General features: G+C 37.3%; 2 protein-coding genes, 1 long non-coding RNA gene, 1 other non-coding gene and 1 pseudogene across 4 annotated transcripts; 1 reads left to right on the plus strand and 4 right to left on the minus strand.

The window, feature by feature from the left end:
- The first annotated feature begins 29,131 nt into the window (after positions 1 to 29,131).
- Marcks (myristoylated alanine rich protein kinase C substrate) lies at positions 29,132 to 35,308 on the plus strand. The gene is made up of 2 exons (XM_046429930.2): positions 29,132 to 29,653; positions 31,489 to 35,308. Exons 1-2 carry the CDS (start codon positions 29,552 to 29,554, stop codon positions 32,383 to 32,385), a joined length of 999 nt encoding a protein of 332 aa, XP_046285886.1. The 5' UTR covers positions 29,132 to 29,551; the 3' UTR covers positions 32,386 to 35,308.
- A 1,224-nt stretch (positions 35,309 to 36,532) lies between these two features.
- LOC124083325 (uncharacterized) lies at positions 36,533 to 70,354 on the minus strand. The gene is made up of 4 exons (XR_006848696.2): positions 69,824 to 70,354; positions 48,560 to 48,713; positions 41,868 to 42,066; positions 36,533 to 38,664 (listed from the first exon to the last, which is right to left on the minus strand). It is a non-coding gene; the product is annotated as an uncharacterized LOC124083325 (long non-coding RNA).
- On the minus strand, positions 52,751 to 52,824 carry Trnaa-ugc (transfer RNA alanine (anticodon UGC)). Its single transcript has one exon. It is a non-coding gene; the product is annotated as a tRNA-Ala (tRNA).
- Positions 70,355 to 92,653: 22,299 nt separating the features above from the next.
- LOC124083346 (metaxin-3-like) lies at positions 92,654 to 93,746 on the minus strand (annotated as a pseudogene).
- Positions 93,747 to 108,712: 14,966 nt separating this feature from the next.
- Positions 108,713 to 117,291, minus strand: LOC124083340 (histone deacetylase 2). Its single transcript, XM_046429948.2, has 8 exons — positions 117,135 to 117,291; positions 116,943 to 117,051; positions 113,943 to 114,083; positions 113,609 to 113,717; positions 112,869 to 112,999; positions 111,898 to 112,053; positions 109,627 to 109,684; positions 108,713 to 109,095 (listed from the first exon to the last, which is right to left on the minus strand). Exons 1-8 carry the CDS (start codon positions 117,180 to 117,182, stop codon positions 109,065 to 109,067), a joined length of 783 nt encoding a protein of 260 aa, XP_046285904.1. The 5' UTR covers positions 117,183 to 117,291; the 3' UTR covers positions 108,713 to 109,064.
- Between the last annotated feature and the right edge of the window lie 7,516 nt (positions 117,292 to 124,807).

A 124,807-nucleotide genomic window follows, 5' to 3' on the forward strand; every position in this document is an offset into this window, starting at 1 on the left:
GCTTCAAGGAAGAGGACTCATGTAGGAGCTCAGTGACAAGAAGATCTGTATGTAGAGAATGACTCAGCTCTGTGTAGATTGACCTATGGACAGTTATTGTGCAGCAAGAAGAGCAGAAGTCTGTCAGAGGAAGAACTTAGAGCAATGGATACACTTGGTTTGTGCAGAGATCATCAGCCCAATATGAAAACTGGACAGGGAAGCAACTATACAACAGAAGAGAGGTCCACGTTCTGAGTGGACCCCTGAGACAAGCGGGGAAATCTCCAAAAGAGGAGTCAGGAGATTTGAAGGGAGAAAGAAAGGAAAACAGAAGCAGAAAAAAAGCAAATGCCAAGACAGCATCCATTAAAAGGAAGATTTTAAAGAATTAAATAAATCAATGCTTAATATTTGTTTTCACATATCTTCCATAAAACCTGAAATGTGTCAAGTTTCAGAAGTTTAAGAACTAGCCATGTTAAAAATGAGAAAAAATAGAATTCTAAGGTAAAATGAGATCAAACCCAGGCCCTTGCACATGCCAAGCAAACAGTCTGTCACAGAGGTACCTCCCTTGTGGTAAATTGATCTTTCTGAGAAAATAACTACAAGTACAGTTATGTTAATCCCAAAACAAAAACATGATACAATTTTTCTTGGAGATTTCTGAAGTCAAAGCATGCAAATCACATGTCAATTGTGGCTGCTCTTTAGAATTTCCTACTGATCTGTTTAGGTAGCTGAGCCCCACAGCTCAAAGATCTTTAACATGAAGGCCCACAGTCTTTTCCCTGTGTAGTAAGATTATTCCTGTGTTTAACTGGCTCCAGCTCTCACTGGACAGACCAGGCTCGCTATGCAAATGGCTTCCTCAAGACTGAATTTGACTGGGGAGGAAACAGCTATTGAAAAGCATCCCTGTACTGCTTCAGAACACAAAAGGCCACCACATTCAGGAAAAATGAAAGAGAATTCTTTTGCAACAGAGATCCCAGAGTCTGGCGTCAGAAAATCAGTTACTTAAGAATTTTTAAAGACACACATTGGCGTGAATATACTTTGTATACAACCAGAGATATGAAAAATTGTGCTCTATATGTGTAATAAGAATTGTAATGCATTCTGCTGTCATATATATTTTTAAAAAATGGACTTTAAAAAAAGAATCTTTTTATTTCTTTTAATTTTTTATTTCTTTTAATCCTTATCTAATAAGAAAAGGGAGCAGGAAAGAAATCCTTTCAAATATACAAACTTCTCTGACAACCAAGAGACACGATTCTTTAAGATTATCACAGACTTATAAAAAAAGGTATCAAATTTTCAGTTGTTCCAAAGAACGATCATTTCTTCCCTAATCATTTACTTCCTATCATCTAGAAATCAGTTAGTAAAAGCTTTTCTAGAAGAATATTATGGGGTGACCCCCTGGCTCAGAGTTTCATTTCATAAGATGTTACTGACGGAGTGGACATGATTAACCCCTCCTTCAACACCCCTGCCAGACAGACACCATGGCCCATTCTCTCCTGACAGACCGAACTCTTTATAGACTCTGTTTTGTACCATTTTTGGTGTCTGCTAAATTGTTATTTGTTACAAAGAATGCTTTTGCTATGACAGATGCCCCCAACTCCTTCTCTCGCTGAGCTCATGGAATCACAGCTGTGTTGTACCACAAGTACAGTGTTGTCAAATCTTTGCTTTGTTTAATTATTCAAGTTGGTTCCACCACAGAATTAAACTGCCTGGAGATATTACGGGATTTCAGTACAAACAACACACATAACCATATAGATGCCAACCCTTGCCTGGCATCTCCATGGACTCCACTTCTCCTCACAGTAGCAACTGGCAGCACACCCCCAGCAGCCAGGAGCAGGGTGGAATGGCACTGATGAAATCAGCAGCCCAGTTTGCCTCCAGACTGTGCCTCAGTCCCTCAGGCTGGGAGCCCCTGCTTGTTCAAAAAGAAGCTCAGACTAGAAGTCACCTTCTGAGAACTCGGGCTCTGGACAGTCTATAAACCCTTGTTCAAGGCTGTAGTTACCTGAATTTCATAGAAATGTCAGGATCGGTTTTATTCTCTGAAATTTACTTGTTCTTTATTTCCTCCAAAATACTCTAAAAGGCATGGAGAAGTTTTTGTTTATTTCTGAGCTCAGTAGTGCCCAGTACCCCTGCAGGACTATGACATCAATAACTGTATATAGAGACTTCAGAGTTCACCTGGTTAGAACCCCTCATTCTACAAAGAGGAAATGGAGGCCCAGAGTGATTGAGAAACTCCTACTTTCTCCCAGTTCAGGGTTCTCCCACTGTGTCAAATCTCCTCCAGCCACTCAGGGGAAACAAAGGAGGCATGTTTTCTATTATTCCACCTTTCTTTCTCTGCACCTCAGCAGGAGTGAGGGTCTCCTCCTCCCAGAGAGAAAAGATTCAACTGTGCAGTCTACTGAGTTCCACACAGGCTGTGGGCTAGGCTAGAGCAAGGAAGAGGAGCAGGCAACTTTGGGAGGTCATATTTATAGGGCAGAGTGCCTCCAAATCCTTTACAACACTCCTGGTGCCTCCGTGTCTATGGGCTAAAAGACTAGCACATAGAAAAGGACTTTTCTTGGCCACCGTGTAAGGAGGAGCGCAGCTGCGCTGGCGACTGCACAATTCCCAGGAGCAACCAGGCATGGGTCCAGCTCCTCTGAGAATGGCTGGGCTGGGGAGCTGACTTTTCCCTCCACACTTGGAAAGATACACTGCTCGAGCTCTCCCAGGCTGGGAGGGGAGAAGCAGATTAAGAAGCTACAGAAAGTACTCTTTCCTAAAGCTCAGCAATTATTTCTCAATGCTCGATTAATGCATAGAGCAATGTGGGAAAGAGAGAGAGAGAGAGAGAGAGAGAGAGAGAGGTTTGGTGTGGTGTATACTTCTAATATGTCAAGGGTTAATAGCTTTATCTAGTTCCCTTTTGCCTGAAAGAAACAGATTTCTTGGAATTTTAAGGGGCCTAAGAAATCAGCAAGTAGAAAATACCAATTAACTATGGTATTCTATCTGAAACAGGCGTGAAGACGTTCATCAGCAAATGAACAGAAATACAAATTCTAATTTGTTCCAATAAAATATTACCTAGGAGAGAGAAGATTGAGACTGTTACCTAAAAATTTTACTGGTCTTTGAATTTCACATTAAGGAGCTCTCTTTGTACCACATTAGCACAGGTAGCATAGCTTTTGGTTCTAGGTAGCTTTCAGGAAAAATGATTCATAAAATGTCCATTGTGTGCCAGATACTTTACATGCAAGGCAGATAACAACAACAGCAGCAGCAACAGAAAATAGAACTTGACCCTGCCTTCAAGGAGCTCATGAGAGGGAAATGATTCAGAGGCACATAACTGGGCAATGTTATCTTATCAATTTTGACTTAGTAACCTCCAATCTCCCTCCTAGGCTACTGTCCTGAACTTATAACAAACTGGATAGCACCTTCCTTCTCTGTGCCAACACTCCAGTGTGTTCTCAACCTGAAAATATATAAAACTATATGCATTCATTCCCCTCCAAAATTGAGTTTCCAAGTGTCACTAATACTATCACTACTTCCAACATCATCCAAACAGGAACTTGAATGCAGTTTTTATTCCATGCTATTTCTTATCCTCAAACTTAGCCACATTGTCTGGTTGGTCCTTCCTTCAAAATCTGAGGATTTCATTCTTCTGGTCTAGGCTCTTGGTCTCATACCTACGTATCCATGAGGGAATGTTCACATGATTCTGCAAAATCTTCTAACTCCCCTTCCGCCAGGCTGTCTTGATACATTGCATATATGAGAAATCTTCCTAAAAAATCTCTTCAACCTTGAAACTCGATTGCTCAAACCTTTTGAGTAGATAATCTTTACTTGCAGAAGGGCCTAATTGTACTAGCTTTGCACATGCAATGTCCCATCCTCTGGTGGCAGTCACATCATCATCACCCCTGCCTCCCCAAAGGTGTATTCTCCTTTCCCATCTAAGCCAATGCCAATTCTTTCTCTCCTGCAGTGCTTCCATTCCTTCTCCACCTATTAGCACCTTGCCTACTGCCAATTCATCTTCTCTCCATCCTTAGAGCACTTTTGAATGTATACCCTCCATGGGCCCAGACGACATTATGTGTTGTCTTATTGTAGCTTTTGTTACTTTGTAATATATATTCATTGAATACCTGTAAGTACCAGGGGATATGTTAGGCAGTCAGGGATTTAAAAATAAATAAGACTTACTTATATCATAGGAAGTTAAATATATACGCAAATGCCATTAAAATGTTTTAGCATGGAAGTACTAAAAGAAAATTAGAAAGTAGGGAAGCCAAGGAAAGAAAGATTGCCTGCACTGAGAGTATCAGAGAAAAAAAAAATACTTGGAAAAGGCAGCTCTTGACCTGAAGCCTAAAGTTTGGAGAACATTCTAGGATGTCTGAAACATGATTGGCTAAATCACAATGAATGGATTAATAATCACAGGCATTCCAGCCTTTTCCTTTTCCTTTTCCTTTAATCTTCAAGTCTACCCAGATCTCACACCATGAGGTGTGCAACAGTGTTTGCTTTCCAAGTGGGCAGTGTCTGAGAGCATGATGGGAATGATCCTGCCTTTTTTAATGCCCATAACTCTGAGCAGCTCCTGGAAATCTCTTCCTTCCAGCGGGGAATTAAATGCCTAGTTCTAACCACTCTGAGAGCAGAATGATGTCTTGAAGGCAGCTGCACAGATGTGTCATTTGTCCCAGTTGTTTATAACAAGCCAATGTAGACAATTGTCAGTCCATATTACAGTGGGGGAAATAAAAGTACCAATCTTCAGGGAGTGGCCCAAAGTCATAGGACAAACTTGCAGCAAGGGATCCTAAAATGAGACCTTCTGCCCCACATCCAGTGAGTCATGCTGCCTCCAATTAGGACTGGCTTGAGCTTGGAGAGCACCATCCCTCCTGATGTGCAGCCAGGATGAGTCCCAGGACTTCTTCTGACAATTGGACCTTTAGACGACCCTGGTCTCTGTGTTCTAACAGACTGAATCCTCTCTCCTGCCTGCCATGTACTGAGCCTCCCACAGGCACTGACATTACAGGTGCCTAAAGAGGAGTCTATAAATATTAATCAAGGCATGAAGTTCATGCCTGAGAATGTTATGACAGTCGAAGTAACACACAAGACAGAAATTGCTTTCACTGAATCAGGAGACATCTTTTCTCTGCATGATGCCTCTGCCTGCAATGGTAATTTCCTGTAGAGGTGGCAGAGAAGGAAAGGGTAGGAAAGCAAATGGATAAGGTTCTCTGTAATGAATACATTGATGAAGTCTTATGAAAGCAAATAAATTCCCTGTAAAACACTAGGAAATTTCTTTGAAAATAGCCCATAAATTGACCATAAAGGTTACCTCAGCCTGAAAGCCAAGGCCATGAATGCTATGACTCACTAAAAGAATCCAGAGCAAAGATGAGGTTAGGTCCACCTACTGTGCAGTGAGGGGAGCAACCAGAGAATGGACAATTGGGAATGTTAATTCCCCTTGAAAAGACCCATAAGGTCATTCTGCAGACCTTCTCTATTCATTTTCGGGTGGGGCTTCTCAATGGGGACCCAAAGTTAACCATAAAAAATTCAATATTTTTTATGGCTTTGTGCAATCAGAAGCAGACTTGGAATACTTCTTGAGTATTGCTAAGCTTAAAGTTACAGAAAAGGGCACAAAGAATGCTTCCAAAACCATTGACTATTAATGAGCCTAGTAATTAAGAATTTGAAATAATTACATTGGCCCCCTTCTATTGGTACTTCATTAGGGTGTGTTTATATTAACAGCTCATGTTTCTATAACTTTTAATGACTTACAAATGGCTTTTACCTAGATTATCCCATTTGAACCTGCTACCATGTACCTCAGGTGAGTTAGCAGTAGAAATTAAGCAGCCAGCCCAGAGTCAGCTAATGCCCCAGACTACTCAGGGGAATCCTGTCGGATGATCCAGTCAGAGCTTCTTTGGATCATTCTGCCAAGGTGAGCTAGTATGCCAAGGAACACCTTAGGGGCTGGATGCACACTGCATCTGTGCACAGGACTGCACACCTCACTAGTCTGTGTATGAGATGATCTCAGTGAAACCAGATGACAAAGGACCAGTATTATACATTAAGGAATATTGATCTCTCATTAAAGATGTCCCTGGGAGTCTACTACTCTCTGATGCTATTTATCAAATTAACCCTAGGGTACATAGAAAATGCAAGTGCTATTGAACAACCATGCCTGTGCAGTATAAAATAAAAGATGTAAAGTGATAACACACACACACACACACACATATATATGTTTATCTCACATCTTTCATAAATTTATATATAAAATTTATGAAAGATGTAAGATAAACTTATTTCTTGATGGATGCAAGCAAGAATTGTTAATATTTAGGGTGTTATCATAATATTCAGTGTTTCTTGTAAAATTCAGTAAACATATAAGTATAGTGTGAAAACAACTGAATATGGGTATTAGCAAATACCAGAAATGGAAGAGATAGGAAAAGAGAATTTGCTGAGTCTTTGATGAGGGTTTCATTTATATGGACATTTTTCCTTTTAAAAAGCTTTAGATCATCAGACTTTCCACTGAATGAGAACATGATGTACAATAAGTGGCATGGCTAAGGAATTATAGGCATTTTTAATAACTACCTGCCTTTGTTTCTTACTTCATCAAATGGCCAGTGGGGCAACCCAGAGACCCTTATGTGCAGCAGGAAAGCAAGTCTACAATCTTTACTATCAAAAGAACTGAATTCATATTCCACTTCTCTTACTGGGTCAGCCTTAACATGTGTGTGCATCAATTTATGCATCTGCAAAATGAGGATAGTGATCATAACACTTTCCTTATAAAGAGCCTTAAAAGATTTTTTTAAAGCTGTATACATGAAAATGTTCTGCAAAATATAAAGTACTAGAGAGATTTTAATGTATTTTCTTATTTCTTTTCTTAAAAACAGCCTTTAAATTAATTATTTGTGCAAGTTTTATAGACATGGCTTATAACAAATATTGTATGTAGATATAAGCTACTATGATAAGTGTGGTATTTTCTGAAGCTATAGACAGCTGGAACAGGTAAAAATTTCCACAGTGACTGGCTAGGATCAATTTCAAAATGACCACAAATTTCTCTGAGCCCTGTATGCAAACCCCTTTGCTGCTCTTCCCAGCAGGAGATTGCATCTATATTTTAATCCTTGAAGTTGGACTTTTCTGTGTGATCTGCATCGACTAGAGTGATATTAGAAAATATGACATATGCAGAAACTTGAAAAAAGGCTTGCACATCAGGACATGCTCTCTCTTGCTGCTGTGAACCCTTATGAACAAGCCCAAACATGGAGAGAGACCATAACCATCTCAACCATCCAAGTCTCCCAGATGAGGCCCTACACGTTTGAGTGTGTAAAGCTATCCTTGGCAATCCAGTAACAATCAAGACAATCTATAGAAACATTAAGACATAATCAATGTTTTTTTTTTTTTAAGCCACTGAGGTTTGAGTTGCTTTTTTGCAGTGAAGGCTAACTTATACATTAACTTAAAGAGGTTGCCATAGCTACAGAAATTTCTAGAAAGATTTCTTCAATGTATTGTTTAGGGAATAGCTATGTCTATGTTCAAAAGATCTCTAACACATCAAAACACTCTATGGTTATTCCACTGTATCTGTGGAGAATTGGTTCCAGGACACTGCGGGTACCAAAATTCACAGGTGCTCAAGTCTCTTACATGAAATGTTGTATGTGCATATAACCTACACAAGCAACCTCTTATACACTTTAAATCATCTCTCGATTACTTATAATACTTAATACAATGTAAATAGTTGTTAAAATGTATTTTTAAGAGAATAACAATTTTTAAAAAACATTTGTACAGGGGCTGGGGATGTGGCTCAAGCGGTAGCGCGCTCGCCTGGCATGCGTGCGGCCCAGGTTCGATCCTCAGTACCACATACAAACAAAGATGTTGTGTCTGCCGAAAACTAAAAAATAAATATTAAAAAATTCTCTCTCTCTCTTCTCTCTCTCTCTCTTCTCTTCTCTTAAAAAAAATTGTACATATGATCAGGAGAGATGACAATATCTTTTTTTTCTTTTCTTTTTTTTTTGCAATTGGTTGAATCCATGGCAGCAGAACCCCACAGATGCAGAGGACTGACTGTATTTTTGTGCAATTATTTTATCTGAAAAGTTACTCAACTGCTGGAGTCAAGAAACCATGCATATATTATTAAGTTCAGTGTTTTCAAAGATGACCAAGGAAATAAATGACATTTTTTTAAGTTATTAAAAAGTAATTGCAGAGTCCCCCTTAGTTCCATTTCATTCAGTCAAACCCTCAAGTGGACATTCACTACTCCACCTCTCTCACCCACTACTCACCTTCTCCTGCCATGGCAGAGTCTAGTCTGGGGTCATTCCCTTCAGCCATCAAGACTTTCTTATTTTTGCATTGTGGGTGGTCTTGAATGACAACATTAGAGAAGGAACATAAAAATCATGTTTTTAACAAAATAAAGATTAACATTCCTTTATCAGATCATATTATTAATCAGAATTGTATCAAAGTTAAAGAAATCTGAGAAAATTCAATGAAATAAAAAAGACGCCAGCCATGGTAACTCCCTGAAAAGCTCAAAGAAAAATAATCACTAAATGGACAAAATATGAAGGAATGGGGAAATATGATTATGGTAGTATGTAAGGACTAAAGCAATGAATGGAAAACAGATATTTCTTATGATAAAATCTATCTAAATATTATAAATTATAATTTATATTCAATAAAAAGTCAAGGTGACATTTTTAAAATCACACACACATGCCCACACATGTTTCTATAAATCCCAACAAAAATAAGAAATAAGGAATATTTGTTCACATAAGGACATAAAGGAAGAAAGTATTAAAATATGGAGCATGAGATATACTTTCAATTAGCAATGGAAATATGACATAATTAAATAAGAATGTATAGTGATGATACAACCATAACCCTAGCCCAATTAATAACAATCACAACCAAACTAACTGGATTAAGTCCCCAAAAAATGAGACAAATAACATTAATCAGATTGTAATGCTGAATTAATAACCAGAAACCTGTAATTGTAATACAGATCAATAAAATTTTATTGTACTTTATGGAATTACATAAATTATCATGTTGTCATAAAGTTTCATATCAAAAGTTACTCAAGAATAACTGAATCACTGTATAAAAATATTTTAACTAGTAATTATTTAGTGTCAATCATTAGTTTCTTTTCTAATTTGGGTTCTGCTATGGCCTGAATATTTGTGTCCTCCCCACACACACCCATTTATATGTTGAAACCTAACTCTCAAGGTGGCAGCATTAAAAGATGAAGCCTTTGGGAGATGATTAGGATCATTATAAGATACCCAAACGAGCTTGTTCACCCCTACAGGCAGGTGAGGACACATAAAGAAAGTCACCATTTATGAGCCACAGGCCATCACCACATATCAAATCTGTAAGCACCTTGGTCTTAGATGTTCCAGTCCCCTAAACTGTGAACAATAAATTTCTGATGCTTGTAAATTACCCAATCTAGCTATTTTGTTATAGCTGTCCTCATAGACTAAGACAGGTTGCAAATGTTTGTTTTGATCATGTTATTTTTAAGTAGGACCACATTTTACTCCTAAATAGGTCTATAAATGGCAAGTAGTTTCCCAAATTGGTTTTATATACTTTCATTGCTTATTAGTATTCTAGCATGACAGTGTTTCAATAGAAAAAGAGGTGCTGGATTCCAGAGCCATTGGCATGGCATCCTCTGTCCTCAGCTATTCTCACTACCCAAACCACATCAAACTAGCCAAGCTGCTATGAATATGCTATGCTTTTCAGCATCCCCTTAACTTCCCACAGGGCACTTACATGTAAAATACCACTTGTAAACCCCTGTTCACACATAGGCACGTGTGCACACACACATACATACCACCCTTAACTGCCTAAAAATCACCAATACATACTTCTAGGCTTAACTCAAATATCATAATGCCACTATGAAACCTTCCTAGTTTCTTAAAGCTGGGTGGATCACTATCTCGACTATTTTTCATAAGCATATATAAAATAATTTCATCCTGCCACCTAAGAAACTGAACTATAATTAATATGTTTTTATGTATTTCCGCGAATGACTGCAAGTTTGTATTTTATTCATCAAGGCTCAGTACAATACATGGAACTTTATGGATGCATAATTATTAGTGAATAAAGATGGAATGAATGATGGGAAAAAGAATGGAGTAAGGTGTCAAAATTATCCTTCATGGTCTGATGCCAGCTACCTGAGTAGCCTAAGAAAAGCAAGCTTTCTGAACCCGATTTTGTTTTCTGCTAATAATAACACTTTCAAAATAGTTTTTAGGGAGTTGGGAATGTAGCTCTATGGCAGAGTGCTTGCCTAGCATATGTGAGGATCTGGGTTCAAGCCTAAGCACTGCAAAATAGAAGTGTTTTTGTTTTGTTTTGTTTTGTTTTGGAGCCTTCTCTAAATGTGAGATACTGGTTTGGTGCTTTACACAGACATCAACACAAACCTTTACAACAATCCTGCAAAATGGGTACTATTTAGTCCCACTTTGTAGATGATGAAACAAAATCTCAGTTAAAGAAACTTGCCTAAGGCCCCACAGATAATAGAGCTAGGATTCATGCCCAGGTCTATGTTCTTTCAAAATACTTATTATCTCCTAAGACCCTAGGAATGAAATATGTTGGCATATTGTAGGCATATCCTAAGTGTTAAGATTATCTATTTACTTCTGTATACAAATGGAAGATTATCTATCCATTTTTGTATACAAAATTTCCATGTTGTGTAAGAATGGTATTCTGTTTTAGACTGCTAAGTGCATAAATTACACTAGTTATTACAAAATCCACTTGAGATCCTGGCGATATACTCCTCCTCAAATCAAACTGAGGCTGGTTCGCAGAATTTTTTCGATTTTCAGCCAGAAAACCTTCTACTAATAATATGTGTTGTGGATGGTAAACACTATTAAAATGCTGATGTCATTGAGGAAAGTGGACACCTGCTTCTCTGTAGTACAAGGGAAGGATCCATCACCAAGCCCAAGGCACAATGAGTTTCTAAATAATAAAACTGGACAATATACACATGAAAGTTATTACTTATACTAGATCATTCGCTGCTTACTGGAAACAAAACAAAATGTTAAAAAAACAAAGATCCATTTGCACTGGGAAATATGACTAATTCATATCCTATTATCAATGTACCATGTATTCAATGCATAATTAGGTATAATACTTAATCATACATTGTTCTTTTATGTTTAGAAACTTTGTTCTAAAGTCTCTTAAAAACATGTAAAGTATCTTTTTGGTGCATATTTTTTCATTTGTTTTTACAATTACGTGCTGGGGAAGATATTTGGATAAATAAATACCAACATTTTCTCAGAAATTATCTCTGGGAATTGGGATTATAATAAACTTTCACTTTTCATATTATTCATTTTGGCATTATTTTAATCTTCTGCAATGAGCAGGTATTGGTTTTGTAATTAGAAAAGTCAACCATATAATCACAATCTTCAACAATATCTTTAAATTTTAGGTTATATAAATTTTTCTAGAAGCAATATGCATGATATATCAGATATCTTAGATTTTCTTGGCACTGGATGATTTAGCAAGTCAGCATTAGAAGATAAAGTCTCTTCAGATGCTTGACATATTATCTAATATCTGGCCTTGAATGAGTGTCTGGGGATTGACAACATCTTACCAGAATGCCATGTAGTATTGAGTCACAAAATGCTTTTAATTTAAAATCACCTCCAAAGTATACTCAAATCTTTGGCACAGAGAATGCTATGAGTCCATGAGGGAAATGTTCTAATCCTTCAACACAGAGACTTTAGGTCATGTTCTTCATTTTAGCCCACATCACCTCTTAATCTTGACAGCAAAATCCTCACCAAAATTTTGGCAAGCACACCCAGGAACGATGCTGCCAAACAGGCATCATTCTTGATCTTTCTGGTTTCCTCTCTGCTGAAACATGAGGCTATCAAATAGAAGTTTCTTAATGTAAATCACAAACAGGTTTTCTCAGAATTTGGCTCCTCTGCTTATGAGCAGAAGGGGAAAGCAATTAACCTAGAGTTACCTCTCTGCCTCCTCAATACTAACTCTACATATCAGGCATTGACAAATTATGGCCTGTGGGTTAAATCTGCTTGTCTCCTTGCCTCTTTTGGTATGGCCCAAAAACTAAGATTGGGCTTTTAAATTGTTGGTTAAAAATTAGAAGAAAAATAATGCTTAAGAATATGCAAAATTATGTGCAATTCAAATTCCAGTGTCCATAAATAAAATTTTATTGGAACATAGCCTATTCACTCATTTATATATTGTCTGTGGATGTCTTAGTGCTACAAAAGATTTGAGTGGTCACAACAGAGACCACGAGGCCTGTTGTAGTGGGTTGAATGGTGTCTACCAAAAATCCATTTTCACCCAGAACTTCATAATGTGACATCATTTAGAAATAAGGTCTTTGCAGATGCAGTTAAAGGAAGGAAGATGGGGAAAGTACTAAGGAATAAGTTGATCAAATTACATTTTTATTCGTGTATGAATATGCCACAATGAAACCCACAATTTTGTGTAATTAATATGTACCAATTTAAAAAAAATATTTGTGTTTTTTGACGAATCTCTATCATATTTTATTACAAGAATATCCATCGTTGGAGATTAAGAGATACAGAGAGGGAAGAAAGCCATGTGGAGATCAATGAAATGATTTCTTTCTCAGAGTCCCAGAACTCTGAGAGAATAAACATTTGTTGTTTTAAGCACCTAATTTGTGGTATTTGGTTATAGCAGCATAGGAAACTAAAATATGCAGGAAATCTAAAGTATTTAGCACTTTATACAAAAAATGTTACCAATGCCTGGCATAAAGGACTGTAACCCAGAAGAAAATATGCAGTATCTTTACCCCAGACCAACTCTCTCCAGACAAAGCTAGAATTAATGACATTAAGAAATATATAAAAGTTATCAAAGAGGGCAGTTCTTACAATATATGCTCTTACTTAATTTACAGTTTTACTTAATCTCATGGAAATGAAGAAATAAAGAATAACTCATTATCTAGGTAGTCGTTGTAGTGCATGTCTATAATCCCAGCTACTAGGGAAACTGAGGCAGGAAGATTGCAAATTTGAGGGCAGCCTGGGCAACTTAGTGAGACCTTGTCTCAAAGTAAAAAATAAAAAGGCAACTTAGTGAGACCTTGTCTCAAAGTAAAAAATAAAAAGGGGTGAAGTTGTAGCTCGGCGGCAGAGCCCTAGCCTAGCTGCAGGAGGCCCTGGGTTCAATCCCCACTATTGGGGGAAAAAAAAGTTAATGATCTATCATAGTTGTTGATTGATGGCATATCATCATGTTGCACCACATGCATTAATGATCTATCATAGTTGTTGATTGATGGCATATCATCATGTTGCACCATATGCATTTCAGTAATGGAACTTCCACTTATAAGATCAGGAACACCTGCCACCTCCCTCTTTTATTTTCCAAAAGACTAATAGAAAGTCAGTGTCACATCACATAAGCTAAGGATCAAGGGGGGCTCCAGAGGTGGATAATTGATACTCAGTAAGGAATGATATACTTCAACTAAGCCTGAATCTGGAATCATAAGAATGCCACCCCATCCCAGGTTCCAGAAAATGGTCTTGCCAACACTACAGAATCTAATAGTAGTACTTTAAAAAATTTTAAATCTGAAGGCACTCAAGAAATACATAGAGATGGATTGCTTGAACATTCATTGATTATGATTGATTATTGATTATTGATTCATAAGATTTAAGGAAAATTCAAGTTTTCAAATTAAAGTCAGCATGCTTTAGAGAAATATGCAAACCCAAGTTCATCCACAGTATAATTCATCATATCCAAATTATGGAATCAGCTTAGGTGTCCTTCAACGGACAACTGGATAAAGAATATGTGGTATATATACACAATGGGTTTTATTCGGCCATAAAGAAGAATGAAGTTATATCATTTAGAAGAAAATGGATGGAACTAGATATCATAATGTTAGACAAAATAAATCAGACTTGGAAAATTACCCTATGTTTTATCTCATTTTTAAAACTAGAGGGAGAAAAAAAGAGGAAAAAGGGGGGTCAAAATGAAACTAGAAGGGAGATCATTAGGGTAAAGGAAGGAGACAAGGGAGAGAGAAAGGAAGGTGGGGGAAATAAGTTGATCAAATTATGTTTTTATGCATGTATGAATATGCCACAATGAAACCCACCATTCTGTATAATTAATATGCACCAATTTAAAAAATTCATATTTTTTGAGGAATGTCTATCATATCTTTTTAAAAGAATCTCCATTGTTGGTGTTCTACAGGACATAAGAGAATACTTAATAGCTACTTAATTTTTATATAATTTGAATTTATTTGACTCAAAACTAAATTAATATGCTTTTGGCTTACTTATTCAAGTAAAAATGATGAAACATATCAGTAAAAGAAAAACCAAACTTCAAATAGAATTGTGATACAATTGGTATCCCGTGCCCAGGATACCAAACAACTGAAAAGGAAATTCACACTTCAGCTAAGAACCAAATTATAATTTGCCTTGCATGCCAGAAAACTTCAAAGACTTTGCTGATTCCTACATCAACCACTACGACTTTTCAAGTGGAGCTGAAGGTTCAAATTTGGTTTGATGAGCCCCTTGCTTCTTCTTGGCTAAGAAAGAAAGAAGACTGCCAAGCAGGCAAGTTACACTGCAAAGCTCCCTTCCAAATGTTCTTTAGTAGAGTAGATATGGGTCAGCCAAAGAAGCGTCAATTTCTCAGTGAAAAGCTGGGGCACCAGCATCCTGAGATGGCTACTTCCAGCCCCTGTGGCTGAGCACCAGATTCCAGTGGTTGTCATTCCAGATGTTGCTGCCTGGTGCAAGAAGGAAGCTGGGAGCTTGCCTGATTGAGTTCAAGAGCAGCCTAGGGGCAATGTACAAAGAGTAAAGATGCTGACACTTATGTGTAATGGTTTTTAAATGTTTTCGTTTTTTAAAAAGAGAGCATTTTCTGGACGGAAACTAGCAAAACAAAGAACAGGAATGATGTTTAAGGCCGATCATCTTCTACACCACGTCTTTCCAAAATTCATCTCAGCAGAGAGAGCTACAGATAACAAAATGAGGCAAAGACATTCTATGAGACCCCTGTGAATACTGACATTCAAACTTCACTGATGTAAGACTTACGGGAGTCTCACCTTTCATTTGTGGGAGACCCCTCTCAGTTGGTGCACACCAATAAAGGTGAGAGAGGGTTCATACCACCCAGGTCATGAAGGTAAATGTTTACAAGCTTGTCAAAATTCTTGGTTTAAATACTGCTTCAACCAAGGCAGCTAGATGTTCTCAAACACTTGATGACTGACTACCTCCGTAAGTGCTGGAAGTTCAGAGACCTCCTGAGTTAAGAGAAATTGTGCCTTAGTTTTATTTTGTACTTGTCTAGTTCAATGGGCCTCCTTATCATGCACATGGACCCCCTCATCTTTGAACCTTTAAATCAGTGCCTTTACTAAATTATTCATATTTAGAACCCACTGTGTACTCATCACTTATTGTTGTGGTTTGGATGTGAGGTGTTCCCCAAAAGCTCAAGTGTGAGACAATGCAAGGTTTGGAGGAGAAATGATTGCATCATAGCCTTAACTGAGTGGTAACTGGAGGCAGGTGAGGTATGGCTGGAGGAAGTGTTTCATTGGGAGTATGGCTATAGGATATCTATTTTGTACCTGGAAAGTGGAGTTTTTCTTTTTCTCTGCTTTCTGATCACCATGTGAGCTGCTTCCCTCTGCCACACTCTTGGGCCATGATTTTCTGCCTCATCTCGAGCCCAGAGGAATGGAGCTGGCCTTCTGTGGACTAAGCCCTCTGAAACCATGAGCCCTCAAATAAACTTTTTCTCCTCTACAATTGTTCTGGTTGGGTCCTTTTAGTTACAGCAGCAAAAAAATGCTGAGTAAAGACATTTACAACATCTATTTTTGACTCAATGAACATGTAAATGAATTTCATTTTTTCATTAGTACATTTTATGTGTACTAATAGGCATTAACTAGCATTTCACTTGAGCTACTGTTTATAAGAATAGGGTTTAAAAAAAAAAAAGATGCGAGCCTGCTAAATCTTTCAGATTTCTTTTTGTGAAATGGAATTAGTAACATACCTACTAACCTTAACAGGAAGGCTGGGAGAGTAGCATTTAAGAAACAGAAGGCCTGGAGCTTCCTCTTGTTGAGCCACTGAGCAAATGGCAGTTGGGTGCATCAAAAACTTGAGTCTACGCATTTACTGCCCTAAGTTTAAGTTTTACTTAAATAACTCTGGTTTTACTTATTTCAAAATTCGTTTTTTAAAATTCACAGATTTTTGTCCTGGCATCAAAATAATCTACAACAGAGTCACACTGTACTGATCATTACAGAAACAACTATCATTTTGTCAAGTGTTGACAGCGATGAAACAACTCTGTTTTGCATCTACACTGAGTAAGGCAAATGCTAAGTTTAATTACAATGAAGTTATGCTTCTTGATCTTTAATGACATATAAACTTAAGGAGAACTTTGCTTTGTAGGTGAACATTGAAATTAACGTTTTCAATTTTTTGCTAAGTTTTCTCTTATGTGAAGATTTTATAGAAAATATTAGAATAAAAATAAAATTCCAAATTTCCATCAACATAAATATTATTATCCATTTTGACCATAAATAGCATTTGAAAAGTTTTAACTCCATAAGAATTTACTAAGTTAGGGGGCTGGGGTTGTGGCTCAGTGGTAGAGCACTTGCCTAGCATGTGTGGAGACACTGGGTTCGATTCTCAGCACTGCATATAAATAAATAAAATAAAGGTCCACTGACAACTAAAAGATATTTAAAAAGAGAGAGAGTTTATTAAGTCAGGCATGATAGAGTACACACCTGTTAATTCCAAGAAGCTAAGGCAAGAGGATCACAAGTTTTGAGGTCAATCTGAGCAACTAAGGGAGACTGTGTCTCAAAATAAAATGAAAAGGCCTAGGGACCCAGCGGAACACTGATTGAGCTACATCCCCAGTCTTTTTTGTGTTTTATTTTAAGACAGGGTCTCACTAAGTTGTCCACACTGACCTGGAATTTGTGATTTTCCTGCCTTTGCCTCCTAGTAGCTGGATTATAGGCATGCACAACTGCACTAGGCCATAACTATAGTTTTTACAAAAGTTCACCTAATACAGGAGCACTGAACAATTTTATGAGTGTCTTTATGAGTCCCATTTAAATATATACAAAATAAACTTTGAAATCTGTTATTCAATATTGGCATGATCTAAAAGTCTGTAACTTTTTCTGGAGGATGCAATGGCTCTAGAAGGCCTACCACTGTGGAAATGATATGGTGGTGCAGGGACACCCTGAGCCAAATCATGTGCAATTCGATATTTTACATATTGAGAATTTGATTTGAATTTGATGTCTGATCTTCTATGAAGTTCTAAGATTCCTGTTTCTTAAAGTAAAGGATGTTTTTAAAGTCAGCTACCAAGCATCACTTTCTGCTACTTATTAGCAGTGCAATCTAGGCCCTAGGTACTATCCCATCATTAAATGATACTCTTACCTTCTGTGTTATAAAGTGAAACAGTGAGTCCAAAAATGGTTTAGAAGCTGTGAAGTCGCTGGAAGACATGGTTTTCACTAATATATGGACATTTGATCATCCATAAATTCCAAAGAAATTTGGTACTCCCACTCCTTCCCTTTCCATATGGGTGGAAGTCAGATTTGCTGTCATTTAACGAGAACTTTCTTTATAGGGAAGTCCTGAGGATAATTCTCAAAATAGTTCTGAAAGGTCCCATCTGATTCAAATGTATGATATGTCAAGATCATTGTACTGTCATGTGTAACTAATTAAAACAAATTAAAAGAACAGTTCTGAAAGGAATACTCTTATTATGCCCATTTCTGAGATGAGAAAAAAGATGAGGTACCTAGTCCCAAGTTACAAGAAAAAAAAAATAGCAGAACCTAGACTCAAAACTAAGTTTATTTGACTCCAAAACCTTACCTTACCTTTCTTTTCCTTTTCTTTTTTCAGTACTGGGGATTGAACATGCTAGACATGTACTGTACCTCTGAGCTGTACCACAGTCCTTCTGTTCATTTTACCTTGAGCTTCCCTCAACTTGCAATCCTCCTGCCTCAGCCTCCTGAGTCACAGGATTACAGGTGTTCACCACCACACCCACTTGATTCCAATACTCTTGTTAACTGTTATTACATTCAGAGCCCTGCCTCCTGATATATTCATGTTTTGAATCTTTTAATATTGATGAGGAGAATAATAATTATAGGGATTACAATTGTTATGTTATCTTTTTTCAACAATTTGATTCAAAATTTGAGGAAAAACAAACCTGCAAAAAATAAAATTTGCATATATACATCAAAATATTGGCTAAAGAAATTCAGGGTAAACAAATTATTGATAGATGGCTGCTAACAAGATTTTTAATTATCACTTAGGAAAAATGAGAGCAAATACCTTAAGAAAGCTCATTACCTCTTCTGTAAGAATAGGTTATTTTAAAAATGACATGCAAATTTTTCAAATTGTTGTTTATCCTTAATATTTCCCAGCTGGCTTCCAAGCTAAGCCTCAAATAAGATGTTCAAGGGAGGAGATTAAATAGTTTGGGTTTATACAATATTTGAGGAAAAATATAGATTAAGAAAAGATAGTTATAAGGAAAGCAAAACGTAAGGATATAGCACTTGCTTAATCGTGTAAAAAGTCTAAAAGTTAATTATAATTGATATTAATTAAGAAATATAATTCCACCAGAGAGAAACTGCCTCACCAGAAGAAAAAGACAACTATTCACATGAAATCAACAATTCTACCACAGGTTTTCCAGGGCCTTTGATAATCCCTAGTCAATTTTTCTAAGAATTTCTCTCAGAATTCTACCCAAGGGAAAAGTCAAAAAATTCACTGCAAATCCTTACTTTACAAATGAGTACTTTATAAGAGCTCTGTTGTTATTTACTTTTATATCACTGTGACTTTAAAATCTATTCAGAGGTTTACATCCACCCCCATCCCCTTATTCCAAAATGGTAAGCTGGAAAAGAAAAGCAGCATTTATTTGAGGACCTACTAAATTCTGCCTGGGCTACCCTGAGTCTTATCTCATCTTATCATCTTGTCTTCTGCCTGTTTTAATTCAAATCTCAACCAGGAACTTCTTTCAAGCATGGCTAGCAAAACAAAAACAGCAGCTTACCTTTAGAAATCTTTCTTCTATGAAATCTTAACTCATTTAAGATAAGAACTTCTGGGCTTGGGTGGAGCTCAGTGGCTTGCCTACCATGCAGAGGCCCTGAGGTCAACCCATAGTGCCATAAACAAAAGAACACAAGAAATTTTACCCACACTTCACAAAGGGGGAAACTTTGGCTTAGAAAAACTAAGTCACAACATAGCTATCAAATGTTTCAAACTGAAACTGAACCAATGACTTCAAATGACTATTATACAGCAGCTGCTTTGCTCCAAAGTAGTAAATCTTCTGAAGAAGAATTAATTTTAGAAACAGCAGAAGCACAGTGAATAAAATTACACATATATTTTTTTCTTTTTTTGCAGTGATGAAGATTGAACCCAGGGCCCAGAATGCTAGGCAAGAACTGTACCTCTGAACTACACCCCCCAGCCATTATATTTTGAGACCACGTCTTACTAAACTGCGCTGGCTGGCCTCATACTTGTGATCTTCCTGCCTCAGCCTCCTGAGTAGCTAGGATTGCAGGCATGTGCCACTGAAACCAACTAAAATTATATTTTGAAAGCAAATTGAACACTGAAATGTTTAATGTACCTGGAAGTTTTTAGTATTATTAAAGAAAGAGATCCAAGTAGGTAATACGGTAATAAAAACCATCATAATAAAATATAATTATAGAGTATTGAGACAGAGTTTCTTTTTCTTTTTTTCTTTTCTTTCTTTTTCTTTTTTTTAATAAGAGAAAAACTATATTTAATTACATGAATAAGCTTGGGAGTCCCACAAAAATATGAGACTCAGAGACAGTTTCTTATGTGGCTTGTAAGGCCAGTCCCAAAGAGGATATTTACCAAAGTGCTCTGAAGATTAGCATTAGTCTGATGGGTATGCTGATAAAGTGATAATTTCAAAAGATAGTTGTTTGCTTTCATGAATTCTGTTGCAATGACAATGGAAATCAATAATCCCAACTTTATATTCTTGGGCCATTCATACATAGATATTCCCTGTAAGGATTACACACAAAAATATATTCATGAAATGATAAAAACTGCATATTTTTTTTTCTTTTTTTGGTACTGGGGATTGACCCAGAGGAGCTTAAATACTGGGCCACATCACCAGCCTGTTTTTGTTCTGTTTTGTTTTGTTTTTGAGACAAGCTTTTGCTAAATTGCTGAGGCTGTCCTTGAACTTGCAGTCCTCCTGCCTTCACCTCTCCAGCGCCTGGGATTACAGGCATATGCCCTGATAAACTGCATCTTAATATGTTTCATTAAAGACTTAATAATGACATGTCCTTAATAAAAAATTAAATTAAAATGGCACAAACAATAGACATCTACATAAATGTTGTCAAATAATTTTTTACTGTCTCTTCTGCCAAATTGAATGAGGTTTTTTTTTTTAAGCTATATTAGTGAAAAAAAAAAAAAGATAAAGTGAAGAGTGCCATTTCTTCCAAAAAGCAAGGACAATGTCTAAACTACAACAACTCTTTGTTGTACTTATTATTAAATGTTCTCAAAACAATTGCAAAAATATGGACTTTGTAAATGAAAAGTTTCAGTTTTTGTTTTTGTTTTCACCATCTGGTGAAAAGAATACAAAATTAGATGCAGAGAAAAATATTACCTATTTTATTCAATTAATGGCCACTATATAGTTTGAGTTCATTCAAAGTACTCAGAGTATTTAAAACCACAGGGGAAAATAAAAACAAAAGCACAGGAGACTAGCTAAGGAAACTAAGTGTTAGGGTGGAAAATGCAATGCTACGAACATGAAAAAATAGTCTGATGAAGTCAACATAATCAGGAGGGAAGCTCTGCTTACCATTTGTCCCTGTCTCTTCTCTCCCCTCTTAGGGGACATTTTGATGCAAAATGATGCTGATGCAACTGTTGCTGTGATTGAGTCAGACAAACATGCAGGACTATGAAAGGGCAGGGAGAAGTTCAAAGTCGGCTCTCCAGCAAAAAGGGAGATGGTCCACAACCCCCATGAGATCTGCTTCTTTTTTTTTTTTTTTTTCAGAAAAGAAAATAGAGAAGCTGATGAGGAGCTGGCTTCCTAAATGGTTTCAAATGAGGAAATGTCTTGAAGAAGTTCTTCAGTCTTCTCTCTATTCAGGGAGCTATACTAAAAATTTGTAATCACTAGTGCTTGACTAGGAGAACAATTAAAACATTTATAGAAAAAGGAGGTTAATAAATTATCACTCAGTGACCCAAACTTGTTACCTGCCTAGAGATTACAGGGACACATCATAAAGAGCCTTGGAAGTTAGGCATGGCAGGTTTGATGCTAGGGAGCTGAAAGTCCATTTTTCACCTGGGGAATATTTGTGTTCTGGAGAGAGGAGGGAGGTTTTTTTTTAATCCCTGGGAAGAAAGATAATATGAAAGATGTTTGAAGGAGGGGAGGGGGGACAACTGGACAGGATGATCCATGAGGTCCTCTGAATTGTAACAAATCATAAAATAAAAACTACAGTTCTCTTTTTGCTACTCAATTATTTTTATGCCTGATCAAGTCTAATCTGTGGGCTTTTTGGTGGAGGAGTAATGGGTATACATATCCATTAGGGTACATATTTTGACCTTGTTGAGCGGAGTTCTCTCTCTGATTCCTGGGGCCATGTTCCCAGCTACTGAGCAAATGAAATTCTGTGTCCTTCCCAGTCATCGCAGCACAAGGCCTAACACAGTACTGAGGACCGTGAAAAGTCCACCAAACAGGAGGGAGCCTTGCTGAGGGTCAGGCTTAGCAGTAGCTTATGAAAAACTCATTATTGACTTCACAAATAACTCCCAACGGTTAATATATCCTTTTTAAAAATTGCATTATCATTTGGAATAAAAGAAAATGTTTTATATAATTCTATACTTCAATTTCTGGAGCCACAGAATAGTTCAAATACCTCAATTTAGTCAGACATTTAATTTCCTTTTTAATATCAGAAAGTATTTATATCTTAAAATAACAATGAAAAATTACCCTTTGCATGGTTCATATGCCATTGTGCTGGGCTCAGCATTTCTCCCTGTGAATTTTCTTCTCTCACTTATGGCTGGCCAGTCAAGAACATAATAATTAGACAATGGGAAAAGAGCTGAGGCAACTCTATAAGACCACGAACCTAATCCCTTTAGTGAAAACTTTGATTGCTTTTCTTTATTCTCCCACCTGTTATCTCTGAGAACAAAGTTAGGAGGGGAATTACACCTGTCTCTCCTCTCCATCCAGTTATCCCAAAAGCTTATATGAGAAATCTGAAGCCTGTCCCTGAGGAAAGCATTACCAATTTTGAGAAATGCTACTGCAGAAAAGGTTTGATTCAGAATTTTTGCAAAAAAAAATTTTTACATATTTTCCGGTTTTTTGTTTGTTTGTTTACCTTTCTCTAATCCACAGTGTATCCTACTCCTTGATCATCTTTTCAAATATAAAATATCTTGCTAATTTCAATTGGTATGCCTGAAGAGTAGTGACTAATCTATACTTGAGTTTGTAGTGGTTTTGCAATGATTGCCTATATACCTGGAAGAGATCCAATGTTCCAGAAGCTTCACTTTTATTATAGATGTATTAGACTTTGATTATTCAGATCAGATATGCAATGACTGTGATGTTTTCTAATTATGAAGGCATCTGCCTAGGTGAGGGCTACTGGATAGCTAAAGTACACTAAAATGGAATCTATAGTTAAAGTGAGTTAAGTTTTATACAGTTATGATTTAGATAAAAGGTGTTCCCCCAAAATCTCTTGTATGAAACAATGCAAGGTTTAGAGGTGAAGTGATTTGATTATGATAGCCTAAACCTAATCAGTGCATTCATCTACTGATAGGGATTAACTGGATGGTAACTCTAGGCAGGTAGGATGTGGCTGGAGGAGATGGGTCTCTGGGGGCTTGCCACTAGGATATATATATTTTGTCCTTGTTGAGTAGATCTCCCTCTCTGCTTCCTGGTGCCTTGTTCCCAGATGCTTTCCTCCACCATACCCTTCCATCATGATGTTTGGCCTCCCCTCCAGCCCAGAGCAGTGGAGTCAGCCATCTATATAGACTGAGAGAGTTCTGAAACCATGAGCCCCCAAATAAACTTTTCCTCCTCTAAAAGTGTTCTTGTCAGGTCTTTTGGTCACAGTAGCAAAAAATCTGTCTAAAACCAATTATAAAAATTAATAAAACTCCTACATATATAAGGTTCTTTGCTTATTACAATCATTTGAGCTCTCATTTGGTTCCTAATAAGGAAGTATAGAAGCCAGACAATGACTAACACCCTGTTAAATTTTACTTTTCTAACGTGTTTGAATATCAATTTCTGAATCTGTAAGATGGGAATGATGAGTAGGAAATCAGTAGCCATCCTCTTCTTCCCCCATTACCAAAAAGGAGTTGGAGCTCTTTCAAAAGCCAATTTCTCATAGCATGTTCTCTATGTCCCCACTTCCCCTGCCTTCTCGGGGACTTCAATCCATTCTCTATTCTTTTTCTCTCTTACATCTGTGTTTTTCTATCTCCTGTATTAATTTCCAAATCAGTCATGCTTTTTCTAACATCTTCCATCTGAGACAATAACACCACCAACAAAAACATGAGATAGCACTAGCCCTCTTTAGCTACTGCTCTGTCTCTCTAAACCCTTTACTCTATCAGTCTTCATAAAGAGGAGACTATCCTCATTTACTCCAGAGCAAATTAAATCATAAAGACACTTCCACTCTTGACATACTATTAAAACTTCTTTGTAGCCTGCAACCAGTAATTTCTGTACTGCAACATCCTGTGGAAACTTTTCAATCTTTATTTGACCACTTGAGATAGCATTTGACAAAACTAACCAGTCCTCCTTAAAATATTGTCTTCACTGATTTTCCTTTTGTTGCACTCTTCTGGTTTTCTGTCTACTGCTTAAGAGTTGGGTGCTGCACGCCTGTAATACCAACAGCTAGGGAGGCTGAGACATGAAGATCATGAGTTCAAAGCCAGCCTCAGCAAAAGCAAGGCACTAAGCAACTCAGTGAGACCCTGTCTCTAAATAAAATACAAAATAGGGCTGGGGATATGGCTCAATGGTTGAGAACCCCTGAGTTCAATACCTGGTACCACCCCCAACCCCTGCCCCTCAAATAGAAATTAATGGAGCAATTCTAGACCCTACAGTTACATGTTCCTACAGCCTGACTTCTGAAAATAATTATATGTGGAATGATTGCAAATCTATATTTATACTTTAAACCATTTTTAAATTCCAGATTCTCATATTATCTGTGCACTTGAATTTTCTACTAGTATCTTTTGCAGACACATCAAAATACATCCAAACTGATCTCTTGTGCTCTATGCCCATATTAAACTCTTCTTTCCTTAGAGGCTTTGCTAAGGCCTAACATCCTCCAGGTTTCTACTTAAATGCCACTCTTTTGAAAAGACCTTCTTTAACCATCCTAATTAAATTATACTACTGTATAGCACACCATGTTTTTTTCTTTCAGAGCACATATAACCTATAAACATATTTCTATTTGTGATCTTGTTGATTCTGTTGCCTTCCTGTCTTGCTAGGTTAGAAGCATTTGAGTAGTCTATGCTCTTTATTAATTCCCTCATCTTTTAAAATCTGTTCAAAGTATTTTCTTCTCTGGGAGGTGTTTTCTGACTGACAGAGATATTCTCTCACAACACTTATAGCCTTCTAACATTTCACATAATTTACTTATATTTATTAACTTGTTTTTCTCTTCATCTTAGAATGTATGCTCCATAAAGATTTCTTGTCTGTTTTGTTCATTGTTAAATCCCACTTGCCTATCATAGGATAAGAGTCCAATAAATATTTGTTGAACATGAGGGGTGGTGTCTGTTTTGCTTCCCACTACTCTAAGCTAATCAATTTCTGTAGAGTTGAAGGTCAGGTGATATAAAATCTACAATAAAATGAAGGATGGAGTAATAGGAATTGTAATGCATTCCACTGCCATATATAAATAAAAAACTTAATTAAAAAATACAAATTTTAAAAAAAGGTGAAGGATGGAGCACAGTGGGATCCCATGTATTGTGAATGCATGAATGCTGCATGAATGCTTGCAGATGAAAAAGGCATATTTAATTTAGAATCTAGAAAGTATTCCTATGAGGGTCCCCCCCCCCCAGGACCACCGTTTTCTTCACATTTTAAGAATTTTTAAGAAATAATAATACATGATGTAAGCTGAAGAGGAAAGACCATGTTCATATCAGTTCCTGGTATAAATTGATGACTAAACCCTCTTCCTGCCACTTATCAGGAGACTAATAAATAGTTTAGGAATGAATGCCTGACCTGTGGAGTAAATCTGTGCTATCAAGGGAAAGATAGGGGACAGCGCAGTGGTGGAAGGAGCCAGGACCTGGAATCATCCAAATGAGGGTGAGCTCTGTTCCCCGCTCTACCATCAGTGAAATCTGGCAACTTTCCTGGGCCTATTTCTTGATCTGGTAAATGAGAAAAAGAAGCCAGAGGATAGAGTTCATCTCAACTAGATGAGCTATGTCTAGTTGAGTAAGCTCCCTGAGACTAGGGACTGCCTCTGTCTTGTTCACTGGTATGAAAAACCCTAGATCGGAGTGTTCAGCACACAGTAGGCCTTCAGGATTTTATGAATTCTTTTCAAGTGGTAGCATTTTACAGAAAAATAAATTGTTTTACCAGAAAAAAAAAACGTATAGATTATTGGCATCTTAGAAATCTTCTAGTTAAGGGTAAAGAGAGAGTAAGACTAAAGAATAAATGATTGTTTCTTCCTAGTGAGTTGGTTACAGATGCCAATTTTATACTCTGACCTCTTGGGTTCTTTAATCATATTTATACAAACGCCTTTGGCGATTTACTTAAAACCTTTAACTCTGAAAGTGAGGACGCCAAACTCCTGAGATTCTTGTACTGTAATACAACTCCCTACCGGTTCAGGTCTCCTTGGCGTTCCTACCCTGCCAGCATGTAGTTCAGAAGAAGAGCGACCTCTTCCCATTTCTCAGCCCTCCTTCCCTCTCCCAGCCTCCGCCTCCGCCTCCACCTCCTTCCTCATCAGCGGAAGATCCTGGCCTGGCTCTGAGAAAGGTTGGGAGAAGGAGACCGGCGCTTAGCGCTCTTCCGCAGCACCCCCGCACCACTTCTCCAGGCCAGTTGCTGGCACCTATTGGCTTTCCAACTGCGCTGAAAATGCACTTTCATATCGAAAGCAAATCATCTTTCCTACTGTAAACAAGGGACCGCTGGTGAATCTGTGTGTTTACACTTGCTTTCATGTCCCCCACCCCCGGCTGCTGAGGGAATTGATTGGTTCGCTGGCACCCCTGACACTCGGGGAGGCCAAGCCCCCCCTCTCGCCCCTCCCGGACCCCGCCCCCTCGAGCGGCCATCTGCTTGGCAGTCTGTCCCCCAGTCTCTCACCCGGCCCCTTTTACCCCTTCATCACTCTGCCACCTCCTCTTCTCCCCACCGCCCTCATCCCCGGCGCCGGCTCCGCCTCTTCCCCCTCCCCCAGCCTCAGGCTCAAAATCTTCCCCGGCCGTTGCCCGGGAGACGAGCCGATACCAGGCAAATAGGCATTCGAGAAAGAAAAGGGGGGAAAGCTACTCGGCATCCTGGTAACAAAGGAGCAATAAAAGCAGCCCCCAAATGGGGACTGAGGACGCGTCTGGGATAAAATCCGAAAGCGAGCAAGCAATCACCCCAAATTAAAACGGAGAGGGGGGTGTGGAGAGGCAGGGGCACGTTTCGCGTAGTTGGGGTGGTGGGGGGCAGGCATGAGCAACCTTAAATGAGCATTTGGAAATCTCCTGGATGGTGGTGTTGGATCAGCCCAGTTGGCTTTTCAAGTTGGAACTCTGCTAATACACGGGATTCGCGTCCATCCTGGCGGCTGGGGACTTGGGCCAAGCCAGCAGGCTCCCTTAAGGGTGAAGATAACACGTTTGTTGGCAAGATGCATTTCTACGGAAACGTCTCTACATCTGTTCTTTGGAATACGACTTCGTGATTGAATAATACACCTAAAGGAACTGGACAGTGAGAAAATGAAGCTTCACCTAACGATGTTCAGTTTGGTTATTTTTTTTAAAGCAACACTTGAACAAAGACTTATTGGCTTGAACCAACTGTCCTTTTCACTCAGAGTGTGACCTATTTCCCTACAATGAGCAGAAAATAAAGCTGTTTGAGAATTCAGAGCCAGCATCCAGAGAAATGAACCATTCCCTCGACTGCTTCTCACTTCCATAAGGGAAAGATGATTCACATTACAGGATCACTAAATGTAAACGAGAATAGATGGTTTGGCTTTTTCCCGAGTAAAAATGTGGGTGGTAGAGGAATACGTATTAGGCTGTATCATAGAGCCCCACCTCCATCGCCCAGATACGTTAAATCAATGCCTTGTCTTTTACACACTAATAGCCTCTGGTACTTTGGTGGCACCGGGTGAGTGTAGAGGCCAAGGGAGGTATCCTGTTCGTACCATTATGAAGCTTTTCCTTTCTCTCAAGTTAGACTTGAAGCGTCCAAAGGTTTTTCTTAGGGTCTCTCAACATACAGGCAATTTCTTCTTAGAATTGTAATCCGGTTGTTTAGAATTTCATAGCTGCTGCCTGCCTCCATTCCTTTCAGGAGCACACTCGCTATCGTGTACACACACACACACACACACACACGCGTTCAAAAAGGAGAGTCCCTCTGATGTTGGCAGTAGGCTGAAAACGACCCATATTGACACGAGTAACAGCATCCCAACTGTGAATATAGATTCGTCTACTAGAGTCTGTGTCTCATCACAGAGGAAAATTAATTGTATCATTTCATACAATGATCATAATACAAGCATTTTCGATCTTCTGTAAATGTCCCTTAATTTATATGGTGAAAAGCCATCACGAATTGGGAATAGGCAGAGAGACGAATTTGATGAGCTCCGAAGGCCAATCTCAAAATATTTTATTTCATGCCAACGTGGGAGAGGGAAGGGAGTGTGTGGCTTCGGCTCTTTGCTGCTTTTGCATTTTCCACATCTGGCCTACAGACCTAATTCCAACTCGCGATTTCGTTTGGTGAAATTCGATAGCCGTGGTTTAAATACCTTTCAATGTGGGACGATTTAACAATTGCTGCTGTTAAAAAAAACAAACCCTGAGCGCTATCTGTGAAACCCATATGGAACGCGGAGAAGGAAAACATGCTGCAAACACACAAACGCTACCCATTGTCTTTAACACTCTCACACACATACATATACATAAACACACGGGAAAGATGGGGGAGGGGAGCAAGTGGAGAGAGACAGACACGGATATAGACCGACAAGAGTCAGTGCGAGTCAAGTTAACGCTTTCTCCGCCTCCATCCACAAGTACCCCCCTCCCGCGTTAATTAATTCCAAACAAAGCAAGCCAATCAAGGGATGCATTATTATTTTCAAGCAGAGGGAGGCAAGAGGCATGTATTTTTTAATTGATTTATTTATTTGGAGGACATTAATTCTCTGTCTGAAGCTGATTTTCAAACCGTTTGCAAAGCGCGGCTCCATTGTTCGCTGGGCGCACAGGCCCCGCCCCCTGCTTTGTGTGCGGCGCGCGGATTGGCCGGCGCGCGCGGGGGCCGCGTCAGCGCCCGCGAGCCCATTCATCTGTGCACTTGGGCGTTGGACCCCGCATCTTATTAGCAACCAGGGAGATTTCTCCATTTTCCTCTTGTCTACAGTGCGGCTACAAATCTGGGATTTTTTTTTTATTACTTCTTTAAAAAAAAAAAACTACACTTGGGCTCCTTTTTTTGTGTGCTCGACTTTTCCACCTTTTTCCCTCCCTCCTGCGCTGCTGCTTTTTGATCTCTTCGACTAAAATTTTTTTATCGGAGTGTATTTAATCGGTTCTGTTCTGTCCTCACCACCCCACCCCCTCCCTCCGGTGTGTGTGCTGCCACTGCCGTTGCCGCTGCTGCCGCCGCTGTTGCTGCTCGCCCCGTCGTTACACCAACCCAAGGCTCTTTGTTTCCCCTCTTGGATCTGTTGAGTTTCTTTGTTGAAGAAGCCAGCATGGGTGCCCAGTTCTCCAAGACCGCAGCGAAGGGAGAAGCCGCCGCGGAGAGGCCCGGGGAGGCGGCTGTGGCCTCCTCGCCTTCCAAAGCGAATGGGCAGGTAAATTCTACCTGTAGTTCTGGTCATTTCTTTGGTGTCTTTCTCTAGTCTCGAAGCTTCCCTTCCTTCTGTTCGCGCCAGGGGCGCATTCGGTGAAGAAGAGCGTGGCCGGATTCTAGTCTGAAAGTTGAATGGAAAAGGATAGCCTAAATTGTCAATTTTTCATGGAGGGGTACCTCCACCCCCTACCCCAAAGAAGTGGTTCCGGAGAATCCTGGCGCATTCTTGAGTAGACGGGAGAAAAAGAGTGATAAATCGTCTAAAATGGCGTGGTTTGGAGAATGGCAGAACGTGACTAGCTAGATGTTCCCCCTTAAGCCAGGGTGCATTTGTATTTGGGGGCACAATGGTTTTTGGGTAGCCTTCGTGTTTGTTGTTGAGACTGGGTCGCCTTCGAGATATCTGAACTGGTGGTGTGTGTGTGTGTGTGTGTGTGTGTGTGTGAGAGAGAGAGAGAGAGAGAGAGAGAGAGAGAGAGAGAGAGGGAGGGAGAAGGGGGTAAACGTAAATGGGGATGGCGTTGGGAAAAGGCAAAAAGGCAAGGGCTGTCTTATTGTATGTCGAGCGGTGTGCCCTGGGTTCTAGGAAAGGTGGCTGGCTGAACTGGACAGAAGGCTTTCGGTATATTTCGGTAGGGCTTTCCCACTGTCTGAATCTTATTTGTAGCTGTCTGTGGAATTACACACCCATTTGACTTCTAAAGGCAATCCCTGGGGTGGGAACCTTCGGCGGATCTTTTGAGAAGCTCTCCAGATGGTTTTTGCGTTTCGGTTAGGGTTGTTCGTGTGCGTGGCGCTTCGGCCACCAGCGAGGGGCCGCCCCAGCGCTGCCCGAACCCAAGCAGCTAGCCACAGTTGGGTGGGCGCTAGAGGTCGGCCATGGGTGGCTGCTTCACAAACACTGGGCACCCACCACGCCTCTTTTCCTAGAGCGGAGACCGTGTTGCTTCGCCTGGGCTAATCTACTGGGGTAAGACAGACTCTGCCAGTTGCTTCAAAACCCGTTAAAAATGCAAAATGAACTGCCCCGGCTTTGCCGAATCAGGGGCGAAGGTGGTTTTGGAAGCACAAGCGAGACCTCAGAAATAATGGGTTTTCCCCATCCTTGTGGGTTTGAACCCGACCGAGAGGCTGGGAAGCCACCTGAGCTTTGTTTGCGGACTCTTCGGGTAGCAAGATCCCAGCTCGGGGGCGCCTTGGCCTGCGGGCAGGGCCCGGCTGGGCAGGGCGGGGTGGCCAAGCGGCCCCGCCCCTCTTCGCTCGCCTGCGCCCAGCTCTGCGAGATGGAAGCGCAGCGCCCTCTGCGGGTCTCAAGGCCAAGGGCGCATGCAGTGCCTTAAGTGCGCAGAGCGGGCGCTCCTGGCTGGAGTGCTGTGATCCCCCGGGGCATTCTCAGTGTTTTGACGAGGCCTCTAGGGTTTAGGGAGAAAAGCGGATGTGTGACCTAGGCACAGACCACCAGCTAGGGCTGTGTGCCTTCTTTCAAAGGGCATTTGCTGTATCCAGTATTACTGGCTCCTTTTCCAAAGCCCGTGAGGCAAGGGCTGGAAGACTTATCCATTGCCTTCCACATTTCGGGTTCGGTCCTTAGGACATCTACTGGATGTGGAGGCTCTTGCTGTGCCTTTTGGGCTTCCCAAACGTCGCTGCCCCATTTGTTCATCCAGGGGGCTCTTGGCTGGGCCCCAACCCTTCCTCCCCACAACTGCGGGACCGAGGGATTCTGGACCCTGAGATGCCTTAGGGAATCTGGTCTCTCTGGCCCCTGGGGTGGGGGAAGGAACAGCGGTTTGCCCGGGCCGCATCTGTGACGCTCCCACTTTCTCTGCCCCGCAGGAGAATGGCCACGTGAAAGTAAACGGGGACGCTTCGCCCGCGGCCGCCGAGCCGGGCGCCAAGGAGGAGCTGCAGGCCAATGGCAGCGCTCCCGCCGCCGACAAGGAGGAGCCCGCGGCCGCCGGGAGCGGGGCTGCGTCCCCTGCCTCGGCCGAGAAAGATGAGCCCGCCGCCGCCGCCGCCCCCGAGCCCGGGGCTGGCCCTGTGGAGAAGGAGGCCGCCGCCGAAGGCGAGGTCGCGGAGCCAGGCTCGCCCACGGCCGCCGAGGGGGAGGCTGCATCGGCCGCCTCCTCGACGTCTTCGCCCAAGGCCGAGGACGGGGCCACACCCTCGCCCAGCAACGAGACCCCGAAAAAAAAAAAGAAGCGCTTTTCCTTCAAGAAGTCTTTCAAGCTGAGTGGCTTCTCCTTCAAGAAGAACAAGAAGGAGGCGGGAGAGGGCGGTGAGGCCGAGGGCGCTGCCAGTGCCACCGCGGAGGGCGGCAAGGACGAGGCCGCCGGGGGCGCCGCTGCCGCCGCTGAGGCGGGGGCGGCCCCCGGGGAGCAGGCGGTGGCGCCAAGTGAGGAGGCAGCCGCGGGCGAGGAGGGGGCGGCAGGTGGCGACCCGCAGGAGGCCAAGCCCGAGGAGGCCGCCGTCGCGCCAGAGAAGCCAGCCGCCTGCGAGGAGCCCAAGACCGCAGAGGAGCCCAAGGCCGCAGAGAAGGTGGAGGAGGCCGGGGCCAGCGCCGCCGCCTGTGAGGCGCCCTCCGCCGCGGGGTCTGGCGCGCCCCCTGAGCAGGAGGTGGCCTCCGCAGAGGAGCCCGCGGCCGCCTGCGCCTCTTCTGCCTGCGCAGCCCCATCACAGGAGGCGCAGCCCGAGTGCAGTCCAGAAGCGCCCCCAACAGAGGCGGCAGAGTAAAAGGGCCAGAGGTTATGAGATAATCGAAGAACTTTTCTCCCCCGTTTGTTTGTTGGAGTGGTGCCAGGTACTGGTTTTGGAGAACTTGTCTACAACCAGGGATTGATTTTAAAGATGTTTTTTCTTTTCTTTTTCTTTTCGTCTTCCTTTTTTTTTTTTTTTTGACTTTTTTTAGCAGTAATTTTTTTTCCCCCTTTCCCCACAGATCCCATCTCAAATCATTCTGTTACCACCATTCCAACTGGTCGAGGAGAGCTTAAAACACCTTCCTCTGCCTTGTTTTTTTTTTCTTTTTTTTTTTTTTTTTTTTTTTTTTGCATCAGTATTAATGTTTTTTGCATACTTTGCATCTTTATTCAAAAATGTAAACTTTCTTTGTCAACCTATGGACATGCCCATATATGAAGGAGATGGGTGGGTCAAAAAGGGATATCAAATGAAGTGATTAGGGGCCACAATAAAGAAAATGAAGTGGTGCATAACATTGCCAAGATAATGTGCCACTAGAAATGATGGTGTAGAGGCTTAGTCTTTTTTTTTTTTTTTTTTTTAAAGAAAAGTTATTACGATGTATTTTGTGAGGCAGGTTTACAACACTACAAGTCTTGAGTAAGAAGGAAAGAAAAAAAAAAAAAAAACACCAATACCCAGATTTTAAAAAAAGATCATAGTCTTAGGAGTTCATTTAAACCATAGGAACTTTTCACTTATCTCATGTTAGCTGTACCAGTCAGTGATTAAGTAGAACTACAAGTTGTATAGGCTTTATTGTTTATTGCTGGTTTATGACCTTAATAAAGTGTAATTATGTATTACCAGCAGGGTGTTTTTAACTGTGACTATTGTATAAAAACAAATCTTGATATCCAGAAGCACATGAAGTTTGCAACTTTTCACCCTGCCCATTTTTGTAAAACTGCAGTCATCTTGGACCTTTTAATCACAAATTTTAAACTCAACCAAGCTGTGATAAGTGGAATGGTTACTGTTTATACTGTGGTATGGTTTTGATTACAGCAGACAATGCTTTCTTTTCCAGTTGTCTTTGAGAATAAAGGAAAAAAAAAAAAACTTCAGATGCAATGGTTTTGTGTAGCATCTTGTCTATCATGTTTTGTAAATACTGGAGAAGCTTTGACCAATTTGACTTAGAGATGGAATGTAACTTTGCTTACAAAAATTGCTATTAAACTCCTGCTTAAGGTGTTCTAATTTTCTGTGAGCACACTAAAAGCGAAAAATAAATGTGAATAAAATGTACAAATTTGTTGTGTTTCTTTATGTTCTGATAATACTGAGACTTCTAGGTCTTAGGTTAATTTTTAAAAAGATCTTGCATGCTATCAAGAGTAAATTTGGTTGTGATTTTTAATCTGAAGTTTTTCAAGCTCTGAAATCCATAATCAGCAGTGTCTGATTACATATATAGGAAGATCTTATAACATTCCATGTTCAATCTGTTACCACTTATCTGCATTTAGTTTTCATTTAAAAATTGAACATAACTTTTTATTGTAGCTATATAGCATGTCAGATTAAGTCACTTAGAACAAAAGTGGTGTGACCCTAAGACTATTAAATGTCTTATGAGAATATTTCATAAAATAATTTTCTTGTCATACAGGTCCAGAAACTTAAATTTTATAAAATGAGTGAGAGTCTATTGAATCTGAACCACAGATGGGTCATGAAAAGTGGCCAAATGTGTTTTAAAAGTTGATGGTGTATTACCTGCCATTGTAATTGCTTAGCAGTTGGCTAATTTCCAAATTATTGCTTAGATTATGTTATACCTTAAGAAAACAGACTTATGTAATGAAGTTATGGTGTCAGATGGACAACCTTGTCAGTTTATGGGCCTTTAGCATAGTTGCAACCATTTTTTATTTTAATGAAAGTATATTAGCAGCTTATTATTCAAAAGAAATGATAAATACTCTTATGTATTAATCCTTCCTAGTTTACCTCTCTGCTCTTTAGCACTCCATAACTGGATATTTTTGTTCACTGGATGCTATATCGAATTTAATTTTAATATTTATCAAATACCATTGCTTTTTAAAATGCATAATTGTTCATGCGCAGCTGTTTTGCTGTTTTTGAGCAACTTGCAATGGTAGGGTTCATGAAAAACCAGTGAACTGCAATTGTAACACCTGAATGCCAAAATCTTACTAGGAAAATTAACAAATTAGCTTTTTGATATGCTCTTTTAATTGGAATAATGGGTCAAAAATAATGGTTCATGACTTCTCTGTACTAAACACCCTCCCTACTAATAAAGTCAAGTAACATTTGGAAGGGTGTGTATTTTTAGAATTTCTTGATCTTGGAGGATGTTTGTAAGTTAAAAATCAAATCTGGTAACCAAAGGACTGATTTATGGGTCTTTCCCACCTTAACTAACATTTTTGCAAATACCTAGTTGGCCAAGTACAGTGCCTGGCATGTAGTAGGGCTCAGTTAAAAAAAAAAAAAAAACTCCCAAAGTGAGTTGTGAAAAATACTGTGTAGAAAACTATTATAAATTGCTAGTTTTGTTCTTTTAACCGCTGGGATTTATTAAGATGCATTATTTTGATTTTAATCACTGCCTATACACTTTGGGTGGTATTGAGGGAGTGATGGATTTTCCTCCAAGTTATTAAATGAAATTTGACATATCTTTTCATCCAAAGTTTTGTACATCATGTTGTTTTCTAATGGAAAAATGTTAATAATGGCTTTTTTGTACTACTAAAAATAGCTTTGAGATTAAGGAAAAATAAATAATTCTTGTACAGTTCAGTATTGTCTATTAAATCTGTATTGGCAGTATGTATAATGGCATTTGCTGTGGTTATAAAATACTTCCTCTGGATTATAATAATCATTTGGTCCAATTCCTATTGCTTGTAAAATAAAGTTTTACCAGTTGATATTATCAAGCCTGCTAAAATAGGATTTTTTACAAAGCTTATTTTCAAACATAAGTTTTTAGAGAAAAGTTTAAAACTTTAGGTATTAAAAGGTTTACTATTATTCAGCTGATAGGATTTAGAGGATATGTTTTGATATTGTACTTGAATATAAAATTATTATACATTGAAGATGATTTATTTGCCCATAGGTCAATTTTAGTTATAGAACTTGATAACTGACAAATGCTGCAATTCATGTATGTTTTTTCATCATATGAATTAGAAACAAACAATAGAACTTTGCAATTTAGCTTAAGGATTTAGGGTAAGGTGCTCTTCGAACTCCTAATTTAGATAGATTCTTGAATAGCAAGTGGAAAGGTAGTGTAATTTAATATAGTCCAAGTTTTAACTTTAAAAATCAGTTAAGTAATAGACTATTAGCCTCTGCCTTCCCTTTAATCATTCACTGGGAACACTGAGCATTTTTTTTCCCTTTCCATTTCCCAGGTATATGAAAGTATTTAAAGCAAGGTGTAGCAAACAGAATTTTAAAATGCTTTTCATCATAACTCTCCCAGTCCCTGTTGAGATTATAATTTGAGCACTCCTTTAAATTATGCCCAAGAATGCCATTCTGAAAATGGAAATAAATACTTTAAAAGGCTAGGTGTGAATTTCAATAAATTTGTGTTAAGGTTTTCTTTGTGTTTTTGATGTTTAAAAAAGTATTAAATAGGATTGTAGTTGACCAAAACTAAAGGGATTCTGTTTTTTTTCTAGTAATATAGCAATTACAAATGAATTACATATAAGAAACAAACGTCATGGCTACATATTTGTATTTTTTTTTAAGTTAAACGTAGGACAAGGTGAAATTGAGATAATTTTTTTGTCTAGAATATATTCAACCAAAGAGGCACTTTGAAATCCCTGTTTCTAAGACACACATGGAAATACATTTTATTGTTTATAATTACGACTTTCATGGAAACGAAATCATAATCATTCCTAGTTTGATCTGCCTAATACATAGAGATAATGATTTTCTAGAAGTCAGACCTTTCCTTCACAGATGAAGATTTGACATCATTTGAAAAAAAAAAAAACTTTCTATGTAGTAAATATGTTTTTTCTTTTAATATTTTTTTTAGTTGTAGATGGACACAATACCTTTATTTTATTTTTATGTGGTACTGAGGATCAAACTCGGTACCTCACATGTGCTAGGCAAGTGCTCTACCACTGAGTTATAATCCCAGCTCATAGTAAAGATTTCTTTTAAGATTTTCTAAGAATATTTTGAATCTTGGAAGCATCAACTACGATTTGAGTAGTTTGAATTTATGAGTAAAGTTTTCAAGAAAGCTCTCGGGGAAAACTCAATTGCGGTATATAAATTGTGTTTCATCCTAGGGGGGAAAAAAGTACAATACTTTATAAACTTGTAATGGAAATGTGAACAAAACACCTTTTATTCTCATTTGTTGGGATTTGAATTTTAATGTTCAAAAATAAAACGTGTAACACTTTATATAATTGGGTGTAATTAAAGGTTCTAACTCCACATCACAAACATAACAACCATCTTCTATCAAAATATGAGTGTTCTATATAATCATCTTGTTTCCTTGGAGCTTTAAATGAAAAATACAGAACTGAGTGGTATGGTATATCCTTAGAAATACAAGGAGGAAAAAGAAGTAAAATCATTTTTCATAGTTAACTATTTAAATCTGAAGGATTCAGTTTAAAGATAATGTCAAGACAGCTGAATTAGTGTTTGCCTTGAGTTTATATTATGCTTAGTAATGATGTAATAATGTGTGGAAAACATATTTAAGTGAGGGGCAAGACCTTTAGCATTACACATTCTTTCAGTATTTTGCTTTCTCTGTGGTCAGTGACTGACACTTTTTAAATAGGTTATGACACTTTCTTGACTATAAGTCTTTCCCTCCTCTTCCTCACATGTCCTTCCTCCAGCTCAGTGCTCCAAAAAGGAAATGCAACCACCCCAAACTGCCCATGTGGAAACTAAACAAAGATACTGCTTCAGGAATTGTTTGGAAGGATATGTAGAATGTAAAGTTATTGTTCAGAGATTCTTTGTTGACTTTTGAAGACAATTTAGCAGGAGGCAAAAAAATCAAGGATGTTAAGAATAAGACTTAATTGCAAGGAGTCTTCAAATTTGACTCCAAAGACAATTTCTTTCTTATTTTACTGGCTTAACTTTGTTTTTGAAACTGGTATTTTTCATTATTTGTTTTCTTAGCAATTCCCAAAGATTATATTGATGATCTTGGAAACTGGCATAGAAAGATGTAGATGATGGACGAAACTGAAAGGTTTAAGGTTTTTAATTCTGCAAGTTTTGAATCACTGACCTGCCAACTAAGAACCATAGATCATTTGTATTCAAAGGTTCTGCATCTGCAGATTCAACGAATTGTAGATTTAAAATACTCAGAAAAAAATTATTTCTGTATGGAATATGTATGGACTTTTTTCTTGCTGTCATTCCCTAAACAATACAGTATAATAACTATTTACATAGGATCTATCCTGTATTAGGCATTATAAGTAACTTATAGATGATTTAATATATATAGGAGTATATATGTAGGTTACATGCAAATACTATTCCATTTTATGTTAGGAATTTCAGCATCCTCAGATTTTGTTATTTGTGTTGGGAGGATCACATATAAGTGTTGGTACATCTCTATAAATTTTGGTTGGGATTTTATGCCTAGATATCTTCCATTACAGACAACTTTAATGAAATTAATCTACCTCTACACTGTAGTATAATGATAGTTAAATATCATCAAAATATATTAGTATAACATCTTACTCCATGTACTGAGAACAATGTCTGGAATGTATAGGCATGAGGAAACCCAGCAACCACTTGCCACCAAAGACTTATGTGTTAGCACATAGCAAAGCAGCACTCTAAATAGAACATGCTGGTCAACAAACAATACCAATTAACCTATCAAAATATTAAAATTTCTATCATCAAGTAAGTGTCACAGAAATTGGCGATGTTTAAAATAATTGTACTAAAAAAAAATTAAAAAAAAAAGATTCAAGGAAGATACTCGTTATAGAGCCCAGAGTCTTATATGGCAAAATTAACTGTCATTTTTGTATAAAGACATTTTAAGAAGGTTGAATTTAAGTGCTCATAGGATAACATTTCCTTCTAAGTAAATTACCAACTATAGCAACTTATTTTAGCGTTTTTAGTAAGTTTGCAAGTATCAGATGAACAATAGTCTAAAATAGCATTTGAGGGCTGGGGTTGTGGCTCAGTGGTAGCGCACTTGCCTGGCATGCATGAGGCAATGGGTTCGATTCTCAGCACCATCTACAAATAAATAAAATAAAGATCCATCAATAACTTTAAATAAATAAATAAAATAGCATTTGAAAGGAATTGAGGGCAACTGGCGAGATTATAAAGAAAAAGGAGTTTATGGACTTGGTCAGGTCATATAAAATATTAATTATTAACTGGAAAAATCAATTATCCAAGCAGTGTCATTTTCATCTAGTCTCTGAGGCATTATCTAGTTCATTAATTGGACTGAACTAGTACAGTGAATATCTGTCCTTTTCTCTTATGCTACCTGATGTTTTATAAACATAAGTTACTACCAGGAAGTTGGAAATTTTTAAAATTCGGATAATAACGCTAGTTTTTAAAACGTTTTTGGTGGATAGCTTGTAAATTTAAATTTTTCATGTAGTCTTGAAACAAACAATGGCTTGTTACATACTATAAATGTACCTAAAAGAATTTCACCTGTATATATGTACACATAAATATAACATATATCAGTACATAACAATCAAAAATAATTAAAGGAGTGAAAGAAAGACTGAGAGAAGAAAAGAGAGCAGGAGAAGGAAAGAAAAAGGGAGGGGGAATGGGGACTTAAATCAAATTCCTTGTATGTATTATTTTGTCAAAAAGAACCCAAATACTATAATGCTCTAAAAATATTTCATATGGTCTAGAAATGATTTTTTTTTGTTCAGATCAAGAAAACTGTTAATAGAATCAATTTTTCAAAAAGCATGCTTCGTCCCTATTTTTTTGGAAGGTGGGGATGGAGGGGGTGGATCAGGAATCATACCGTCTACCACTGAGCTACATTACCAGTCCTTTTCAATTTTTAGACAGGGTCTGTAAATTACTAAGATTGGTCTTGAAATTGTAATTCTCCTGCTTCACTCAGCCTCCTGAGTGACTGGAATTATAGGTGTGTGCCACAACCAGGTCCAGCTTCCTACCTCTTATTGTCCTGAACTCTAATTTTGTTACCCAAAGTATATTTGTAAGTTATCTATACAAATTGGGAGTTAATAGGCATGTTTGCTTTCCATTATTAATGTTTGAATTTTTAAAAATAAAAATTTTCTCTATTTTCAACTTTATGATTTTTCCCACTGGCTGCATTAACTCTTTGGAAAATATTAACATATTTTCTGAATAACTTTTAAATTACAAAGGACAGTAGTTGAATGAAATTTTAGATTTGGTTACATTTATAACCAAAAGTTGATTCTCTAAAATTCTTTGTGTGAATGTTTTTAATTTTTGTTTGTTTGTTTTTGTTTTAACCACTGATTAATCTTTTATAACAGAATTGCAATAGTAACCATTATGGACATCTGATCTACAATAAAGAAGAAAATTGGCAAAATAAACTTTTTTTTTCTTTTTTTGTCCCTCTGCAGGTCTCATTCCTAAGCCTTGTATTTGTAATGTTTTTTCTCCCAAAAAGGGTATGAGAATGAAATAGTAGATTAGATATTCAAGTGCTGGAATCAAAGGGACTTGGCTCTGTCATATGCAAACTTTTGTAATATTAGATATTTTACTCTATCCACTTGAGCCTCAGCTCTATTGCCTTTAAAATTGGATACAAAAAGAGTACCCAAGCCAGGCACCCTGGCCCATGCATGTATTCCCAGTAGCTTGGGAGGCTGAGACAGGAGAATCACAAAGTCAAAGCCAGTGTCAGCGAAAGTGAGGTGCTAAGCAACTCAGTGAGACCCTGTCTCTAAATAAAATACAAAATAGGGCTGTGATGTGGCTCAGTGGTTGCCTGAATTCAATCCCCAGTACCCCTTCCAAAAAAGAGTACCCAATACTTCTAGTAAATAGGTACCCAAGTAGTACCTGTTACTGAGGTCACTAGAAAGATGCTAGGTCTAGTTCTGGTATCTGGGAATTATTCAGTGAATGTTTGCTATTATTACTCATTCCATAGCTGCTATAATGTGCATTTTTGGTTGAACATTGAACTAAAACTTGAATCTACCTTAGACAGATACTTGAAATAATTTGCAATACATTTTAATTAATATGTTCTAGATAAAGATACTAAAACAAAGCCTGTTATGTTTCATCTGTAATCCCAGTGACAAGGGAGGGTTAGTTAGGAAGATCACAAGTTCAAGGACAGCTTGGGTAATTCGGTGAGATCTTGTCTCAAAATAAAAAAGGGTTAGTTATAGCTCAGGAATAGAGTCTCGCTGGATTCAATCCCCAGTACTGCCAAGGGGGGGAAAGCAAAAAACAATTTTAAACCAAAAACCAGATTTTTTTTTTTAAGAGAGAGAGAGAGAGAGAGAGAGAGAGAGAATTTTTTAATATTTTATCTTTTTTTTTAGTTTTTGGCGGACACAACATCTTTCTTTGTATGTGGTGCTGAGGATCAAACCCGGGCCGCACGCATGCCAGGCGAGCGCGCTACCACTTGAGCCACATCCCCAGCCCCCAAAACCAGATTTCTAATTGATATTTTATTTCATACTTCATTTGCTTTTAATTAATTTTTTATTGTTGCATTATAATTATACCCTGAATTCAATCCCCAGTACCCTAACAGTGAGATTCATTGTGGCATATAGGCTATAACTTCATTGTTTTTTAGCAAACACTATGGAATATCTATTATGTTCTAGGGAATGAACTTGGATCTAGGAACATGAGGGTGAATATGTCCATGCTCAAAATTTGTTTTGGTGGGAAAATCACTCAAGTTAAAAATAATTCCAATATTATCAATGATAAATTTATAATGTCAATTTTAATAGGCCAACTCATTCAATTGTCTTTATAGTATGGATTATATAGAAGTGATGAAATCAGTTGAATATTATAAAAGTAGTATTTAACATACCTTGTAAAGTTTCATATAGCAAGTTTATTCTTCAATAACATTTAAGAAACAATTATCAGGAAAAAATAAAGAGGGGAATGTTTAGATTATCTGTTGTCATTTTATAAACCACCTGTGCTCTAAAACAAAGATCATTTTCATTAAAAAAAATTAGCAGCCTTATTGATGTGTAAGTGACACACAATAAACTGCAATACTAAAATAGAATGTTTGATAAGCACACAAATGTACACACCTATACACTATTACCAAAATCAAGATAATGACCATATCCACAAAGGTCATGATTCTGTGGGTCAGGAATCAGAACAGGCATGTCAGGGAGAGCTTATCTCAGATACCATGACCTTAGCCACAGCTGGAGTTGATAGAATACCTGGGGTGGCCCACATGTCTGGGGTCTTCATTCTTCTGCAAGGGGTATTTTTTGGGATGAGAAGTTCCAAAATGGTTTCTTGCTGGCTGATCATGGTAGCTGGGAGGGGATGGCTGGAACAGCAGAGATCTAGCAGATATACTTTGTATATAGTGGTCTCAGGATAGATTTCTTCCATGGCAGCTGACTTCACCTAGAGCTGGAGTTCCAAAAAAGAGGGTTCCAAGAGGCAGGGAGTAGAAGCTGCCAATATTTTGCAGTGTGGGCCCCAGAAACTGGCACAGCTTCAGGTCTGCTGTGCTTTATTGATTAAAACAGTCATAGCTCTCACACAGATTCCAGGAAAGAAGGGCACTGACACTTCCTCTTGATTAGAAAACATTAAGGAAGTTTTCTGACCATCTTTAAAGCACTAAAAGATGTGTCGAATACCCTGTATTCCTGAGGGCGGGGGAAGACTTCAATGTGGGGACATGAACAAACAATTCCTGCATACCACAAGAATTAATAGGGAGAGGAGGTGGAAATGATATAAGAATTTCCATTGACTCCTCTGTCTTCATAGCTCTTTATCAAGCAATATTCTTTAAATAACCTGAAGTTGCTATGCTTTGATATAGTACAAATATGTGCATTTTGGATACAAATGGATGTGATCAAAATTATAAGGTAAATACCATTGTACATTTATCATAGAATAGTATATCAGTAATGGTATACTTTAGTCATCTAAATTATTATCAAGATTCCCAAATCATTATTGAGATGTAATCACTTCAGCTAAACCATCTGAGATGGATATATTGGGTTCTAGTGATGTTATATTTCTACAGTCTTATCTTATTGGAAATCTCTGTTCTTTACCTTATAAGAATTCCATCTTTTAAAAGTTGGGGAAGGTGTAACTCTATGAATAGACATTTATATCTTAGCAAACTTTATACTAGAGATCACTTCCCATACACAGTTTTGTATTTTCTGCATAAATATAACCTGGATATGTTGGATAGCATATTGAAGAAATGTCATCACACCATGGTGAAAATATATCTCTTATTATCTGTTCAGTCACCATCTGAAATGTGTGAATGTAGCACAGAATGAAATTTAAAAAATGTTAAGTTAGTAAAGTATAGCATGTAAACCTTTCAGGAGGATGTTTTTTCTGTGGTCTTTTGGAGAAACACAAGGACAAGACAGTGTATAAGTACAGTTCACACATAGAAGAGGGGTACTTGGTTCATTAAAAGGAAATTAAATTTGTAATCATTATTAGTATTAAATGGAAGTAGTTACTACTTGGAAAGAAAGCACTTCTTCACCACATCCCTTTGGATTCCCCTTAACCACTAGTGAGGGTCATCTCAAGTAGTATCAGTGACCCTTGTTTCTCCAGGGTCTTGGTGGACTGTCATTCCTAAAATGTCTACTCTGACTAACACAAACAAGAAGAAGGAAGATAGAATCTTCTGAGTGTACATGTGTGTATATCTATCAGAGAGATTACAAAGATCCACTAAAATGTTAGTCACTTGGGATACTATAGTTATAGGAGAGACCAGGTGTAAAGAATCTTGATCATCAGGTAAATTTGAAGGTGATTTATAGGAGCGGGAAGTGTATGTCAAGGAACAGAGTGTAAGGGAGTGACATTCCTTGGAAGAATAAGCATAGCATTAAAAACAAGCAATCTAAACAACACAATTCCTTTATTTTGTGCATCTTAAATGTTTGGTTTTTAATGTTTAAATCATATTGCACATCTGATTTTGAAAGGATCATATCAGGTATTTAATTTTAAGTCAGGCTCTTCACAATATCATGCTATTTCCATGGAGTTAGGGGATCATGTAACAAGGGTGAAAAGCAATTAAAATTAATTAGTGTGATAGAGGTCAAGCCAGGTCAATGTACCTACTCACCCGTCCACATTCCAGACCTCTAATAGAGGTGTATGTGTGCAGGGTCGTAAATAAGTGTCTGCCACTTAGAACATTAAGTTAATTAGCATCAGAAGAAAAAGAATTCATACATGACAGTAAGTATAGAAGCAAGGAGAACTCAAAATTATTCCTACATTGCTAAGCCTTAAATTCTAGAATTTCAAATATGCGTATTCAAAATGTAGCTTCCTTGCTTTTTCTCAACAATTCCTCCCAGAAAAAGAGGATTTCTTTGTGAAACTTGGTGCAGGACTGATGTTTCTTCTATAAGGTTATCAATGCCCTTTGTAAACATGAAAACAAGTCAGATGTGAAACATAATTTAAACATTCAATAACAAAACATCAACTTATCGAAAGTCTTTTAGATGTGAGCTATTTTGCTAGGTTTTCAGGATACAGCCAAGGAAAAAAAGTCAAGTTTTCTGCTTGAGGAACATATAGGAAACAGGCAAGTCTTGCAAATAGAAAACAAAGTATAACAGAAAACTACCTGGGGAAAAATAGTATAGATCCATGTCCCAGAGATTTAAATGTTAAAAATAATTAAAATTTGAAAAAGTACTAGAAGAATCCGAGGCACAATTTCTAACTATCAGAGTAGGAAAGACTCCACTAATAACTTCATAAAAGTAAAAAATTAACATGATTTCAAATAAAGTAAAAAGAAAATACAAACTGGAGGAAAAATTTCAACTCATAAATAAAAGTTTAAATTTTCAAAAGAGTTTTTATAAATTAATAATACTAACATCCCAATATCATCTGGGTAAAGGACATGGCTGTTCAGTCAAAATACAATGGCTCTCAAGCACATCAAAATGTGCTAAGATTTATATATATATATATATATATATATATATATATATATATATATGTAAAAATTAAAAGTATGTCATTTTCTATTTATGATATTAGCAAAAATCAAAACCTCTGGGAACACACAATGTTAGTGAGGATGTGGGAGAACAATCACTTTTTTATTGGTAGAGTGTAAGTCAGAAATCCCCTACAACAATATTGTGACAAAAATATAAATGCTCATTCTCTTATATCCAGAAAATCTACTTTTAGGAACTCATCCTATACTTACACATGCCAAATGACATGCACTTTATTATTAATAGTAGCATTGCTTTAATAGAAAAAGAGTAGAAACAACTTGAATGACCATCAATAGAGGTTGGATTAAGTAGATTAGGGTACATTCACATGAGGGGATTACCATAAATTTTGATTATCTAGGGCTAGTAAACCATCCCCAAACATAGTAAGTTAAAACAATGATTATTTTATTTTCCCTCTCAATTTCATGGGTGACTGGGCTTCTTTGGGAAGTTCCATTCTGCATAACATTGGCTAGGATTATTGTCATCTCAACCAGGCTAGAAATGTCCAAGATGGCTCACTGACATGGCTGGCATTTGGGGCTAGCTGTTGGCTGGAATGTCAGCTAAAATTGTTGACTGTATATTAGCATTAGCTGTCCTCCATGTGGCCTCTGTTCATGGTTTGGGCTTCTTCCAGCACTGTAGCTAACTTCCCAGAGAGAGTGTTCCCCAGGTATAAAGCTATAACTCTCAAGGACCAATCTCAGAAGTTACACAGGTAGAAGTTATGAGTTATATACTACTACCTCATTGTATTGAGCAAAATAGGTTATAAAGCTAGCCCAAATACAAAGGGAAGAAACTGGAGAAGGACTGATCTTGATTAGAGAAGTGACAAAGAATCGGACTGTCTTTAAATCTACCAGTCTATGCATCTATAATATAAAAACAGGTAATATTTTATGTACTGATTGGTAAAAATTCCTAGTATCTATTGTTAAGTGATGGTTGTATAACAATATGTATAATATGACAATATCTATATATACAAAGATTGTGCCAGACATGGGGGCACATGCCTATAATCCCAGCAGATGGAAGCAGGAGAATTTCGAGTTCAAATCCAGAATATGGAAGAACAATGACTTTTTTATTGGCAGAGTGTAAGTCAGAAATTTCCTACAACAATTCAGCCACCTAGCGAAGCCCAAAGCAACTTAGCCAGACACTGTCTTAAAAAAATAATAATAATTAATAAATAAATAATTTAAAAATGGGTTGGGGACGTGGCTCAGTGGTTGAGCACCAATGGGTTCAATCCCCAGTACCAAAAAAACAAAACAAAACAAAACAAAAAAAACCTCAAAGAAGTGTGGATAAAGGAGAATATGCCTAATTACTTACACATGCCAAAAATACCTTAGCAAATACATAGGAAACTGGGTAGCTAGGTACAAGTATGGGAGAATGTTCAATGATTTCTCCTTATATCTGTTGATTTTGAACAGCATGACTATTCAAATTGTCCTATTTTAAAATGTTGAACTCTAAAAATTATAATGACAAGCATGATAGGCTCTATTTCCTAAGCTAAAAATTAAAATATACTTGGAAGAGAGCAGGAAATTTGAAATCTATCCCTGAAAAATCTATTATTTTGATAGTGACTACATTAACATGATTGGAGCTCAGACTAGAGGATTGACTACCTGAACTGGGAGAGAATGATTCAGGGTGGGTCTTGAAGAGCAACAGATGATCTTCACATATTGGTAAGTTGCAGTAAGAAGAAACTGACAGGAGTCAACACTGATGGCTTCTACTTTTATGTGAAAGGGGAGGTAAGTCCATCCCATGAATATGAGTTTTTGAGAAAGAGGAGGACTTGAAGGTAGTGAAAAGAGCTAGCAGCATTTCCATAGGAAGTGAGTAGGAGAAGTAAGAACAAGTAGAATAACTATGAGTTCACAACAATATCATCAACACAGCAATGAGATTTTTCTCTACTTACTCAGGTAGAGGAAACAGATAGTGAATGGGACTGAAGATGGAGAGCACAGATATGGGAAAAGGGAAAAAGAATATGGAAAGACACTGATTTGATAGCTGATAAAGCCCTGGGCCTTTCGGTCCTGTACAAGAGTCTGGAGGAAAGGGAGGCAGACAATGGAAAAGAAGTAGTGCCCATGAGGACTCAAACAATGGTAATGGGAGTAAAGGTGGTAAAGCTAAATGAGTAGAAAATAATGTGATGATTGGTCTGAAGTTGAAGATTTCAAACATGGAACAATCCTCAATGAAGATATGGATTCTGTTTCTAATATTGGTTGTCAAAAATATACGGACACCATTTTATTTGGGACAATCCTTTTTGACTTTTCAAACAAAAATTGGGTATGTCTTCTTACAACACTAAGGCATGATTCCAGAGACCATATTTTATAAACTGAAATAAAAACACATGGCTTAATAACTATTCTTACTTTATGTAATTTGTTAATATATTTCAATGAAAAGACAAACAATACACAGCACACAGTGTGTTAGTATCATATCAGAAAACCCAGAAATCCCAGTTTCTATAGACAGATATGATGATGCAAAAGTAAATACTTTCAGTCATGTTTGAAATACTACAGTTTTTAGACTAAACTTGAAAAATGAGGCCATATATGAACTCAGTGATTTCTAATGCTACTTTCACACCATTACTCCCTCAAGCTTTACCAGTATTGAGGACAGTGTAGTTTAATGATAAGAGAGAAATAATACCTCTTGTTGGTGATTGTATTTATGTCTTTCGGGGAGAAGCATCCCAGCCAGAATAACGTTCATCTCCCTAGAAGGATGAGTGTATTCTTTCTTGTTCTCCTCTAAGTTTAAAGAAAAGGCTGTTTCCCTGTTCAGATTCCAAATTCCTTAGGAAAACAGAGGCTACAACAAAACCATACCAGTAACTTCCACTCACATGTCAGTTTTAAAACAACTTGGGAAAGGTCAGCCTATTTGACTTCCTTCTATTGTTGAATTTGCCCAGTTCCTGATTATATTACAGTCTGGTAGTGATTTTTAAAGGAGATGCCTTTATCTGTTTTGGTTTTCTAAGCAACATAAATTAACCAGAAACTTTCTTTTCACACAGAATACTACTTATCTTGGGAACAGATTAATTTTGATAAAAAGCATTCTCTAGGGATCTTTGCAAGAATATTAGTAGCAGTTGAGTGGAAACCTGTTGGAGAGAGAGGGGGCAGAAAGGAGTCAAGAAAAGCTCACCAGTGACACAAAGAGGTCACTGATGTGAACTATCCCAGTTCCAGTATCAAGGATGTTCCTTGGTAGATGAAGCATTAAATTTAGATTTGTTGAAATTATAATGTTAGCCTCAAACTATGGTTTCAGTTTTTTTTTTTTTTGATCTCTATTACTTTGAAGTTATTACCTTTGTCCTAATTATCTGAAAATATTCATTTATATCAGGTAGCAGTTAAGGTGAATGTGACATGCCAAAAATTGTTCCTAAGGAACTCTTTTAATCTTATGAAAGATTCAGAAGAATATGCTATTTTTATATCTGGAATTGTATCAATTGTTACTTTACTTTTCAACTTCCAAGTCTAGTCTAAAATTTTCTATAGTTTTCTATATAGCCTCTAGTATAGTTCATTTTTAAATGCTGCACACACAAATCTGGTAGATAAAGTGAAATTCGAGGTATTCAACATGGAAAAAAAAAGGAGATAAATATGGAAAGTATTCAAAAAAAAAAGAAGAAAAAGAAAAACCTCACAAAAAACACAAAACAGAGGGAGTGGTCTGGAAGGAGAATCTAATGGGTCAGGCATATTTACAATATTTCTTGCTCAGATTACTTAAGTATGTCACAAGCCTTCTTTTTGACTTGCGGTAAGGATACTTACCAAAAGAATGTTCTGAAGGCCATTAGGTACATGTGTGTCATCAGTACTGAATAAATGAGCGCCCAAGCAATCTCAACACAGGAACCAGAGGCGCAGAGTAGAGGTTATTATGAGCACAAATTCTGCTTTCCTGGATTCAGTTTTCTCCGGCAATCTGTAAAATGAGGACAACACAACTACTAAGGAATAAATGAAGGAATTATATATGTAAAACACAATATTGTCATCAGTGCCTGGCACATAGAACACTCATGCAATTCTGAGGAATCTCTGCTCAGTTTTTAAGTTTGGTGTAGATACCAGATAAACCATTAAAATGGTGGAACTTTTGAAATGTCCTTTTCCAAAGGTAGAAAGAAATAGGAAGACCAAAGCCTCAGACTCCATGAAGGGATTATGAAGGAGGAGAGTTATAATTGAGCATTTTGTTTATATTAATGAGGAAACAGGTTGAATTTATAGCAGGAAAGGCTTAGCTTCAAGTTTGTGGACTTCGAGACACAATGTACTCTAAGATACCGTTGAGCTGGAAATTGCAAAAAAAGGAAAAGGTACTTGATGTCAGTCAAGATGGCATCAGTTGACCCGGACACTTCCCTGCATCCTTTTGATTGGATATGAAGTATAGTGATTTGGTATAAATATATGATTGCCTACAGGAAAAGAGGTGGGTCCTAGCACTATTAGGACTACTTGGAAAATCACCTCACCAAGAGTCTCTTGTTAGCAATGCAGTAGCTAAACTTCCTTGGTTAGATTCCAAGACTAGTGATTCTCATAGGGAGGTTCATTCCAGAACAAATAGTGTTAATGGTGAAGTTTAAACTCTACGTATATTAAAGTTGCATTTCAACAGAAAGCAACAGTATTTGACATCTAATAATGCATTTAGATTTGTTAGCAATCTCACTTTAATCACTGTGCATATGGCATACCAGGTGAGTTACAACATTTTGATTTTCATGGGGCATGAAGTTTTAAAACTGATTAGCATTTTTAAATATTTATTATTTCATTTTATTACATAAAGTAGCATATAAATTTAGAGTCAAAACTATTTTTAGACCAAATTTAATCCAGAACATATACTAAAACTAATATATGTAAAAAATGACATTTTAAAAATCAAATGTGAAGAATATATAGAGAAATACTGGAGTATCTCATGGTCATGATGACTAAATTTTAGCTCAAAGAGACTTTGAAGATCACTTAATTTGCCTACCTCTCATCCTGTTATAGACTGGTCACCTCATTGCTCAACCATACTGTGAATGGGAAGCATTGAAGGGATGGCATGGAGATTCTGTATGGCTGGAAATTGTGCCCTGGTGACTGATGGAAAAATGGAAGTAAAGGACCTTGCCCCAGGCTTCTTGAGAGATTTGTCTTTTTATTGCCTTCTAAAGCTCTTTCTAAACTCCATGGTGTTGAAATAAAAGTTGATCTGCTAAATCTGGACATGTTGTTTGGTTAAAATAAGTAGAGAACACAAAACTGATCTAAATCATAAAGAACTCATGATTCCCAGGGTCTAGGGCTGGAATTTATACATTAAAAATCCATGTTAAGAGTATTTGGAGGTGGGACATTTTGGAAGTGACTGGGAGATGGTTTGTGCATTAATGGGCATCAAGGAAGTGACTTTGTTATAAAAACAAGCTCTTTGGCATGCTTGCTCTGTCCTGCCATGTGATGCCCTCTGCCACATTACCATGAAGCAAGAAGACCCTGACTAAGATGCTGGGCAGATGATGACACCACGCCCTTGGACTTCCCAGCCTCCAGAACTGGACACCAAATAAATGTCTTTCCTTTTTAAATTATTTGGTCTCAGGTATTCCGTTATAGCAATAGAAAATAGACTAAGGAAACAGAGGACTGATTTTTATTTTTCTAAACAATTTTAAAGTGTATCCAAAAAAAGTACATTGAACACAATAGAGAAAATAGTGAATAGCTGTTTGGACAACAATAGTATTAACCCTCTAAAAAGAATCTAACAATTTCTTCAGGGTGGAGGGTGGGCATGATCACACTCAGTTCTGGTAGCTTTTGGCAGCATAAAGCTCGAGAGATTGGACAGCTGCTGTGGTATCCAGTGGTACTAACAACGGTTTCTCATCTTATTGTTTTAATTTCATGGGATTATGATTTAGGTCTATCACAAAATCAGGGATTCTTTTTTCTAATTTTTTATTGTTGGTTGTTCAAAACATTACATAGTTCTTGATATATCATATTTCACACTTTGATTCAAGTGGGTTATGAACTCCCATTTTTACCCCGTATACAGATTGCAGAATCATATCAGTTACACATCCATTGATTTACATGTTGCCATACTAGTGTCTGTTGTATTCTGCTGCCTTTCCTATCCTCTACTATCCCCCCTCCCCTCCCCTTAAAATCAGGGATTCTTAAGAGAATTTATAAAATGTAGATAATAGAGGCCAAAGAGGTACTGGGGAAAACCATGTGTAGAAGTAGCAAGAAGAGTTAGGACTAAAGGTTTACTTTTGTATTGGGGGAAATATATCTAACTTAAATGTTCTGTCACTTTTATCCTTTAGACCTCAGAATAGATAGAAGCATACAAGAATAGAGACTTGCAGCTTATTTGATTCCATCCCGGTGAATTATTCATTCCATGGGCATTACGATCCTACTGCTCACATTTTTCCTGAAAGGGCAGAAACTATCGCTTACTTCTTTGGCGTTCCTCATGACATATAGCATGATAACAGGGGTAAGATGAAGTTGTATTAAATTTGCTTTGAATTATGAAGGTGAAGGTGAAGGTAAAAAGAGGGAAGGGGATCTTTAGTTTTCTAGGTTGGTGTTCATTCTTCCAAATATGCCATTATGTGCCTTCTGATTTGGTTACAGCTTGCTGATTGAGTGTGAACCTATATTTTCATTCGCAGTCCCCAAAGACGTATTCTAAATTGCAACCTATTCCACTGTGAAAACAAAAACAAAAGCAGGCTGTCTGGCATTGAATGTGCTGGCAGCCAGTGCAGTAATCTGTTGTAATTTTGTTAGGTTTCTGTGCTGATTTCCATTTGGGCAGTGCCCACATTACTGATGAGACGTTCATATATTCACAGCTATCCAAGGAGCAAGAAAACATCTGCCCCAAAACAGACAAAGATTATCCTGACGATTATAAGAATTGGTTACTGCTAATGCTATTGTGAATTACCTTCTACAAGAAGTCCAATTACAGGAAAATCAAGTGCTGCTCTCAGAAGCCATATGGTATCCTGAAGAAGGGGCCCCATGTCCGTGGCTAAGTAGCCGAGATTCCTGCCCTGGCACTGCCAACAGCTAACTGTGAAAGACAGTGATCAGCAGACACATGCTCAGACCTCAACAAGAATCCTTGGTCTCAGAAAGAAAGGACCTGCTGCTTCAGTAATGCAAAAAAAATCACAAAAATAAGCCACATATTAGATTAAAGAGAGGAGCAGGTACAGAAAGGACTGAGCTCCAAGAGTCACTGCTGAGAATGACTCCCGGCGAGATAATAACAACTCATATTTTTAAATGCCTACAATATGCCAAGCACTTTCTAAAAAGTTATTAAACCCTCCTTTTGGGGAAGAAGGGGTACTAGAGATTGAACCCAGGGATGTTCTACCACTGAGCTACACCTCAAAATAAATTTTGAGGCAGTTTCTTACTAAGTTGTCCAGGCTCTTCTCCGACTTGTGCCCTCCTGCTTCAGCTTATTTATTTATTTATTTATTTATTTATTTATTTTTATACTGAGAATTGAACCCAAGGGCACTCAACCACTGAGCCACATCCCCAGCCCTATTTTGTATTTTATTTAGAGACAGGGTCTCACTGAGTTGCTTTAGCACCTCGCCATGGCTGAGGATGGCTTTGAACTCGCAATCCTCCTGCCTCAACCTCTGGAACCACTGGGATTACAGATGTGTGCCACTGTGCCTGGTTGCTTCAGCCTCTTGAGTAGTTGCAATTATGGGAGTGGGCCACCACACCTGTCTTTTATTAACACGTTTTCATTGGAATATGTAATGAATTGACCTCCATCCTTCCAGACTCCATTATTGACCTCACTCAGGAGTTGCTGTATGGCAATGCCAAAGAGCCAAGCACTCTTTGTATATTTTATTTATTTACTTATCTATCTATCTATCTATCTATCTTTCTATCTATTTTTTGTGGTACTGGGGATTGAACCCAGGGCCTTGTGCATGCAAGGCAAGCACTCTACCAACTGAGCTATATCCCCAGCCCCAATATATTATTTTTAGTTGATAAAATAAAATTTAACAAGAAAGTGTCATTGTGTTCTATTGAGGAAATAGGTTCAGAGAGGTTGAGCTTCTTGGAAACACACAGCTAGTGGGTGGTACCACTTCATTGTACTGGAAATTTGGGTAAATCTTTTAGAGGATTCAAACTTTTCAGAGTAAAAGAGGTTTATACTTTGCGAAGATTCTCATTCCATAAAGCCTGAAATATTCCCTTATTAATAATATATAAAAAAAGTGTCTCCTGTTCTTTAGGTTGCAGTGAGAAAAGAGTTGAAAAACAGAAGGAAGGAAGAGGGGGAGAAAAAGGAGGAATCTTAGGCAAAGAAAAAAGGAAGAAGAGGAGGAGAAAAAAATAAGAAAGTAAGAAATAAAAGAAAGAGGGCTGGGGTTGTGACTCAGTTGGTAGAGTGATTACCTAGCATGTGTGAGGCACTGGGTTCAATTTTCAGCACCATATATAAGTAAATAAATAGAGGTCAATCAACAACTAAAAAAAGAAAAAAGAAAGAAAGAGATAAGTAGAGTCAATGTAATAAAAAAAAGCCTAGATAAGGATTCTGTTTTCTCTAAATTAATAAAGTGTCTTTCTCCGTGTTCTGACCACCAGATACAGGGGTCTATTTTCACCAGATGTGACACCTGCTTCCAAGGAAAGTTTAGAAAGGGAACAAGTGGCTTTGCCAAGTCAAAGAAATGCAAAACAGACACTTCACACTACAGAAAACTTTTTTAAAGTATTGGATATATTTTTTTCCATTTATTTTGATATGTTCAGGCTAGTTTTTACCATAACATTATTATAACTTTAATACCAGATGTGCTATAAAATTTTATGTAAACTAAGTGTTTAATAATAGGAGACCATGGGACAATTCTAGGATCTTAAATTCTTTGCAGAGAAACAGGCTTAGCACAAGCGTGGTGTTATGTGTGTGTATGCCAATCTTCCTTGTTTGCCATGAATAATGTCCAATTCTTTTGTCTCTTCACGAAGACTTGCAAATAGGATGTGTTACAACTCAAAAACTATAACAACTTTCATTGAACCTAATTCTTGGCACAGCCTTTTTAAATGGATCTACTTCAAATGATACCTTGAACACTCTCTCCACTACCCCCATTATTTTCAATATCATTTCGAACCAGTCCAAAATTTTCACTTGTTTGTCATTGTCTGTCTCTATATTGAAAATGATCAGGGGGCCAGGTTTCTTTTTTTATTATTATTATTTTATTTTTATTTTTTTAGTTGTATTTGGACACAATATCTTTATTTTATTTATTTATTTTTATGTAGTGCTAAGGATGGAACCCAGGGCCTCACACATACTAGGCAAGCGCTCTACTACTGAGCCACAACCCCAGCCCAAGGGGCCAGGTTTCTCTGTTTTGTTCACTGCTGTATCTCCAGTGCCTGATTCAGGGCCTGCCTAAAATGAATGCTGAAGAGCATCAGTTAAATGAATGTAGAAGCATATGAATGCAGTATTTTCAGAAGTGTATTCTTTTTTTTTCTTTCCTTTTTAACATTGTTTAATGTCTAATTTGTTTATCTTATACTGAGATACACATCTTTTAGAGGAAAAATTTATACCTGTTTCTTATGGAAAATCCAAAAAGTCTCAGTCACAACTATGCTTAGTCCATTTCTGTAATACTGTGGCTAAAAAGGTAATACAAATGTATAGACTCTGAATGGTCGTGTACTCTTAGTTACATACATGATTTCATTTGTCACCTCATTGTAAGGTGGGAAGTGAGTCTCTAAAAGGGTTGACTTTCTAGTCCAAAGTAGCACAAGCAGTAAGTATCACATCACAGCATCGATCAGGCCTTCTGACACCAAAGTCCTTAAACAACAACTGTATTCTGCAAAACCACCTCCTCTGTGTGTGTGTGTGTGCACATTAATACTTTCAGGTAGATTGTCCTAAGCAGGACTTTCTCATTAAAAATATGTTATAGTCCAACAAATACAAAATACAAAGTGAAATCGTTAAAATATATAAATAAGGAGCTGGGCTGGGGCTTAGCATACTTGCATACTTAGCATACTTGCCTGGCATGTGTGAGGCCCTGGGTTAGATTCTCAGCACTACATAAAAATAAATAAATAAAATAAGGTCTATCAACAACTAAAAATACATATATATTTTAAAAATATATAAATAAATGTTTAGCTTTCTCTGGTTTCTACTTTTAAAAAAATAATTACTTTGTGGAAGAAGAAAAATGCAATAGTGAAATTCTTTCATCCCATTTTTTCATAATATATTGTACATATAAAAACAAATTTATTAATTTCCCTAAATATGGAGGTACCATTTCTTTTCAAGGTGCTACACAGTATGTCTTGCTATCTTGCAGTTTTAATATTAGTCTTTCATGTTCCTCAGAGTTTGGTTTTCATTCAGACCAAGTATTTCCAGCTTTCTGTTCTTAACTCTATTCAGCCAGGGAGAGACTCCAAGTATGGCTACTTTGAAGTCTGCAATGGTGTCAGGTTCCTGGGCAACACAGAGGAGATCTAAGAGCAGAGGAAAGGAACCAGCGAAGTGTAAAATACAGTATGTTGGAATTGTGGTGGTGTTGTCAATATGATGCTTATTTAAGATTTACTTCTCTTTTTCCAGTCTCTCAAGCTAAATTTAAACAGTTCATGTATAACTTCTACCCCCAAATTAGAGGAAACATCATGGCATGGTTTGGAGCCAGGAGAACTGGACTCAAATTCCAATTCTGCCACTTGCTTGCTTTGTAACCTTGGGCAAGTCAGAATTCATTTCCTCATCTGGGACCTGAAAGAATCCTGCCTGCCCCGGTTACTCCTGTGGGTAAAAGATTATAATTAGACATAGCATATGAAGGATTTTATAAACTATAAAGCACTTTACAAATGTTAACATTTTATTCAAGAGATTTGTATTACACATTGAATACAATAAAGGAGAAGTAAAATGATGGGTATTTTTTTGTTTTTATTGCCTTATACCATAATTCATTATAGTTCTTATTTATGGCCACTTACTTCAGTGAAAATTTATTTGTCAAAACATCTATATAAAACTACTCTAGTATTTTATGTATGAGAAAGTCAGATTTGATTTGCACAATTCTCTATATAGATGTATATCTTATTTATTTTTATTATCGTATGTTTGATTTATGGATAATATAGTCATAGGGTTCAAAAGCCGAAAAAATAAAAAGGTACAAAACATAAGGTATCCTTACATCTGTGTCCCACAATGGCCTATTACTATGCCTCTTTCAATATATAACCTCTATATGAATGTCATTCTGACCATCTTTAGGTGGATGCAAGCTCTAACTCTTTTTTTTTTTTTTTCAGAAACCTGGGATTCTTCTGCTTAGAGGCTAGGGAGGATAGAAAGGAGTAAATTCTCTAGGTAATGACATAATGCACCCAGTGTCACATATTGATTTGGTGGCAGAACCAGATTTGGCTTTAATTTATCCAAGAATTCAAAGGCAATATCCAGACCAGTATGTCACTGGAGAGGACTGAAGTTAGAGCTCACAGAAAACAAAAGTGAGAGTGCAAAAAGGCAAATGATAGGTTGAGCAGGAAAAAGGCAAATATAGTGCATTTTGTCACTAGCTAGAAAAAGGGTCCCAGTCTAGCCACTCTAGGTAGGGAGCCACAAGTGCTATGCGTTCACCTGCAAACAGGTGCCCAGGTTCTCATCGTAAGCTGTGGAACTGTGTGCCTGGGGTGCCTTCCACAACTGAGCTCAGAAGTTCTTCCCAGTGATTCAGCATGGTTCGTGGTGAAGTCCGAGGTGGGTGGGATTATGTGATCACTCGGGGCCACATTCACTAATCTCAGGGGCAGGAGAACAGGAACTGCTTCAGTGAGAAAATTTCCAGGTAAAACTGAGCAGTCTCACCCCTTCATGGTCTTATCAGGGGTGAATGTCTTTAAGTGACCCTCAAATGTAAGGTTTCCTCTGCTAAAGGTTGCAGTTTTGAAGATCCTGCCACAGGGGGAGGACTCTCAACACTGTCCAAACACCCATTGTCATTACTTTGCAAAGGGAATTTGAAACACTGGAGGCTAATCTCTAAGGTCAGCCTTCATATATTTATACTTTGAGATTCTGAGATGATGTAAGATGTTTTGTCAGAAAATTCTTGGAACGTAGGTAGATTTGTTTATAAATGGTTGGCCTGATATATTTTCTTGAACACTGTGTTCTTAAACACACACACACACACACACACACACACACACCCATCCATTACCAAAAGTGACAGATTGCTGCATGGGATTTGTTAGTGCCATGTATGCTTATTTCTTCCCACCTGCCTTCAGCTACTTCTAAATAATCCAAGAATTCTAATTTGAATTTCAAAGATGTTTCTAAACTTGTGTTTTTGCTGCATTATTCTATTCTAAATTTTTAAAACTTTTCTTGATATTTTTATTCTGTGTCATTGTTTTCATGTGTTTATATTTTCTTAAATCTGAAAAGTAACACTCAGAAAGCTACTTGTACTGTGTCTCAGAAGAACCTCTCAACAGGAAACACTCTGGAGTCACAGAGTCATGGAATTTTGTAATTTATCTTCTTTCTATGATTTTAAGCAGTTTTTCATTGTGTATACTCATCAAAAAAACTTATATGAAGAAAGAGATGCCAGGGATTTTCAACTTGTTTTTATCTGTCATACTATTTTAGATTTTAAAAATTAGTTATATGTGTCAGTCATATGCGAAAGAAGAAAGAAAAAGATAGAATGCTGTATTGTGACAATTTATAAGCTTACAATGGTTCAGTAAAACATAAAACTTGGACAGAATCACAAACGTTACTGTTCCATGTCACTGAACCATCTTTCCAAATCTTAACATGGATTGCTCCAAAGCAGGGTCTGAAATAAAGACTTATTCCTACTCCCTCCAACCAGACCCTCAAATAAACTACCATATATAAGTCTTGGGAATGGGGTAAATGACAAAAGGGAAAGAAGTCAGTAAAAAGATGTGTTATCAGTTGGCTACCACTGTCCACTGATGCCTAATCCCACAAGACCTTCCCAGAGACCTAGTGTGGAGAAGCATTTATCCATCAGCTCCCTGGGCGGGGTGGGGGGGGGGGCTATGCTTGTTCACCCTTCCGGCTTGCCTCAGCACAGGGCCTGTTGTTCCCCACGGTCCTCCTTGGTGGCAGGCCTAGGTTTCACAGTTCCTCCCTGAAGTTATTTCCCGGCCTGTTGTTTCTTGGTTTTCCAGCTCCCAAAACAGTGCCTAAAGTATAGTAAACACCCAATAAATACTTGTTCAATTCATACAAATAGAAGTTCAAATACTTAAAGACATCAAAATGGATTAGAATTTAAACTTTCCGATCAGATACGTGTGATTGTGTAGACACTGTCCATAAGCCACAGTTCTTCATATACTTTGTGTTTTTGGAATCACTTGACATAAATACTTAAACACACATACAGACACACGGTCGGTCTGTGAGTACACTAAGTGAGAGCACTTACAAAACATGGAATGTGACATCTCACAGTCCCAATTTTCCATTTGGTAAACGTATTGTTTGTCCTGTATCTACCATCCCCATCCACAGTGTGTTTTCATTTCTTCATGGACACCAAATGTTCACTTTGGCTCATGAAATACTTTTGTTTATTTTCTCCCTGAATGAGTTAAGCATTTGAGATGCTATGGCTTTTCGTTTCTTTCATAATCTCTTTTTCTTAATTAGTTCTAAAAGAGCCTCCACCCTCAATGCTATCACACACAGAATATTGCTATAAGGACCATCAATTGGATTTTTAGAATCACCTTAGCTTGTTTATTCAGAGGGTTTAAGGTACCTTGAAAGGACCACGCATCAGGGAAGGTTCTTATTCTGTAAACTGAGTTTATCTGTCATTCACATTCTAATTGTAAACACTGAAGAAAGTCATGAAATACACTTTATATTACATGATAGCTTTAAGAGTGTCTACCATGAATATTTTCAAACACATAAAGTTGACAGTACAGGAATGCCATGTGACCTATCATCTAGCTTTATAATTATCAACTTCTCACTAATTCTGCTTCCTCCATTCTGTCACACATTTTCTCTGAGATTATTTTGAACAAAATTTCAGACATCAAATTATTTCATCTATAATATTTCACTCTATTTATTTTGTGGAACTAAGGATTGAACCCAGAGTGCTTTATCATTAAGGCATATCTCTATCCCATTATTATTATTATTATTAAGATGGGATATCTCTAAGTTGCTGAGGCTGGTCTTGAACTTGTGATTCTCCTGCCTTAGCTTCCTGAATCATTGAGATTATAGGTGTGTGTTACCTCACCACACTCAATCTACATATTTAAAAATTAAGTTTTTTTTTTTTCTAAAAGTAATTACATGCTGAGAGCCATACCCCAGTCAGATTGACGCATGGCATTTTTGCCAGAAGTAGTGGTTGAGAGGTAATGCCAGCAAGTTCTCGCGGAGTTCCCGTTGAGTTCCAGTTGAGCTCTCTCAGAGATTCCTGAAGAGTTCTCATTGGTTGGGGAAGTGCCAGAGGAGGGATTTCCAGTTGGTTGTTCTTGGACCAGCCGCGTGGTTTGGGGGAATTCCCGGGGAGCCTGTGTGGAGTGTGCTGGTGGAGTTCAGAAATAAAGTTTGTTCCTGCTTCAGTGGCTTGTGATTTGTGCCCAGCCAGACTGCGGCAATTACACACACTTAATAAATTTCATTCCTGAAGGGCAAAGGGAAATTATTGATGGCTAAATTTCCTAGCATTACTGTGAATTTATTTGCTATCTAAATGCTATGATTTGGACCTTGAATATCCCACAAAAATTCTTGTGTTGAAAGCTTGGTCCCAGCCAATTGGGCTAGTGGGAAGTAGTAGAACGTTTATTAGGTGGGGCCTAGTGGAAGGAAGTTAGGTAATGGGGATGTGCCTTTGAAGGAGATTTTGGGATCTGGCCCCATCCTATTTCTCTCTTTTACTTCCCTGCTCCTCTAATATGAGCAGCTTCCTCTGCCATGTGTTCCCACTATGTTGTACCTTTTTTATGCTGGCTTTTTCACATGCCCCAAAAGCAACTGACCCCATGTTCAACCAGAACTGTTGAAATATATATAAAATAAACATTTCCTTTTTATAAGTTGATTACCTCTGGTATTTTGTCACAATGGAAGAAAGCTGAATAATACAATATATTTAAGATTTTAATTTTTTTGGACAAGTATCAGGTTAGTCAAATCATATAATGTCTGACTAGAGATGTCTGGGAAGAACCAATGACCGTAACTTCCTCCAATTAAAATAAAAATACAGACTAGGAACATCAAGAAAATAGGATGTGTGTGTATGTGTGTGTGTGTATGCTCTCTTTTAGTCCATGTTTTACTTCTTCTCTAGGAGGCCAAAATATCTCAAACTTCAGATCTATATTTCTACCTATATTACGCACAGGCTTGAGAAAGACAAAGTAGAAGAATCAAGCACATAAAATCTTCTCTTGTCCCAGAGTCCTAGGATAGTGCCTGGCACATAGTGAAAACTCAGTAAATGCAAGCTGAGTGAATGCATTACTTCAGAAATTTCAGTGAAGGACAATTTATCATATTTCCAGTTTCTTAATGAAAAGTCCAATTTCAGTCTAGCAACACAGCCAGCTCTAATTGGGTGGCTGCTGTATTAGGTTTTATCCTAGCTGCTTTTCCCTTCTTCTTTCTCTTTCTTCTCTCCTTTCTTTCAGCATTCTCACAATCTTTTTACAGTCTCTTAGTCTTTTGAGATCTTTAATGTGTTGCCTGGTCTGGTATTATACACTCATTCATAATGCTTCTTCCCACCAAATCTGGAGGCAACAGTGATTTATATATAAACTGTCCTAAGTTTGATGGATCAAATATATATATTTATATAATTTATATATATATACATATATACATATACATATGTATATATATAATTTTTTTCTAAGAATCAGGTTTATAATTTGTTTTCACTAAAACCTGTTCTGGGGACCTGTCCCAAGAAGATGGTGATAATCATCTTGCAATTTGATGGAGAGCCTCTTAGGAAAAAGAAAAATTTATTGATGTTAATCAAAATGTCAGCTGTGAGGTTTCTTTCAAGTATCTTCATTCTTTCTAGGAGAATGATGTTGACTAATTTATATGATATCCTGAAGCAAACAGAACTAGGACATAGTAATACAGAATAAATATTCTTCAGGTCTGGTTGTGCAGCAATGATCTGATCTGTGACATACAGTAGTTTAGAACTTAGGGAAAGCCACAGTGTGCTCGTCTTATTCTGGAAGTCTTATATGCAGTCATATACAATGCATAAGGACTCAGCTCAATCTTAATACAGTGAGTCCACTGCAGTTCAAGTCTCAACTTTGAAGGCAGAAGCATTCTGAAACTGTCCTAAGTTTGATGGATCAAAGATAAAACAAATTTTTAGAAAGTCATGAACATTAAAAAAATAAAATAAAATAAAAAAGTGTTACTAATTTTATGAGAGAGAATGGATTATTTGAATGAATTTGTATGCAAGTATCTTAATCAATAACGTCAAATACACACTTTTAAAGAAGTGATTTGCAATTTGTTTTATGAATGTTGTCAATAGACGTCTAGCTCTTGAAAGGTCTAGAGGGCATCTAGCCAGATACCTCCTATAACTCATGGGAAAACTGAGAATAAGGCTACAAACCTGGCCAAGGTGACAGCTCATTGACTACTCATGACTTAATTTAATGATGAAAACAGAGTTTTTACGACTTTTCCTTGGAAAATTAAGTGTCCTGACTTTAACTTTGGTCCTACAATATGAATATCTCTTTTTGGAATTACAAATATTTATTCTACTTTATTAAACTAATTTGAATATTGGTTGATAGAAAAGAAAATGTAACTAAAATGTAAATAGTTTCTGCAATGAGACATTCACATTTCTTGGTAGTGTAGCCCTGCAACAGTTCATGAAGCAAATCAATTCTTTTGACTACTAAAACCAGAGAGAATACAATTTGTTTTTTCTAACTTTCAGAGTTTTATGAATATGTCCTTCACCTAAAAAGTTGCCTTTGAATGGCAGTGTGACATCTTTATGACATGCCAGCTTGCCTCATCTGAACTGCCTTCTGCAGAATTCACCTTCTCCTGTGCTCCTGGACAGGGTACACTGCAAGGATATTCTCTCTGGAGTAGGAATATGGAAGGAGGCAGTGGCCATTGTGTGGAATACACATACTTTATCCCAATTATTCAGTGAAATACTAACTAAGCTGCTTGGAGGGATTCTGAAGTCCAACTAAATGGATTCTGAGTTAACCCAAAAGGGCATTATCTTTGTTGGTCTGATTTGGTTAGGTAAAAGGCCTCTTGAAGAGCCTCCAGGCTTCAAGTTCACCTCCAGCTCATGGGGTTCCAGCTGGCTGTTTTGTGATCCTTGGTATTCTCCCTTTTACCACAGATGCCATGGCTTTAAGTCTAAAGGTCATGGGGTCTGAGCCCATGATGTTCACTTGTCTCAGTTTGGGCATCTTCATGACTAATGCTTTCTAGTAAACCGAATATCTCATTGCTTTAAATATTCCCTTCTAGTAGGGGTTCTCACCTGTAGGATGTCCTCTCCTCCATCGGCCATCCCTACTGCTGCTGCTTGGGTTTTTCTAACATGTTCATGTGACTATGTCATTCAATCCCAGGACTGACAAAGCATCAACCGTTCTCCATCACTCGTTAAGAAAAACTGAGCCTCGTGGCTTGGCGTATTCCCTCTGCTTTTATCTGCCTGCTTTCCTAGTTTCCTCTACTTTTTTTTAGGTGTGCTCCATGGATTCCTTTCAAACTCCCAAGTGTTCCTCCCCAAGACCAAGAAATTGGTGCTCTGGAAGAAATCACCAGCTGCTGAAAGGTACGTTTGTGAGCCAAACAGCCATCAGTAGGGCGAACACCAAAATAAGCATCCTTCTGAAAAGTCTTTCAGGTAACCCACATCAATCTTGAACATGATCTTTAGACATCTGAAAAAGGCTTACACACTGCTTTGTACTATACCTTTCAAGAAGCCGCTACCCACCTTTCTACAAGCAGTGATGGTTCTTTCCACTGCAATAATCTTTCCACTTTCTCCACTGTCACCAATGGTGATACTTCCCTCTTTCCCTTCAACCAAGATCTTTCTTTCACCTCATATATAACCCTAGAGTTGCTCTTCACAGTACTCCTTTCCTGGCATTCAACTCTTTAAATACTTCTCTTACTAGTGGTTTTGTTGTTGTTGTTGTTGTTGTTGTTGTTTATTTTTTGGTACTGGGGATTGAACCCAGAGGCACATAACTACTGAGCCACATCCCCAGACCTTTTTAAAATGTATTTTATTTAGAGACAGGGTACTTACTCTGAATTGCTTAGGGCCTTGCTAAATTGCTGAGGTTGGTTTTGAACTCACAATCCTCCTGCTTCAGCCTCCCAAGCCACTGGTGCCCATCTCTTTCTACTGTTTAGACTCAACTCCTGTCTCTTTGGGACGGATTCCTCCACCTTATCTAGACTCCTTTCCACCAGGTTCACATATAGAGACCAAGGGGCTTTCTCGTGTCTTTTTTAATGACCCCCATTTTCCTACATAGAAATATGTATCCACACTCAGAAATTCACCATTAGTTTCCACTCAGTCATTCAATAGATTCAATTTGGCAGTGTTCTACTGCTTTAAATTAGAGGTCCTAATCACAGGTTTAAGGCCAGTTACCAACTGCCACTTCCATAGCATCCCTTTGCTTAACTACACAGAATGAATGTCTCCGTTCTAGCCAGTAAATTCTACTTCCTACCACATCACTTAACCCGATTCTGACAATTCCAGTCCTTCTCTTCCCCTCTAAACTTTTCCCTGATCTGTCCTCTCCTGTCTGTCCCTTTCCTTCTTCAAACATTTCTCATAAAGCATCTATCTTATAAAGCTTTCTTGGGGTACAACCACCTAAGCAACCTCCTGAGCCCTTTCATAAATATGCCCAGGTGCAGTCATCAGGAATTTGTCCTGCTCAATTTCAGAAAACCATATATACCCATGCAAGTTTAGTAGGGGAAATGAGCCAGAATTTCAGTTCCCAAACACCTTTCACAGAATCAAACATGTAAGCCAGAATGATATTTCAGAACCTTGTTTTAAGACTCAGATGCTATTATAATAATAAACATACCACCAAATAGTGGTCAAATTGACTATTTATAGCAGATAACAAAAACATCTGTTCTTTTGGGTGTTATATTTTGCTATATAAGCTAAAAAGTTTATACACTTTCCTTTAGCCAATGTTCAACTCCCTTCAGTTTTGGTCTGAAGTGAGATCAGCTGTAGAAGAGCTTAATTTCATTTGGGTGGAAGGGTGTATTGCCAAAGGTTATTGCAAGGGGAGAAATGGTATGTCACTGCTTATGGTGGTGCAAGCCTGTAATTGCAGCTACTGGGGAGTTTGAGGCAGCAGGATTACAGGATTACAAGTCTAAGGCTAACTTGGGCAACTTAATGAGACTGTCTCAAAATAAAAAATAAAAAGGGCTGTAGCTCAGTGGTAGAGCATCCTTGGATTCCATTCCCCAGTACCAGAAAGAGAGAGAGAGAGAGAGGAAGAACAGGAGAGGTTTCAGATTTATCAGTATAGACATTTTTCATTATCCACAAGAAATTGGTTCTAGGAAAACCTTGCATATATCAAAATCATCGAATGTTCAAGTCCCTTATATAAAATGGCATAATATTTGTATATAACCTACACACATTTTCTTTCATTCTTTTCCCATTTCCTTCCTTCCTTCCCTCTTTCTTTTTCCCACTCCCATATAGTTATTACCATCTCTAGATTGCTAGAGATGCTTTAAATGCCATGCAAATGCCATGTAAATAGTTGTTATACTGGACTTTTTTTGGGGGGTGACAATCACAAGGAAAACAAAAGAGTGTACATATTCAATGTCATAACTTTTCTTTTCAAATATTTTTGATCCACAGTGATTGACTCCGTAAATGTGGGACCTGGAGATTTTAAATTTGTGCATGAGACCAGATAGGTAAGAGGATATTCTATGAAACTGCTTCTTCCAGCTTCTAGGTCTCTAGGCTTAAAACTCCATGGATCACTTCTCTCTCCAACATATGGAACATCGTGGATACTGCAGGGTTTGGTTACACTTGCTAGAGTTTTTAACGCAAGGAATATTTTCATTTTCTTGCACTTTAGGCCTTGGTTGTCATCCAAATTGACTAGAAGTTAGAGTCATTGTTGCCTCTCTGCACAGCTTTTCTTTATTTTTTTATTACCACCATAGATTCAATCAAAAGAGAATAAGGAAGTGTATTTAAATAGTTTCTTTAAATCTGAGAAACCAGGAAATAAGCCTGCGGTCATAAAAATATATAAATCCAATCATAGTACCTCAGTCAGGAAATATATCAGACCTCACAAGCAAAGCAGGCTGAGCCCCAGTCACTACTCAGACATAACCCCTGCAGAAGTACCTGATAGTATCTACAGACAATTTAAAGCCAAACTGAGCTGAGTCACTTATTTAGCTTTTGGAGAGCAGTAGTGAAGAAGACATATTGGTGGACTGTGGAGTGTTTACACTGCAGGGAAAACCCCTTTGCAGATACGAATCCCTGTGAGATGGCTACAGAGGATCTTAGTTTTCAGACAGATTTTCTACTTGAAAGAAATGCAGAAAAACGTTTTGGCTTCTAATAAAATTGATTGATTTTCATAATAAAGCTCTTTATGTTTTTCTACAAGAATATGAGATTCTCAGGGTAACAGACTTAATTTCCCTAATGTTAAACACTTAAAATTGTCTATATCATAGCATCGAGAAGGAGACAACCTGCCAGGCACAACTGTAATCCCAGCCACTCAGGAGGCTGAGGCAGAGAATCGAAAGTTCAAGGCCATCCTGGGCAACTTAGCAAGACCCTGTCTCAAAATAAAAAATTTAAAAAGGGGTGGGGATATAGCTCAGTGAAAGAGCATCCCTAGATTCATTCCTCAATTACTGAAAGGGGGTGCGGGGGAAGGAGACCACTGGGAGGTGAATGGAAAGGTGGAAGCTATCTGTGGATTGCTGTCCCTATCAGTCATTCCTGGCCTAGGTCAACCTTTATCTTTCTCATGACCTGGCCCACTAGCCAGGTCCCAGCATCTCCATGATGCCTCCTGATTCTTGCTATTGCTGCTGCTACTATGCCAATATTAATTTCTGACCTCTGCTCTGCTGCTTTATGGTAAAATTGCTGTTGTCATACTGTTGCCTTTGACCTGTCCATGAGATTTGTCAATGCCACACTGACATCACTTTCCAGGGAACTTGTTTTTTTCATAAACTCTTTGTAAACTTAAAAATTAAAATATAATTGGTGTACTTCAACTCATTATAGTTTTATTTTTCATTGGTATTCAAATGGAAGCACTTTCAAGTGTGTTCCTAACTCCTGATCCAACCACAGTGGTCTTTAATAATATTCTTGTTTTCAGGGAGGACCACATATTGAAAGTTCCTCTTGAAAATTTTTGCACTCAGACCTGAAGTCAGGCATCTCTCTAATAAGCCCTGGATCTTAGGAGATCATCATCTCTGTGTTAGGGATTCTCGTTGCTAAAAGTTTGCTCACTGTTTCTAGGTTCCTTCAGGGGAAAATGCTAGATTAAAGATGGGTGATTGGATGGATGCATGGATGCATGGAAGGAAGGAAGGAAAGAAAGAAGAAAGGGAGGAAGGAAGAAAGAATGGACAAATAGAGACATAGATAAAATATCACATTTATAGTAAAGTTTCTGATTCAAATTCTAATTCAAGAGTACAGCACTTTTTAAAAATCTTACTTATGTCTACATCTGTTTTACAACCCCAAATCCTAGTTCCCAACAATGCCTACGTAATAGTTCACTTGTTTTATCCCATGAAACATGAAATATCCTCAGAATAATAATAGCAAACTTTCAACAATATAATTACTGAAAACATTTGAAGTTTGTTTTGTTTTGTTTCTGTTTTGTGGGTTTCTTCTGCAGTTCCTTTTAAGGGTTTATCCCATTTGGGATCATTAGTCTACTCTTGGATTTTAAAGACACTTTAAATATTTCCCTTATGAAGAAGTGTACCATCAACTCAATATATAATTCAGTTATATTTTTCATTTTTTGTTCTGAGTTTTTGTGATCTCATATTAACATTTAATTTATTAACAACATATACTAGAAATATTCCATGGTGGTATATTAAGATATTATTCATTTCTTTTATAGCTGTATAATACTCCACTCTGGAGATACATTATAATTAAGGATTCTTTATTAATGGACATTTGAGTTGTTGCTGATGAACAAATAATGCTTCAACAAATAATCTTGGGCATACATTTTTCTAATTTTCCAGTCTACTTTGCAGTAGGTTAGAAAATGGAATGCTAAACCAAAAATAGCCAATAAAATATCCTTTAGCTGAATAGTTGCTGATGACACTCTTATTTTCAAATGGTACAATCACGTTACCTCTCTCTCAAGCTCAGGAAATGGAGGGATGAGTCTTTGACTCCTGATATATCAACAATTATCTCTCCTGGAAAATTAATTGAGCCTTCATACCAATGGACTTTCTGGAAGCTTATCCAAACATGTCCTGATACAAATAAATTCCTATTACTAACATTCAGACAGACCTGGAATATTGCTATATGCCCATGTGGAATCATGTCTTATGTGTGTGTAATAGAAACCATGCAGAGCTGAAATTTATGTTAAATTATTTTAGAATGCACTATACTGGATACTACCACACAGTTTCTAAGTAAATCAAGAGTAGCTGTGTTTTCCTTCAACATTAGAACATAACACTGCTGGATGAGCACCAAATAGTTAGTCTTCTGGAAGCTCTCAGTACAGATCATTAACCACTGAGTGGACTAGAAGTATCTAGTTCAGCTTGCCTCTCTAGTGGTTGAAATTGGGCAGCTTAAATCTATATTATGAGTCTCCAATGAAAGCAAATATAGAAATATAGCTTTTTTTTTAAGGTAATGGGGATTGACTAGAGAGCCTCACACATGGTAAGCAATTACTCAATAGTGAGCTACATCCCCATCCCTTTCTATTTTTTATTTTGAGAAAGGGTCTCATTAAATTGCCCAGGCTTCACTCGAACTTATAATCCTCATGCCTCGGCTTCCAGAGTAGATGGGATAAAGGAGGGAAATAAAGTCATTTGACACATTTTGTTAAGTGATCTTCAATTGTCATAAATTTCTATTGCAGCTTCTATCACTTTGATGAAGCACTGCCTTGACCAACAGCTGTGCAAAAAGGATTGTTCCACAGTCAGCTGAATTCCCACCAATCATTGCAGGGCACTCCATTTAAAAGAGACAATTCTACCCATGTAAGAACCCAGCTGTGTCTAGTGACTCCCCAGTGCTATCTAAGATTAATCCTTGCCAGGTGATTGTTTCCAAAAAAGAAGTTCAAGTTAGATTATCAAACAAGAACAAAAAAAAAGTGTAAGGAAAATGTCAAAACAGGTCATCCCAAATCCAGGCCCTCTCTGTGGAATGTGCAGGAAGCATGCAAAGAAATCATTGTGCTGTATCTTGTAGTATCATTGTGCTGCGGAAGCAGTCTGTAAATTCCTTGGGATAAAAACTTGCCCATGTTGAACTTGGAAAGCTGCCATTCCCTTTGCTCCTTGACCCCAACCCCATTGTTGTATAAAGGTGTTCCCATCCCCCCTTCTAGGGGCACACAAGAGAGCAATGTAGCTTATCAGAGTACTAGAGCAAAGAAAGCCAGAGAAGGTAGTAGCTATCTGGTGAGCACAAGCTGAAGCCACTCAAAAAGTCTTTAGAAGAAGGGTTTTATTTTAATTTTTAAAATTTTGTTTGTTTTTAATCAGTGTGTTTGATTTTTCCCCTCATTTTTTTTAGTTGATGAATTCTGTTTACACTGGAGATCTGGAAAATAGAAATGGGATGAGTTAAGTCAAATGAAAGGCACCAACTTTTGTGGAACAGTGGGAAGTGTTACCTAAGAAAGAAGTCCTCTTTGTGTGTGTGTGTGTGTGGGGGGGGCATTAGGAATTGAACCCAAGGGCGCTTTACCACTGAGTTACATCCCCAGCCCTTTTTATTTTTTGTTTTGAGACAGCGTCCAAGTTGCTTAGGGCTTTGCTAAATTTCTAAGGCTGATCTCAAGCTTATGATCCTCCTGCCTCAGCCTCCCCAGTTGCTAGAATTACAGGCAGGTGCCACTGCACCAGGCACAAGTCCCCATTTTTTAAAACTGGGAGCGAGATGCCTTTTTTGACGTCTTAACCTATGTTATTTTTCTTCTTTCTTTTTAATACCTAAATTCAGTAATCTACTGGTACTGAATACCAAGTGATAAAACCCCGTGGGTATTTCTTCACATCTTAACGCCTAAAACCATCTTAAAACCATACATAAGAAAGTTCTGGTTATCCACTGTTCAGCTAAAATGGAAGGATGAGCCTTCAGCCAGCAGGCTCAGGCTGGTTATTACATTTCACATACTGGAGAAGTTAGTCGAAAAAACACTGAAGCATAATCAATTCAGGCAATGGCATTTTCATAAAATAGGAAACCAACAGATCACGTTTAAAACTGAGCAAAAATATTCTACACATATCACATAAGTTCCCGTAGGAAATCACACCCGCTAGGCAGCTCCCAAGGAAGGTAACTGACATTGGGATCAGAAATTCCGCTGATATAAATTCCATGAGGGCTGAGCCGCCCCAGGGCTGGGGCTCAGCCGGGCTTTGCACAGCGGCGGGGGCGCTGGGAGGCGCTGGGGGGCGCTGACGCCGCAGCACCCGAGCACCGCTGCCCCGCCCTGGCCTCCTGGATTCCCAAACAAGCAACCTCGCTCAGATCCTGTTTGTGCTTCACTTACTTCCTGCGAGAAGCAGTTCGCTCGTGAACTGTGCAGCGGATCCCTGAAGGACTGGGGTTTCCTAGCTGGCACTTCCTCCTTCTGGTCCTTCTCTCCTGTGCGTTTGTTTTCTCAGAATGCGCACTCTCCCTCCTCCCGAGCCAGGGCTCCACTGATGGCAGGAAACAGAACAAGGCATTCTCCTCATTCTTAGAGAGTCAGAAAGCCTGGGAAAGGACTTGGCAAGACGGTCTCTGGTACCCTTCATCTCCACTGCTTTCAGCACCTCCGATTTTCCCCCAGATACAAGTGCAAAACCTGCCTTCGCGGCTACCTGGAAAGTTCCAGAGGTACCCAAGTCACCCAGGCCAGAGAGTGGCCTCTGAAACCTTGCTTCATAAAAAAGGGACCAAGGGTTGTTGGAGAAGAGAACCAGGGGTCCCTGGGCCCAGGTCTTCATCTCGCGACTGTCCCTGCTCTGCTGCAATCTACCAGCCCTCTGCTGATTCCCCGTTTTCCTTCCTACCAGAGCCTTTGTTTATTGAAGGCCCCCAGATCCCACTGGGGAGTCTGAAAGTGACTTTTAGCTCTGGCACTTTCTCTAAATGTAGTGTCTCTTCCCAGTGTCAGCGTCTTTCCTCTTAAAGACGACTGGATGTTGTTACTGATTTTCTTGGAATGAGGTCAGCGGACATTATTTTCCCTTAAGAATGTTCTACTGTGCTTCAGAGACAATATTTAGCCAGGGAGAAGGACAAAAGGAATCCATGCGGGCCTGGGCACTGGCGTCCCTCCAATCTTGGCTTCACCCCACCATGCCAACACTATTTCCTCCCAGGCTTTTCTGTTACAGGACTCATTTCAAGTCTTTAACCTTTAAGTGAGTTAAAAAAAAAAAAAAAGCATCAAAAGCTAAAGAAACCAGTCACTCCATACTCAGCCTAAGACAGGGGTGAAAAAGACCTATCTGGGCCCGGGTTGTGACTCAGTGGTGGAGCACTTGTCTAGCATGTGTGAAGCATTGGGTTCGATCCCCAGCACCACATAAAAATAAATAAATAAAATAAAGGTATTGTATCCATCTACAACTAAAAACATATTTAAAAAAAAAAGTATCTGAAGTTATTTCTCCATCCTACCTGCTCACCCTAAATCTTAATACAGCCTTCAATTTCATCCAAGAAGGACCATTAGGGATACATAGAGCTGGTTCTCTAGTGCCCCCAGTTGACTCCTTCTACCTGCTGAAAACCATGGGAGAAAATCTAAACATCTTTCTAGAGCAAATAGACCAAGAATTCCCAGTCCCCATCCCATATCAAATCCAAATGATGATGATAAATGAATAACAGGGTATATTCAATATTTCTGTCCCTTCACCCATTCCTTTACAGGGGATGACCACATTCACATTACCTCATCGGATCACATCCAGAGCTCCTGGTCTCATTGCACATGCCAGTGTCTTGTCTCCTGACCCTTACCTTCTTTCCTTTGTCTTCCCTTCCCTTGGTCTTTTATTATTAGTAGTATTATTTTTTTATTTATATATGGACAGCGGAATGCATTACAATTCTTATTACACATATAGAGCACAATTTTTCATATCTCTGGTTGTATACATAGTATATTCACATCAATTCATGTCTCTATACATGTACTTTGGATAATAATGTCCATCACATTCCACCATCATTTCTAACCCCATAACCCCCACCCCTCTACCTTACCTAGAGTTGTCTGTTGCTCCCTTGCTCCCCTTCCCTACCCGACTATGAGTCAGACTCCTTATAAATAGAGGTAAAAAGAAAATGGCTTTAATTTGCTTCAGTGTGGATAGAATGAGATGAATGGAGACCTACTGATGGAAGGCTGAGAAATTATGCTTGGATGAGTGGGTTGTGGGGACAGCAGGCTGGCCCTGGCCCTGGCAAGTCATCATGAGCTGAGGAAAATGGCCACAGTGTTTTGGAAGACTCTATCTACTTGGCTTCTAGGAGTTACAATAGTCTTTCTTCCTTAGAAGAGATATCTAAAATTGGTCAGGGAGTACCAGGGGGTAGTATCTAAATCTCAACTCCCAGCAAGTTTCCTGCTTGGAAACTGGCTCAGATGTGGTAGAAGTGAGGTGGACCCATAGCAGTCATCACATGCATCTGCAGGTGCAGCAGCAGAACCAAAGGTTGCAGGCTTTGTCAGGCAGGCCTCAGCAAGTATCTCTGGAAGGGAACAGATGGGTAATGAGAGCTCTATAATGGAAGTTTTTACCTTGTTAGAAACAAAGGCTCAAAGATGAACAGGCAGGCAGATCATGTTGTCATTCAATGCAAAGTTTTCTCAATCCATTTGTTTCAGTTATTTATTGCTACGTGTAAAGTCACCTGAATACACACATTTTTCTATGTCACAGTTTCTGTGGGTCAGGATCCTGGGAAAGTCTTCACAGGTGTCCTTCTTTCTTCATCTGGTCTCAAAATCTCTTTATATAGTCTCCTGAACAGGCTGTGTGGGCTTCCTCATAGCATGGTAGTCTCAAGGAAGTCAGATTTCCCAGATGCTAAAGTTTGAAAATGCATCACCTGTTTGGATTTTGTTTTGGAATTTGCATAGCATCAATTCTGCTATACTCTGTTAGACAAAACAGAAAGTTCTGTCCAGTTTCAAGGGGAAAGAACATAGATCCTACCCCTCCATGAGAAGAGTATAAAAGAATGTCCACATTTATATTAAACAAGTGACTAACCATACCTTTTGTGTTAAGTTTCTAGCCATACACAGTGGCACATACCTGTAATCCCAGCAAATAGAGAGGCTAAAGCAGGAGGATCATAGGTTTAAGGCCAGCTCAGCAACTTAGTGAGGCCCTGTGTCAAAATAAAAAATAAAAAGGGCTGGTGATGTGGCTCTGTGGTTAAACACCCCTGGGTTCAATCCCTGGTACAAAAAAAAAAAAAAAGTTTCTGTCACCCTGATCTTTTCCAACACTTCTGGATGGCCTACTTTTGGCTTCTGCCTTCCACATTTCAAATAAAGATATTTTCCTCATGGAAAATGTCAGCAGGAAAAAAAAAAAAGAAAATGTCAGCAGGTAAGGTAGGTAGGCTTCAAAGATGGCCTAATGGGGAATTATGGTTTCCAGTATTTCCAGATCCCTTCCCACATTGGATCTGGGCTGGCGGTATATAGAGGAAGTAATGCTGTGTGATTCCCAAGGTCAGGGCATAAGAAGTCTGGACAATGCCACCTGGATTTTTGAAATGCTTGTTCCAGGGAAAGCCAGACCATATGTAAGAAGTCCAATCTGAGATGACCATGCTTTGAGTTAGCCCGAGCTAGCCATAAGGGGCCATAGATTGAGAGTAAAATACCTGGCCCGTGCTCAAAGGTTTCAGCCATCCTGGGTCAGGTGGCCAGACATGTAGAAGAAACCATCTTGGACCTTCCGCCTGGTGGAGCATTCAGATGAACAGCCTAGCTACCACCTAACTGTAATTGCATTTGAGCCTCCAAGTAAGAATTACATGAGTCTGGTCAACCCTCAGACTCTTGAGTAATAATAAACTGTTAATGGGAGTCAGTAAGTTCTGAGTGGCTTTTTTATGCTGCTAGAACTTCTAGTTTCATCAGTTCCACCTCAGAATGTCTCCGAAGTTGGAGTCTCTTGAGCTGGCCTTCACCATCAGCTACCTGCTAAGACAAGCTTGCCCACTGGTTTCTGAGCAAGGACTTGTGACTTTAAGGAAGCTGATTTTGGAGGTGGTCTAAAACATGTTCACAAGCAATTACATCATAAAGGAGTAAGGAGATAAGAACAGAAGTGCCATGGGAACTCAGAAAGACAGGGAGAGAGGGTTATTCCAGCCTGGAGCTGGTTGGCCTGAAGAGAGGGGAGTATTAAGTTGGATCTTAATGCCAAGTGTTAGTTTGTTGATTTATTTTCTTGAGCAGAAAAGTAATGTGATCAAAAACATGTTTTATGAAAATTAGTCTGGAGGCTAGGGGCACAGCTCAGTGTGCTTAGCATGTGTGAGTCCCTGGTTGAATCCCGGCACTCCCAAATTAGTCTGAAAGTGATTAATAAAGTTAACTGCATTTGGGGAGACACTACACAGGCGTTGTCAAGGAGGGTGAAGAAACCAATGAAGAAATTATCATGACCATCCAGGGAAAGAGCAATGAACCTATAAATCAGGCTGTGGCAGTGGCATTGAGCTTATTCACTTTATATGCATATGGTGATGAAATTATGACACCAGACTCCCATATTCCTTGAAAACAAAATAAGTTAACTCCACAGCTATCACTTTTGGGGGAAACATGGCTTTTAAAAGTATCTTAAAAATACTATGTTTGGGGCAAAAAATAAAAACTAAATTAAATTCATAATTTCACAATATATGATCCAAAATCATCTTTTAAAACATTTGTAGCCACTTCGAATATATTTACATCGATTAACAATTTTTTTGCCACTTACTCATCCCTTTGGCATGTTGGTAGTATAAGAAGCCTCCAAAACCAACTCAGGACAACATCATTACTGATTTAAAAACTTGGAGTAGCTGTTGTGAAAACTTGGGGTTTTTAAAAGTGTGAGCTCCCTCTGGTGGTCAAAATAGTCTTTGCTGTTCAAATTGGCCATGCATTTATATTTAAATGATTTTAATAAGTTAACTTCTCCTAGAACTGAATTTGCACTTTAACATTTTTTTCTCGCTTGTTATTGAGTAGGCTCCATAACATTCATGGTTGATCTCAATGTCTATTATTGTTATAATTGTAATTAGCAGTTTTCAATAGTGTTTATTGAGTTTCAGACTATAACAAAAAGCAATTATCACATAATTAATGAATAAGCTAATTTATTACAAGTGTTCCAAGGAAATGAGGTCATCACTAATAAAAAGTCCTCATTGATGAGTCTATTTCTCTTAAAACGTGCATTTCACATCAGAGTCCCATCATTCCTTACAGGAAGAGGTCACCCTCTGCAAATTCCTCTGAATTTGCCTCTTACACAAGGGGACAGGGTCAGGTGAAAGCAGTTGTGAGGAGGGCATTGGTGGGGGTGGGAGAAATGGAAATGAAAGGAAAGACCAATTTTCAGTGTCTACTATGTGTCAAGTGTTCTGCTTTATATTTTACATCTGCTATTTCATCTGAACTTCTAGAAAAATGTTATTAAATTCCTCTTCTATTCACTAAAAAAACTTTAAGCTCTTACAAGTCATAATAAGGTACAGAAATGAAGTAGACCTCAGCTTGTAACCAAAGGCTTGGTCCTTGTCCTTGATGCCAACCCAATAGCAAAGACAACATCTTGAGAAAAGGAAAGAGGTTTATTCTTTGCTAGCAAAGGAGAAACACATGGGACTCCTGTCCCAAAGGCTGTGATTCTGCCTATCCACAGGAACAGGGGGCTTTTATAGAGTTGACTCAGAGAAAATGAGATTAGGGAGGAGAGATAGGGAATGAGAAGATCAGGGAAAAGAAGATCAGAGAGGAGATCAAGAAGGAGGTTAGGGAAAAGGAGATCAGGGAGGAGAAGTTTAGGGAAAAGAAGATTGGGAAAAAGAAAAAAAATGTAAGTTTCAAGGCCAAAAGTCAAAGCATCAAGTGAATCCCTCTTACAAGTTCTGCCTTTAAGATGATCAAGGTAGACTGCAAGAGTAGCTGAAGCCAACTTAAGCAATTATGAGCCTAGCTCTGAAAAGGTTTGCGCCTTTGGAAGTAAAAAAACTGTCAGAGTAGTTTTTAGTCACCAGAAGTAACAGTGGTCAGAAATGATGAAATGATGAAAATAATATGGCTAGATTCAGGAGCAAGCAGCTTTCCCAGTCCATTACTGTCCATTCTCAGGTTCTGGTCTTAATTAAAATCCCATCCAGCTGCCTACCTTGGCACAATTTTTCGGTGGAATTGCATCTTTGGGTAAGGTAAGGCCCAAAGTGAACAGTGAAGCTAAAAATAGTGTGTAATCAGAGTTACTCTTGAAAAGCACTTAAATTGTTCTTAAAATCATCCAGACCAAACATGGTCTTGTAAATACAATTTGGTACTGTGAATCTTTTATATCCCAAAATGTGAGGACTACTAAGCTTAATTCCAATGAGCACAAAACTGAGTCCTTATGCAGATGCCGGAGCATTCAGTCCATTCTGCTTCTAGATGACTGTCAAATTGCTGGTCCTTACTAAAGCAATTGGTGGAGAATCCAAAATGTTGTGATTTGCCTTCATGGTTTATTCCATTCTGTATTAAGATGAATGCTGTTTTTAACTTAGCATTTTTAATTTTACTTAGTGTTGTAATCCAACACTTCTAATTTAGGATAGATGCACTTTTGTTATTACTATAAAGATCAAACTAAGACTAAAATGTGCCACAGTATTGGTCCTATAGTAGGTGCGCAATAAATGTTGAGTGGATTGTTTCATTTGAACTATATACACATATTACTTGAAAAGTTATAGAAAAGAATTTTGCCACCTTATTTTTGTCTTTCTAGTGGGCATTTCATCATTGGTTCCACTGAATATTGATCATTCTTATACCCTAGAGCATTGATTTTCCATCCTCCTGAGTAGAATGGAACTTATTTGGGGTTTTAAGGTAAACCTAAAGTTAAATATACACTTGGTGGATTTTACTTGTAGCTTATGTTTTTTCCCCTCATTTTTAAAATTGGTGCATTATAGTTGCACATAATGATGGCATTTGTTGTTACATATTTGTATATGCATACAATATAACAGTGTAATTTGACCAATATCACTCCCCAACACTTTAATTTCTTTGAATTTTGAAGGCAATCAATTATAAAGGTTGATATTGATAAATATGCCAGATGATATAAGGTGAAGGTCAAGGAATTTAGCACCTGAACTGGGGTTTATTCCTGTCTTTTCTAAAGATAACCCAAAATGTTTTGGTACATCAAAATTCTATCCAGCAAACATCTGTGAACAACTTTCTATATCCCAAGCACTCCCAGAAGCATAACAAGGGAAAAAGAAACAAACAACAGATAGTTCATACTCTGTATTTTCAATTTTCTCCCTTTCAAACATAACAATGGTTATTTTTAATAAGATGTACTCGTACGGTGAAACCACAATCTCCTTCTTTCTTCTCATTAAATTTATTAGCTGGAAAAATACAAAGCAATTATTATAAAAATTCCTTCAAATTTAATTACCAGATTAAGAATATTCCTTTCAATATCCTAGCTTTACAACTGCCAACATTATTAATAAAATTTAATGTAATTTGATTTATCCAATGTTCTAATTCATCAGTTCTAATTTAGGACATCTAACAGCTCATGAATAAGGAAGCCAGTTTACAGGCATTTTTTGTGTAGACTACTTCAATCATTTTTATATATTGTTATCATGAGATTATTAATGAATGAGAATCTATTCTTATTAAATGGAAAAATATTAATAAATATTTTTTCTCTTTTCATAAATCATAAAAAAAAATGAAAAAAAATGTGGGCTTTCCCTTTCTGACCAAATATGATAGGTGTTTGATGGTATGATTACAATTTGCAGTTCTCTAGCTACTAAGAAGATTTTTGTACCTTTAAATATATTTATCAGCCATTTTAATTCTTTTATAAAGTGCCTATTTAAGTCTGGTCATTTTGCTTCTTGATTCATATATATTCTGGAGATTACTTTTTCATGGCTCTATGGATTCTAAATACTTTCTCCATTTTGTTTCATTTCTTTCAGTTTTTTAAGAAGCAGATATTTTTAACTTGATTCTTAAAACAGTCTTGAATAGCCTTTGCTTTTGAAAGATATTTTTGCTGGGTATTGAATTCTAACTGATAGGTTTTTTTTTTTTTTCCCTTCCAGAATGTTAAAGATGTGGACTCACTGTCTCCCAATTCACACTGCTTTTAAGATTTTTATCTTTATCACTGGTTTTAATTATTTGATTATTATACTTCTTGTAACATTGACTTCAGAAGCATTTTCTAATATTTTTCAACTTTTTCTCTCTTCATGTTACATTTTAAATAGTTTCAATTGCTATGTCTTTGAGTTCAGCAACCTTTTCCTCTGCTAATTCTAATCTGCTCTTAATCCCATGTTATTTTTCATTTCAGACATTGTACTTTTCATCCCTTATAGACAATGTATTTTTCATCTCTTATAGTTCTATGTGGTTTTTACATGTCTTTAACATCATGTTTAATCTTTCCTCTATTTTTAGAAACATAGCTGTAACAACTGTTCTAATGTCCTTATTTATTTTGGATTTATCATCTGTGTAATTTATCAGTTCTTCTCTATTGCTTGCTTTTCTATTCATTTTGGGTCATATTGTCCTGCTAGTCAGACATTGTGAATTTTCCCTTGTTAGAAGGTAGACTTTTGTATTTCTACAATTATACATACACAATGGGATATCATTCAGCCCTAAAAAAGAAAAAGATAATGCCATTTGTCATAACATAGGTGAGCCTAGGGGACATTATGCTCAGTTAAATAGACATAGAAAGAAAACTATTGTACAGTCTCACTTGGATGTGGAAGCTAAGGAAAAACAAATTAAAGTACACAACAATAGAGAATAAAACAGTGGTTAACATGGACAGGGGTGATAGATGAAGAGGAAATGGGAAGGTGTGGGTCAAAGGATACTGAGAAGCAGATACGTGGGATGGACAGTAGATATCTAGATATCTACTGCACAGCATGAGGATGATCAGCAATAAAACTATTCTGTGTTTTGATTTATGCTACGTAAGTAGATTTTAGTTATTTTTGCCACAAAAACAAAAAAATGGGTATTGATGTGAGATGATGGATATGTTAATTTGCTTCACTGTAGTCTCCATTTTATTTTCTGTATGTACCCCATGATGTTTTATCACATACCTTAAATATACACAATAAAATTTATTTTTTAAAAAAGATGTGTGTATGTGTTAGTATTTACTTATCTGTGCATTAAAACTATCTGCAACAACATAAGAAATTGAAAATAGTATTTAGTAAAGGTAGTAAGGAAGAGTTCAGAAACTGAGATAGGAAAGCTTATATGCTAAATTTTTAAAATTTTGAATTACATGAATGTGTTATATACTATATTCAAAATATTAAGTAAAAGAGAAACATAAAGCCATTTATTTGGAACATTGGTATATATATTATAAATCAATAGAAAAAATAATTTGCATATTTCAATGAATAATTAATTATTAACAATTCCTAGTGAGACAGAGATTGTTTCTGTTTTTCACAGCAGAGCATTTCTCTTGGGGAATTTTTTAAAGTTCTAAGCCCCCACATGTGACTTCAGACATGCATGAAGGTCCAGGCCAAGGCACGTGACTGTGGCTTTAAAGGCTTACCTTTGTTCAGTGTATCCTGTAGCAGTTCTGGGGTCTGGCAGCCAAGCCAGTGCTCTCTTGGCCCTCAGCAAGTGAGGAGTCTGTTTCTGTGGAAAGCAGGGGGTTATTACCATAAAGTTTCTACTTATAGTTAATTACTACCCAGCTTCACAGAAAGACAAAGGACAATGCATTTTGGGAGACTCCTCTGCAATTAGTGAAAACTCCAGGTATGACAAACCTCACTAGCCTTAATGAGGAGGCTAAGATTAATTTAATTACTTGGCCATGCAATGCTTACACCAAATCCTCTATTAGACTCACAACATGGAAAAGCCAATATGGTTATAGATGAGTGAAGACACCGCATCAATAAGAAATGTTGATGCTATTCATCACTCTGAAGTTTCATTAGAGCTGCAACAGAAACCACTTCCTCCCTCATGACTGGTTGGTTAGCTTGCTGTGCTCCCAAGGGTGCAGCTCCTGCAGACCTGACAAAGCAGGTAAGAGAGTAGCACCCTGTCTTTTGCCCTTTTCCTCCAGCTCCCTGGCTGCCTGCATTGCTGCATGTGTCGTCATCTGAGCACTGAGATGACACCATTCTCCAGAGGCCAATGATACTACAGCCAGCACTAGAGACATTCTGGAATGAGCCAAGTGGAGATGATTAGTAGCAAAAGGAAGTCTTCAAATGGGGGCCTAAGAAGCAGGACTGGAAAGGATTCACATAGAACGTGTGAATAGTGAAGCACATCATGCAGGATAAGCCAGGATCTGCAAGGTAGAGGTATATTCTGCATGTGCAATATATTTGGTCAGTGGAAAACCGTGCAAAAGTCTCATGGCAATTCCTGAAAAATACTGTCTCACCATGAGTTTCCAAAGGTCTAATTATGGAAATGTAGCAACAGCTGTAATGGGAGTGATAAACTCCATTGACAGGCCTGAGTCTTAGTGCTCTACAATGACAGTCCTCCTCAAATAGCCTTGAACAACTGTTCCACTACTTAGATAAGTGTTTATTGTTATTTATTTTTCTGTAGTAATAACTTGACAGTACATAATGGAACAATGAAATAGAAATGCCTGTTAATTAGTAGAGTACAGAAAGAGCCTATGCCCTGGTAAAAATTGCAGCTCTGTCATTTAATAACTTAAGCTACTTAATAGATTTGTGTCTCAAGTTTCTTAACAGAAAAATGGAAATAATATGATTAGAAAACTAATAACATTTGCCTCCATGATGTTGTAGAGAAGAAACAAGGTAATGCAGATATTGTACTTCGTGTGATGCTCGACAATAGGAAGCTTTCAGTAATCTCTAGTTGTTGTTACTGTTGTTATTACAGTTGCTGCTGCTATTATTACTCTCACCTTTTCTCTCGCTTCCTACATTTAGTCTGTTAACAAATCTTTCAGTATAAAATCTGATCCTCCCTCTTGGCCCAGAATTTGTCTCTTGATTGAAAATATGTGTACCTCTTGGTTCCTAGTCTCATTCTTGTATGTCTCATACTTTTGAGTGTTTATAGGGATAACTACAATTGTCATTTTCATAATCCTATAGCATGAGTATTTGTTTCCTAGAAACCTAATATTGAAAGCACAGAGCATTGCTACAAGCATTAAATGAAATAAAGACTCAATATAGCTACACTAATCTGTGCTTTCTAAATTTACTGATGAAAGTGAAGAAAGTAGGTTGGCATGGAATTTGCACAATTCCTGGATCACACTGATTTGAATTCAGTGTGCTTAGATAAAAATATTGTTTCCTTCCAGGAGGTTTCCAATTTTTCAAAGAAAAATGCTCCTGTTTAGTGCATTATTTGACACAATGAGTGGCCTTTCATTCTGGAGGAAAAATTAGATGAGAATGTCACCATTTTTCCAGAGGTAAAGATGCTCTGGCAGAAGTCACAAGCAAGGTGGGGTCTCCAGAACTGTATGATCAACAATGCCAGTGGTGTAGCCATCCGTGGTGCATTCATTCAGCAGAGGTAGCAGTTATCCTCATGTGATCAGCATTGACTTCCTGTTGTGGCCAGGCTGGTGGATTTGTGATGGCAGAGAGCAGGAAAGAAACTAGACCCCAAATGAACAGATGAGCAGCCAGAACTCAAGGAGAAAGTCAGTGACTACTTGAAAACCTTCTCAGAAAACACTTGCCTAGGATATTCAGAATTGTTGAATGTATCCTCTTTGTAGAAAAATGAGAATTTTATTTCTCCTGCAGAAAAAAAAGCCAAGAATATCAATTGCTCTTAAGAAAAGATAGTTTATCTATTAGAAAATTAAAAAACCTAGGGAAGCAAATGCATTTCTTTTGAACATTTACATGGAACCTCTCTTATCACCTGTTATGTGAACTTGACAATTTTAGATACGTTGTAGAGGACTCAATAAATATTGAGTTAATGTTTAATGAAATGAAACTACCAGCCTGCTGTTATTATCATCCTTATTTCCATGCACTGAACTTTACAACAAGGACAAACACATTATCATCTTTAAGCTTTGTTAAAGCCATCAATGTAAAATTGGTCAACGTTGAAATCTTACAGAAAACTATAGTTAGTAATAGTCTCCACATGTATTTTACTTTTTTCAATCCCAAATCTCAAAGCATTTAGAAAGAAATACTATTGCAACCTTTTTAAAATAGAAAAATACTAGGTAATTATGAGAAATAATTGCAATCTAAATAATAGGTAATAAAACATAAATTTTGATGTAAATCTATATTTATTTATATTTTAATTTTTATTTTTCTCTCCAGTGCTGGGGCTTTAATCCAGGGCCTCATGCATGATCGACAAGTGGTCTACCACTGAGCAACATCCCCAAACCCTGCTCTATATTTATTAAGAAGAATATTCTTGAAAATACTTTTGTTTAAAAAAAGTTTAAAATATGCATAATGGCTTTTGTAAAAATATATAAGAATATATGTAAAATTTTCAAAGATGAGTATGTGTTTATAAAAAAGAAAATTACTGGAAGGTATAAAAAACAATTTTTCATGGATGAGGTGGGAGGCAGATTAGAAGCAAAATTTGTTTTTATATTTAATATATTTTCTGCTTTTATAATAATGGGAAATATTGCTTTACATTCAGAAAAATACAGCTAGCTTTATAAAACTGTGTAGCAATAATCTTAAAGAAAACATTTTTAATTTCTAAAAATCTTACCACTCAATAGTTATTTATATATTTAATCATATTATTTGTACTATATTGCTTAAGCTAATGTTTTATAAGAAAGCATTAAAAACTCAGTGCTTTAAAATATTAGTTTATCATTATAGCCCATGAGTCTGTGGGACATTTGAGGACTGACTTAGCTAGGTTGAGCCTGAGTGATGTTATGCACTAAATTGTGGTCCCCCAAATTTATATGTTGAAATCCTAATATCTAATACTTCAGAGTGTGACGATATTTGGAGAGAGGGTATTTGAAGAGATAACAGTTAAATGAGGTTATTGGGCTGAGCCGTAATTCGTTATCACTGTGGCCTTGATAAGAAATGACATTGAGACACAGACATGCATAAAAGGAGAATACTGTGTTACCATAAAGATGGCCATCTATAAGCCAAGAGGCCTCAGAAGAAACAAACCTGCCAACACCTTGAGTTCAGACTTCCAGCCTCCACACTGTGAGAAATAAATTCCTGTTGAATAACTCACTTGGCCTATGGTACTTTGTTATGGCAGTCTTGGCAAACTAATATCACTGGTATCAACTGGTCTCAATTGGCTTGTCCAGGTACTTTAAGTGGGGCAACTTTCTTCTAATATCTGAATTCCTTCTGGCACTTGTGGATTATCCCTGGCATATCCTCTCTTGGATGATAGGGATGCAAGAGAGAAAGTGGAAACATGATAAAGGGCTAATCTCAAAGCTAGTACACTATTACATCTGTCTTATTCTATTAGCCAAAGCAATTCATGAGTAAGCCTAAGAGAGAGAATAATACCCTGCTTACTACAGGAGGATATCACAAAGTGGCGTGGTAAAGGCTATGGCTTTCAGGGTGGAAGAGTGCAGTGAGGGAATTGGGGCCAATGATACAATCTATCATAATACCTTGGAGGTTCACATTCACAGCCCAGTATTACACCACAGCCCAGTCTCTTCTACATACTATATGTATATATTTTTAACTTTACTTAACATTTAATGCTAAAACACATTTAAGAATAGTATAATTTTATTGAATGCACAATGTACATATTACATCCATTGTTTTTTTAAATTGGGATTACAGAATTATCTTTACAATTGCATAAGAGGACAGTGAGGAAGCAGAATAAAGAAAATCACATTGAAAAACTGCTTCTAAAAATCAGTCAATACAATTAACATGTAAAGTTGAAATTTTAATTCAAGTGAAAAGCTCACAGTAGCACAGTAGAGTGTTTTCTATATAGCAAGCATTCAATCTGTTTGATGAATAGGTTTTATGTGAGTTTGTTTTGAATGTGATATCCATTGCTAAAAAAACACATCAAAATGTGGGAAGTCACATTTGTTGAAACACAAAAACAACTGCAACAATAGAAACAAAATAATGATGACAGTAGTAACTATAAAATGTCACAATTTGGTATCTGCCATCAGTTTTCTGGTTAGAAACATGTGGGAGCATTTTATGGGTCTGCTAAAACTTTTGATCCACTTGAATAGAAGATTGGCTGAAATTTAGCCATTCTGATATCATTTTTTTAATATCATGAAACTATTTTTACTCCCGCAAACACTTTTACTTAATATAAAAGGAATGCAAGAAATTATCAGAGAAGTTTGTTTTGTAAAGAGTGATAACCTTCATTTTCCTAAGAGGAGTAAAGGATTAAAAAAAAAAATGTTGAAGTTTTCCTTTGTAAGAGAAAGTAAATCTTGGCTCCAAATTCATTTTCCAAATCAGGAAGCAGAAAATTTTTTCAGGAAAGCATTGAACTAGGGAAGTAGAAAAAAATTTTTTCCACTAGTTAATTATTTTTATAATTTGGTTCCAAAAACATTACTAGCATATATATTTCTAAAAAAGATTTTAGTGTCTTATGTAATCAGCAATTCAGTCATTTAAAAAGCATGTGGAAATTGCAGAGCTAAAGAGCAGACATGTATTTATTACATTTGGTACATGCACATACTCTAGGGATAACTAAATGTGTGTATAATACCCCTTTGTCTCCTGTAAGAAACTTCTCCAAACCTCTGTTATGAATTATATTGTTTAAATATGTCCTCACTCAGTTTCAGGAGAGTTATTCCCAAGTCAATTTAAAACTGAACACATGTTGCATCTGTTTTCTGTTTGTGAATTTTGAACGCTTGGCACTTTAATTGGGATATTTTTCTTTGGGATGAAATAATTTCAAATATTCGCTTAATCAAAACATTAGTTTCCTTTTCTAGTTTCCATCATGGATTGTTGGGAGGTTTCCCAGACCTGGTCTCTTGTGCTTTGGGGAGGGACTCTCCTTCCCTGGGTGTGTAGGCGGGAACAGGGGAAAGGAGGCAATATCCGGACTACTGGCTCATCCCTTCTCCACATCCTGTTCCTCTTTAGATGTCACCTAACGTGAGGGATCATTCAATTATTCTTGAATATTTTAATTGTCTATCCTCCACTGATAATTTATAACTTTTCTTTCTTCTTCTTTTTTAAAATTTTAATTGGAGCATAAGAATTTTTCTAATGGAGTTCTGGGAAGCCACTGGAGCTTCACTACTCCTTTCCTTGCCAGATATAATAAAAGGTCCTGGGGACCTAGATTTTTGGGATATATATATATATATTTAAGGGAAATTAATATGGCAACAGAGATGCATCAAAGAGAGTAGATTGAGGCAAAAAGAGGGAGGAAAATGGAGAAAATGAGAAAAGTCATCACAGTAGAATTGAAAAAACAACTGGTCCTACTATGGTAAGCAAGGACTTTTAGCCCAAATTCCTGAACCATGTGACCCCAAATGAGGTACCCTATTTCTCTAAACCTCTCTTTCAACTTTAAAACAAATGAAACTAGCATACATAATTATTACAAAGATTAAATTTCTTCTTCTTTTTTTGCACAGAGAATTAAACCCAGGGTCTCACACATGGTAAGCTAGCACTCTATCACTGAGCTACATCCCAGCCATGTGTATTTATTTATGTATTTATTTATTTATTTTGTAGTACTTTGGACTGAACCCAAGGGCACTATCTTTGAGCTACATTCCCAGATGCTTTTGTTTTTTGAGACAGAGTCTCTTTAAGTTTCTGACTGGTCTCAAACTTGCAATCCTCCTGTCTTAGTCTTTCAAGCAGTTGAGATTATAGGCATGTGCCACCACACCTGGCTGAATTATAAATTTTTAAAAATCTCTATTATCTTAATCAACTCAGACTGCTATTATCAGAATACCACAGACTGGGTGGCTTAAACAACAAATATTTGTTTAAATCTTAAAATATATTTATTTCCTTGAAAAAATACTCAATTTATTATGGAATAATTTTATTTGAACACAGAAAGAAATTTATTAGCAATTATGAATAACTTGCAGGACTAGCAGGGAAATGAACATTGCCATGGCTCTTTTATTTTATTTATTTATATATGACGGCAAAATGCATTTTAATTCTTATTACATATATAGAGCACAATTTTTTCATATCTCTGGATGTATACAAAGTATATTCACACCAATTCATGTCTTCATACATGTACTTTGGATAATAATGACCATCACATTTCACCATCATTTCTAACCTCATGTCCCCTCCCTTCCCCTCTAACCCCAACAAATATTTATTTCTCATAATCCTTGAGGCTCCAAAATCCAAGATGAAGGCACCAGATTTGGTGTCTGGCCAGGGCCCACTTAAGCTGGTTCGTAGATGACTATCTTTTGTTATACACTCATGTGGTGAAAAAAAAGACAAGAGAGCTCTCTGGGGTCCTATTTTACTAGAAAATAATCCCATTCATGAGGGTGGAGCCCTAGGAGCTGATTACCTTGTAAAGGTCCCATCACTTAATGCCATCATATGGGAGGTTAGGGTTTCAGCATAAAGTTCTAGGGGACACAATACCTTGTCTATAACACCTAGTATGTAACAGAAGCTCAGTGTTAATGTATAATTTGAAATGGATACATCTGAAATATAACATGAAGGAAGAAACAAATGGTAATGTATTGAATACAGGAAATGAAGAACTGCATTAAAAAGAGAAAGTATCTAGTCCATAGACACACATGATGTAATTGGAAAAGGGAGTCAGTTTGGAGTAAAAACTAATGAATTTAGTAATGAACAATGAGTTTAAAGTGATAGAAGGATATCTAAGTAAAGATGTCTAGAATGTAGATGGAAACACAGTACTGAAACATGTGAGAGGTTAGCGGGGTTGCATACTGGGGTTAGAGATACGAATTAAAGAAGTATGTAATTAGAAATAATTATTGAATCTATGAAAACAGGTGAATTTACCAAAGGTCAATAGGAGATACTTAAGTTAACATCCATCCTTAAGAAAAAGCAAAAGAAGGTAGAGGATTGACTTTAAAAAGTTAGGAGAGATCTAGGACAGCCTGCTTCTATGGACACCAACAGAAGATAGTCTCAATGAATAAATGATTGATAGTATCAATTATATTGTCAATACATTGGAAATATATGCCCATTAAGGAAGATTTGCTAAGCAAATTATTGTACATCTGTGTACAGGAAAACTACAAAGCCTTTAAAACAGTAGATCTATATTTACTGGCATGGAAAACCAGTAGATTAAAAAACACCACAGGTTAAAGAACACTATGTGTAGAATGTGATCCTATAAGAATGAATGAATATACAAGTACACAGTGGTAGGTGTAGCATAATACTTAAAATTATGTTTTCTGAATACTACCAATGATCAATGATCACCTATGAGAGCATCAAAGATGAGTTTCACTTTTCTCTTTGTACATTTCTATACTATTTATATGTTACAGTAATCATGTATCTATTCTACAAAGTTGTTTTTTTTTAAAGAGTGGATACTACCAAAGATGGTATTATGACTCTACATTCTTACAGTGTTTATTAACCTACCTTAAGTCTTTTCCATACTTCTTGGCCATTTACTCAACCTCACTGATTGGACTTATCTAGCTCCATAGTTAGCCTTAGTTCAGGTCACTGATGTCCTCCTACCTCATACTAGAGATTAAACCCAGTGGTGCTCTACCACTGAGCAACAGTCTCAGTCTTTTTTATTTTTTATTTTTGAGATAAGGTCTCAAAGTTACCCAGGCTGGCCTCAAATTTGAATCCCCCTGCCTCAGCCTCTTGAGTAACTGGGATTTCAGGCATGCACCACCCCAACCAACTCACTAATGTCCTTTGAGATGCTTTGGGAGAGAAAAAGTGATCAAGAAGTTTGAGAATGTTAATATAATACCTCCTCTGGGAGATCATCAAGAATTCCTGCAGTTGAGGCTCCAAGAAGGTGTTCCTAACAATAAACTGGTCAACATTTAATCTAATACTTCCCCCAATTTTTTGAGCATGGAACCCTTTTTAAATGTTATCTACTATGAATACACTATGGAACTATTATCTGCAGAGCATACTACAGGAGACATGGGCTTAAATGTTAATCCATTGCTTTGTTATGGATTTTCAGCTTTTTCTGAATGAAATTCAGACTGATTAGCTAATATGTGCACTCCCTAGAGACTCCTTTGGAATCTCTCCAAGGGACAGGTCAGTAATCTAACACTTCCCTTTGTCGTGTGGTAGGTCTGCCCTGGGCCTGTTTAACAGCAAGCTCCAGATTGTCAGCAAGTGCTTTGCAGTTATAATTTCAGATTTCTTCAAGATTCTAGTTGAAAACACACACACACAGAATCCCCAAGTTCACTTCACTGTAGGATTTTCTTTTTAACTTCAGTTTCCCTCTATTACCAGAAAGCTACAAAATGTTAGTAATATTTCTGTGAAAGTTATATTAGTCAAATTTTATAGTCAGTGTGCTGTTTTGAAAACTATTTTATCATATAAATATATTTATTGTGATTGGTTAAAAACAAAGTAAAGAAATCAAAAATCCCATCACACAGAAATAATTCCTGTTAGTATCTGAACTTTTATACCTCCAGATTCTACATATGCGCACCATTTGAACAAAAATGCAATAACATTACATGTTTGTTATATAATCTGCTTTACTCCCACAAATTTATACAAATATATTGTTATGTCAAGAATATAGATTTATATCAAAAGTTTTATGGGAAAATTAATATTTCATAGAATTAATAAGGTATAATTCCCTAAAAATTGCTGTTATAAACAATACTAAAATGAACATCTGGAGGCTTGTATGCATGTGACAATTTTTTAAAGTTGGGCTTAGAAATGCTTATTAAATTGACAGTTCCCCACATCCTCCACATTCACCAACACCCCTTCCTTTTCTATCAGAGAACTCAAAGCAGGAAGAATCATTAGTCTGTCCTCACACTTGTGATCAAAGAGACAAAAGAGATAGATGTTTTCCTTTCCTTAAGCTCTGTGTTCTCCAAGTATATTTACAGCACTATGGAGTCAATATTCTGGGAGGGAAATAATACATAACTATTAAAATGCTGTCATCAAAACTTTGTAGTTTGCTTTCAAAGGATGTTCATATCTCATTCACTACCTCTTTTACTCTCATGTAAAGGTTCTAGTTGCTCACTTTTGAGTCTGAAAAGTGTTTGGAGTCAAGGTTATTTTAGCTATGAGAAGACAATTTCCAAATTAAGATATATTTAATTCTTAAACAGAATTTAGGTATTAATAATAACTTACATATTCACTCAACATATGCCAGTCACATACTGAATACTTTGTAGGTATTACCTTATGTCATTCTCATAACAGATCAGTAAGATCAGCATTACAAAATAGGTAACTATGGAATTATGAGTACTTTAATTCAGGCACTAATAATGGCAGAGACAAGACTATGGTTTTGGTCAGCCTTCTTCCTTTCTATCACCTTCTCTTTCTCAAAAAATCTGATCCCAAAAAACTATTAAGTGAGACAGACCAAGGTAGGTGCCCACTACTGGAGGAGACTTGAAGTGGGTTATCAGAATGAGAACAGTTTGAGGGGGTATCCATTTACCCATGATGTAGAGAGCTAGATAGAGCCTGAGCTGGGTAAGGGGTGTACACATGGAGGTGTAAGTAGGTTATTTAGTGGTGGGAGGAGGAGATCCATAGGAAGGGGACATGATTCTGCCCTGGCAGAATAATGAGGGTATCCATGAAAAGGACACATCCTTGTTTGGTACCAGAGACTTAGCATGGTGAGAGGTATGGGGAAAGTAGGTTGCTTTCTTACAGGGGACTGGTCTAGTAAGTAAATATCTTAAGGCTGATTGGAGCCTGGTTTCACACTGTGGAAAGAGAAAACAAGTAAAATGAGTCCTGTGGTATTAGATGGGAATTCAAGGTATCAGTGTGAACTCAAGATTTTCAGTACACAATGAAATACAGGTCTGTGTATGTGTGTGTGGGCCATGTGTATATTCCCAAGCCTGTCTCTTAAGGGGTCTTGGAAGTAGTCATAATAATTGGGATTAGCAATGAACACACTTTCAGATTTTGGTTTCTAAATATCACTCTCTGCTAAGAGGATTCCAAGTTTCTGAAGATAAAGCTGATTCTGGGATTAGGGATGGAATAATATAAGATGTTCTTGAAATATATTATTGTACAAAGAAATGTTTTAAGGACAATGGGTCAATCACATCAACAGAACACAGAGGCCAGACTAAAGGGTTCCCACTAACCAAATTTGGTATATTTTGAACATTAGAATAAATAATGATAATAATGAATTAGAACTAACTGAATAAAAATAGGAAACTATGAGTTCATATTGATATAAGAAACAGGAAGTTTGGTGAGGACTCAGAAAAGTATTGTTTATTTTCCCTCATATGTGAAAGCTAGAAGGAAAACACAAGGAAAAAAATATGCTGTATGGTTTAGATGTGGTGTCCCCCAAAAGCCCATGTGGGAGACAATGCAAGAAGGTTTGGAGGACAAATGATTGGGCTATAGCCTTAACATAATCAGTGAATTAATCCCTGATGGGATCCACTGAGTAGTGATAACTGGAGACAGGTGGTATGTGGCTGAAGAAAGTAGTTCATTGGGGGTGTGGCTATGGGGTATATATTTTGTATCTAGAGTGGAGTCCCTTCTCTCTGCTTTCTGATCGTCATGTGAACTCTTTCCCTCTGCTACACACTTCTGCCATGATGTCCTGCCTTACTTGGAACCCCAAGGAATGGTCAGTTGTCTATGGATTGAGACCTCTGAAGCTGTAAGCCCCCAAAGAAACGTTTCCTCCTCTACATTTGTGCTGGTCAAGTCTTTTAGTCACAGCAGCAAAAAAAACTAATACATATGCCATGAAAGTAAAAGGGTTACCATAGGGTAGAGGGAAGGGATAGGGGAAAGAAGGAAGGATGGTAGTGTACTGAGGAGTGAAACTGATCAAATTGTTTTTTATGTATTTGTGAATATGCCACAGTGGAACTCACTACTCTGTATAATTAAGATGTATCAACTAAAAAAAGTTTGGTAAGGAAAAGGATATTCATGTAATTTTATAGTATTTTCCCACAAAGCATTAGTTAAATATAAAGAATAATTTCACAGTGAAGATACTTGCATATCTCTCTTTACTTGAGAGATAATAGAAAACATCATCAGTGATGAGACAAACTGAAAGCATGCATTACCTGTTGGGGTGCACTGAGAATACAGCCAGCACTACACTCTCAATATCTCTGCGAAACACATAGCCTAAGCCTAACCATGAAGAAAAATCAGATCTGCCCAAAGGGATATGCTACAAGTCCAAAGGGTAAGTGACCTTTTTTGGAAGGGAAAGGGAGTACCAGGGATTGAACTCAGGTGCACTCGACCACTGAGCCACATCCCCAGCCCTATTTCATATTTTATTTAGAGACAGGGTCTCGCTGAGTTACTTAGCACCTTGCTTTTGCTGAGGCTGGCTTTGAACTTGAGATCCTCCTGCCTCAGTCTCCCAAGCAGCTGGGATTACAGGCATGAGCTACTATGCCCAGTGGTAAGTGACTTTTATTGTTAGTGGCAGAACCAGGACAGAATTCATTTATCCAGACTTCCAGATGGGGCATGGTGCTTCTCCATCCTGTTCCATCCCATTCCTCAAACAATAAGTGAGGTTTTATTTGTTTGGCACTGTTGTAGACATCACTGATTATCTTATCCACAGTGGAGAGTAAGACCAACAAATCCCTGCCCTCATGAACTCTCAGTCCACTGAATGTAACCAGACATTTTAAAGCATAGAAAGAAGGTAAGTTTTAAAACGGAAAAACGTCATGAAGGACATAAAGCCAAGGCACTGGTTAAGACTTAGTAATATGATTTCACATTTCTTATGATCTATGGCAGTTTTAAAATACACCTGAAAAATTTTAACACTCCTTTTTTTTCTTAAATAAGCAAATTCCTATTATAATAACCACATAGCAAATCCTGGAACAGTTCAGCAACCAATAAATAGAAAGTAGTCTTAAAAAGCTGCTATTTCTGATTATTCCTTTGGATCCTTCAACTATATTTAAAATATATGGAAAATTACTGGTTGTCCAAAAGCTTGTGACTACATAATATGCTTCTTATGAAAGAATACTGGACTGAGTCAAGAATGGAGAATGTAGTCTAGTTGCACATTACCCAGGCCATGGGCTCCTCCTAAGCGGTGTCTAACAATTGGGCAAGTTTCATTAAGATTTCATAGCCTAACATAAAACAATGACCAACACATTCAGTTCTCCTGGAATCAATACAGGAATGACACAATTAAAGATGTGCTACAAATAATTAGGTCTAAAGTTGCTATATCCACGCAGCAAACTCAAAGAGCTCTTGCTAACCTACACTGAATACAGCAGAAAATACTAATGTTATATTGAAGTGTGTATCATCAGATTTTTATCTAACCACGTTTAATATTTATATAAGTGGTACTAAACTCTCAGATTAAATTTATAAGAGCATAGTTTAAAAGCACATTCCTCATTGCTTTTTTAAGTTAAAAACAGGCTTTTCTTTTGAAGTAATTTTTATTTTCCTACTTCCGAAAATAGGCATCAGATTTCTAAATTAAAGGAAAAAAAGTCTCAAAGAGCCACATATTATGTACTCAGACAGGTTTAAGAAGTAACTAAGTTAATAAACTGAATAAGTTAACTTGAATAAATTAAGAATGCACATTCAGAACAGAATTGTAGCTTTTGGTCAGCAACATGTGAACCAAAAGCAAAATATACAGTGCAGTGTATTTCCCCTTCCCTCACAAAGTTCATTAAACATTCACTTTTATTTAAAATGCATTGCTAAGGTAGAACACAAGCTTCCTAATGAAAAAAATATATATAGGTGTCATAAAAAGTTCCTTCTGTTTTAGTCTTCCTTATACCTAGGAATGGAATTTCCCTTTTGCCTTCACATAGTAAGTATGAAAGATTACCAAAACAGTCATGACTTCAACTACAAAGCAAGACCACTGTCAGTGTGATAGTTGTTTAGAATTACTTTTTTTTTGGCAGGAGTCAATTTAGTTTGGCAGTTTCTGAAGAGGAAGATGAAGACTTTGGCGAAAACTGACATCCATCTTTTCAAATTGGATTCCTTATTTACAAGTTGTGTGAGTTTCTTGCAGATTTGCATCTACCGTTTCTGGTCCAGCTAGAGAGATGCCTCCAGTCTGATGAAACTATTTTTCAAGTACTAGAATCATGGGAATGCACCTCACCAAAATCAATCTGTTACTAATTTCTGTTAACACAAGAAAATGCTCTAAAACTAAGCTAAAAGTAGCTGTTTAGGATATCATCACAAAAGTGACACAGGTTGGAGCATTGTTTCAGATGTTCTCATAACTGAACTTTAGAAAAACGGTACTTTGTAAAGGGGTGCAAGAAAACCAAAACACATAGGCATCCAAGGTAGAAGGCTTGAATTTCCACTTCTTGGACACGGTAGAGGGGCGGTTCTCCTCTGGTCAGGAGAATTCTATTCAGTGCCCCCGCTGGACATCCTTCCAGGTAAAATTAAACTCAAGGGAAAAGAAATTTGTGAAGCAAACCATGGCTTTGTTACAGTAAAGTAACTGTCACTTAACCCAGAATGTGTGAAGCTGCAAAAGGAGAGAGAAAACATTCCAAGATGTCAAAAGCAGGGAGAAGCTTCTCTTGAAGGAGAGCAGTGTAAGCTAGTATATCTGCACCTTGCTTTGCTGACAGTTCATATCAGCTATATATTTCTGTTTTCTTAAAAAGTTCAGTATTTTTGTTGGCTGAGAAAGTGTTGTCTTTGGTTGTCAAAATTGGTATATTATCTCTTGAACCTCTCCAGGTATTATCTATGAAATTGACTTTCAAGAGTGCACTACAAAATTTGGCATAAACCATCACCACCAGGGACTTGCTGTGGATGGATAGGAGCCCCTAACTCTCTCTCCAGCAACTGAGCTCCAAGGGGGCCACCATCTTGCTGAGGTTGACTTAACACTCTTTTCATTAAAGGATGTTCCCTCTCTTAAAATTTGGGTGGACTTTCGTGATTAATTCCACTGATAGAATGCAATGTAAGTAAAATTGTGTGATTTGAGGCTAACATGGCAAAGGCCATGCAGCTTCCTCCTGGGTCTCTCTGTTGGGGATGCTTGTTCTTGGTACCTAGCCACGAAGGTGAGTGGAAAGCCAGACCACAGGGAGACGCCCTGCTTAGGTGTTCTGGACAGTGTCTAGATTAGGGCCCTAGTCATCAGCCAGCATCAAACACCTGCTTACAAGGAAAATTTCTAGATGACTGCAGACCCAATCATCCTCTGGCTGCAAATGCTTGACACACCCAGAATAAACTGACTGCTGTCATTATGGCCTTTAAGTTATGTTGCTTATTAGCAATAAATTCCTTATTATCGTCAACAAGAGAATAAACACTTAAATATAGAGAATAGAAATATGATTAGGACACAACCAATGTATAGAAGGAATAAAGCAGAGTTAGGCCTGAAGACCAACTCAATACCATAGTTTTCCCAAGTTTTGATATTACAAGATTGCTAGTACAACACATAAGGTTGTAGAAAAGCAATTTTTGCAGGGTCTTTCACCACTCAATGAAAAGTATCACTTCCCTCCATCCCAGTCACTCTGTCTCCATAGGATTAATGACCAGGGAGGGGTGTTAATGCTTCTTCCCTAAGCTGCCCTCAGCAGGAGTGTGCAAAGTAAATTTAGCAAAAATTAAAAAAATTAAAAAAAAATCAGAAATGGTCTTTATTACTGAAAATTAGAAAAATATGGGTAGATACACAGAGCAAAATAAAAAATATTCATAATCCCACAATCCACATGAATATTATAGGTACATTTTCTTCAAGTTCCATAATATTTACATTACATATTCTTCCTTCTTCCATAATTCACAAGTGACACTGTATTTTATTGGGATTTTTATTTGCATTTCCCTAGTAACTAATGATGTTGAGCATCTTTTCATGTATTTGATGGCCATTTGTGTATCTTCTTTGGAGAGAAATCAGTTTAAGACCTTTGCCCATTTTTTGACTGGGTTGTCTTTACAAGGATGAATTGAAAGAGTTCTTTGTATATTCTGGACAATAGACCATTAACAGATATATAATTTTCAAATATTTTCTCCCATTATGTAAATTCTCACTTTCTTGATAATGTCCTTAGGGCACAAAGTTTTAAATTTTGAAGTCCAAACTATCTGGATTTTTTTTGTTTTGTTTATGGCTCATGCTTTTGGGTGTCATATATTAGGACTTATTGACAAATCCAAGAGTATGATTTATTCCCATATTTTAGGAGTTATATTATTTTAGCTCTTCTCTTTAGTCAATATTTTTTTTAGTTAAATTTTATATATAATAGAAAGTAGAGATCCAATTTTATTCTTTTGTACATGGATATTCAGCTTCCCAACAGCATTTGTTAAAGAAACTGTTCTTTCTCCATTGAATGGCCTTGGCATTCGTGTTTAAAATCAATTGGCCGTATATGTTTGTGTTTATTGTTAAGACACTCAGTCCTATTCCATTGATCTGTGTGTCTATCCTTATGAAAGTATCACATTGTTTTGATTGCTGTTACACTGTAGTTAGTTTTAAAATCAGGAAGTGTGAGTTCTTCAAATTTATTCTTTTTCACTACTGTTTTGGCTATTCAGGACTCCTTACCAATGTGAATTTGAGGACTGGTTTTCCCACTTATGCAAAAAAAAAAAAAAAAAAAAAAAAAAAAAAGAAGAAGAAAGCTACTGAGATGTTAGGGCATTGCATGAAATCTATAGATTGCAGTTAGCAATACTGACATTTTAACAATATCAAGTCTTTTAGTCCATAAATATCATGGAATTTTCTTGATTCTATCATATTTATTTTAATTTCTTTCAGCAAAGTTTTATAGTTTTTGGTGTATAAGTTTTTCATTTTCATGGTTTAATTATTCCTAGGCATTTTTATTCTTTTAGATACTCTTTTAATTTCCCTTTCATGTTTTTTGTTATATGGAAGCCAATTGATTTTTGCATGTTCATTTTGCATTCTGCAACTTTTCTGAATTCACCTAGTGATCTTGTAGATTCTGAGGTTTTTTTTAAATAGAGAATCATTTGCAATTCAAGATAACTTTATTAATTTCTTCCCAGTTTGCTTTCTTTTGTAATTGCTTTGCCAGACTTCCAATACAGTCTTGAATAGTGATGATGAAAACAGTATCCTTCTCTATTTCCTATAAAAGGAAAAAAATTTTCAGTCTTTAAACACTGAACATGTTAGGTGGGTTTTTCACAAAGGCCTCCTAGAATGAAGTTCTTTTCTATTCCTGGTTTTCTGAGTGTTTTGGTTTTTTGGTTTTGTTTCATCATGGAAGATATTTTCTTTTTCTTAACAGTGCAATTCTGTATTTTATTTGTGTGTATAAATAGAACAGAACTGAGTTCCAATGACCAAATATATTGACAAAACTGCCAATAAGTATAATCAATTAAAAGAAAAAACTTTCAGATTGCCTATTGAAGTAAAATTCAAAACTATTGCTTTTCAAGACATATACTAAACAAAACATTAAGCACAATGCTATTCCCTAAAATGCCAGGGATGTGGGATTCCTGAGGCAGGAAGGTAACAAGTTTGAGGCCAGCATTAGCGATTATAAAGGACAATGGCTGAGGGAAATTATTGGCATTCATCACTTTATAGGGCATCAATTACCCATGTATATATGAATCAATAAATGAATGGGAGGTATCCTGGGATATGGGGTACATATTTTCCCCATATTTTAAATAGTAAATATGTGAATATTGCCTCCTGGGGCACTTGGTTACTTTGACTCAAAGCTCTTTTTTCTTACAAGAAAACACATCATGGAGGGTCCAATTCATTATCTCAGAACGATGTCTATCCTCCTTGGAGGTCCCCACTCCCCACTCCCCACTTCAGTACGACCACTCCCATAAGATCTGCTCATTTACTCACTGAAGAGTGTCTCCATGATGCCAGTGAGGCTTTCTGCTTTGCTTTAGTAAGGTTGTTCTACAGAGGTCACCATAACTTTCACAAAGACCTGGACCTAGACCTACGATTACTGTGACCTCTCCACATCCTGAGTAACTGAGTCCAAACATCTGAGGCGATTCCCTATTCTTTCTGCCATGACAGTTCTTTTCTTCATTTAAAAAGTCATAATGGTCACTCTAATGAAGTAAGATTACTGTAACAACTGCAATATAAATACTGGTTTTCCAAAAGAGTAATGCATCTGTTTGTCTCTTGTTTTCTTGTTTTTCACTAAGAGGAAACACTTTCACTCTTCAGACTACCAACTGAGAAAGTGTAATATTAGAGGGACTAGGCCCTCATAAATCTTACCCATGGCACCAGACCCAATCTTCTCTGAGAAGTCTTTGGTAACTCTAGTCAGATTTTCTTTCTCCTCTATATTAAGGTGGCTCCATAGAGGTAACCAGAATATGCACAAGGCCCTGGATCAATAATTATTGAGACTTCTCCACCCGCTCAGCTACAAGAGATGTGAAGATGGACAAGAGCTCAGGAAACAGCTGTGTGACAATGCAGGCCAAGGCAGGAGAAGATACTCACTATGGGGTGGCTCAGGCACTGGGCCAAGAAAGAGCTTCTGACACTTGCTTCAGTGTCCCTCCCTGCAGATCCAGTGGCACCTCTTGCTGAAGCTCCAAGAGTTACTAGAGTCCTAATTCACAAGGACATGTGATATGAACACAGAGGGCCAAGGAAGGTTCTGTTCTCAGCTGATGGTCTAATAATAGGGATGCAGGTTTGGTGATTCCCATTATCGTCATCTAACCAATGCCTTACAGTTCATTCTTCTGGACTATGTTTTTCAGAAGTGCAGTAAGAAATTGCTTTATTCATGTCTCTGTCCAAGATTTCTGCTGGACACTTTCACACTGACTCCTATTACTGGGTGGCATTGTTCTCCATCTTCTAGAGATTATTGCTATCCCAAGGAAAAGTCATCATTTTGTGATTCATGTGCTCAACAGCAATAAGTAGCCAGTGACAATCACCTTGCCTACTTTGGCTACAGAATATTTAGATAGAGAAGGGTTTCATTTCTGAAGGAATTTCCATTGGGCCATGAATGCTTGTGTAGTAGAATATGCCACCCAATGTTGTTAGCAGTATATAAATCATTGCTTTGAACTATGCAAACCCTGGGCAGTAAAATGCTGCTTCTGGGAACATTGCAGTGCAAAAGTGCCAGAGGAAGGCCCATTTGTAGCATGACTCCTGTTGATAGGGGAGATTCCCTGCTTGTCATGGAATTCACTAGTTCAAAAACCTTGCACCTCAAATCCCAGCTGCCCAGAGGTAGAAGAAATGGGAGTAACCTGCTAAGTTCCAACCATGTTGTTTTCCTCAAACTTCATCCTGTTCACCTCAAGAAGTTTTTCACACTAAAACATTTTGATGTTCCTACTATAAAAATAAAACGCAGGTCTCGTTCTTTGTTAAGCCAGACTCTGCTGCAGCTGGCTTGCCCACCATGCCCCCACTTCCAGTAATAATTGAGTCTTTGCCTTATTTCTATAATTTCCAATTAATTTTCTCAATCCAGCTCACTGCCTATATGGTTAACTGTTCATCTGCTGCGCTGGTTGGGACAGACAACACATCACCTGTTAAGGGTATGGTGAAGCAGCCCAGGATGGAAGCAGATGACATTCATTCTCTTAAAAACATAAAAGATACTTAGTGGCTCCGAGCACTGGAGCCGGGACACTGCTCTCCGAATTAGTGTATTTTCTGTTAGTTGAGACAGCCATGATTTTTTTTACCTTTTGTTTCATTAGTATTGTATATTTTATTGGTTTTACTATGTTAAGCCTTTCCTGAATTGCCATAGTTTATCAACCTTTGCTGATGGTTTCATTTGACAGTACTTTGCTGAGAGTTTTGTTTTTAATCTATATTTATTTATTTTTGTATCTGTATTTATAAGAGATATTAGACTGTCATTTTACTTATACGGAAATCAATATATGGAAATCAATAAACAAAATTCATCAAAACAATAGACTTTAAAGACAAGAATCACGATTATTTCAATAGATGCAGAAAAAACATTTGACAAAATGCAGTATCCATTCATGTTCAAAACACTAGAAAAACTAGGATAGTAGAAATATACCTCAACATTGTAAAAGCTATATATGTTAAGCCCTGCCGCAGTCTGGCTGGGCACAAATCACGAGCCACTGAAGAAGGAACAAACTTTATTTCTGAACTCCACCAGCACACTCCACACATGCTCCCGGGAATTCTCCCAAACGCCATCTACAGGCTACTCCAGGAACCACCAACCGGAAATCTCTCCTCTGGCACTTCCCCAACCAATGGGAACTCTCCGGGGAATCCCCGGAGAACTCCAAAGTAGCAGGCCGAGGCAGACAGCAGGGGTCTAATATTACAATTGAACACACAGCTTAACATAACTATTATCATCTCAATGGCTTGCTGGCATCACATCCATCACCGTCACCTCTCAACCACTCCGTTCTGGCAAAAATGCCATGCATCATTCTGACTGGGCTATTGCTCTCAGCAAAACCCAAGGCCAACATCATTCTAAATGGAGAAAAATTGAAAACACTCCCTCCAAGAACTGGAAAGACAAGAATGCCCTCTTTCACCACTTCTATTCAACACAGTCCTGGAAACTCTAGCCAGAGAAATTAGAAGAAAGAAATTAAAGGGCTACAATTAGGAAAAGAACTCAGACTATTCCTACCTCCTGACACCATGATTCTATATTTAGAATATGCCCCTCCCCCCAAAAAAAACCCACCAGAAAACTTCTAGAACTCATAACAGAATTCAGTAAAGTACCAGTATATAAAATTTATACCCATAAATTAATTGCATTCCTATACATCAGTGATGGATCAACTGAAAGAGAAATTAGTTAAACTGTCCCATTCACAACAGCCTCAAAACAAAATATTCAGGAATCAATCTAACAAAAGAGGTGAAACACGTCTACAATGAACACTTTAGAACATTAAAGAAAGAAAATGAAGGCCTCAAAAGATGGAAACATCTCCCTTGCTCTTGGATAGGCAGAATTAATATTGTCAAAATGGCCATACTACCAAAAGCACTATACAGATTTAATGCAATTCTGATCAATCTCTCAATGGCATTCTTCACAGAAACAGAAAAAGCAGTCATGTAATTCATTTGGAAAAATAAGAGACTCAGAATAGTCAAAGCAATCCACAGAAAGAAAAGTGAAGCAGGAGGCATCATAATACCAGATCTTAAATTATAGTACAGGTTACAGTAATAAAAATGGCAATGGTATTGGTACCAAAATAGACATGAAGACCAATGGTATAGAATAGAAGTCACAGAGACAAATCCACATAAATACAGTTATCTCATAATAGACAAAGGCATCATAAACATACATTGGAGAAACCATAGCCGCTTCAACAAATGGTGCTGGGAAAACTGGAACTCCATATGAAGCAAAATGAAATTAAACTCCTATCTCTCACCTTGAATAAAATCCATCTCAAAGTGGATCAAGGACCTAGGTATTAGACCAGAGAACCTGCACCTAATGTAAGAAAAAGTAGGCCCAACTTGCCATCATGTCAGCTTAGGAACCAAATTCTTCAAAAAGAGCCCAAGTAGTAAAATCAAAACTCAATAAATGGGATGGAATCAAACTAAAATCTTCTTCACAGCAAAGGAAACAATCAATAATGTGAACAGACAGCCTATAGAATGGGAGAAAATTTTTTCCACCTGACCTCAGATGGAGCATTAATCTCCAGGACGTAATAAACTGAGATTTCATCTCACTCCTGTCAGAATGGCAATAATACAGAAAACAAATAACAATAAATGTTGATGAGGATGTGGGAAAAAAGGTACACTCATACTTTGATGGTGGTGCTACACATTGATGCAATCATTCTGGAAAGCAGTATGGACACTGCTCAGAAAACTTGGAATGGAGCCATTTGATTCAGTTATCCTACTCCTTAGCATATCCCCAAAGGACTTAAAATCAGCATACTATATTGACACAGCCACATCAATGTTTATAGCAGCTCAATTCACAATAGCAAAGCTATGGAACCAACCTAGGTGCCCTTCAACAGATGAGTGGATAAAGAAAATGTGGTATATATACAATGGAATTACTCAGCCATAAATAAAAATAAAATTATGGCATTTGCCGGTACCAGGATGGAACTGGAAAGTATAATGCTAACTGAAATAAGCCAGTCCTCAAAGAAGAAAGGCCGAATGTTCTGACATGTGGATGCTAACATACAATAAGGAGGAAAGGGAGGGAAGAATAGAAGTTCATTGGATTAGACAAAGGGAAATAAAGGGAAGAGGGGTGATGGGAATACTAGACATTAGAAGGAATTGGACACAACTTTCCCATGTTCACACATGAATACATGACCAGTGTAACTCCACATCATGTAAAACCACAAAAATGGGAAGTTTTACTCCATGTAATGTATATAAAAATACACTCTATTGTCAAGTATAAGAATTAAAAAATTAAAAACCCTAACAATAACTAATAATAAACAAAACAAATCAATATAATACACACTACTAATAAAGCAAAGGTAGAAATTATCAGTGAAGCCATTTGATCCTGAAGTTTTTGATTACTAGTATGTATTTATGTATTTAGCAGTATTGAGGACTGAACTGAGGGACATTCTACTACTGAGCTACATTCCCAGTCCTTTTTTGAGACAGGGTCTCACTAAGTTGCCCAGATTGGCCTTGAATTTAGAATCTTTCTGCCCCAGCCTCCCAAGTAGCTGGGATTAAAGGCACACATCAACACACCTGGGTTTGATTATTAAGTCTCTTTATTTACAGGTCTATTGGAATTTTCAATTTCTTTTTGAATCAGTTTTGGTAATTTGTTACTAGGAATTATTCCATTTTACCTATGTTCTCAAATTGCTGATTTATAATTCTTTGTATTCTCTATAATCTTTATTTCAATAATAATATTTTATTTATATCTAAGAGTTTCTTAATTCTTTTGGCCCTTTGAAAGGCTGTCTTGAATTTGTTGTAATAAATGAACCAACAAATCTAAGAAGCTCAACAAATTCCCCAAATGAAGAAAACAATGAGATCCACACTGCGACTCAAAGGGGTCTCAAAAACCAGCATTAAGTTTCATTTTCTCAGTGTGTCAAAGAGAAAGCAAACCTTTTTTATTGGGGCATAAAGGGTGCCTATCAAGCAAGCTTCTTCGGGTAAGGTAGGGTGAATCTGCTCTTCTTAAAGTCATCAAGATTGGAGCTGAAAATGTTGCCATTTTCAGTTCCAATCTGCACTGTAGCTTTCAGAGCTACTTCCCATATCCCATTCCTTTCTGGAGTTCTGGCATGGGAAATGACTGCTTTCTGTTGCAATTTGTCTATTAACTTTTCAAAATGATAATTTTCCTTTTCTGCAGTGGTCTCCATTTCAATTCTGCTTCTGGATTAAAAACAAATTCCTTCATGTATTTTTGTCTATCTGAAGTTTATACTATTCCCATCACTTATAGGTGAGGTAACTAAAGCTTAGGAAACATGTTCAAGGTCACAGGATAGGAAGTGATGGAGCCCAGTTATAACCTATACATAGCCTTATAAACATAGAACAGTTTACTCTAATGTCATCTGACTGCATTCAACAAGTGTTCTAAAGCAAGTACAATTCTGTTATGACTAATAATTTTATTAAACTGTTCATGTTCAAAGAGCAATGTGGTTTCTGTCTCCTGACTAGATTCCAATGCAGGGAAACTCTCATCCCTGATTTTCATGGTATTTTTTCAATAGCAAAGTGCAACATAATGAAATAATTTAAAATTAAATATTCTATGGGCCCAGTTTAGATATCAGAAAAAAGCTGACATTGAAAAAGAATTTCTAGGCTGGATACAGTGGTGCATGTCTATAATACCAGTGGCTCAGGAGGTGGAAGAAGGAGGATCTTGAGTTCAAAGCCAGCCTCAGCAATTTAGCAAGGAGCGGAGCAACTCAGTGAGACCCTGTCTCTAATAAAATATAAAATAGGGCTGGGGATGTGGTTCAGTGGTTGAGTTCAATCGTTCAATCTCTGGTACAAAAAAAAAAAAAAAAAAAAAAATCTAAAAAGTATACCATATTTAACAACCAAGAAATATTATTACATATTTATTATGCATAAAGATACGAAGGCATACTTTTGATTAGACTTTAGTGTTCTTGCAGCACAGGAAAGGCAAAAGCATTTAATATCTGATGCTAACTTTGATTAACTGTAGTGACTATCTGGATTGATAAGGACTTTAAGGCTAGAAAGGGCTGATAAACTTGTGATGTCTGACACAAGTAAAAGAGGTGTGGTAGGAAACAGTGTTACTCATCAGTGGTCACCTAAAGCTATGATTTGAACATATCTTCCAGGTTCATAGTTTGAAAACAATCCCCAGTGCAACAATATTGGGAGGCTGAGATGAAGTAAGAGGAGACTGGGCCATAAGAGCTTGACCCAATTGTTGTTATTGTGAGAATAAGTTAGTTATCATGTGTGAGCTTTTTATAAAAGTTAGTATGGCCCTCTCTTATGTGCTCACTTGCCCTTCTGTTAGGGATGATGAAGCACTAAAGCCCTCACTAGATGTTGGCACCTTGATATTGGACCTCCCAAACCCCTGGACCATGAGCCAAATGTATATTCCCAATCTATGGTATCATTATAGCAACACAGAATGGACCAAGACACCTAAGCAGCTTCCCAGGCAAACTGAAGGACAGAACTGACTCCCTCAACGTAAAGGTATATAAAGCAAAGGCTGGTGTGACACCCATTTTCTACTTTTCAATGGACAGTTCTCTACATGTTATGGCTACAAGTAATGATGGTGTTTCGAGGTCAGGTCAGAAGCACAAACAAGTTTAAGATGTTATCATCATGTAACTATTAGGGCTTACGAGTGCATATATGGGAAATCAGATATATTGCCCTCCACAGTGACAAACAGCCAGAAAGAAAAGACTTGTTTTTCTGCCTAATTTTGAAGAAGGATGGTAGAAGAGTAATTAAATTTGGAATACTTTATCATTTAAAGATATATTGTTCAAACAAAATAGATTTCAAAAGGGTATTCGGCATCACAAGGGAATAGCACAGAAACTATACTGAAAACTATTACATGTGAACACTATACTATGCTTGAAAATAATTATTTTCTTCTTTAAAATCACCAAAAATTTTATCTTTACATTTGGTTAATGAAGCTGATGTCAGTTAGTTTGGACTTTGGATTGTAAAGGATTTTTTTTTTTTTTTCTTCCTGGAAAATACTGTATGGCCATTTTAGGTAAAAAAAATTTAGAGCAGATACCTTGCATCTGCTTGCCCAAATTTTCTTATTCAGATGATGAGTAAAAAGGACATACCTAGATTCTAGAGAAATTAGAAATCTAGTCTTAGAGAAGTTCTGGTGAAGTGTAGGTTCCCATCCCCACATTTGGAGGGCTGTTATTTACCACTGGAGCTTGAAGGGTAACCTCACCTAGAATCTAGTCAAAAGAGATACAGTATCAAACTCTGCTAACCTAAGAAAGAAACAAAGAAGAAAGGGCTAAAGGAGAATTCCTTGTCTCTCAAATCATTAGTTTATTGTTTTCCATAAATATGATGACCTTTGGTTGGTGTTTGTCAGCTAGAAGCAGTTTTGATATGCTCTTTCACCTTACTACCTATCTGTACTTACCTTTTTATTGAAAAGTTTTCTATTTCTATTCGTATGTGCTACATGACTGGAAGTGAACCTTGAAATGTTGATTTCTGAAGAAACAAAGAAGATGATCTGTTAGATGATGTAAGAGAGAAGCTGAACATTTCTTAATTGTCAGTAAAGTAACAAATTCACAACCCTAAAAGAGGAAAGTTTCGATTTATTGTTTTGTTCCACTGACTGCATAGGTGTAGTTGAAAATTTTTAGCTATTCAGACATCTATTCATTTTATTTTAGAAATTCTTTATGTGAATTTTGTCAATGTTTAGAGTAAAACATTCTTAAATTATCAAATAAGAGCAAATAACAAAATCTAATCAAAGAGTTTCTTCTCATTATTTATCAAAAAGGAATTACTAGTAACCTAGTAACCCAAATCACAACTCTATAGTGTTCAAAGATTAAAATGAATAGGTACTAAGTTCAGTAACAGAAGTTGTAGAACAATAATTCAATGATCCCAATGTTACCTTCACTATTATTACATTTTTTAGAAAGAAATCTCAATTCTTCTTGCTCATTGTTCCTATTAACTGATTCCACTTCCACTTCTAACCAAAAAATTAAAGTAAAATAACACACACACACACACACACACACACACACATTATTCTGGCTCTGGCTCTAATATTTAGTCGCATTCTACTTTTGACTAGAAAAGCCACTAGAGTAACCAGTTACTATCAGATACATTCTATTATTTGGTCTAAAGTGCAAGAATTGATGTTAAAATTTTCCTCCTTATAGAAAAACCTAAATCAGTACATTGTAGTTTAATTCAAATAGATTCTAATCCAATATTGCACTCAAGAGAACCTATTAATACATGTTACTCTGTTAAATGGACAATTACAGGAGAAGATGTCAAATAACAATGGAAAAAAATTAAAAAATGGAGAATCTGCCATCTTGTGGTGTGGTTAGAAAATGCAACAACTGCTGAACGGCTTTTAACATGTAGCCTTCCTGAGCACTGTTTCCATATAATGCTATTAACTCATGAATAATCAATAACAAAATGAAATATTTTAAGATTGGGATGTCCCTTCCTGCACTATTTTGGCCCCGTCTATCCACCTTTACCTTGTAACATCAGTAGCTAACACTTACTAAGCATTAGTATGCAGAAACTCAGTACTTACAACAAACCTGATGTAGGGACTACGATCTCTTCCTCACTTAAATTACGAAGTGACTGAGGCACAGAAACTGAGTAATTTGAAGATGATGAAGAAAAAGGATTTTAAGATATTGAAAGTTACTACTTGTGATAGTACACAAATCAAAATTCTCATTTTAAGCTCAAAAACCCTGTTCTCATTTATATCACGACATGAATGAGGGATGCTATGAATACCAGCTATCAGAGAAATTTTGAAATTTCTGTACTGAAGCCATAGAAACTGGAAGATCAAATTAATGACTTTGACAAAAAGAATTTGAAAAAGCACCTACTAACAGAATGCAGCTTTGGTAGAAATGCAAAGATTAATTATTATATATAACTACTGAATAGTGTCTTTGCTGATGCCCTGGAAAAATAAGAAACATTAAGAACAAACTAGCAACACCTTCATTAACTGAAAATGAGTTGAGTTGGAGTCTTGATTTTAAAATGCAATGTTTAAAACTGTGATAGTTGATAGCTACTTTACTCCAGCTCCATGATTCTTCCAGAGGATCCCTGTTTCATCCTTGGTAAGCCTATGCAAGTCTTTCACCTGGGAAGAAACAAAACTAAGAGTCATTGTCTAGCAACTCTGAATTGCAAGAATTGCCCTAATTTTGTGAGATAATTGGAGAGATCATCTAAAAGAAACTGTAAGAATATACATCTCTAGTTTTTTGACCAGCAATCATTTGGTTACATTTTTTAATTAAAAATTACTGTAAAGGTATGTTATCCAAATGGCTTAGCACTCAACTTCCTATGAAAGCAGCCAATGCTACTCAGTTTCATTATTTTTCCTAGACAGTATTTGTATAATCAAGTAATTTTGTGTATTTTTTACACAGAAGTTACTATCACATGTCCCACCCCTTTCTTTTTAACTTAATATGTATCGTGACAATCTTTTCATTATCTTATAAGCATTAACTGGTCCCCTATGAAACATTTAGGTTATTTTCACCTTAAAGCTGCACAATGAATAATGAAAGCCTTTTTTTTTTTTGCACATTATATGCTAAATTTCTTGAAGTGGAATTATGAATCAGATTATTTGAAATAAAGAATGTCAAATTAAGCTTGAGATTCTATGAATTCACACACCTTCTTCATATAAGTTCTCTCAAACTCTTGCCATTTTTAAAAAACTTGTAAACAAGGTTTTAAAAGCTAAGTGCAAGAAAAAAAGTATCCCCATAGTTCTTAGTTTGCATTTCCTAAACAAAGTTAAAGATCTTTTCATATTAGAAATTATATTTCTTTCCCAACTTTCATCTTTCAAACATTAAAATTTTTTTCTCTATATAATAATCTTTAGCTTTTTGAATTGAAATGAGATGCAATTTTGCCATCTACCATCCCCCCCCTTTGGTCATTTTTTTTTTCCTATTTGGCTACATTATCCCCACACCACTCACGGAATAATCTCTTTACTAAATCTTTTCACACTGTATTAATTTCTAAAAATGTTTTAGAGTATTTATCTTGACTTCCTACTATGCATTTTATGTTGAAACAGTTTCTTTATATACTTGTAGACATTTAATCATTGCTATTGTAATAGAGTCTCTTTTTCAAAAATGATATTTATTATTTGTTATGGTGTCCGTGTATTAATGTTTTATTAAATAACCTGGCTGAAATTTTTTGGGAAACTTTTCTTGAGACAATAGTTCTATATCATGCTCCTACTTTCCTTTGTCATTAATGTCATAAGGTCTATAGATTCCTAACAAATATGTAGTGAAGGGGTAAAAACATGGATAACAATATTCATTAACTTCAAAATAATGGCCACTTCTGAAGAGTGGGAAAGAAATCATAAATGATAAAGCAAAGACAGGGCTCAGTCTCTGTATATTAAAGATGTTTTCAAATTCTGCAAACATGGCCAAATTAAAACAGTTGTTTCATTATAAGTCTAGGTGCTTTTATGAATGTCTGAAATAGTTAATGGCTGGCAGAAAAGCATTTCTGACTGTACTATCTTCTAGCATCTGTAATTTTTATCTCAAAGGTTACCTACACCTGGCAAAAAGATTCTACAAGTTTTGGCAAGTTTCTAAAAATGTTTTTATTCTGTGAACATCTTGGTAGTAGAAATGACCCCGTTTGTCTGCTTCCTAGCACTGTCATGTAAACTGTAGGTATTTTTCCTTTATGGTCAGTTGCAGCAATTCCCCAAATCTTAAAGTGAGTATACTATAGTTACTAATGAGAAATCATTTATTTCCTTGATTTGGAAACTTGAGTGTTAGAATAAAATCTTGATGTCATATAAATGCAGTACACACAAAACAAAACCTTAAACAACAATGATAAACAGGTTTTGTTGAAATAGTGGTTCTGGTTTATCTACTTGGTAAACAGTAAAGGGAGATGACCCACAACACAATAAATTAAAACTCACTATATATAGCTCAACATTAAGTTTACTGTTTCCTTTTTTGATTACAGATAGTCTTTCATTTCAATTCATAATTTCTATTTCCAATTTTTGGGACTCTGAAATAGCTCAAAGATAATTCCTATATCTTAATTATACAGCTTGTATTATGAATTTCAAAGACAAATTCTAACAAGATGTCAATCTTCACTGATACTAAGCTATAAAGAACAAAGTGGTAGCATTAGCATTTCTATTATAGCTAGAAAAACTTATATTAAATACCTATCTTTTTTTTTTCCCTACTGGGACTGAATCCAGGGGTGCTTTACCACTGTGCTACATCTCTAATCCTTTTATTTTTTATTTTGAGATAGGGGCTTGCTATGTTTCCAAGCTGGCTTTGAAGTTGCCATCCTCCTGCTTCAGCCTCCCAAGAAACTGGGACTTATAGTCGCACCACTGTTCCAGGCAGTAAATAGCTATCCTGAAAGCTGCAATCATCTTTCACCACTAAAACAAACTTTCATTTTTAATAAACAGACAAAAGGCAATCCAAGTACAATTTTTTAATAAAGATAATTACAAAAGATGGAAAAAATCAGCTCAGAAAGGCCAATTACTTCTTTAATAGATCAGTTTTTGACATAATAACTCACATCAATTTTAAATACTATCACATAAAGCATGGTGGAGAAAAGAAATTTTGCTTCATAATTAGAAAAACTCACAATAAAACTTGCCAAGAAAAACAAAAACAAAACAAAAAGCCATTTTGAAAATAAATACAGTCCATGCCAAAGTAGTATAAAATGAAGCCAGAAGTCTTCAGAGAAAACATTTTTTTTTGTCCCAGTATTTTCTCACTTTTTAAATGGTTTCCTAAAATTGGGGGGACTCTCAAATTCAAGGGTTGCTGAGTTGTTCCGATTTGGCTCTGTTGAAAGAGGTAACATGAAATATACTGATCAGATCCTGTAGGTTCATGTCAACAAACACATCAGCTGATTAAGCCTAAAGAGTAATTAATGCCTTAGTCTGTACAATCTATTCAAAGTTATTCTTCATTTATAGCACAAAATTATGTTACCAATAACACATGCTTTCTGACAAAAATCCTTGATTATGCTTTTACTTATAAATTGTTATTTGAGCTCAATGTTTAAGTTCATCTATTTCACACATACATACATACACACACACACACAACTGTGCAAAAATTTGAGAACCAAGAAAACCACTAGTGCATATATTAAGGTTTACAGCATGTAAAAATCATTTACTTCAGATAAATTACACACAAACACTGACTTTAGAAATTTATGTACAAGAATAAATTTAGATTATTTCACTCAATTTGATAATGTTCTTATATTCTAGTCCAGTACTTCGTAAGTATACATATGCCCTCAAATGTTTTTTATTTTTATGATATAATAAAAACTACTAGATAGGGAATATTATTTACCCTTTGGTATCTGTTTTTTCACCACTATTGTCCTTGGATTTATCTTCTTCCTTAACATCTAAAAGCAAAGATGAGAAAAAGATTAAAACCTATTGAAGTATATAAAATATATATTTTGTTTTAAAATATACTTTAAAAATATATTTTTGTTTTAGTTGTACATGTTCACAATACTTTTATTTTGTTTATTTTTATGTGGTGCTGAGGTTTGAACCCAGTGCCTCACATGTGCTAGGTGAACACTCTGCCACTGAGCCACAACCCCAGCCATAAAATATGCTTTTAAAATATAAAAAACTCATTTGCAATCTTGATATTAAAGAACTCAGTAATTAAATAAGCTTTGTGTTTGATACACTACATGACGGAGGTTTAAGCTGTCAATGCAATACTGGGTCTTTCCCTTTTTGAACTTTTTGTTCTATGGGATCACAGTATTATAGGTGGGGTAGATACTGTGAAAAAGTTCAGCATACAGACATGAATACAGCATTATGGGAGGTAAGAAAGGGTTACTAAATGAGATTTAAGAGGTGTCCTGAAGAATGAAGATTTTGCATGGACAAGAAAGGAGAAGTATCTTTAATAGAGAAAAACTTCAAGGACTTTGAGGCAAGAAGGAACTGTTAAGATGGAAGAAGAAACTAAAGACCAATATGGCAGGAATACTGTGAGAACAGGGGAAAAGTTAGATAGAAACAGAGTCAATCTCATTACTCTGACCTCTAGTTTTTAACCCTCATTAAATCAATACTGGAAGTTCACAATTTTAACATAGTATCAGTAGTAACCCTATAAACTTCAGATTATGAAAACAAATTATCCCAAATGTGCTGAAAATTTTCTTTAAATATGTAAACAAACCCAAGTTGTGATGAAATGACCTCATAAGGACATAGAAAAATATCCTCAGGTATCCCATAACTTTTAATACAAATATATGTGTTGACAAAATGGATTTTCATAACATTCGTTCTGCTTTTATCTATGTAAACTATAATTCAAAAGTAATAAAAAGGGATGAAGAAGAAAAGGAATGACCTTATATTCTAGGGTTAGATCTATAAATCTTTTTTTTTTATCTTTTACTTTTTTTTTAACACACATAATCGGGTTCAATGTGTTATGCATACACACATACAGATGCACTGATCAATTCCAACCTCCTTTTATCCACCTTCCCCAACTCTTCCTAAACTCATTAAATATACATAAGTTTGAAAAATTTTCTGTTAGTCTTTCTTTTTTCTATTTGTTGAAGGGTTTTTAACAATTTATAAAGCCCTAAGAGAAGTCTATCAACCAACAACCTGGTTTTAAAAAAGGCATCAAAATCAGCAATAAAAGTACTAAGGAGCTGAATATTATCAGATTAATCCACCACTGGGCCAGTAAGATATTTAATGTTATTTTCATTTTTGGTTAAAATAGCCATAAAAAACACAAGCACCCTAGTACATTTATTTGGAAGAAAAGTTACAAAAAAGATAAAAGATTTAAAAATGATAAAATAAACAAACAAACACTTAAAAAAAAAGGAAAAAGATAACATACTAACAATGAAAGAAAACAACTAGCTGGGTGTGGTGGTGTACAACTGTAATCCCAGTGGCTCTGGAGGCTGAGGTACTAAGCGACTCAGTTGAGACCCTGTCTCTAAATAAAATACAAATATTCTGGAAATGCAGGTAAAAGATAGTAAGAGCTTCTTGTTTACAAAATGCAACTACCTGACAGCATTCTGAAATATGTTAAAGCATCAGAAAGCAGTATCTCTTCCCAGTTCAGTTCACAAATCCTTTTCTATATTTCCTTAGTTTTTGTTTTCTTCAATTTTTGAACAAAGTCTATTACATGACCATTTTCAAAATGACGAAACTAGTCTGAAGATAATGAAACTTTTTGTTTGACTTCCATTAAATTAGGTAGGTAAAAATTACCTCAGGATTTCAGCTGTTTATACACCACAAATGGAATTACAACCATTTTGTCTTCTTACTCAATTTATATAGATCATAGTACAATGTTCACTATTTTCAACCTATGTCATTAAGAGAAGGAAATAAGGTCTCCTGTATTATAAAAGCGAATGTAAATAGCAACATTTGAAAAGCTTTAATCAAAAGATATTTAAGAGTTAAACACAGTTTAAATGGGGAAAAAACATTATCTACCTTTCACATCCATCTGATACTTGTGTAGTTGTGATTTCATGTTCTCATAAAAATGCTCAATCTTAAAAACATACATTTACCAAAAAGTAAACCTGACCTGCTTTTTTGTCCTCTGTTTCCTTCTTGTCTTCTTCAATTCTAGCTTTCTTTGCTCCTTTCTTATGATCAGCCACATTTCTACGCCCTCCTTCCCCTTCATCCTCAGAATCTGAGAATTCTTCATCACAAGCTATTCGCTTGTCTGATGCTCGAACTGACATATAAAAAAGATTTTAATATATTCTGGCAAAAAAAATTCACAATCATTATACCCATACAGATGCACAAAACAGTCACCACATTTAGAAGTATAAAAAATGCTTAAAAATTTTAAGTTTTGAATGGTTTGCTTAATACTAAAAAGTTAGCTTTGATCTATATAGATATAGTTCAAAGAGACATGAGAAACTTTTCAGGATGTCATTTTTTTTTTAAAGGCAAAACTTTGGAGAAACTGTTTTTTAAATAGGACAATGTCTTTACCTAAAAAGCAGCCCTCTTATTTCAGAGCTGAGAAATAGATAAAAATAAAATATTCTAATAATAACAAAAATGTTAGATTGTGTATACCGTTAGGCACACCCTTATGCTATAAACCTAACAATCCATCCTATTATATGTAATGAGAAGCTATAAAATCAAACAGAAGGTACTTCATGTTATCTAACTCATCCTACTTTGAACAAATGGGGTGTTTTCGATTATTCTCAAATTAAATAAGTGGCTCACTTTTGAAACTTATACTTTTCTTTGGTGACTGGGCTTTAACCCATAGTCCTGAATATGCTAAGCAAGTACTCTCTATCAGTGAGCTATATAACCCCAACCACAGGAAACCTTGCAATTATATACATATAGTATTATTAAAAAAAAAAAAAAAAAACTACTGACATCCAAACCAGGCTTTGATATATTAAAGAGCTAAATCTATATAAGATTAAAAATGGAGAAAATGTCAATAATATGTGTTCATGAAACAAGCCCTTTAGTGCTATTTTGGTATCATAAAAACCTTTAACATTATCTTACTAGAAATTCTCTTGTCTGGATCTTCTCCATCTTCGTCTCCACTGTCTTCATGAACAGCATCTTCTGGAATAGCTTGCATCTGGACACCAGGTGCATGAGGTAACATGCGCAAATTTTCAAATAAACGCTGTCTAAATTACACACATTGTTATTAGACAAAATTCAAGTCCTTTGAAGTTCCTCTTGCATGCAAATAAAAATATAAGCAAAAATACTCATGTTTTATCTAGCTTAACCAGTTAACTAAAATAATACCAACATTAAGCATCAATACTTTGCATGTATTTAATCTGCACAACTTACCAGTCAGATACTGTTTTATCCCCCATTTCCGTGATGAGGCAACATAAACATAAAGTCAAATGGACCTATCTAATGTCATATGGCTAGTCTTTGGTAAAGAGGAACCAATACCTGTGTACTACTATGTCTCTTGAACACTATATGGAGATAAAGATTTGAGAAAACGTGTCTGATAATAATGTAAATGAAACTTAAGAGTGCCCCCTGCAATGTTAAAATGTTTTTCAATTAAAAAATGATGAAAATATTTTTATCTATGAAGCTCATACCTTTCCATCAAATTAAGAAATTAAATCAGTAATCCTGATGTTTCAAACCCTTTTCAAGATAACAAAGGAAATTTCTAATGTATAAATTAGAATAAATCCACTCTAATTATTCTTCCAAAGCTTTTGTCAAGATGAAATTGTTAGCAAAATGATTCAAAGATTTCTTACTTTATCTTTTCCATATATTCTGGAGTATTCTGGTTTGTCATGTTTGAAGGACTAATATGCAGTTTGAAGTCGGGTCCAAAATATTCAAAGTAATCATTATATGGCAGCTCTATTAAAAACAATGAAATAAAGTTACATAATTAAAAGTTCAGTTTCCTTACAAAAATCATACGTAGAATATAGATACAGGTAAGGAAATATTTCCATAGAAAATGTTCAAAAGTGAACGTAAAGTAAATGCTATCTAATTTATATAATTTTGGAATATAATCATTCATTCATCTATTTGTACTGACAGTCCATACAATACATATCCTGCAGTGTGAATACTTACCATTGGGAATCTCACAATCAAGGGCAACTGCGGTCTCATATGTCCAGCATCGGGCAACGTTGCGGATTGTGTATCCTCCTCCCCCAAGCATCAGTAATGGTAAGTTAAAAGTTTTTACAACTTCTACACATTTAGCATGACCTAAGACAAAAAAGATTTGGGTAATAACAAAATCCACCTACTCTAACAGTTTGAAAAATGAACCTTACAACAGTAGTAAATGCAAACAAAATTTTGCTTAACCAAAGTGAGTTGAATTTAAATACTTTAAAGAATAAAAATTTGAGAAATTTCTAGTCTAAAACTCCTTGCTAATCACTTTCCTTACACATAATAATAAATGAGAGTATCTTTAGTAAATGTCTGTGATAGAAAAGTCAAATATGTACTGGGCAGTCTGGCACATGTCTGTACGGCCAAGTGACTTGGGAAGCTAAGGCAGGAGGACTACAAGTTCAAGGCCAGCTTGGGCAACTCAATCAGATCCTGTTTAAAATAAAAAGGGCTGGGTATATAACTCAGAGGTAGCATACTCCTGGGTTTCATCCCTAGTATAGGGGGTGGGGGGAGGAGATAAGATTTTTAAAACACAAATGTTCACTTGTGGTTATATGGGGGAGGGGGAAATCAGGCTATAATAAAACATTATATACAATCCAAATTGACTTTTTGTTTTGGGTACCAGGGACTGAACTCAGGGGCACTCGGCCACCAAGCCACATCCCCAGCCCTATTTTGTATTTCATTTAGAGACAGGGTCTCAAATGAGTTTGCTTGGTGCCTTGCCTTTGCTGAGGCTGACTTTGCACTTGTGACTCTCCTGCCTCAGCCTCCTAAGCCACTGGGATTACAGACATGTGTGTGCCACCACCCCAGGCTTGAACTGACTTTTGTTTCCACTTTCCCCTGCATATATGTATAGAATATTTGGAAGGTTATAACACAAAGTTTAATCAAAGTTTTATTTAGATAGTGGAAATTTGCATAATTTTCTTAAATAATGAGATTATAAACCTAACATAAAAGCTAAATATTTCCTGTGAACAAATATCATGCATGGTTCAATAATTTACAAGTTAAAAGTAACTTCTTTAGGCACATAATCATAAAGTAAGGAAAAGAGTTCCTCAATTATAAAAGAAATCCATGCATTTTGAAGAATATTTGGGAAAATAAGGTACAAAGAAAAATACTAACTACCTACAACCTCATCATCCAAAGACATTTATTTATAAAGTTTAGTTGCTGTTCTCTTCAGGTAATTGTAAAACGACTATTTTTATTAAGCATTCTTTAGTAGATGTATTACATGATTCACAAGCCAATCTTAATTGCTACTACAACAAAAACAAAGGCTTCTTATAATCTGGATATTTGGATATCTGGATATTTTTAAAGAGAAAATAAATAAAACATTTACTTTCCTTCATCCCAAAACCAGACAAAAATGACTGCAAAGGGATTTTTAAAAGGCTAAAATTTTTGAAAATAAATGGGAGAGAACACAACACCAAGAGTATAAATGAAGGCAGAAGGGAGATGAACAAGAGGAAACAACTTTAGGAGACCTGAGAAATCCAAATAGATTCTGGCAGTAGAGAAATTTACAATCATATTTAAAACCTGCAATTGCAAATATTCTTATAAGCTTTATACAAATGAAAATGCTATCAGTTGAAATACAATGTACATTTATTATTTTAAGAGTAACATGCTATGCTTTATTATCAAAGCATTATTTTAAAGACTTTCTGAAAGTCAATCCAAATTTTAAAAGTATGTATGTTAAAGGGTCTGAAGGCATAGGTCAGTGCTTCTCTGGCATGTGTAAGGCCCTAAGTTATTTGGTCCACAGTACCAAAAAAACATATCGTTCACTTTAGGAAGCACATATCCATTTTGAGGCAACAGATGGTTATTAACACTTTAAATTCAACAATATGAAATTGCTGTTATTAAACCATTGTTGACCTACCAAGTACAGTAGCAAGCATAACATCAGGTAAAGTAGTTTTTAATGTCTATATTTGATGATTCAGTAAAATTTAGGCCAGCAATCATTCTGGAAAAGTTCTATTTGAGAACTCTTCACCACTTATGACAGAATTCAAAGCAGAATATCAACTTGCTACCTTAAACATTCCCATGGGAGAGAAAACTCCAAAATCTCATATGATCTGCATGACAAATCATTTGAGTCACATACATTTTAAGAGTCTATTAAATGGACACTAGACATTCATTCCATAATGGTTATTTTGGTCTGGCCTAGATTTAATCATGTTGATTTCAACATTTGATCAAAATTTAATTGGTGTAACATTCCTCCTTTCCCACACACCTTTTCTCAGGAAGCCAGAAGACAAAGCAATCAGGATCTGTATAGGATACTCAGTCCAAATAGGAAGGTAAAAGTGATAGAATACTTGACGCATCTGAACATATGAAGATATTTAGACATTGGTTGCCTAATAATGAGTAAAGAGACAACTAAAAAAACCTTAGCAAAACTGAGCTATGAAGGAAATAAAAATCAGATATGGCGAAAAGATGTTGCTGCTGTAACTATTGATTATCACAACCAATATTCTAGTATGTAAAAGGGAGATAAGGGAAGAATTCATGTATGATGGGAACAAAGAAGTGAAGAGAGTTAAATCCTCTTTTTTCATAATGGTAAATCAATATAAAAGGCTAAAATTAAAAATCTAATTAAGTTATCTGGAAGAAGGTGAAACCAAAATATAATCATCAAAAACACTGGAAATAACTGCTTCAGTTGGAATGGCAGCAAGCCTTATGAAACTATTCATGCATAAATGATAAAATAAAAAACACTTAATTGAAACAAGGTTAATTGAAGTCATATACACACCCCAGATAAGAAGCACCCATTTTGGTGTTAAAATGTCAGGTGAAAAGTAAAATGGGAACTTCTATGGTGAAATTCTTGGGAAGGAGAAATTTTTTGAGGGGAATACACTTATCTAAATTTCTTACCTTTGACTGTTAGATTGAAGCAACCAAGCCTATCACCAGACAATGAGTCTGCACCACACTGTAATACCACAGCACTTGGCTGATACATCTCCATCACTTTTGAGATAATCTATATACAGAATAAACAAATATTAACACATCTCTAATAATACTTAAAATTCCATTTCAATTTTGAAAATAATTAATACTTACAGGCTTAAATATCTGCCCATATGATTCATCATCTATACCATCTCTCATTGGAAAATTGACAGCATAGTATTTGCCTTTTCCAGCACCAATATCCTAAGACACATAAATAGATCTTAGAGACTATTTCATAATAAAAAGCTTGACACACTTGTTTATAATATTTGTAAGATTAAAAGACCAAGTAAAAAAACTCAATTTTGAATTCATATTACAAGTTGAGATAGGAATGATGTAAATTGAGAAAATAATAGTAAGGAATAAAAATGTGCATGCCCCAATATTTACAGATTACTCATAAATTTTATGTTAAAGAACCCTTTCAATTAATCTGTAATGAAAGAAATTTTTAGTTAAAGGCACTATTAAGTTACATTACTAATATTAACCTAAGAACTTCATCATAAACAGAATAAATATGATGAGGAAGCAAAATTTAAATGCATGGAAAATACACACTCAGAGGATAACTGTCTATTAAGGCAGAATCCTGTTTATGATTAACACCTAGTATAAATTTACTTATGATGAAAAGAAAGGCCCAGACTTTCTTGAAATTTTCACAGAAGTACACTAAAATATCACATCTGTTCTTTAGACATGAAATAAATTTTATTTTTACTTGTGTTAGTACTGCTCCAAACATTAATACCTCCTCAAACATTATACCTTCTCCTCAGGAAGAGCTGGTCTCTAGCTATACACATATGTATCTGTGTATGTATGTGTGTATGTACACATTTAGAAAAGATGGCATATCAGAGACATTTCTACAAAAGAGTGTTTTAAAGATGGCGGCGAGGGGAGTGCATTACCCCCGTGTGCTGCTTCACTGTGTGGGAGTGTGACAAGTCAGGACGGCTGAAGGATATCTTGTTGGGAATTTCCAGCAATAGTGGGGTGCGCCGGAACCTGGAGGAAGGATTTCCATCGCATGAGGATCGGCTACGGGGACTCAAACGCGAGAGGTTTGTCGCACGGAGGGTAAAACTGCTTATTCAGCGAATCGCCCCGCGGCTGGAGTCTGCAAGGCGCGCTGGGATAGAGACGCAGGGTTACAGCGCTGCAGTTTCTGCCAGACGCGCAAGCACCGCACTCAGGGCTGAATTCTGGGTTCGAGACGGGGAAGGAAGCGGTCCATCTCGGTTCTCCACACCGGTCAGACCACAGAGGAGGCCAGCAGCCACCATGTTGGTAAACTGACGTCACCACACCTGTTTTTGACTGACCGCAGCTCATTCAGCCATAGAACAGGTAATTTCAGGCTGCAATTCGCCTGCGGCTTGCAGACAGATTGCTAGGGTTCAGCGCCTGGGGGCTTCTTAAAATCTGATCTTATCGGAGTGAACACAGAGCGCGGGGCGGCCGAGTCCCGGCTCCCGGAGCCGTCCCGGAACCGCCCTGGCTCCGGGCTGCGGAGCCTGCGGAGGCTGCTTCTTGGACCCTGCTAATATCAGAGCAAACACGAAACACCAAGAGGCCGAGTTCCGGCTCCCGGAACTGAGCCCGCGGGGACTGCTTCTTGGAGCTTACACTTGTAGGAGCTTACACCGAGCACAGAGCGGCCGAGTTCCGGCTCCCGGAACCGTCCCGGAACCGCCCTGGCTCAGGGCTGCGGAGCCCGCGGAGGCTGCTTCTTGGACCCTGCTACTATCAGAGCATACACCAAACACTAGGCGGCCGAATTCCGGCTCCCGGAACTGAGCCCGCGGGGGCTGCTTCTTGGAGCCTACACTTATAGGAGCTTACACCGAGCACGGAGCGGCCGAGTTCCGGCTCCCGGAACTTCCCTGGACCGGGGCTGGGAGCCCGCGGAAACTGTGTCTCGGTCCGGGTCCTGCTGAGGGCAGGTCAGGACTCACCCATTGCTTGGGTTGCCTGGCAAGGGGAACGAAATGCTGCCATTCGCATAGGATACCAACATGGCAGAGATCTGATGTCAGCAGAAAGCGGTGGAGGAGAGATCTTCATCAATACCAGCGGTGACATAAGCAGTTGGTCTCCTGGTAAGGGGGGTGAGGCTCAGTCACCCGAGTCTCCTCAATTTGTCCTCGAGCCAGAGGGAAGGAGCCGGGCCGCCGCCAGCCCCCGGAGCAGGCCCAGCGGCTCGCCAGCGTGGTGACCGCGTGACCCCAATTGGAGAGGGGGCGGAGCGGAGCCGCCACCCAAACCCGCCAGGTGGGCAGACCCACGACCCAGTAGTACATGGGCGTGGTAGGAGGGGCAGGGCAGAGCCGCCCTTCGCGCTTGCAAGGTAAACAGACCTGTGACAGCCTGGCGGGTCAGGCCCAGTGGCCTGCCAGTGTGGTACACACGTCACCCCAACTCGAGTAGGGGCAGAGCAGATCCTTATCCCACGCCCGGATCAGGCCCTGCCGGTGTGGTGGTCACGTGACCCCAATTGGAGTGGGGGTGGAGCGGAACCGCCACCCGTGCCCGCAGGGTGAGCAGACCAGTGATCAACCTGCAGATCAGGCCCAGGGGTCCGCAGGCGTGGTAGGAGGGGCAGGGCAGATCCGCCGCCCGCGCCTTCAAGGTAGGCAGACCTACAACAGACCTGCGGATCAGGCCCAGGAGCCTGCCGGCGGGGTACAAATACCACCCTAATTGGAGTAGTGACAGAGCAGAGTCGCCTCCCTTGCCAGGAACAGACCCAGCATCCTGCAGGCGGGGTAGTCACGACACCCCAATTGGAGTAGGGGCAAAGCAGAGCCTCCACTCGTGCCCGAAAGGTGGGCAGATCTGCGACCGACCAGCAGGACAGGCCCAGTGGCCTGCTGGTACGACAGACACGTCACCCCAATTGGAGTAGGGGCAGAACAGAGCCGCCACCAGCTCCCAGAACAGGCCCAGTGACCTGCCGGCGTGGTAGCCACGACACCCCAATTGGAATAAGGAGAGAGCAGAGCCGCCGCCCGCACCTGCAGGAAAGATACGCAAGCAGTATGAAAAGACAAGGAAAGAAAGGACCACAAGCAATGCAGGTCAACGCAACTTTAGAAGAGGTAACAGCTGCAGCAGATGGAATGTCAGATAAAGAATTCAGGATATACATGCTTCAGATGATCTGGAGTATCAAGGAAGACATTAAACAGCAAAATCAGACAATGAAAGATCACTTCGACAACGAATTACGCAAACAAATCCAGGAAGCAAAGGATCAACTATACAGGGAGATAGAGGTTATAAAAAACAAGCAATCAGAAATCCTAGAAATGCAGGAAGCAATAAACCAACTTAAAAACTCAATGGAGAATACTACCAACAGAGTAGAACACTTAGAAGATAGAACATCAGACAATGAAGACAAAGTATTTCAACTGGAAAAGAACATAGACAGCTCAGCAAGACTGTTAAGAAACCATGAGCAGAACATCCAAGAAATATGGGATAACATTAAGAGACCAAACTTAAGAGTCATTGGGATACAGGAAGGTACAGAGCTCCAAACCAAAGGAATGAGCAGTCTATTCAATGAAATAATACAAGAAAACTTCCCAGACTTGAAGAATGAGACAGAATCCCAAATCCTAGAAGCCTACAGGACGCCGAATGTGCAAAATCATAAGAGATCCACACCTAGACACATTATAATGAAGATGCCCAACATACAGAATAAGGAGAGAATTTTAAAAGCTACAAGAGAAAGGAAGCAGATTACATTTAGGGGCAAGCCAATCAGGATAACAGCTGATCTTTCAACACAGACTCTGAAAGCTAGAAGATCCTGGAATAACATATTTCAAACACTGAAAGATAATGGGTTCCAACCAAGAATTGTGTATCCAGCGAAATTAAGCTTCAGGATGGAGAATGAAATTAAAACCTTCCACGATAAACAAAAGTTTAAAGAATTCGCAGCTAGAAAACCATCTCTTCAAAACATCCTAGCCAAAGTATTACAGGAAGAGGAAATGGAAAATAACAATGAAAACCAACAGTGGGAGGTAGGACAGTAAAGGGGGGGGGGAAACAATCAAAGAGGAAAACAAACAATGTTTAGTAACAGAAATAAACAAATATGGCTGGAAGAACAACCCATATCTCAATAATAACCCTAAATGTTAATGGCTTAAACTCACCAATTAAGAGACACAGGCTAGTAGAATGGATCACAAAACAAGACCCAACAATATGCTGCCTACAGGAGACGCATTTGATAGGAAAAGACATACATAGGCTGAAGGTGAAAGGTTGGGAAAAATCATATCACTCATATGGACTTCGGAAACAAGCAGGCGTGTCCATACTCATATCAAATAAAATAGATTTCAAGCCAAAGTTAATCAAAAGAGATAAAGAGGGACACTACATACTGCTTAAGGGAACCATACACCAACAAGACATAACAATCATAAATATTTATGCCCCAAACAATGGTGCAGCTATGTTCGTCAAACAAACTCTTCTCAAGTTCAAGAGTCTAATAGACCACCACACCATAATCATGGGAGACTTCAACACACCTCTCTCGCCACTGGACAGATCTTCCAAACAAAAGTTGAATAAGGAAACTATAGAACTCAATAACACTATTAATAACCTAGACCTAATTGACATATATAGAGTATACCACCCAACATCAAGCAGTTACACTTTTTTCTCAGCAGCACATGGATCCTTCTCAAAAATAGATCATATATTATGTCACAGGGCAACTCTTAGACAATATAAAGGAGTAGAGATATTACCATGCATCTTATCTGATCATAATGGAATGAAACTGAAAATCAACGATAAAAGAAGGAAGGAAAAAGCATACATCAATTGGAGAATGAACAATAGGTTACTGAATGATCAATGGGTTATAGAAGACATCAAGGAGGAAATTAAAAAATTCTTAGAGATAAATGAAAACACAGACACAACATATCGGAATCTATGGGACACATTGAAAGCAGTTCTAAGAGGAAAATTCATTGCTTGGAGTTCATTCCTTAAAAAAAGAAAAAACCAACAAATAAATGATCTCATACTTCATCTCAAAATCCTTGAAAAAGAAGAGCAAAACAACAGCAAAAGAAGTAGAAGGCAAGAAATAATTAAAATCAGAGCTGAAATTAATGAAATCGAAACAAAAGAAACAATTGAAAAAATTGACAAAACTAAAAGTTGGTTCTTTGAAAAAATAAACAAAATCGACAGACCCTTAGCGATGCTAGTGAAGAGAAGAAGAGAGAGAACTCAAATTACTAGCATACGGGATGAAAAAGGCAATATCACAACAGACACTTCAGAAATACAGAAGATAATCAAAAACTATTTTGAATCCTTATACTCCAATAAATTAGAAGATAGTGAAGGCATAGATAAATTTCTTAAGTCATATGATCTGCCCAGATTGAGTCAGGAGGATATAGAAAACCTAAACAGACCAATATCAATTGAGGAGATAGAAGAAACCATCAAAAGACTACCAACTAAGAAAAGCCCAGGTCCCGATGGGTATACAGCAGAATTTTACAAAACCTTTAAAGAAGAACTAATACCAATACTTTTCAAGCTACTTCAGGAAATAGAAAAGGAGGGAGAACTTCCAAATTCATTCTATGAGGCCAACATCACCCTGATACCTAAACCAGACAAAGACACTTCAAAGAAAGAAAACTACAGACCAATATCTCTAATGAACCTAGATGCAAAAATCCTCAATAAAATTCTGGCGAATCGGATACAAAAACATATCAAAAAAATTGTACACCATGATCAAGTAGGATTCATCCCTGGGATGCAAGGCTGGTTCAATATACGGAAATCAATAAATGTTATTCACCACATCAATAGACTTAAAAATAAGAACCATATGATCATCTCGATAGATGCGGAAAAAGCATTTGACAAAGTACAGCATCCCTTTATGTTCAAAACTCTAGAAAAACTAGGGATAACAGGAACATACCTCAATATTGTAAAAGCAATCTATGCTAAGCCTCAGGCTAGCATTATTCTGAATGGAGAAAAACTGAAGGCATTCCCTCTAAAATCTGGAACAAGACAGGGATGCCCTCTCTCTCCACTTCTCTTCAACATAGTTCTCGAAACACTGGCCAGAGCAATTAGACAGACGAAAGAAATTAAAGGCATAAAAATAGGAAAAGAAGAAATTAAATTATCACTATTTGCAGATGATATGATTCTATATCTAGCAGACCCAAAAGGCTCTACAAAGAAACTATTAGAGCTAATAAATGAATTCAGCAAAGTGGCAGGATTTAAAATCAACACGCATAAATCAAAGGCATTCCTGTATATCAGCGACAAATCCTCTGAAATGGAAATGAGGACAACCACTCCATTCAAAATATCTTCAAAAAAAATAAAATACTTGGGAATCAACCTAACAAAAGAGGTGAAAGACTTATACAATGAAAACTACAGAACCCTAAAGAGAGAAATAGAAGAAGATCTTAGAAGATGGAAAAATATACCCTGTTCATGGATAGGCAGAACTAACATCATCAAAATGGCGATATTACCAAAAGTTCTCTATAGGTTTAATGCAATGCCAATCAAAATCCCAATGGCATTTCTTGTAGAAATAGAGAAAGCAATCATGAAATTCATATGGAAAAATAAAAGACCCAGAATAGCAAAAACAATGCTAAGCAAGAAGTGTGAATCAGGCGGTATAGCGATACCAGACTTCAAACTATACTACAGAGCAATAGTAACAAAAACAGCATGGTACTGGTACCAAAACAGGCGTGTGGACCAATGGTACAGAATAGAGGACACAGAAACCAATCCACAAAACTACAACTATCTTATATTTGATAAAGGGGCTAAAAGCATGCAATGGAGGAAGGATAGCATCTTCAACAAATGGTGCTGGGAAAACTGGAAATCCATATGCAACAAAATGAAACTGAATCCCTTTCTCTCGCCATGCACAAAAGTGAATTCAAAATGGATCAAGGAACTTGATATCAAATCAGAGACGCGCCGTCTGATAGAAGAAAAAGTTGGCTACGATCTACAGTCAGTGGGGTCGGGCTCCAAATTCCTCAATAGGACACCCATAGCACAAAAGTTAATAACTAGAATCAACAAATGGGACTTACTCAAACTAAGAAGTTTTTTCTCAGCAAAAGAAACAATAAGAGAGGTAAATAGGGAGCCTACATCCTGGGAACAAATCTTTACTCCTCACACTTCAGATAGAGCCCTAATATCCAGAGTATACAAAGAACTCAAAAAATTAGACAATAAGAGAACAAACAACCCAATCAACAAATGGGCCAAGGACCTGAACAGACACTTCACAGAGGAGGACATACAGTCAATCAACAAGTACATGAAAAAATGCTCAACATCTCTAGCTGTCAGAGAAATGCAAATCAAAACCACCCTAAGATACCATCTCACTCCAGTAAGATTGGCAGCCATTAGGAAGTCAAACAACAACAAGTGCTGGCGAGGATGTGGGGAAAAGGGTACACTTGTACATTGCTGGTGGGACTGCAGATGGGCGCAATTGAAAGTCTAAACTGTGATGGCGAGTTGGGAACAGTGGGAAGATACTTCAGACACTGCTACGGACAAGCTACCCTACGACAAAAGATGGTCTATTCTGAAATACTAAAAGAGCCAGTCCTAACAGGGGACACTGCTACATTATGAGCACACACATCCCCGTTACAATAGCAAGATGTTGAAAATCCTAGAGCTAAGAGACG

This window comes from Marmota monax, unplaced genomic scaffold (assembly GCF_021218885.2).
Source record: "Marmota monax isolate L192 unplaced genomic scaffold, Marmota_monax_Labrador192_F-V1.1 WCK01_AAM20220418_F8-fsc00276, whole genome shotgun sequence".
Lineage (NCBI taxonomy): Eukaryota > Metazoa > Chordata > Mammalia > Rodentia > Sciuridae > Marmota > Marmota monax.

Bases quoted from the DNA above. Each gene is read 5' to 3' on its own strand.
- Marcks (XM_046429930.2), top strand. From the start codon at position 29,552: ATGGGTGCCCAGTTCTCCAAGACCGCAGCGAAGGGAGAAGCCGCCGCG. The intron at 29,654-31,488 runs GTAAATTCTACC...TCTGCCCCGCAG, and splicing joins CTTCCAAAGCGAATGGGCAG to GAGAATGGCCACGTGAAAGT.
- LOC124083340 (XM_046429948.2), bottom strand. From the start codon at position 117,182: ATGAGAGATGGTATAGATGATGAATCATATGGGCAGATATTTAAGCCT. The intron at 117,052-117,134 runs GTAAGTATTAAT...TTCTGTATATAG, and splicing joins ATGGGCAGATATTTAAGCCT to ATTATCTCAAAAGTGATGGA. The intron at 109,096-109,626 runs GTAAATAATATT...CTCTTTCAACAG, and splicing joins GAAAAAACAGATACCAAAGG to AGCCAAATCGGAACAACTCA.